This window comes from Bubalus kerabau, chromosome 1 (genome assembly GCF_029407905.1).
Source record: "Bubalus kerabau isolate K-KA32 ecotype Philippines breed swamp buffalo chromosome 1, PCC_UOA_SB_1v2, whole genome shotgun sequence".
NCBI classification, from domain to species: domain Eukaryota; kingdom Metazoa; phylum Chordata; class Mammalia; order Artiodactyla; family Bovidae; genus Bubalus; species Bubalus kerabau.
In genome coordinates this window covers 26958526-27102704 of record NC_073624.1, presented here as the reverse complement: position 1 = coordinate 27102704, position 144179 = coordinate 26958526, and the positions used below count along the sequence as shown (strand labels likewise).

At 39.7% G+C, this 144179-nt stretch overlaps 2 protein-coding genes and 1 long non-coding RNA gene across 4 annotated transcripts in view; 2 read left to right on the top strand and 1 right to left on the bottom strand.

Moving 5' to 3' along the window:
• Nucleotides 1-16675, top strand: part of RERG (RAS like estrogen regulated growth inhibitor) — a 134260-nt gene extending 117585 nt beyond the window's left edge. For both annotated transcript variants that reach the window (XM_055571050.1, XM_055571040.1), the window contains 2 exons: nucleotides 9587-9660; nucleotides 11406-16675. In XM_055571050.1, coding sequence (XP_055427025.1) covers nucleotides 9587-9660; nucleotides 11406-11813 — 482 coding nt within the window. In that variant the 3' untranslated portion in view covers nucleotides 11814-16675. The remainder of the gene's footprint in view (nucleotides 1-9586; nucleotides 9661-11405) is intronic.
• Nucleotides 16676-26312: 9637 nt separating this feature from the next.
• Nucleotides 26313-78179, top strand: LOC129641426 (uncharacterized). Its single transcript, XR_008709323.1, has 5 exons — nucleotides 26313-26437; nucleotides 52907-52994; nucleotides 53267-53362; nucleotides 53866-53998; nucleotides 77184-78179. It is a non-coding gene; the product is annotated as an uncharacterized LOC129641426 (long non-coding RNA).
• Nucleotides 78180-125294: 47115 nt separating this feature from the next.
• Nucleotides 125295-129478, bottom strand: PDE6H (phosphodiesterase 6H). Its single transcript, XM_055566152.1, has 3 exons — nucleotides 129345-129478; nucleotides 128295-128335; nucleotides 125295-125505 (listed from the first exon to the last, which is right to left on the bottom strand). The coding sequence occupies exons 1-3, from the start codon at nucleotides 129476-129478 to the stop codon at nucleotides 125429-125431; spliced, it is 252 nt and encodes an 83-aa protein (XP_055422127.1). The 3' UTR covers nucleotides 125295-125428.
• Between the last annotated feature and the right edge of the window lie 14701 nt (nucleotides 129479-144179).

The window sequence follows — 144179 nt, the reverse complement described above, 5'->3', positions numbered from 1 at the left end:
AAGAATGACATTTTCTGTTGCAACATTTTTAAGCATCTTGCAGCTGTTTGAGAAGTGCTTTATCAAATCACGCAAAGAGCCCTGTAAGAAGATGGATGTGTGTTGTATGCTGTCTGTGCTTAGAACTCTGCAGGATTTTAATGCATAGATGAAGAAATCAGGTCAAACCTGAGACAAGAAGGAAATGGGTACAACGTGATGCTCTTCCATCAGGAATGTAGCATCATTCTAGTGGGAGAAAGAGGATGCAATGGGTGTGGCTAATTGGGTATGGGAGAGAAGGGCATGGGGAGAAGAGAATAATAGTAATATAAAGCTTGTGAATGCTCATTTTGGGAAAATGTATAAATAAACTATGTTTTCCCCCCTCTTCTCTCCAATGAATCCGATTTAAGCCTATTTAAAATATAAAAAAGAAGCAAAAGTTGATATCTGTAGATCTTTAAAGTAGCAATAATATTGATGGATGAAGTATTCATCAACTGTATTTTTTGTAGTCAGAGCAGAGTCCTTATTGGTAAGCTATTTAGTTCTCATCTTCAAAATAACACTGAAAATCCATGGGTTTCAAATTGAGCTTAAGTTTGACTCTGAATTAAGCCTTTGAGTTTTTGTTTGTTATGATTTGGGACCCTAGTTGGTTTTGTAAAGGTCAACATCGTTGAAATCCAGAGGAAGAAGGCAATGCATACATCATTTTATTACCAAGCACAATGTCCCAGACCAAGCTGGCCTTACTCAGAACGATGAAATGGGTAAAGATGATTCCCAGTTTCTTTTCTGTTTTTGTGTTTGTTACTACAGGTTTACACCATCCAGCTTAAAAGGGGGCTTTCTTTGCCCTTGTGAGCTCCTCTCATTGCTCTCACTCATTCATCCCACAAATATGTATTAAATGCCTCCTATGAGTTAAATGATTCTAGATGCTGAGGATAAACCAATAGGCAGAAGGGGAAAGCATGGGCTTTGTTAAACTTACAGTTTAGTGAAGAGAGAAGAGTCAGTAAACAAATATATGTCAAATAGTGATAAGCGCCATGAAGGGAAACTGAACAGGAAAGGGGATAGAGAGTGATCTTATATTTTATCTAACTTCTTAACTTTTTAATCTATAGAATTGATTGTAGTAAGAAGTACAAGGTAAAGATGCAACATTTTTCCCAAAGAGTTGACCAACTGTCCTCCTATGACTTACTAAATTATCTCCACCTTTCCCCACTACTTTCAATGCTGCCTTTTAAAAATACATGGAATCATGTACACAAGGATACAATTCTAGATTTGCTTTTCACACCAATGCCAGTACCACACTCTTTTGATAACTGTATGTTCCTTAGGACATGTTGATACTCAGTAGAGAAAGCCTTTCTTCTTTACTTTTTAACAGAATTATCTTGACTCCTATCTCTAGTTTATTCTTCCAGGTCAATTTTTAAAGCTATATCATAGCATGAAATAATTTTGATTGGAATTGCATTAAAATTATACATTCCTTTGAGAAGATTCACAGCTTTATGATATCCACTCTTTTAATCTAAGAGAATAGCATGTCTCTACATTTATTAGTCTTCTCTGGTTTTGCTTTTAAATAAAACGTTTTTCAACATCAATAATTTTTGACATGGTTTTAGTATAGACACAATTTAATCTTAAGATGATATATTTGTATCTAAAACATTGAACTTGGTTTGAAAAAAAATCTTTATCTATTGTTTACCCCATCTATGTAAATGCTTACTCTCCTCTTATAATTTTATTACTTATATAAGCTTTATAAAGATTATAGCCCCTGAGAACCTTAATGATTTATGGGAGTTTAATAGAAAAATACTAATTTTATTTATTGATGTCAGTACAACTCAACAAAAGATGAAGCTTCTAAAAGATGATCTTAAAAATTTTTGAATGCTGTCTGAGATTTGTTTCGGTAACTAATGTTGCTTTTTAATTAGTCTTAGGTCAACCATTTTCCCTTTGGTTTTATTCCTTCCGAAAAACAAATGCTATTAATAGAAATCTCCTGCACCAGTTATTTGTACCATGGGCTTCCTTCACTATGAATAATGAAACTTTATTGAGTGACCTTGTACTGTTCTGCTCCACAAGAATTGCAGCTGCTAGGCAACAAGGGGGCTCATCTGACTTCAGGCGTATCAGATAGATGACTCACTCGCAGGTGAGGCTTTCATTCAGTCACCCTGGAAACTGGATGTGTGTGTGTGTGTGTGTGTGTGTGAACACTCATATACAAGAAGTCACTAATGTTCTAGCCTAGAGGAGTTCCAGTCCATTTGATTCAAGATGAACCAAGCATTTCCTGGGCAAGCGTGCATGTGTGCTAATTCGCATCTGTCATATCCTACTCTTTTCGACGCTATGGACTGTAGCCTGCCAGGTTCCTCTGTTCATGGGATTTCCCAGGGAAGACTACTGGAGTGGGTTGCCATGCTCTCCTCCAGAGGATCTTATGGACCAAGAGATAAAACCTGAGTCTCTTGTATCTCCTGCATAGGCAGGCAGGTTCTCTACCATTAGTGCCACCTGGGAAGCCCTTCCTGGGCATAACTTCATACTATTAGAGAGTTTCAAGACCACCACCCAAAAGGAAAGCTACCTTTGAAAGCAAAGTAGCTTATTTGTTAAAAAAAAAAACACAAAAAACAGTTTTGAATTCTGAATCCAGAGCCGTCCTCGAAAACATAGTGCTGTTTTTCAACCTGTAACAGAATTTTTGCTCCATGAGAAGCTGAAGACTGTGAATGTCCTTCAGCATATTAACAGCCCTGGAATATCTATTGCTCTGAGATAATTCTGTAAAGAAATTGTTTGCTAGTATAAGCACAAGTGATTTTCAAACTTTTAGATTTTTTTTTTTTTAAGGAGAGGAACTCTCATAAGAATTCCAGTTACAGATGGAGGGCTCAGAGGGTGAGGGAGAATTAAAAATTCTAGTGGCACTTCCATTTTCGTATACGAAGGAACTATTGTTAACATCCACGTGTTTTGAAGGATATAAACTAAGAAAAAAATCAGTCCTCGACATTGGACAATGTTATTTTTCCTTAAATTTTTCTCATTTCACCATGGACCAGTAAAATCTTTGTCAGAGGTCAGAAGTGGTCTGTGAATTGCATTTAAAAACTACCCATTCTCAGGTGGTGTTAAAGAATCCGCCTGCCAATACAGGAGACACAAGAGACTCCGATTTGATCCCTACATTGGGAAGATCCCCTGGAGAAGGAAATGTCAACTCACTCCAGTATTCTAACCTGGGAAATCCCATGGATAGAGGAGAAGAGTCAGACATGACTGAGCACATACACACACACACACACACACACACACACACACACGCAGACACACAGACACACAGACACACATACACTAAAGCCTATAGAATTTGGGACTGGACCATCTAACCAAGAAAACTCCCTGCATGATGGAAGTGGCAGCAGTTTTCTGGGTGCGGAACAGCTTCCGTGTCCTGTTTAGATTCCAAAAGAGCTGAGTCTCTACCTTCCAGTCATATTACCTTCAGAAAATGCTGATCGTGGTAGAGAATACAAAGACTTAGATCATGTACAGTTGTGGAGTGTTTGTGTGCTTGTGTGTGTGTGCACACCTATGTGTGTTGGGGGCAGTTGGAGAGAGAGAGAGAGGGAAACTATCACTACTTAGGAGGCATTGTACTCTGTTTGAATGGATTAAGGCTCAGACACAAATGAGAGTGGGAAGTGGGAGACATATTGGACCCACTGGTGCTCTGATTTTGTGACTGGTTCTCCCTACCTGAACTACAGTTCCATTTGATTGGAAAAACTCATACTAAGAAAGAGACACACTCAGAACAAATTGTCTCAACTGGATACTAAAGCAGAGGTGCTTAGCCAACTTGCAGAACTGGTTAATATTGGCACAGCAAGGAACTTGGAGATCGTCACTTGGCAAATAATAAAACAAGTCCAATGAAGTCAGTTTATCCAAGATTACGTGGCTATTTTGTGGTTAGATCAGCAATAGAACTCCAGTTAGTACAATTCCCACTCTAGCACAAATCATTACTGTTGTTGCACTAGACAAATGTCCATATTAATATGTTGAAATTTGCAAAAGAGCTAAAATTAGTAAAAGGATTAATGGTATGAAACATTCTTCTGAACATCAATTTCTCTTAGCGTGCAAAATATACTTGAGCTTATAAAATTATATGGAATGCAGGTTTTCAATCATGTATCTCTCATATACAGTGAACTTGAGATATATATTTAATATGCCTAATTCCATCTTGGACTTCCCTGGTGGCTCAGTCAGTAAAGAATCCACCTGCAATGCAGGAGACTGTCTGCAAAGCAGGAGACCCAGATTCAATCCCTGTGCCAGGAAGATCCCCTGGAGGAGAAAATGGCAACCTACTCCTGTATTCTTGCCTGGAGAATCCCATGGAGAGAGGAGCTTGGCAGACTACAGTCCAGGGGTCACAAAAAATCGATTACTACCACCACCAGCACCACAATTCCATCTGGAAACTAATGTTGATGTTGTTGTTCAGTCACCAAGTTGTGTCCGACTCTGCAACCCCATGGACTGCATCACACCAGTCTTTCCTGTCTCTCACCATCTCCTGGAGTTTGCCCAAGTTCATGTCCATTGAATCAGTGATGCCAATGATCTTACAGTATCCAATATTTGGTTCGTTTTGAAGTATCTCTTAAACAATCATCCCCTTACCCTTCAAGAAAAAAAGACTAAAATGATCATTTTTTTGTGAGTATGAACGAAAAGTATTTCCATTCTCCATTTTTTCTTAACTTCCTTAACAAAAACTTACACATTTTTTCTTACTTCCAGAATAGTAGAGTTTCATTCCATTCTAACAGTACTTAGTGCATTTTTTAGAATTATCTTCAGAAAAGCTAGCACACTGATGTACATTTTGCCTCTGTAAGCAATATTTCCACCATTTTACATGTAGCCATGAGTTCCTAATGAGAGAGAGAGAAGGGACTTAAAGAAAATATTCTTCCAATGGCGTGAAACCAGCGTTCAGCTTAGATGAAATCATTGCTGCCTCCCGCTGATGTCTGTGGCCGACATTCCCTCATTTCCTGCCTTTCATCGTTTCATTTCAGTTAACAAACAGCCAAAGAATCACACAACTTCATACCGTTTTCTTTATATTTTATTTCCCCCCTACTGTGGCCTTCTGTGGTTGAAATACATATCCTATTTAGCATGGAGGCAACTGAGAAAAATGTCCCTGTCTGTCAGACAACTTGTGGTGCAAAGAGATGGACTAAAGCCCAGAACTCTGTTTTACAGGCTCCAGGGCTGATGCCAGTCCTTTAAAAGGGAAAGCAGCACAAAGGTCACGGCAGAACAGTGGAGAGAGAAACAGAAAGGGCCTGGATCCTGGCATGTGCACTGCCCTCTGGGCTTCTCCTCTTCAGAATGGTGCCCAGAAGATGAAAAGGAAATAATTGAGAGAACGCTTAGAAATGAGTAGTGGCTGTCAGTGGTATTTTAGAGAATTCAATTATACAAAACAATAATCTCCCATTTAACGTAACATAGGGGAGTGGAATGATTTAGAATTGAGAATCACACATACCCTTTAAGGATTACATATTACAGGAGAATGATGATAATATAAAATACACTTATTAAAATATATTGAACATAATCTCATTTTCATTTTTTTTTAATTGACGAATAGTCACTTACAAAATTATATTAGTTTCAGGTATACAACATAGTGATTTGATATTTTATAGATTACACACTATATAAAGTTATTATAAAATATTGGTTATATTCTCTGTGCTGTACAGTTCTTTACAATAGCCAAAATAAAGAAGCAACCTAAATGTCCACTGACAGATGAATGGATAAAGAAGAGGTGAGATATATACATGTACACATGCAGGCAATGGAATATTGCTCAGCCATAAAAAAAGAATTGAATCTTGCCATTTGCCGCAACATTGATAGACCTGCTTAGTGAAATAAGTTAGATAGAGACAAATACTATATCTTATCACTTATATGTGGAGTCTAAAAAAAAATAAAACAAACATAACCTCATTTTAAACTTTCATTTTTCAGAAAATACATCTGCAGTGTGTCGTGCCTTTGTGAATGATGACCACATAAGACTGATGGCTAGGTTACACTGCTTAGCTAAGCTTCCTTTCTGTGATTTGTATTTTGAGTAGGAGATTAGATTTACAGCAAAGTAACACAAACCTGTGGTCAAGAAAGAACTATAAGATAGTTCATGAGTTGAAAAAATGAAAGAAACGAGATATATAATGATAATAGGTAGGTAGATAGATTATAGGAAAAAATAAAAGCAATGGCTTACTGGTTACCCCTTTAGGAAAGAAATTTCTAGGTTTATTTAGTTGGTTGATTGGTTAGTAACGAGTACTTCAGGGGCAAATAATTGAGTTAATACTTAAGTCAATCATGCTGCTCTATTCCCAGCACCATGTCATGTGTATGTGAAGGCTTTCTATTTCTTCACTTTATTTTTCCTGCATCCCCTATTCTGACACCATTGCCTTCCTCTGTTCCCAAAGGCATATAATCTAATACAGTTGATACTTAGCACAGTGGTTCAAAGTCTACATTCCCAAAGCCAGTCTTCTGAGCTCCAGTCTTAACTGTACCATTTACCACTTAACATCTGTGTGACCTTTGGCAACTTATTAAATGTTGCTGTGCCTCAGTTTCTTCACATAAAATAGATCTGATAGTATTACATACTTCATGAAATATTTGTAAGGAATAAATAAGTTAACATGAGTAAGGCATTTAGAACAATTTGTGTTCAAAGGGTAAGCAGTATGTGTTAGTTATTACATATTTTTTGAAAAAAATTCTATATATGCACATATTTTAAATTTGTATACATTTTATCATGCTATAGATCTACCTGTAGAGGTAGTCATGTGATTTTTTTTTTTTTAGTTCTTTAATGTGTTAATTGCACTGATAGTTATAAACACTTTGTATTCCTGAAATAAACTCTACTATTTTATAATGTATTTTTCTTATTATACTGTTGGATTCAACTGGATATTACTTTTTTAGAATTTTTGAATCTATGTTCAAAAATAAAATGAACCTACATTTTTTTTTTCCTCTTCTCTTCTTATTACTTTTCTAACATTTCTTGTTGGAATTCATAGTGGGTAACTATCCCTTTCTTTTTCCTCTAGAACAACTTGTTTAATATTTAATAGAAATCTATAAAGCCAATTGGGTAGTCATTTTTTCTCATAAGATATCTACAGTAAGCATTTATATTTCACAGACTATTGACCTAGTTAAGTGTCTTATTTCTCATTGTACCAATCTGTGCATTTTTTCCTCAAAGAATTAATCAGGCTTTGAAATTTGTTTGGTATACCGTTCATAACGTTATTTTATTTCTATTTCACCAGAATGTGTAATTACTTCCTATTTTTATGCTCATTTTTGTTTGATTGCACCTTCTCTCTTAATTTACCAGTTAGTTTTCTCTGATCTTTACCTCTCCCCCCACCTACTTCTTTTAAATTTTTCAAGTGCCATGCTTTGCTTTTGCTAACCTTATCTAATTTTTTCTACTATTTTCTCTTTTACTTTTATCATATCTTCTTGGATTTGCTTTGTTTTCCTCTTCTAATTGTTGAGTTGAATAATTTGTTCACTTTTTTCTGTTCTAAATACTTTTTTATTATAACCATCATTTGGAATAATATAAGTACATTAACTCCCTCAAACCTGCCTCTGGTCTCTTCCCTCATCTCCACCCTGATATTTTGGTGTTATCTAGAATTGTGGTTCTGAATTGCTTCTGGTATAGTTTTATCACTTTGCTTGACTCCATTAGGACCTTGAATTCTGTTTTGCTGATAAGTCCAGTGTCAATCTGAGTCACATGCTTTTGTAGGTGATGGACTTTTTTTTCTCTAGATCTTTTAAAATTTCCCTCTTTGTCATTAATATCTTTACATTTTGTCATAATAGGTTGAAATTGGGGCTTTTCCCCTTGTGTGTCCAGTCAGTCCTTTTTTAAAACTTTTATTTATTGAAGTAGAGTCAGTTTTCAATGTTGTGTTAATTTCTGCTGTCTGGCAAAGTGATTCAGTTATACATATGTAAGCATTCTTTTTTATGTTCTTTTCCCATTATGTAAACCATAATGGGAAATTATGGGAAAACCATAATGGGAAATTATTCACAGAATATTGACTATAGTTCCCTGTGCTATACAGTAGAGCCCTGTTGCTTATCTATTCTATCCTAATAGTCCTTTTAATGTGAAGTCGTTCAAGGGCTGTAGTCCTGGGAAATTCTCAATGACTACAGCCTCAGCTTCAACTATTTTCCACTCTTCTGTGTATTTTATTCTCTCTTTGAGGCTCATTTTATAGGAGAAAATAACATGTCTATTTCTATTATCCACACCTCATATTTTGCTTTCATATTTTCCTTCTTTTTATCACTTACTAGTACTTTCTGGGAGAATGTTTCACCCTGAACTTCATCACCTCAGTCAATCATGTGTTGAGTGCTTTATGTCATTTGTTTCATCTTCATGTAGAGCAACACCATTTTAATGCCTGGTTTTCATTTCATGTCAGAACCCTTAGAGCCACCTAGTGGTTGTATTCTTCCTGACTTCTCCTGACCCCAGCAGAGCTTGATTACTCTGATATTATCTTGAAGTGAAAGTGTTAGTCTCAGTCGTGCCAGACTCTTTGCAACCTCTAGAGACTCAAATAGCCCTCCAGGCTTCTCTGTCCATGGAATTCTCCAGGCAAGAATACTGGAGTGTGGAGCCCTTCCCTTCTCCAGTTCCCATCTCCAAACCAGGGATGGAATACAGATTCGATTGCAGGCAATCTGTCCTGCATTGCAGGCAGATTCTTCACTATCTGAGCCACCAGCCTCCAACTGGTACTAAGCAGCCTCTTCTATCTCAGCTTTGTTCTCTCTCTCCCTCGGTCCTCTACTGTGGGTGACTGTTCCTTACCAACCCCTGAACACCCAGGTCCAACCACCTTCTACCACCCCAAAGGTTCCTCCTAGCTTTCTACAGTCATTTTTTAAATGAATAGCGATCTGCCTTCCTCTAATGTTTAATACATTCCTAGAATGGAGGTCTAGATGGAAATGAGCAGCTCCTGTCTGTCTGCTATCGTGTCAGGAACAGGAATTAACATGATTCCATAAACTGTATTTTTAGGAGTCTCAAGGTAGAATGCCATTGTGGGAATCACTTTCTCTTTTTAGGATGTGGAAGTCTCATTTTAGAGAGAAAAGAGTGTTAGAAAGCTTGCCTCACAGGAGAATAAAATAATAGAAAAAGGGAATCTCCCATGCTATATCCTGAGCATCTGTGGATCCCATATTAGAATGTGTTACTCCCAAGAACTTAAGAGTATAAAAATGGCACCTTATTCCACCCCTTAGGCTGCACGTTTTTTTTTAATGCTTTGGAAACAGGTATACATTAGAGACTAATTTATAATTTCAAGGATCAAATCTAATTATGCATTTATTTACCATTTTACCTTCGTTTTGCTCATTCCCTCAGAATCAACCTACCGACACCAAGCAACCATTGATGATGAAGTTGTCACCATGGAGATACTAGATACTGCTGGGCAGGTGAAAAAGGAATTCAGCTCTAATATTTCTGGATAAATAAAAATGAGATGTGCATAATATGAATAGAATTAAGACACTTTTCTATAGTTAACTAATGATGCCTAAAGACTTATCTAGTTATGCTTTATATTAGTTTATTTGCAATAGCTTATATATATGTCCTTATATAAATTACTCAGTGCTCCAAGGGTTTTGAAAATACCCTAACATTCGTATGCTATCATCTAAAGTAGAATTGCTCACCTCTATTATGGGGAGATCACAAGATATTAATATTAGGTTTTCATGGTTAAATGTGTTTTGAAATACTCTGATCAAGTTAAATGTATATCTTTACTGGAGAAGTTCTCAGCACCTTTATTATGCTTATATATAAGTTGAATCTTAAAGAAATCTACAATATTTATATTCTCGACTTATATAACCTTAGAATCTTTTTTCAGAATACTTTAAGAATCTTTTCTGTAATATTCTTTCTAAACCTCATCACATCAGATTAAAAATTTGAGCCACATCATTGAACGCTAACAACTTATTTTAAAATGAAACTAACATACATTTGCTTTGCAGCCAGTCAGTTCTGAAATTATAAACAGTTTATAGGAAGGCTTGATTCCCACGAATACAAAGAAGTAAGTGAAAGTTGCTCAGTTGTGTCCAATTCTTTGCAACTCCATGGACTATACAGTTCATGGAATTCTCCAGGCCAGAATACCAGAGAGGGTAGCCCTTCCTTTCTCCAGGGGTTCTTCCCAACTCAGGGATTGAACCCAGGTCTCCCGCATTGTGGGCGGATTCTTTACCAGCTGAGCCACAGGGAAGTCCTCCCAGGAATAGGGGTGACCACTAAGAATGAGAGTTAGGAAGCTGAAGGATATCATGGTGCTTTTCAGTTACTACTTGATAAAACTATTTAATCCAAGAAATATATTTGCAGCTAGTTATACAGTTTTCCTTCTCATCATTACCTGCTCCCTATATATGCTCTCACCTTCCAGTACTGATTCTAAACAGAGAGACAGCAGGAAAAAACATGCCTGGAGAAGTCACCTGAGCCTATAATGGCAAGGGCAATACATTTTCAAATCACACCTGCTTAAGAACGCTTTCAAATGCTGCCTTCCTAAGAAGGAGGGATCATCCCTTTTGAGAATCACTGCAATTGAGTTTCTGTCATTATTGAGACTGCATAATATATCAAAGGTGCTGAGATAGAAAATGAAGCACAAATCCCTTAGCTTTTACTTTGACTCTATACAATTTTTCACTTTTTTTTAATTTGGTGGCTAATTGTCTCTAATCTGAAGAAACAATTAAAAAACAAAACAAAAGCAAAACCGCTTCACTAAGCCATGCCTCTAATTCTGATCTCAGAGGAGGGGGTAAGGTCTACTTGTTTGTTACCTATTGGCCAATTGTTTAATTGTAATGAAAAATCTCAGAGGCAGTGTGCTCTAGTAGGAGGATAATTTCTTTATAGTCCTTGCAATTACACATTTAATGATGTGGCAAGAAAAAGTTAGAAGCACAAACTTAGGTTCCGTGCAGTTAGAAAATGTTTAGTACCCTAAGTTATGCTTCTGTTCCAAACTGAGAGGGTCAGCTTGTTCAGGCAGTCTACCAAGAATTTCAAACACTGCTGAATGTAAGGAATGGTGGTTAAAGGATCACTGTTAGCAATTGTAGCATCTATACACTGCAATTACTTCCAGGTCTCCCAACTGCTGTGTTTTCCCTGCCAACAGGAAGACACCATTCAGAGGGAAGGACACATGCGATGGGGGGAAGGCTTTGTGCTGGTCTATGACATTACTGACCGAGGAAGTTTTGAGGAAGTGCTGCCACTTAAGAACATCCTGGATGAGATCAAAAAGCCCAAGAACGTGACTCTCATCTTGGTTGGAAACAAAGCTGACTTGGACCACTCCAGACAGGTCAGTACAGAAGAAGGGGAGAAGCTGGCCACAGAACTGGCATGTGCTTTTTATGAGTGTTCTGCCTGCACTGGAGAAGGGAACATCACCGAGATATTCTACGAGCTGTGTCGAGAGGTACGTCGCCGGAGGATGGTCCAGGGCAAGACCAGGCGACGCAGCTCCACCACGCACGTCAAGCAAGCCATTAATAAGATGCTCACCAAAATCAGCAGTTAGGCAACTTCATCCTTGGGAAGACCCTACTCAGGTGGGTTTGGGTAATTGGAAACATTTTCTTGCCCTTTTTCTTCCTCCAAAGAAAAGAAGATACTACATTCCTTGTTCTGACTCTGGGAAAAGTTTGGGCTTCCCACTGGTCCCAGCCTTCCGCATGTTGGGACGTTGCAGAGTGTTTTAATGCAATTTCAGTGTTGACAATCTCTCTTTTGCCTGCTTGAATAAAACATGCTCTATTGCAGTTTGAACATGTAATCACCAGATTCTAAAATGGCTGGGTTCGTATTAAGCTATTTTTAGGCATCTTCACCTTGCTTCCATAGGTTGAAGTCTTTTCAAAAGCATTTTAAATTCTATTCCTTGTCAAAACCTACAAATGATCATCCTAAAAATCTAAGATAACAGAAAATACAGGGCTTCCCAGGTGGCGCTAGTGGTAAAGAACCTGCCTGCCAATGCAAGAGACACGTTGGTTCTATCCCTGGATTAGGAAGATCCCCTAGAGGAGGGCATGGCAACCCTCCAATATTCTTGCCTAATAGAATCCCATGGGCAGAGGAGCCGGGTGGGCTACAGTCCATAGGGTCACAAAGAGTCGGATACGATTGAAGCGACTTAGCATGCATGCACGCAATAGAAAACACAATGAAAACACAGTAAGAGTAGCTGAGACATTTTACTGAAGAATAGAGCCTTAGTTTCTATTTGAAGTGAGGCTTTTCTGAATGATCTTAAACCATCTAGTTTTTCTTTAACCTTTGTTCTGTTCTTAAATTCAAACATGCACTCACGAAGTTTTCCATTATCACAGAGAGTTTCATTTCAACTTGAGTTGACTGTCTCCTTGATCTGTTTATTGATCACTGCATCCTAATTATTCTTCTGTGATTCCAACAAGACTTAACTATAACAGAGACAGCAGGACCCCTCATTTCAAATCTGCCAGGCCATTTCTCATCAAGCCCAGGGTGAAATAAAGACAAAAGGAATTTTTTCACCAAACCCTGACTTTATTGAATGCTAATAGAGGATTTAGAATTGGAAGTTTATTCATTTACATTTCTTTCTATGTTTATCATCTTAGCAGAAAGACAACATTCAAATAAACAGGGGAATTAAAAATGAAGCTTAACTACTCTTCTGTTGAGGAGCCCAGGTTCTGTGCCAGGCACAGTAAGAAGAATTAGCCTCTGATTCATTTAAACTGGCTACATGGCTTCTAATATATTGGATAAATTAATTCACTTAGAATTCAGAAAAGAGTGAGTGGTTAGAGTTCACTATGCCTGAATAAATGTGTATAAAACAGATTCTTATATTGTGAAACAGTCTATAACTGATAAAGCTTTATGATTCTTTTTTCCCCTATTATGCCCCCATATATTAAGATTTGGGCACTTTATTTTAGAAGAAAATATATATCTTTTACATATGTGTGTATTTATAAATGCATAGATATATGTATAAAACTTTGTAATAGTTGGAGGCTTTAATTCACCAATGCATTTGGACAACTCGGTGTAATTGACTATTTTATGTGAATATAATAAAAAGCGTAATTTTCACATTCTGTCACATTCAGGCAGTCTTTCTTGTGGTAACATGAGAAGTTTGCCATTTTAGGAGAGATTTTGGAAGACTATTGGATTGCAGAGTTGATGACTTATTGAATGTGATGCAAAGAAATAAGCACCTGTTCATAATAATAGCTACTATTTTTAGAGTCCTTACATGCTATTGTAGGCCCTTCATGTCTTATCTCATCATATTCTCACAATACCCCTATGCAGGAGATAGTATTATGGTCACAGTTGTAAGGATGAAGATACTGAGCCAAAAGGGAAAACAAGTTTGCACAGCTATTTAGTGGGTAAAGCCAGGATTTGAACTCAGAGAGGCAAAGTCAGACTGTAAGCCTATACTGTGATCCACCATAGTGTCTTAGTAGACTTATTCTTGAGTCATCGGTATGAAGAAACAGAAAGGAGAAAATTTAGGGAAGACTTATTTTATTCATGGAGCTTCCCTGGTGGCTCAGTGGTAAATAATCCACCTGCCAATGCAAGAGAGAGGGTTCCATTCCTGGGTCAGGAAATCTGCTGGAGAAGGAAATGGCAACCCACTCCAGTATACTTGCCTGAGAAATCCCATGGAGAGAGGAGCCTGGCAGGCTACAGTCCATGGGATCACAAAAGAGTCAGACACAACTTAACAACTAAACAACAACAACAACTGTTTCAGTTATGCTTTCATTGTTCATGAACAAATATTTACAGATAAACTGGGCATGTAACTTGACACATTAGTCCATCTGATGGTTTCTGAGCTGAACCTTGAAGAATACAGTTAACCTTTGAACAGTGGAGGGGGTTAGGGGTGCCAACTCTTCACACAGTTAAAAACCCATGTGTAACTTTTGACTTCTCCAGAACATAACTACTAATAGCCTACTGTTGACCGGAAGCCTTACCAATAATATAAACTGTCGACTGACACATATTTTGTATGCTTTATGTCTTATATATTGTATTCTTACATAAATTAAGCTAGAGAAAATGTTATTAAGAAAATCATAAGGAAGAGAAACCATAGTTACAACACGGAGTCACAAAGAGTCAGACACGACTGAGCAACTGAACACATATACATGCACTGTGTTTATCAGTACTATAAGTTTATGTCATCTGTTCATAAAATGCATCATCTATCAGTACATATAGAAATATAGTCTTATGTGTTACGAAGCACTGTAGATGTTATATGTATTATATTTGATGTCAACAATGGAAAAATCTGTGACAAAGAAATTAATATTTATTTCATGCATTGATAATGAAGAAGCAGCAATATGATTCCTTTATAGTAGCCTAGTGTAATCAATATGATTGCTTCATGTTGGCCTAGCCTATACACAATGAATGACTCCATTATAAAATTTGTATGGTATACAGTATTACAGTCAAATTCATAACACAGTATTGGAAAATTTACATTTTTCAAAAACCTCTTACCCATGACAATAAACTGATACATAGTTTCCTTAATTTTGGAAGAGTGGTATACTGTACTGTAATATGATTCTTTTAAAACAAAGTTATAAATGGCAAGAAAACTAACACATTATTAATTTTATAGTAAATATCACTCACCTTATACCTATATGATCTCCATATCTACATATTTTAGTGTATTCATGACATATCTTTTTTCTTAATTATTTCTATATTTCTAGGCTATGTCTTTTATCTGCAAGTTTTTTCAAATTGTCACAAACCTCCAAAAAGCTTTCCAATGTATCTGTTAAAAAAAAAAAAATCCACACATATGTGGACCCTTGCAGTTTAACCCTATGTTGTGCAAGGGTCACCTGTACATACAAGTTATCTAGGAAAGAAAGATGGTAAAAGTATCTAATCAAAAGGAATAGCACGGAACCAAAATATGGAGACATGAAAGGTAATGGTAATGTAGTAATTACGAGTTTAGAGAGCCACATATATCATTCTTCAAGAGGGAAAAAGGAAGGTGAGGAGAGAGAAGGGATTATGAGAAAGAAAAAAAGATAAGGGATTCAGAAGTAAAGAAAACATGTCACATCTATTCATAAAACTACAGGTTTAGATAACTACATGTTAAAGGACCAAGTAGGTAACTTAGCTGTGATTCATTTTCAGTAATGTCCATTTAGACAGGGCAGGGAAAATGAAAGCAGAGAAAATTTGTTTTTAAAATGGCATCTTCTAGAAATACAATCTCTTTCATTCTCTCGTGCTATACTTGGGGATGAAACTCAGCCAGTGCCCATTAAGAATATGCTGCTAAGGAGGCCTACTGTATGTAATATCTCGATGCTCTCTTAGGTCAAACACTAACGAAGTGAACTTTACAGTCCCTATACCAGCGTCTTCCTTAGCCAGATGTATACATATCCAGACCTGTTAAAACATAGAACTACTGGCAGAAGTCCCAACTGGTAATTACAGAAGAACTTGAGATTGCACAAATATAAATTAGTTATTCCTCTCATGCCTCAGGCTTCTCCACAAAAGATTATAAACACATTGGTTCTTTTACACAGTATTTTCATGACAGAAACCTGTGTGTTCTTGAACAATAATGATGGGTTGTTATTACCACACTACCACTACCGATATTTGCTTTCTTGTAATTGTTTTTCTTTCAACAGTCAAAAGACTTTTTTCCGTATATTGTGTTTGTACTCATATGCCTCACAGCACTGAGAGAAGGCAGGATCTTTCTTTTAAGTAATACGTGTGGTACATAAACATAGATAAATACAACATCTTGCATTCTAAGTGTGGTAACAATCAAGCTTTCTTATTAAAACAGCCTCTGTCCACTTTGAGGATAAGAAAAGTAGTCAGTTCATTTGGCCAAATGTAATCAAAGTAAAGTTGAATTAAGGGTAAAGTTGTTGAGCTAATCACTCATTGGGAGAGTCTGAGAAGAAAAAGGACAAATAATTTTTTTTTCTCCATAGGTTTGGCATGTTACATTTAGTGAAATCTGTATTCCCATATATATGGGTCTGTTTGAAGACTGTTCTGTTTCATTGGTCTGTTTGTTCATTCTCTAGAACCATGGTATGTTAAAATTGTAGCCCAGTAATATGTAATAATTACTCCTATTATAACATGATTTTTTTTTCATAGAACATTTTCTCTTTATTTTCATGTAAAATTTTGTGTTCACCCTGAATTATGTACAATAAGAGTGGTAAGCTTGCTTCTTTGTGACTGGAGTAGTGATACGCCCGGAGGTGATCAAAATTAAGAATAAATTTTTTTATTTGGGCATTACTGTACTCTGGGACTATGTAACTATTTGGTCTAAAAATAGAATCAGAATGAAGATTTTCTGTTTGTGCTTAGAAGGTAGTGTCTATTTTTACCAAGCCTTACTAAGATATAATTGACAAAACATTGTGCAAGTTTAAGGTGTACAACCTGATGATTTAATGCATGTGTGTATTGCGACCACAATAATATTTCTTATCATGTTTATCACCTCACATAATTACCTTTTCCTTTTTTTAATTTAAATTTATTTATTTTAATTGGAGGCTAATTACTTTACAATATTGTATTGGTTCTGCCACACATCAACATGAATCCGCCACGGGCATACACGTGTTCCCCATCCTGAACCCCCCTCCCCCCTCGCTCCCCGTACCAGCCCTCCGGGTCATCCCAGTGCACCAGCCCCAAGCATCCTGTATCGATACCTTTTCTTTTTTGTGGTGAGACTACTTAAGGTTTACTATCTCAGCAACTGTCAGATACAGTATTTTTAACTGTAGTCATCATACTGAATATTAGATTCCCTGAACTTATTATTTTATAACTGGATGAGTGACTGGAACTTTGTACACATTGACCAAAATCTCCCCATTTCCCCTACTTCCCATCCTTGGAAACCACCATTCCACTTTGGTTTGGCTTTTTTAAAGATTCTAATGTAAGTGAAATCACATGATACTGTCTTTCTCTGACCTATTTCACTTAGCCTACTACCCTTAAGGTCCATCCACGTTGCTGCAAATGGCAAGATTTCATCTTTTGCCTGGTGAAATAATATTCAGTAGTATATGTATGCATCTCCTTTTCTTTGTTCACTCATCTGTCGATGGGGATGCTTAGGTCCTTAGATCGCCAATGTAAGGCCCCTTCAAGATCTCCAGGGGTGCAGACAGGAGTGTTTTCTGCAGGGTTTCTGAGCCATCAGGAATGTTTATGGACTCTGGCTGGAATGGACTGGAGCCCAGGTACAAGACTCTTTCAGAGTTTGCATTCAGACTAAGTTTCAGAGGCTTACCTTTAGGGGTTCTCAGACTGTGGTCAAGAGGGGCTGGAGTGGGTTCATGAGCCTCTTCTGTTATCCAGTACACAGGTGGGCGTGACTCCTCCAGGCTTCCTCATCTGGTGCTGGTAACAGACCCAAACCCAAAGGGGCTGTAGCTGAGTTGTTATGGGTATGGAACTGTTTGTCTGTAGGCAGGACCACAGTTCACAAGTTAGCCATTTGGTGGTGAACCTGCCTTCTTAAAATGGCCCTCAGTCTTCAACTACACTTCAGTTTCACAGCCTCCAATCTGGATCCCAAAGCTCCCATGAAGACACTTTTGTCCATGCTAGTGCTGTGTGACTCTTTGTGAGCCCACGGACTGTTGCCTGCCAGGCTCCTCCGTCCATGGGACTTTCCAGGCAAGAATACTGGAGTAGGGTGCCATTTCCTTCTCCAGGGAATCTTTCTGACCCAGGGATCAAACACATACCTCTTGCATCTCCTGCACTGGCAGGCAGATTCTTTACCACTGAGCCACCTGGGAAGCCATGTCAAATTATTGTTGCCAAGGGGAGGATATATGCGAGGGACAGCTTAGTCAGTCATCCTGCTGGTGTCACTTCTAAATAAGTTAATATTACTAGATGTATGAATGGCAATGAAGCAAGATTCACTTTGCCTCAGTAGGCACAGTCTTATTTTCAGTGTTAAAATTATATCATTCATCTGGCCATGATGGAGTTACAGGGACCAGACCAGATGTTTTTACATATTAAACAACTAGAAAGAACCAGACAAAATATTTGAAACAATGGTTTTCAGTCTTTGAATGACAAGCAGTACAGTATGATAATCCCTGAGAGACGGGAAAGAATGAGGTAAACCCTATAGTTGTTCCAGTTTCCTGCCAAATGGCAGGTTCCAAGAAGCAATATATATCAAAACAGAGCCTGGCAGTTGTACTGAGTTGAGGAGACAAAAATCGGAGTTTGGGGAGGCCAAGTTGATAAGACCGTGTTGGACAGAATGCTCTGACACGACTGAAGCAACTGAGTACAAGCACACACGTGGAGAAACCTTCAGAAGGGTTCCTTATAGTCTTTGGCTGAGTGTGGATCTTTGCATGGTGAGAAACAATTCCTCAAGTTTGGAGAAAAAAGCCCTGGAAAGAAATAGACCAAAAACTGGGAGGTGCATACATAGGGCTGACAGTACTATTCATATTCCCACTGGCCAGGGTGAAAACACCTTGTAATACACAGGGCATCAGGTAATATGCAGGACTTAAAAAGCATATTGTGTTGATTATGAGTCTAAATTAGCCCTACACCCAGCTGCCATAAGAAAGCTTAAAAGGATGTCTGAATTTTTTTTTTCAATCTGAGTCCAGGTAACTTGATTTTGTGCTGGAATAATACCTAACTCACTATACAAAGGTATACAATGAATCCTGCACTCAAGATAAAAATTGCAATGCCCGGCATCTAGTCAAAAATTACCATTTATGCTGGGAAATAGGAAAATATGACTCATAAATAGGAGAAAATTCAGTCAACAGGAGCAGACCAAGATATGCCAGATGATAGCATTAAGAAACAAGTAATTTAGCTCTTCTAAATATGACACATATGCTTAAGAAGATAGAGACATTAACAGTATGAGGACAGAAATGAAAGATATAAACAAGGCTTAATTGTAACTTCCAGAGATTGAAGATACAGTATCTGAAATAACAAAACAGTAGGATTAACACCAGATAAGGTCCTAAAAAAATCACAGGGGAATTTAATGACATAGTACTAGAAATAATCCAAAATAAAGAGAGGAAACAAGACAATAATAAACAAAGAATCAATGGCAGCTGAAACAAACTCAAACAATCTAACATACATATAATTAGATTCCCAGAAATAAAGGAAAGGGATGGTGGAATAAAGAACTATATGAACAAATAATGGCTGCAATTTTCTCAAATTATAAGCTCCACAGCTCGAAGAAGCTCACTAGACATCAAGTAATGAAAAGCAGAGGAAACAACACCAAGGAACATCAAAATCAAATTCCTGAAAAACAATGAAAAAAAGAACATTTAAAAAGCAGCCAAGGGTGAGGATAGTAGGTAGAAACATGAGTACAGTGAAACAAAAGATGATAAAATGTAATTATATTATTTGAAGATGTGCAATGATAAGTTCAATGAGTATCATGCAAACCTAACAACCATTTAAAACAAAAATGAAAGCAAGAACAAAAACATAGATGTAGCTAATAGGTCAATAGTGTTTATAAAATGGAAGAAATACTAAATTCAAAAAAAGACTGAAAAAGGAAATAAGGAAAAAATAACAGATGAGCTAAATAGAAAACATGAGCAAGATGGTAGCTTTAAATTTAATCATATCTTTAACTATGTTAATTGTAACAAGTGGAAGAGACCATAGAGGGGCTCATGTGAACCTTCCAGGGTGAAGAAACTATCCTATATTATGATTACTCTGATAGTCATATGACTACATACATTTCTAAAGCTCATCAATTTGTAAGCTTAAAACTGGCTTATTTATTGTATGTGAATTCTATCTCAAGAATGCTGAGCTTTCAGTTGGCAATTCAGCAAGGGGGACATGTCAAAGAAAACCATCCTGAAATCTATTTAAAACAAATGTTCAATATCTCAGAATAGGTTTCTAATTTGTACTTTTCCCACTCTTAATAAAGTATCAACATTGTAGTTTAAAATAATAGTTTCATTTGAATTGTCTATGCTCCTATAACATTTCGGGCTCCCTGGCCTGAATTACCTCTAGTCACTAGAGACCCATTGCAAGTGAATGTCATTCTGTTCTTTTGTGGGCCCAAAGACCTTTTTACTTTTCCTTTGGAAACACGAATGAGCACCTGAACTTATGGAATTTTGGACTGTGCGTGTGTACATGTGTCTGTCTAGTCTTTCTTTACCTATTTTATGATAGAAGAGAATAATTTGGTTTATTCCCTGGCAGAGTATTTTTAAGAATAAAATCTCATTGTTCAGCAATCTAGGGAAGCGCTTGTTGATGCCTTCTTGATGCTCCTTAATGATTTATGAGAGCCTATAAACATTGTCATAGAAAACTTTTGTTCCATCATCCTCTTCATCTTTTCCTTGTTATGGGAACCAAAGGGCTTATTGAGAAAAACAAGGTAGGTATTGAAACAAATATAGAATATTGATTGCTTCTATTCCCTGAGCCTCTGAGTCAATCAATCTATACACAGGAAGTGTCCAACTACAATTTATGCTCCTAGCATTTGGTTGTAAATTGGCTTCTTGGGATGTTGAATGCAGTTTCCCTGGAAAACAAAGCTATAAATCATATTTAGGTTCCCCAACCTATCCATGGCAGCCTATTAACCCATAACATTGCACTTTTCTTGATGATAAATACTTTTAAAATAACATTTCAAAAAGGATAAACATCTTTCCAGCATCCTCTCATCTTTTCCACACATTTTGGTATTCCCCCTCCACTTCCCAGGTGGCTCAGTCAGTAAAGAATCCACCTGCAATGCAGGAGATCCTGGAGAAGGGAATGGCAACCCACTCCAGTATTAGTGCCAGGGGAAATCCCACGGACAGAGGAATCTGGCGGGCTGCAGTCCATAGGGTCACAAGAGTCAACCATGACTTAGCTACTAAACCAACACCACCTGTCCCTTGAACCCTTCACCATATATATGTTCTTTGGAAAATGGGGCAAATCAGGAATATTTTAAGAGTAAAATTGATTACACAAACATATCTAATGGGTGATATTTCAAGTAGCCTAGAAAAATGAAAGGAAATACTTTATGCAAAATAGGGGAATGATTTTTTAGAAAAGAAGGATGCATATACCAAAAGAACTACTGTTTATATAAACAGAAACAAAAGGAATTTGGTTATCACTTAATTCAACAGCATTTGCTGCAGTAACACCTTTCTTGAGCCAGCAGACTGCTACTGGTTATAATTTTTAAAAGAGGATTATGTTTCAAAGGATTGGAAAACAACATGTTAATATAAGACAAGCATTCATTCATTCAAGCATCAATATTATGCTAACAAATGCTGTAAATTAGTAAGTGTTGCCTAAACTCACTTGGCTATGGGATGTACCTCACTGGATTCTGTGAAATATACTTTAGGAAATAATGTTTTCATCCCATGAAAATGTGTCTTCTACATCATCATGGTTTCCCATTAATAATGGAGGATCTCTTTTAGGTTGTACTGTCCTTTTAAAGTAGTCCTGTCAATGAAAATATAATGTGAGCCATACATGAAGGTCACAATTTTCTATTTTCAATTTATCAGATCATTATTAATTGTCTAAATGACCCAGCAATCCCACTACTAGACATATACTCTGAGGAAACCAAAATTGAAAAAGACACACGTACCCCAATGTTCATTGCAGCACTATTTACAATAGCTAGAACATGGAAGCAACCTAGATGTCCATTGACAGATGAATGGATAAAGAAGCTGTGGTACATATATACAATGGAATATTACTCAGCCATAAAAGAGAACACATTTGAGTCAGTTCTAATGACATGGACAAACCTAGAGCCTAGTATACAGAGTGAAGTAACTCAGAAAGAGGAAATATAAATATCATATACTGATGCATATATTTAGGATCTAGAAATATGGTACTGATGAACTTACTTTCAGGGCAGCAGTGGAGAAACAGACTTAGAAAACAGACCTATGAACACAGAGGGAGGGGAGGAGGGAGAGAGTAAGATGTATGGAAAGAGTAACATGGAAATGTACAACACCATGTGTAAAACAGATAGCCAATGGGAATTTGCAGTATGACTCAGGGAACTTAAACAAGGGCTCTATGACAATCTAGAAGGGTGGGATGGGGAGGGAGATGGGAGGGAGGTTTGTGGGGGAGGGGACAAGGGTGTATCTATGGCTGATTCTTTTGATGTATGACAGAAAACCACAAAATTCTGTAAAGCAATTATCTGTCAATTAAAAAAAATAAATAAAGTGGCAAAAAATAAAGTATGTAAAATGATCTACATTTAAGGTAAAAAGAAACACATGAAAATTTTTTAATGTATTTTGTTTCAGCCAACATGTCTGATATATGATCATTGAAGCCTACAATCAATATAAAATGAATTCACACAATATTTCACAATTTTTGGTACTACATCTTTGAAATCCACTGTGTACTTTTGCACTTACAGCACATTTCAGTTTGGACCAATTATATTTAAGAGTTTAATAGCCTCATGTGGCTAGTGGCTACTGTATTGGATGGTGCAGCTTTAAAATAGTTTAACATCTATTGTCTTAATCCTCCTTTATTCTGAAGAAGTCCAGTCATAAAAAATTGAAATTAGAATCCTAAAATTTTAGACATGAATGTATTCTTGAGGTTGGTAGGCAGGTTACATTCTCTTGGTCCCTGATATACTGTATGGGTTTAAAATGGAAATGGTGAAGATTTGAATTTATAAAAAGAATCGCTGACTTTACCTTAAAAAACAATCACTACAGAATTCCCCTTGAAAATGGTCCACCTCCAGAAAATTTAATACATGATTCTTTAAAATAAAAATTCAATTTGCAAACACATTTTCCAGACTTCATCTACTACATAAAGTGATGCCACCTGCTCATTTTTGGTGCCGGGCTAAAAATGGGACATAGTTTGTAGATTAAAGAGCAGTCCTTGTCTGTTGCTATATTTTCATTGTATGAGGTCCCAAAGTCAGCTGTACAAACATATAACAAACTCAGCAACCACAGCCAAGTCAGTAATATGCTGGTCTTTCTCCATTTCTCTCAGGAGAAGAGGCAGCTAGCTTCCATTCATGTGCTCAGCTTCTGTCATTAAGCCAAATGATGTCACTTAGACCTTGAATTTTAGAATTTACTTTGTTAGTTTCTCTAGCCAGCTCATTCTATTGGCTTTGGGGAAAAAATAGAAATAGGAAAAAAATAAGACATGTACTAGTCGAATTGAGATTTATTTATCTATGTGATCTTTACCAAAATATTCTTCAATAAAAAATTATAATATTTCACATCCATATTGATTTTCTATAATAAGTGGGTTTCTAGCTTTTCTAGCATAGCATTATTGACCTAATCACTAGTTAACTGTCAATACATACTGAACATGTACCCCTGAGAAAACCAAAATTCAAAAGGGCATATGTACCCCAATGTTCATTTCAGAACTATTTACAATAGCCAGAACATGGAAGCAACCTAAATGTCCATTAACAGATGAATGGATAAAGAAGATGTGGTCATACATACAATGAAATATTACTCAGGAATGAAAAGGAACGAAACTGGGTCATTTGTAGTGATGTGGATGAACCTAGAGTTTGTCTTACAGAGTGTAGTTAAGTCTGAAAGAGAAAAACAAATATCAAATATTAACGCATATATATAGAATCTAGAAAAATGGTGCTGATGAACCTATTTGCAGGGCAGGAATAGAGGCACAGACATAGAGAATGGATGTGTGGACACAGAGAGGGAAGGAGAGGGAGGGTAGGATGAGTTGAGAAAGTAGCATTGACATATATACACCATGTGTAAAATAGCTACGTAATGGGAAGCTGCTCTATAGGACAGGGAGCTCAACTCGGTGCTCTGTGATGACCTAAAGGGATGGGATGGGGTGGTGGGAGGGAGACTTAAGAGGCAGAAGATATATACACACAATAGGCTTATTTGTGTTGTTGTATAGCAGAAACTAACACAACATTGTAAAACAATTATACTCCAATTTTAAAAGTAAAAATAATAATAATAATAATAAAAGGTAAATACAAAGCACTTAAACCAACCAGTGTATCAAACAAAAGCATTTATGGGAATAAAGGAATATGATCCTAGGATATGTGAGAACAAAGCAGACAAAGCCCTACCCACCCAGGTATCTTAAGAATATAGAGTGCTGATAATAATATTCCTGATATTATCTTAGGAATAAAGCCCAAAAAATCAAATAAGAGAGGTGCTATTGTGATCATCTTTCCAGCTGAAATTATTAACAGTGAATCAACATCCTGTCTCCAGCTACCACCTTGGCTATAAACAATCCAAGTCACAGCTCAGAGTGGGGCACAAAATTGCTGCTGGACAAATAATGATGCTGATAAATGATCAGATCTTGACCATAAAAATTTCATGACCAATTAAAGCAGATTGGAACTCTTCTCACTAACTCTAATGACTGGGCACCTGTCCACAAACCATAATGTGTATCTGATTTCTGCAGGGACTAGACCTAAACTGCACTCTGGATTGCCAACCCACCAGATGTTACCTCCATGTTGCAAATCATGTCCTTTCAAAAGAGTCAAGGGTGAATCATGAGTGCAAAAATCTGAACCCATAAGTAAATAACTGTTTCTCCTGGAACCACTTGGTCAAACCCTACTGGCTGCATACCACAACTGAGCATCATGTCCCATTTCAATAGAGCTTGTTAGAATACCTGGGCTTCCATGATGCAGCTGAGTACATTACTCCCTACGGCAGAAAGTGAAGAGGAACTAAAAAGCCTCTTGATGAAAGTGAAAGTGGAGAGTGAAAAAGTTGGCTTAAAGCTCAACATTCAGAAAACGAAGATCATGGCATCTGGTCCCATCACGTCATGGGAAATAGATGGGGAAACAGTGGAAACAGTGTCAGACTTTATTTTGGGGGGTTCCAAAATCACTGCAGATGGTGATTGCAGCCATGAAATTAAAAAACGCTTACTCCTTGGAAGAAAAATTATGACCAATCTAGATAGCATATTGAAAAGCAGAGACATTACTTTGTCAACAAAGGTCCGTCTAGTCAAGGCTATGGTTTTTCCAGTGGTCATGTATGGATGTGAGAGTTGGACTGTGAAGAAGGCTGAGCACTGAAGAATTGATGCTTTTGAACTATGGTGTTGGAGAAGACTCTTGAGAGTCCCTTGGACTGCAAGGAGATCTAATCAGTCCATTCTAAAGGAGATCAGTCCTGGGTATTCTTTGGAAGGACTAATGCTAAAGCTGAAACTCCAGTGCTTTGGCCACCTCATGTGAAGAATTGTCTCATTGGAAAAGACTCTGAGGCTGGGAGGTATTACGACAGAGGATGAGATGGCTGGATGGCATGACTGACTCGATGGACATGAGTTTGGGTGAACTCCGGGAGTTGGTGATGGACAGGGAGGCCTGGCGTGCTGGGATTCATGGGGTCGCAAAGAGTTGGACATGACTGAGTGACTGAACTGATGGCAATGTTTCTCCAAATACAGCCCATGTAATACTTTGAATAGAGTCATCTGGGAAGCATGTTTAAAATTTAAATCCTTGGCCCACTCCCACCCAAATAAGCCAGAATATATAGGAGCAGAGCCCAGAAATCTGCATTTTAACCAACTCTCTAGGCGGCTGCGACCTGCGTGCTGAGCACGGCCAAGAGGAGTTACCCCACGTCCGAGGTCAGGGGCAGCAGCTGAGAGTGCCAGACTGCGACGGCGCAGGAACGGCCAAGAGGAGCTACCCCGAGTCCAAGGTTGGGGGGTGGAGGATGGCCGAGAGGAGATACCCAGAATCCGAGGTCAGGGGCAACAGGCGGGAGGAGCTACCCCATGCCCCTAAGCCCCAGGCCAGAGGCGGCAGAGGAGCAATGCCATGCCCTAGGCCAGGGGCGGTGGCCGGGAGGACCAACCCCACGTCCAAGAAGCCATGGCTGCGCAGGCACAGGAGGGCCTAGAGGAGCTATCCCACGTTGAAAGTCAGGAAGGCCGGCGGTGAGAAGATACCCCTCGTCCAAGGTAAGGAGTAATGGCTGCTCTTTGCTGGAGCAGCCATGAAGAGATACCCCACGCCCAAGGTAAGAGAAACCCAAGTAAGATGGTAGGTGTTACAAGAGGGCATCAGAGGGCAGACACACTGAAACCATACTCACAGAAAACTAGTCAATCTAATCACACTAGGACCACAGCCTTGTCTAACTCAATGAAACTAAGCCATGCCCGTGGGGCAACCCAAGATGGGCAGGTCATGGTGGAGAGATCTGACAGAATGTGGTCCACTTGAGAAGGGAATGGCAAACCACTTCAGTATTCTTGCCTTGAGAACCCCATGAACAGTATGAAAAGGCAAAATGATAGGATACTGAAAGAGAAACTCCCCAGGTCAGTAGGTGCCCAATATGCTACTGGAGATCAGTGGAGAAATAACTCCAGAAAGAATTAAGGGATGGAGCCAAAGCAAAAAGAATACCCAGCTGTGGATGTGACTGGTGATAGAAGCAAGATCCAATGCTGTAAAGAGCAATATTGCATCAGATCAGATCAGATCAGTTGCTCAGTCGTGTCCAACTCTTTGCGACCCCATGAATCGCAGCACGCCAGGCCTCCCTGTCCATCACCAACTCCCGGAGTTGACTGACACTCATGTCCGTCGAGTCAGTGATACCATCCAGCCATCTCATCCTCTGTCGTCCCCTTCTTCTCTTGCCCCCAATCCCTCCCAGCATCAGAGTCTTTTCCAATGAGTCAACTCTTCGCATGAGGTGGCCAAAGTACTGGAGTTTCAGCTTTAGCATCATTCCTTCCAAAGAAATCCCAGGGCTGATCTCCTTCAGAATGGACTGGTTGGCTCTCCTTGCAGGCCAAGGGACTCTCAAGAGCCTTCTCCAACACCACACTTCAAAAGCATCAATTCTTCGACGCTCAGCCTTCTTCACAGTCCAACTCTCACATCCATACATGACCACAGGAAAAACCATAGCCTTGACTAGACGAACCTTTGTTGGCAAAGTAATGTCTCTGCTTTTGAATATGCTATCTAGGTTGGTCATAACTTTCCTTCCAAGGAGTAAGCGTCTTTTAATTTCATGGCTGCAGTCACCATCTGCAGTGATTTTGGAGCCCAGAAAAATAAAGTCTGACACTGTTTTTCCCCATCTATTTCCCAGGAAGTGATAGGACCGGATGCCATGATCTTCGTTTTCTGAATGTTGAGCTTTAAGCCAACTTTTTCACTCTCCACTTTCACTTTCATCAAGAGGCTTGTGAGTTCCTCTTCACTTTCTGCCATAAGGGTGGTGTCATCTGTATACCTGAGGTTATTGATATTTCTCCCGGCAATCTTGATTCCAGCTTGTGTTTCTTCCAGCCCAGCAATATTGCATAGAAACCTGGAATGTCAGGTCCATGAATCAAGGCAAATTGGAAGTGGTCAAACAAGAGATGGCAAGAGTGAATGTCGACATTATAGGAATCAGCGAACTGAAATGGACTGGAATGGGTGAATTTAACTCAGATGACCATTGTATCTACTACTGCAGGCAGGAATCCCTCAGAAGAAATGGAGTAACCATCAAGGTCAACAAAAGAGTTCAAAATGCAGTACTTGGATGCAATCTCAAAAACGACAGAATGATCTCTGTTCATTTCCAAGGCAAACCATTCAATATCACAGTAATCCAAGTCTATGCCCCAACCAGTAACACTGAAGAAGCTGAAGTTGAACGGTTCTGTGGAGACCTACAAGACCTTTTAGAACTAACACCCAAAAAAGATGTCCTTTTCATTAGAGGGGACTGGAATGCAAAAGTAGGAAGTCAAGAAACACCTGGAGTAACAGGCAAATTTGGCTTTGGAATACGGAATGAAGCAGGGCAAAGACTGATAGAGTTTTGCCAAGAAAATGCACTGGTCATAACAAACACCCTCTTCCAACAACACAAAAGAACACTCTACACATGGACATCACCAGATGGTCAACACCAAAATCAGATTGATAATATTCTTTGCAGCCAAAGATGGAGAAGCTGTATACAGTCAGCAAAAACAAGACTGGGAGCTGACTGTGGCTCAGATCATGAACTCCTTATTGCCAAATTCAGACTTAGATTGAAGAAAGTAGGGAAAACCACTAGACCATTCAGGTATGACCTAAATCAAATCCCTTATGATTATACAGTGGAAGTGAGAAATAGATTTAAGGGCCTAGATCTGATAGATAGAGTGCCTGATGAACTATGAAATGAGGTTCATGATGTTGTACAGGAGACAGGGATCAAGACCATCCCCATGGAAAAGAAATGCCAAAAAGCTAAAAGGCTGTCTGGGGAGGCCTTAAAAATAGCTGTGAAAAGAAGAGACAAGAAAAGCAAAGGAGCAAAGGAAAGATATAAACATCTGAATGCAGAGTTCCAAAGAATAGCAAGAAGAGATAAGAAAGCCTTCTTCAGCGATCAATGCAAAAAAATAGAGGAAAACAATAGAATGGGAAAGACTACAGGTCTCTTTAAGAAAATCAGAGATACCAAAGGAACATTTCATGCGAAGATGGGCTTGATAAAGGACAGAAATGGTATAGACCTAACAGAAGCAGAAGATATTAAGAAGAGATGGCAAGAATACACAGAAGAACTGTACAAAAAAGATCTTCATGACCCAGATAATCACGATGGTGTGATCACTGACCTAGAGCCAGACATCCTGGAATGTGAAGTCAAGTGGGCCTTAGAAAACATCACTACGAACAAAGCTAGTGGAGGTGATAGAATTCCAGTTGAGCTATTTCAAATCCTGAAAGATGATGCTGTGAAAGTGCTGCACTCAATATGCCAGCAAATTTGGAAAACTCAGCAGTGGCCACAGGACTGGAAAAGGTCAGTTTTCATTCCAATCCCAAAGAAAGGCAATGCCAAAGAATGCTCAAACTACCGCACAATTGCACTCATCTCATACGCTAGTAAAGTAATGCTCAAAATTCTCCAAGCCAGGCTTCAGCAATACATGAACCGTGAACTTCCTGATATTCAAGCTGGTTTTAGAAAAGGCAGAGGAACCAGAGATCAAGTTGCCAACATCCACTGGATCATGGAAAAAGCAAGAGAGTTCCAGAAAAACATCTATTTCTGCTTTATTGACTATGCCAAATCCTTTGACTGTGTGGATTACAATAAACTGTGGGAAATTCTGAAAGAGATGGGCATACCTGACCACCTGATCTGCCTCTTGAGAAATTTGTATGCACGTCAGGAAGCAACAGTTAGAACTGGACATGGAACAACAGACTGGTTCCAAATAGGAAAAGGAGTACATCAAGGCTGTATATTGTCACCCTGTTTATTTAACTTATAGGCAGACTACATCATAAGAAACGCTGGACTGGAAGAAACGCAAGCTGGAATTAAGATTGCCGGGAGAAATATCAATAACCTCAGATATACAGATGACACCACCTTTATGGCAGAAAGTGAAGAGGAACTCACAAGCCTCTTGATGAAAGTGAAGGTGGAGAGTGAAAAAGTTGGCTTAAAGCTCAACATTCAGAAAACGAAGATCATGGCATCCGGTCCCATCACTTCATGGGAAATAGATGGGGAAACACAGTGTCAGACTTTATTTTTCTGGGCTCCAAAATCACTGCAGATGGTGACTGCAGCCATGAAATTAAAAGATGCTTACTCCTTGGAAGGAAAGTTATGACCAACCTAGATAGCATATTCAAAAGCAGAGACATTACTTTGCCAACAAAGGTTCGTCTAGTCAAGGCTATGGTTTTTCCTGTGGTCATGTATGGATGTGAGAGTTGGACTGTGAAGAAGGCTGAGCGTCGAAGAATTGATGCTTTTGAAGTGTGGTGTTGGAGAAGACTCTTGAGAGTCCCTTGGCCTGCAAGGAGATCCAACCAGTCCATTCTGAAGGAGATCAGCCCTGGGATTTCTTTGGAAGGAATGATGCTAAAGCTGAAACTCCAGTACTTTGGCCACCTCATGCGAAGAGTTGACTCACTGGAAAAGACTCTGATGCTGGGAGGGATTGGGGGCAAGAGAAGAAGGGGACGACAGAGGATGAGATGGCTGGATGGCATCACTGACTCGATGGACATGAGTTTGGGTGAACTCCGGGAGTTGGTGATGGACAGGGAGGCCTGGCGTGCTGCGATTCATGGGGTCGCAAAGAGTCGGACACGACTGAGCGACTGATCTGATCTGCTGATCTAAATGATGATGGTGTACATCTATGTACACTGGTTAGAATTGAAAGGTTGTTATTGAATCACAGGAAGACACCAGGATTCTTGGCCCCCGGAGGAGAAGAATTCAATCCGGGGCCAGAGACGAGGCTTGATCGCTCAGAGCTTTTGTGTATAAAGTTTTATTAAAGTATAAAGGAGATAGAGAAAGTTTCTGACATAGGCATCAGAAGGGGGCAGAAAGAGTACCCCCTTGCTAGTGTTAGCAACGAAGTTATATACTCTCCAATGAATCCAAAGAATGTCTGGAGGTTGTAAAGACCTGACCAGACCTACTCCCGTAATTTACATTTTAAGATAACAGAATTAGCCAGAAGGTTTAATCCAAAGACTGTCCTCAGGCAGGATACATTATTTTTATATAATCCTTGTAAAGACCAGGTCTACTCCCATAGTTTACATTTTAAGATAACAGAATTAGCCAGAAGTTTAATCCAGAGACTGTCCTCAGGCAGGATACATTATTGTTATATAATCCTAAGGAATGTAGAGAAGGAAAAAAGTTTGTCCTTTCTTCCTCCTTGAGAATTCCAGACCCCTCTCTCCTTGGGGACCCCTAGACTCCTTATCAACCTGCCTAGGAAATGACTCTCTCAGAATGACAGTCTTTTCTGGAGTGCCAATGAGACAGAGCAAGAAACCCGTATCACATATATCAAGTAACTATTTTCTGAAAAATCTGTGAATCTCATGCAGGTGAGAAAGTATCTCTGAATTGTTACCATTTCTTGCTACCCTACAAAACAGTATGCCGTATCTTCACATTTCTGTGAAGGAGACAGAGTTCTCCAGTGTCCTCTGAATGATAAGAGCTTTGACAAAAGCACCTGGATAATTTGTATAGCTCCTGGAGACAGGATGAAATTGAGATGCTAATGAAGTCTCTCACTTCCAACTTTACAGTAATACTTGTTTAATTAATATGATATAAAGAATAAGGCCACAATCCAGCAACTGAATACCAAAGTCTCTCTATCCATATTTTTTTGTATCCAGAATAGACCTTATCTCAAAATAGCTTTGGCATCAATTTATCAGGTTTCTTTAATGGGCAATTCTTACTTAAACTGGGCAGAAATGGTTCTAAGGTATGGAAGGAAGGAGACAGATTTATTTCTGATTCTTCTGATACCAACCAGGGTTCTTGGCCTTCCCCAATCAATAGAAATTAACTAGATGTCAAACAAGAAATTCAGGCAAAGCTTTATTGGGGTTCCTGTGCCTGCTATAGGAGGGAGAGAAAACAAGTAACAGATTCCCTTGCTTGCTCCCTGGGAGGTGAACTGATTCCTCATATCGGTTGAAGGTAGGGCTATGTCCAGGGATTGGGATGGAAGGGTGGCTTAGGTGGTTCGTCCACTGCTATGTGGTGCTAAGTGCAGGGGGACATGTGTAGTACCCTGTTTTTGGTCCTGACACACAGTTTTTTGCTCCCAACTCTTCAGAAATGGCCGTTGGAGTTTTTTAATCATTGTGTCTTTTTTTCAGCATTTGCCCCAACTGCACATGCACACAGTTAGCTTTACTGCCATACAGTTTCTTCTTATTTTGTTGCTCAAGTTGAGGTGTGTCCAGGTGCAAGCTTTGCAGCACTGCAGTTAAGGGGTCCAGGTACCAGCCTGTCTCACCTCCACAGGGCAGTATGCCATAAGGTCAGCATCTCCCAGCAGGCTGTAAATAGTTAAACTGTTAAACATCCTCAGTGACATTAGTACAAGGATAGGGACCTCTTCACTTTACTCTGCAGAGGGAGAAATAGAAGCATTTTCAAGCTTGTGAGGAGATACCAAAGCCAAATTATACCTGAACTTCCCTGGTGGCTCAGATGGTAAAAAAAAACTTGCCTGCAATTCAGGAGATACACGTTCAGTCCCTGGGTTAGGAAGATCTCCTGGAGAAGAGAATGGCAAGCCACTTCAGTATTCTTGCCTGGAGAATTCCATGGACTGAGGAGCCTGGCAGGCTACAGTCCATGGGGTCACAAAGAGTCGGACAAGACTGAGCGACTAATATGTAAAGGGAAAAGGGAATATTGTTTAACCCAGGTATTGGGAGAGTCATGGAGAGATAACTACAACTGTCATCTGAAGCTCTTTTTATATCAAACATCCAGATTATTCTGCATATAGCAAAGATCTTGTATCTAGACACCAATAATTAAAAGTTATAAAATCTAGAAAGAATTGACTACTTGGAAGGAAATGTAGAAGGAAGTGGGTAGCCATTTCCTTCTCCAGGGGGATCTTCCCATCCCAGGGATCAACCTAGATCTCCTGCATTGCAGGCAGATTTTTTATGATCTGAGCCACCAGGGAAGCCCAAAAAGGGACCATTTCTGGCTAAAGAATATTAATACTTCTTAGCATACAATAAAGCAAAACAAATTTACAGCTACTTTATTGGAATTGTAGAGGAGAGATAAGCATAAAACTTTCTAGCAAGCAAAGAATAATATATAGAAATTCATTGATATCTATTATACAAAAGTAAAGGGAGGTCCAGAGGGAGATGATATATGTAGACATATAGCTGACTCACTTCATTGTATAGCATAAATTAACACAACACTGCAAAGCAGTTATAGTCCAACTCAGTAAAATAAAAGGCATTGAGATTAAAAAGGAAAAAAATTAATAAGATGTTCATTTGATGTTGAATTTGTTTGACTTTTTTAAATGTAATAAGCATTTGTAAGAGTCTTCGACCATCTAGTCTTGTTTTTATTACACAAATTCCTTGAACTTTTCCAGGAAAAGTTCTTCTATCATGGGGAAAAGGAAATGGTAATCCACTCCTGTATTCTAGCCTGGAAAATCCCATGGATGGAGGAACCTGGTGGGCTGCAGTCCCTGGGGTCGCCAAGAGTCAGACACAACTGAAGCAACTTAGCGTACACGCAAGCATTAGAAATATTGTTATCAGTACATGTTCAGTCATAGCTGACAGAAACTATGCAATCTAGCTTAAGTATGATTGTGAAGGTTAGGGATAAGGGCTTCAGGCATTGATGGATCCAGGGGATTAGAATACAAAAGGATTCTGTCTCTCTTCATTATCTGTGCACAAGACAGAAAAAACAGTTACTGAACCTGAGTCATCTCCAACCGCTTTTCTCAGCTCCTTCTGAATCAGTGTTGTAATGACTGGCACTGCAAAAAATTTGAAGCAGTTTAAGTCTTTCCTGTATCTAAAATTTTAGTATAAACACATAACATTAAATTTTATTTAAAACACTGGTGTGCACACACAAACATGAACACACCAACTCTTAAAATCTCACTCCATCAACAACAAAAAATAAAATAACTTGATTAAAAAGGGACTAAAAGACTTAAATAGACATCTTCAACTTTAATGAGAATATATATTTAAAGTACTGTATGTGATTGTTCTGTATCCTGATTATTTTACTCATATTTCTGTTTTCATGCAAATAAATATGCAATTACAGCATAAAAATAGAAAAAGAAAAAAAAAAAAGCAGTTACTGGCCAGCCCGAGAGAGAGAGTTTTTGATGATATTTTCTGCTAGGAAAAAATTTCACATACCTTGCTTTTCCTGACACATGTGTTAAACTCATCCTTAAACCATTCATTGTATTCAGTGGGTTGAGTACTCTAATTACTCACGATCATGTTTGCTGCCAGCCCCTCTAGCTGGAGAAAAGCTCATCTGCATCCAGATAACATGCACTGACTTCCCTATAAGAAAGAGAGGTTCTAGTTCTAGGAGAATGGGAATCTAGCAGTGGGTATTTTTGTTTCTAAAGCACAGAAGCAAACAAAATGGAGCTCTGTGTGAAACAGCTAGTGTGCTAGTAGATGTATTTCTCTTTGTTGCTATCGCTCAATGGCAAAAAGTGTTAGTCACTCAATTGTGTCCTACTCTTTGTGACCCCACTGACTGTATGTAGTCCACCAGTCTCCTCTGTCCATGGGGGAATTCTCCAGGCAAGGATACTGAAGTGGGTAGCCATTTCCTTCTCCGGGGGAATCTTCCCATCTCAGGGATCAACCTAGATCTCCTACATTGCAGGCAGATTTTTTTTATCATCTGAGCCACCAGGGAGCCCCAGAAGGGGCCATTGCTGGTTAAAGAACATCCCCTGGCCTGTTGTTTTCTTCTATTACAACCATCACAGCTAGTAGGAAAGGACTCTCAACTCTTCAGTCTTTGTAGTTAGGTTGGGCACATTGGTGTTTCCTGACCTGGTAAAAAAAGATCTTCCAGTTAGATCTGACGTGGTTTCGTGTCACTCAGCAGCTAGGCTCCCCCAAAAAACATCCAAAAATTCCTCCCAAGGTTCTTTCCATGATCCCTCTGTTCTAACCAAAAGAAATGGGCTCGGGCTTCCCTGGTGGCTAAGTGGTAAACAATCCACCTGCCACTGCAGGGAACACGCGTTTGATCCTTGATCCAGGGAGATTCCACATGCTGCAGGGCAACTAAGTCCTTGTACCACAGCTACTGAGCCTGTGATCTAGAGCCAGGGAGCCAAAGCTACTGAAACCTACACATGCCTAGAGCCTGTGCTCTACAGCAAGAGAAACCACCACAATGAGAAGCCCATGCACCACAACCAGAAAGTAGTCCCCACTTGCTTCAACTGGAGAAGGGCCATGCAAAGCAATGAAGACCCAGTGCAGCCATAAATAAAATAAACAAATACTTATTTTAAAAAAAGAAATGATCTCATGGGCCCATGCCTGGGTGGTTCCAGTCCACATCTCCTCTTTCAGCCTCACTGTTTCATCCCTAGAAAACTAAGATCATCTTTAGATTTTCTGTATGAATTTTGTTTGTCCAGCAGCTCACCATTAGCTCTTCTTTTCATGATTTTTGAATTAAGGATTCTGGATAGTATGCATTTAGCGATCTGGAGCCCCTCCATTAGCAAATCGTGTAACTGACAGGCTCCATCACCTTAAAATCACCTTTAAAATATTTTTAAACTTTATTTATTTATTTTTGGCCCTGCTGGGTCTTCATTGCTACATCAACTTTCTCTAGCTGCAGCAAGCATGGGCTACTCTCTAGCTGTGGTGCTCAGGCCTCTTCTTGCAGTGGCTTCTCTTGCTGTGTGTGGAGCACAGGCTCTACGAGCGGGCACATGGGCTTCAGTAGTTGCAGCTCCTAGGCTGTAGAGCACAGGCTCAATAGTTGTTGCTCAGGAGAGCTTAGTTGCTCTGGGGTGTGTGGGATCTTCCTGGATCAGGAATTGAACCCGAGTCTCCTGCATTGGCAGGTGAATTCCTTATGACTGAGCCACAGGGGAAGCCCTTAAGATCACTTTTTACTTTTAACTTCCAAACCTCTGAGCACTGGACTAGCTGTAAGTTTCTCTTTCTCTCATTGGGAGGTATCTTATCTCTGTTAGTATATTCAGCTATTATGAGGTCTTTATCATGTAAAACATGCCTGAAGATTTCTGCTCTGTTTCTGTTTTCATGTACAGAGGACTCTATATTCACATGTTATGTAAGACTATGTGGAAAAATCATCTCTGCATTTCATGGTCATCTTTCTAAATGAAATTTACATTTCCATAGTCATTTTTAAGCCAGGGAAATAGTCTGCCTGTGATTATGCTGCTTCCTGTACCTAGAATATTATTTTTGTCTCTACCCCTTTATACCTCCAAATATTTACACTCAAGAGTCTACTTCTAGAAAACTATTTTAAAGAAAGAAAAAAAATGCAGCAAAGACAATACCAAAGGTATTGAGGTAATCACACTGTCTCATAACAATAACAACAACAAATAATGAAAGCAAAAAAAAAAAAAAAAGATAGAGGAAGTCATTTACATATCCAGTAATGAGATGTATTTAAAATTATAGTAAAGGCAAATACATTTTATAGACATTGAATATTATTTACAAGTTTTAAAAAAATATAAGAAAGTGCTTATGACAATTTTTAAAAAGATAAATGGGATATAAATAATTCATGTAAATCTCAACCACATAAAAACTATGCATAAAAAGAAGAAAAATGCAATCTTTAAATAAGATTATCTTTTACTAGTTTTGGTGTTTGTCAAATAATCTGCATATGCATAACTTTCAGAAGAAAAATAAGTTATTGGCAGTACTAAAAATAAATACAACCTGATCTTAAGGATTAAACTTAAAAACATCTTTTCAGTGAAACTTCCACTGACCTTTCTCCTTTTCCTTCTTTGTATTCACAGATTACTTGGCTTATGATGAGCCCTTTTTAACTTCCATTGTGGTGATTAAAAAGCAGAGACATTACTTTGCTGACAAAGATCTGTCTAGTCAAAGCTATGGTTTTTCCAGTAGTCGTGTAGGGACATGAGAGTTGGACCATAAAGAAAGCCGAGCACTGAAGAATTGATGCTTCTGAACTGTGGTGTTGGAGAAGACTCTTGAGAGTCCCTTGGACTGCAAGGAGATCCAACCAGTCCATCCTAAAGGAAATCAGTCCTGAATATTCATTGGAAGGGCTGATGCTGAAGCTCCAATACTTTGGCCACCTGAGGCAAAGAACTGACTCGTTGGAAAACACCCTGATACTGGGAAAGATTGAAGGCGGGAGGAAAAGGGGACGACAGAGGATGAGATGATTGGATGGCATCACTGACTCAATGGACATGAGTTTGAGCAAGCTCCAAGAGTTGGTGATGGACAGGGAAGCCTGACGTGTTGCAGTCCATGGGGTCACAAATAGTCAGAAACAACTGAGCGACTAAACTGAACTGTGGTGATTCATAGTTTTTTCAGTCTCATGAATCAGATAACCGTTCAGTTAACTGTAGAAGTTGTGCCTTATTTGCTTTTGGTTTCCATAACCCTGAGGCCAGTGTCTTCTAAAAGCTTTGTACTCATTTGCAATGTGTTGTATTAAATTGAAAGCATAAAAATTGCTGTTCTTTCAGTTTTTTGTTGCAACAGCTTCTATCTTCTATATGATGAGCTTCTGAGGATGTGGCAAGGCACTTAAAAAAAAAATTAAAATAGCATCTGATCACAAGAGCCATCAGATATCAGTTACCTGAATACAAGACCAGTCTCTGGGTGAAAATTGCTATTGCTCCCAGAAAAGAGTGAAATTAAAGGGACAACATACCAGAACTAGAATTATAGCCCAATGACAAAACCAAAATTTAAACCTTGGGAGCCTGTACTCTTAATCTCTGTCTGAGATAGGAATGTCACTTTTGATTTGACATGTCTGTGTCCACACAGTCACCATCAAGGCTTGGTTTTGATCCTTGATCCTAGCTGTGACTACTGAGCCAAAACCACTAGCTTAAAAATGTCTGCTTAGTCAAGTCAGTCATTTGTTTCCAGGGGACCCAGAATAAACCAGTTGTTAAGATTTTTTTTTTTTAATCTGGGGTTAGTAAATTGATCTGTGGTCTTGGTTTGCCAAACATATGACCTTAAATGTGAACTCTGTATAGTTAAATATGGACCCAACCAACTCAGATTGCAGGATTGGACCAGCCTCAGTCAGAATTTGGAAATAAGCAATTTGCCTTAAGTCTCCTCCTTTTTCCTTATTCGTCTCTGCTCTTTCTGTCAGTCTGTTTCCCTTCCTTTCTCTCTTTCTCAATGTCTGCTTATCACAATTTGCTGTATAGCAAATGAATGTTTATAACTAAGACCTAATCTCAGAAAATAACGTCTTAATTATATTCCTTAATATCTTGAAGTGAATAGATTCCACAATAATATGCTTTTAAATCCCCTTTCTTCTTTTTACTCCTAGTAGAGCTCTTTTGGCACATTTCTGCTCAAATCCTAAAAAAAAAAAAAAAAAAAAAGCTAAAACTCCTCCCCTTCTTTCTCCTCCTGTTTGCATATTTCTCCAGATTTTGTGTTATAGAAGCTCAAAGGACAAACCTAAAAGTGACAGGCTTTTCTTTGGGTGGACAATAAAGAGGGAAAAAATGGACAGAGTAAAGCCGAAACCAGTTTTGGTGACAAGGGAGACGGGAAACACCTGGAAATGGTTTATATTTTTCAATTTACTGACCATGCCTGCTTTCTATAAATACCTGTCAGTCTTCACATAGGAAAGAAAAACTCATTTTCACTTATTACCCTCAGTCTATGTTACTCTCCTTTCCCACTTTCTTCATATCAGTCATTAGAAAACCTGAAAACAAATACAGCAACAATGTAAATATTGAGTGCTTCCTGTGTGCTAGACACTGTGATCAATAAATTTCATGCATTATTTAATCCTCAAATCAAACTTGTAAGTTAGAATATTACCACGTTTTAGCAGATGAGGACGTGAAAATTTATATAAGGTGGTACTTTCCCAAGGCCATTCAGCTAGTAAATAACAGCAGACCAAGGATTAAACCTCTATATCTTTGACTGTAAATAGCCAAATTATGAAGTATTGTTTTATACTCTATAAATATAACAAATTAAAATATAGTATATATTGATTATCCCTTATTTTTCATACATTGTATGGGACTCGTTTCTACATGCCCATTGGAAAAGAATAACATACCAAGAAAAATATTCACATGTATTCCCAAATTATATCTTTAGTTTATTTTAGGACTAGCTCAATAAATTGTGGCTTTCAGGAATCTTAGAATATGGCTTTAACCTCAGCTTTGAGTTCAGTATCTAACATATAAAAACCATGGCTAAGTTTCAAAAAAAATTTTTGGTGTAGAACACTTGGAAAATGAGGTATTTTAATTAATTTTAAAATGTGGTAGTTATTGTGGTCCATTTCCGAAGCATTGGGTTAACCAAAAAGTTCATTTGGACTTTTCTGTAATAACTTATGGAAAAACCCAAACAAACTTCTTGACCAATTCATAGTAATAGGAACTTGAACTTGGAATATAAGACAGTATTATTACTAAAGCACTAAAGTAAAAGAGAATCAGTGAGGTAAAAGTCAGGTCATGTGCAGGGGAGAAATTAAGGTAAGAATTTTATCAGAATGTGAGGAGAAACAATAGAATTTTTGTTTATGGTTTTGATAATCAGTCTTGGTTTCTCATATGGCTATAGAAGAAAGATAAGGAATCTTATTGAAGTATTGTTTCTCAAATAGAAAATCATGTATTAAATTTTACAAACCTCTCAAGGTAAAGGCAGGGACCATAATATGTTCATTTTATTGTTAAAGAATTGGCTCATGAGAAAAATGTGTTCAAGGACCCTGTGTTGTGCTGTGCTTAGTTGCTCAGTCATGTCTGACTCTCTGTGACCCCCTGGAGCCCCAGAGGGTCCGCCAGGGTTCTCTGTCCATGGGGATTCTCCAGGCAAGAAGACTGCAGTGAGTTGCCATGCCCTCCTCCAGGGGATCTTCCCAACCCAGGGATTGAACCCAGGTCTCCCGCATGTGGGCAGATTCTTTACCGTCTAAGCCCCCAGTGTGGTAGACAGGATAATGGTCCTTACTATTGTGAATCATTGAATATGTCATCTTACTCAGCAGAAGGGACTTGGCAGATATGAATTAGTAGAGAACCTTGAGATGGGAAGTTAGCCAATCTAACTTAGATGGGTGTATCTAAGATTAGATGTATCTAATCTAATTAAGTGTATCTTAGATTAGATGTATCCAATCTAATCACTTGGGTCCTTCTTTGTCTAGAGTCAGAGAGAGAGATGTACCAATGACAGAAGCAGGGTCAGAGAGATATTGACTCAACCCACCATTGCTGGCTTAGGGGATGAAGGAAGGGAGCCATGAGCCAAGAATAGCAGGCAGCCTCTAGAAGCTGCAAAGGACAAGGAAGTATATTCTCCCCCTACCAACACCCCCTAGAAAGGAAACTAGCCCCACTGGCTCCTTGATTTTAAGCACTGTCAGACTTCTGACCTCTGGAGTTGTTAGATAATAAATCAACATTGTTTTAAGCCAATACATTTGTGGTCATTTTTTCAACGGAAAATGAGTGCAAGTACACAAGTTAACATATGGTAGAATTACCCTCGGAGAAGGCAATGGCACCCCACTCCAGTACTCTTGCCTGGAAAATCCCATGGACAGAGGAGCCTGGTGGGCGGCAGTCCCTGGAATCGCTAAGAGACAGACATGACTGAGCGACTTCACTTTGACTTTTCACTTTCATGCATTGGAGAAGGAAATGGCAACCCACTCCAGTGTTCTTGCCTGGAGAAGCCCAGGGACGGGGGAGCCTGGTGGGCAGCCAGTTGGACACGACTGAAGCGACTTAGCAGCAGCAGCAGAATTACCCTATTTCTACTAATATTTGAGTACTGCCATCTGTCAGCCCTATATTCTCACTTCACGTATTACAGCCTACAAAATAACTTGCAAGAGGGATGTTCTTCCCATTTTTCAGATAAAGAAAGTAGTTAATTACACACCTATGTTCATATGATGGCTCAGCTGGTAAAGAATCTGCCTGCAATGTGGGAGACCTGGGTTTGATCCCTGGGTTGGGAAGATCCCCTGGAGAAGGGAAAGGCTATTCACTCCAATATTCTGGCCTAGAGAATTCTATGGACTGTGTAGTCCATAGGGTCACAAAGAGTTGGACACGAGTGAGGTACTTTCCCTGTCACTTTCATGTTCATATGATGTTAGTCAAAGAGCTGTCTTTGCCATTGACAATACTATAGGTTTCTAGCATCCCATACTGTTTTGCAGCTCAGGGCTTTTGCCTTCTAACAGACTGCCTTCATGATTCAGCCTATTGTTAGCAAAATGTTGAACTACATAGAAATTTTTTCCAAACATTCCTTGGTGTATGTTTAAGCAGTACATTTAAGTAGCTTGAGAACCCCTAAAGTAGGGCTTCTAACCAATGTGTGGTATTATGAGCTGAATTGTGCTGTTCCCTGTCACCTGCCCCTACCCAAATTCATCTTTAGAAGTCTTAACCAGAGTACCTCAGATTGTGGCTGTATTCGGAAGTGGGGCCTTAAAAGAGGAAATTACGGTAAAATGAGGGCATGAAAATGAGCTCTCATCCACTGTGACCAGTGTCCTTATAAGAAGAGGAGACAGGGGCACAGACAACACAGATAGAAACATGATCATGTGAGGACACAGCACAAGAAAGAGGCCACCTCAAGGCAAGGAGAGAGGCCTCAGAAGAACATGAACACACCTTGATCTTGAACTTCTAACCTCCAGAACTGTGAGAAAATAAACTTCTGTTTGTCACTCAGCCTATGGTGCTTTGTTGTGGCAGCTGTAACAAACAAATACACACGCCCTTCCAAGAATAAGGTCTCGTTCCTGTTTCCCAGAGATATATTTAATTGGTCTGAGTGCTGCTTAACTTCAGTTCAGTCGCTCAGTCATGTCCGACTCTTTATGACTCCATGGGCTGCAGCACGCCCCATGGACTGTAGCACACCAGGCTTCCCTGTCCATCACCAACTCATGTCCATCGAGTTGGTGATGCCATCCAACCATCTCATCCTCTGTTGCCCCCTTCTCCCCCTACCTTCAATCTTTCCCAGCCTCAGGGTCTTTTCTAATGAGTCGGCTCTTGGCATCAGGTGGCCAAAGTACTGCAGCTTAAGCTTCAGCATCAGTCTTCCAATGAATATTTAGGGTTGATTTTCTTTAGGACTGATTGGTTTGATATCCAGCCAAATGAAAAGGTAAAGAGTGCTGCTTATGTACCAGGCTTTTGTTTATTTCAATTTAGATCAATTTTCTGGTGGTTTGTTTTTTTTTTTTAATTTTAAGATTTATTCTTACAGCATCTTTTAAAAAATATTTATTTATTATTTTGTTTGTTTATTTGGCCGCACAGGGTCTTAGTTGTAGCATAAAGGATCTTTTGTTGCAGCATGCTGGATTTTAGTTGCACTGTTGTCACATGTGGGATCTAGTTCCCCAACCAGCAATTGAACCTAGGCCCCCTGCATTGGGAGCGTGGGGTCTTAGTCACTGGACCACCAGGGAAGTCTCAGATCAATTCTGGTCCTTTTAGATAAATACAATCTTTAATAGATGGAGAAGAATAATATCCAATAATTCAGATGTATTTACAAAACATTTCTTTCAATATTGTTGTTCAGTCGCGAAGTCGTGTCTGACTCTCTCTGATCCCATGAACTAACTGCAGCAGTCCAGGCTTCCGCGTCCTTCACAACCTCCCGGAGTTTGCTCAAATTCATGTCCATTGAGTCAATGATGCCATCCAAACCTCTGTTGCCCCCTTTTCCTCCTGCCCTCAATCTTTCCCAGCATCTTGGTCTTTTCCAATGAGTCAGCTCTTCACATCAGGTGGGCAAAGTATTGGAGCTTCAGCTTCAGCATCAGTCCTTCCAATGATTTTCTTTAGGAAATTGAGTGCCTGAATATTATATAGGGCAATATTAGCTTTTGAAACAGTAGGAAATTAGCTTTACCTAGTTTTTGTGCAAGTATTTTTACTGAGGATTTTTCTGTATCTGAGCTATGGAAGGTACTTACCTAAAGGAAAATTTGCTATTATAGTTTAAATGTTGAGAGAACAGTTTAAGTTCTGACTCTGCTCCCCTCTGGGGGTAGCTTTAGTCTACCTCACTTTCCTGACTCTACATTTCCTACAGTCTTATACCCTCATCTTTTCTTGAGAGTACAGACAAAAGGGATGTTAGTGATAGAAATGACTGTGCTAAAACCATTGAACACAATTTCAAAATATCCTAGCTTGAGCTTCACAATAAGAAAAACTTGGTTCCTTTAATAAGGACATTTTTTAGTTCCTCTTCTTACCTGAAATGTTGCAAATAACAACCTTTTTTCTCAGTATCTCCTGAAGGCTTTAAGAAAAATCATTATTTTAGTAGCTATTTATGACAACTGTCGGAGAAGGCAATGGCACCTCACTCCAGTACTCTTGCCTGGAAAATCCCATGGATGGAGGAGCCTGGTAGGCTGCAGTCCATGGGGTTGAGAAGAGTCGGACACGACTGAGCTTTCACTTTTCACTTTCATGCATTGGAGAAGGAAATGGCAACCCACTCCAGTGTTCTTGCCTGGAGAATCCCAGGGACAGGGGAGCCTGGTGGCTGCCATCTATAGGGTCACACAGAGTCGGACACTACTGAAGTGACTTAGCATAGCATATGGCAACTGCATGTATGAAAAGTGCTGCTTACTACTCTGGTCTGGGTAAATTGAAAGAGAAAAATTAGTATTATAGTTCTAGAAAGAGAGGGTAAGGAACTAGAGGCTGCCACTCAGCTGATGCCAAGTTCTTCACATCGTCAAGGTCAGCTACCTTCATCCTGGAATGCAAAGACTGAAATAGTTCCAAGCTCCTTTCTGTTTTAGTATCTTCCTGAGAGGAGAAGGGTTTTTAGTAAATTCTCAGCATGTACTCACTTGCTCTCCAATTGAATCTGCAGCTTTAAGAAAAGCAATTCTAAATGTGGTAGCTATTTGAATTTTTCAAATTGGTGTTATTTAATGCCAGTTCATATCAATCCAATTTATTCTAATGTTCTCAGAGCATTAATTACTTCAATATCCTCCTCCAGCTCTGTTTCTATGCCCAGAATTTCCAGGGAGCAGCTTTATTCCATGCAGAGGAAAATGGCCCTTAAGTCTGAGTAACTGATTCAGACATAAAAAGGCAGTTCTTTATTATGCCATTTGTTTCCTCAGGCTTCGTATTGGGCCGCAGTTTGTTCAAGCACTTGGCATGAGTGACGATAAAGCATTAGTGTTTGGCATATAAATGCCAAGCACAGGTATTTTGTGCATCATTCCAAGGCCCAAATAGCAGGCAAATTCTAGTTGCCTCCTCTAAAATGCCTTTAAATTTTTCAAGTCATACATTCTGTCACATAATCTTATATCCTATTTATTGTGAATCTACATTTATATAATGGTCTCATGCTTCTTCACTGAACTTTATGTCTCTATATACTCTTGAACATAAGATAGAACTAAGAAGAAAGTTGGTGCCAACTATTTCTTTTATTTAAAACCAGAAAAGAGCTTGTCAAAATATAACTTTTATGACAAACATGTTTATTGATATTGTGAAAGAGTACCTATGACTTAAATAGGTAATGAACATAAGTAGATAATAATAAGCATAATAGATAATGAACAGCAGAGGGAAGACTCCTTGTACTCAAAAACTTTCTGCTCTTCCCTACATAAAGGACCTCTTTACTTTTAAATACAACCCATAACACTTGCTTTCTTTTTCCTGAATAATTCAGAATTATTTGCTAGAATTTATCTGCACTGAAGACAGGAATAATTATAATCCAAAGTGTATTTAGTATGATATCAAGTCATTTCTTCCAGATATAGAAGCAATTGGTGATAAATTTCCAGTTATCACTGATGAAAGGACTGGTGTGCCACACTGGTGCCGCAGCTCAATTTTCGAGACCATTATACCATCAGTGTGTCTATGGGAGACCTTCTTGGAATCAGAAGCTAATTATTCGCTGAAGTAAATGCTTGTTGTTTGTCCCAATATTTTAGAGACTAGTAGCATTCAAGGAATTGGAAAATATTTCCAGCTTACTTTTTAAAATCACACCAAAAAGTAGTTGTTTGAATATGACTTACACCTGCTAAAAATAAGGTGACCATGTTTACCATCCAAACTGAAGCACTTTGGAGCCTAAGAGAGGATTATTTATAAGTTTGCCAAGAAAATAGGCATAAACTAAGACTGTCCCAGGAAAAATGGCTTCTACGTTTACCCTACTCATAAATACACTTTTGCCACAATACCAAGGAAAGGTAATTTGTGCTGTGAAGTATATTATTCCTCTAAGAGTACCATGGTTTTCATCAAAATTCTGCAGTCTTTTACTATCTGCAGCATTTTCTCCGGCCTGCTGGAATCTAAATGTCAATCCAATGAATAGAACTCACAAATATGCAAAACAGAAAACTCAAAATCTGACCTGTCCAACATCAGAACTTGACCTCTTTCAATGCTCTGTCAATCCCACCCCAAACAACAGAGTGAGAAATAGAATCAATGGTTTTGTCTAGACAGTATCAATCAATGTCATCCCTCAAAAAAATGAACAAGCATGGAAACTAATAATGAGAAAGTTATCTCGAAGTGCTCACAATTAACTCATTGCATGTATCACCATACAGAGAAGCTCAAAAATATATGGCTATTTTAAATCCATAAGCCTTGCATAGACAGAGCCCCTAAAAACTGTTCTGATTCTAGAATTTTAATCTTTAGGGAAAAAAGAATAGAGTAAAAAATTTTATCCCACATAACTGAATTTAGAACAGGAACCTTGTTCTGTAATAGAAAAGAAAAAACACATTGAGTGTGAGATGCTTTTGCCTTGAGACCTCAGGGAAACAGGAAATTACTTCATTCATTTCAGATGACACTTCTGTTCAAATGAATGTGTATAGGTCTTAAGAACTATGCTGCTCCTGGGACACAGATAAAAGAAGGCAAAGGCCACTTTCTTCTGGGTAGCCTGCCCTTCTGTGATGGGGAAGAAAAGAGACAATATCTCCATCCAAATCAGGCACTTCCAATATCTTTGTACTAGAGAAGGCATAAAAGACTGGTCAAGGTCAATCTTTGGTTTGAGTTATACTCAATATCAGTTGTTACTATTCCAAGGTCTGGCTGATGATAGAATATTATAAAAATAACTTCTGGGGAAAATGTAACTGAATCACTAGAGCTTAGTTAATGTTCTTCACAAAAGGCTTGTGTGGCCACCTGATGCAAAGAACTGACTCCTTTGAAAAGACCCTAATGCTGGGAAAGACTGAAGGTGGGAGGAGAAGGGGACAATAGAGGATGAGGTGGTTGGATGGCATCACCGACTCAATGGACATGAGTTTGAGTAGACTCCGGGAGTTGGTAATGGACAGGGAGGCCTGGTGTGCTGCAGTCCATGGGGTTGCAAAAGTCGGACACGACTGAGCGACTGAACTGAACTGAACTAAACTGAAGTTGTGTCTGACTCTCTGCTACCCCGTGGACTGTAGCCCACCAGGCTCCTCTGTCCATAGGGATTCTCCAGGCAAGAATACTGGAATGGGTTGTCATGCCCTCCTCCAGGGCATCTTCCCAACCCAGGGATCGAACCTGTGTCTCTTATGTCTCCTGCATTGGCAGGCAGGTTCTTTACCACTAGTACCACCTTGCAAGCCCCCACAAAAGGCTTACATACTTTCAATTCTGTAGTCAGAGAGTTTTCAACCTAGAAAAACCAGAATTTGCAGAGTAAGAGTATTACCGTGCTCTCCTTTGTAAGAAGAAGCTTAAATACAAATAGATTTTGTGGTTTACCTAAGATCACCCTGAGTGGGTGGCAGAGCTAAGGATGCAAAATACAAGTATCCTCTGTTTTGTTAGACTACTGGGAAGTGAAGGATATTTTAGGCATTTCAAGAACAAAGTGTTACCACAATGTTTTTGGTAAAGAGCACACAGTATGTTTTAACATATCACGTTGACTGTTGATTTGCAAAGTGTGCATCAGCGTCTCTGGGGAACTTGTTAGAAATGCAAAAATTTTGCCCCCCTCCCAACCAGATCTCCATGTCAGTTGCTCAGTCATGTCTACTCTTTGTGACCCCATGCACTGTAGCCCTCCAGGCTCCTCTGTGCATGGAATTCTCCAGGCATGAATACCAGAGTGGGTAGACATTCCCTTCTCCTGTAAGGCAGGAGACCCAGGTTTGATTCCTCAGTCAGGAAGATCCCCTGGAGGAGGGCATGGCAACCAACTCCAGTATTCTTGCCTGGAAAATTCCATGAACAGAGGAGCCTGGAGGGCTACAGTCCATGGGGTCTCAAAGAGTCGGACACAACTGAACAACTAAAACACACTTTTTTCCCCCAGACATTTCAAGTTAATGAATTTAGCCTTTTTGTATGTATGGGAAGATGCAAATTCTGGGCTCACTGAAATCATTCCTTTGACATACACCTCAGCTATCTGGGCCAATATTCTCTATTTTCCCATCCTGAGTCTCCTCAGAAACATTGGCAGGTTGCTGCAGTGGCTGAAGGCTTGATGGTAGGCATCCTGTTTCTATCTTGAATTCCCTCGGGGTTCACCATCGAGGCAGCTATAATATGATGGCTTGGTAGTGGCAACATCCTTTGTTTACTGATACAGCAGGTAACATTTTTTCATTGACAGAAATAATGTGCAAGTATTGTATATGCCTTCTATTTCCAAAGTATACTGTTTTTAACGTAAATAAATTTGACCATCAGAGCAAAAAAGAATCACTACTACAATTCTACCTGAAACTTAATTTGGGAAGGTTTCTTCTAGCAATATGTAGAATCCTTCTGGTCATTGCTAGCAGATATGATTGAATTTATTTTAAGAAATCCCATATGTGAGCAGTAGCAACATCAATATCAGACACTCATCAGTATGCTATAATTTTCCAAGAAAAGAAACTTCAGTTTCCATTGTGGACAGTCAATTAACTTTTATGAGTTCTTGTGACACCAATATAACCTCTGATTCCACCCCCAAGAGCTCATGTAACAACACTGAGTATAATCAATCTGAAAAAAATTAACTTTGATAACCAAGGAAACACAAAAACCAGTGTTTTTAAATAGGAAATTGAATACATGAATTTATAATTTTACTTAGCAATTCAAAATGAAAGGTCAAACCATATCCCTGGGCCAGGAAATAGGAATGACTGTTGTTAAAGTGTAATTTAATAAGTGAATAAATGGCCAGATGATCTTGCAGTCATGGTAACTGATTTCTCTGTGACTATACTGAAAACAGATTTGCCAGAGAAAGTAAAAGCTCTCATTTTATTTATGCAGTCTAGATTTCACATAAGACAAAACATTAGGAGATAAACAAGCATTTGCCGCTAACATTTACAATATATGCTGTTGAAAAAATGATACTTAGGATGTCTGAAGCAATGATGCACACTTGATTAACCATTGTTCTCTCTGATTATTTTTTTCAAAGCAGTAAATAGGCATATATTATACTAAAAAAGCATAAAATTTTCAAACATGAATCCCAAGCTAGATTTCTGAATCTGCTGATACTAGAAGCAAATCTGTGGGACAGTGAGCTTACCTATAAAACAAAGGCTTTTGATTAGATTTTAGAAAAGACAATGATGAAAGGTATTAATAGATTTGAACATTCGAATAGGCCACATAGAGAAAGAATCATACTTCTCACATTATAATGTCATATAAACAATTACTACATTCAGTTCAGTTCAGTTCAGTTCAGTCGCTCAGTTGTGTCCGACTCTTTGCAACGCCATGAATCACAGCATGCCAGGCCTCCCTGTCCATTACCGACTCCCGGAGTTTACTCAAACTCATGTCCATCGAGTCGGTGATGCCATCCAGCCATCTCATCCTCTGTCGTCCCCTTCTCCTCCTGCCCTCAATCCCTCCCAGCATCAGGGTCTTTACCAATGAGTCAACTCTTTCCAGTATGCATATACAATTTATATGTGACCTGAAAGTGATCCAGTCATGTCCGATTCTTTGCAACCCCATAGACAGTAGCCTGCCAGTCTTCTCTGTCCATCGAATTCTCCAGGCCAGAATAGCTATTCCCTTCTCCAGGGAATCTTCCCAGTCCAGGGATCGAACACAGGTCTCCCACATTGCACACAGATTCTTTACCCTCTGAGCCACTTATATACACCCTTAAATTAAATATCTATAAATTAAATACATATGTATATACACATATATATATGTATATGGTAATATATAATTTTCCTTGAAACCCCATGAACAGCATGAAAAGGCAAAAAGATAGGATATTGAAAGATGAACTCCCCGGGTGGTAGGTGCCCAGTATGCTACTGGAGATCAGTGGAGAACTAACTCCAGAAAGAATCAAAAGATGGAGCCAAAGCAAAAACAACATCCAGCTGTGGATGTGCCTGGTGATAGAAGCAAAGTCCAATGCTGTAGAGAGAAATATTGCATAGGAACCTGCAATGTTATGTCCATGATTCAAGGCAAACTGGGAGTGGTCAAACAGGAGATGGCAAGAGTGAACGTCGACATTTTAGACTGGAATGGGTGAATTTAACTCAGATGACCATTATATCTACTACTGTAGGCAAGAATCCCTTAAAAGAAATGGTGTAGCCATCAGAGTCAACAAAAGACTCCAAAATGCAGTACTTGGATGCAGTCTCAAAAACGACAGCATGACCTCTGTTCATTTCCAAGGCAAACCACTCAATATCACGGTAATCCAAGTCTATGCCATGATCAGTAATGCTGAAGAAGCTGAAGTTGAATGATTCTATGAAGACCTACAAGACCTTCTAACACCCAAAAAAGATGTCCTTTTCATTATAGGGGACTGGAATGCAAAAGTAGGAAGTCAAGAAACACTTGAAGTAACAGGCAAATTTGGCCTTGGAGTACAGAAAGAAGCAGGGCAAAGGCTAATAGAGTTTTGCCAAGAGAATGCACTGGTCATAGCAAACACCCTCTTCCAACAACACAAGAGAACACTCTACACATGACATCACCAGATGGTCAATACCGAAATCAGATTGATAATATTCTTTGCAGCCAAAGATGGAGAAGCTCTATACAGTCAGCAAAAACAAGACTGGAAGCTGACTGTGGCTTAGATCATGAACTCCTTATTGCCAAATTCAGACTGAAATTGAAGAAAGTAGAGAAAACCACTAGACCATTCAGGTATGACCTAAATCAAATCCCTTACGATTATACAGTGGAAGAAACAAATACATTCAAGGGATTAGATCTGACAGACAGAGTGCCTGAAGAACTATGGATGGAGGTTCATGACATTGTACAGGAGACAGGGATCAAGACCAACCCCAAGGAAAAGAAATGCAAAAAGGCAAAATGGTTGTCTGAGGAGGCCTTACAAACAGCTGAGAAAAGAAGTAAAAGGCAAAGGAGAAAATGAAAGATATACCCATTTGAATGCAAAGTTCCAAAGAATAGCAAGGAGAGATAAGATAGCCTTCCTTGGTAATCAATGCAAAGAAATAGAGGAAAACAATAGAATGGGAAAGACTAGAGATCTCTTCAAGAAAATTAGAGATACCAAGGGAAGATTTCTTGCAAAGATAGACACAATAAACGGCAGAAATGGTATGGACCTAAGAGAGGCAGAAGATATTAAGAAGAGGTGGCAAGAATACACAGAAGAATTATACAAAAAAGATCTTCATGACCCAGATAATCACGATGGTATGACCATTCACCTAGAGCTAGACATCCTGGAATGTTTAGTCAGGTGGGCCTTAGGAAGTATCACTACAAACAAAGCTAGTGGAGGTGATGGAATTTCAGTTGAGCTATTTCAAATCCTAAAAGATGATGCTGTGAAAGTGCTGCACTCAATATGCCAGCAAATTTGAAAAACTCAGCAGTGGCCACAGGACTGGAAAAGGTCAGTTTTCATTCCAATCTCAAAGAAAGGCAATGCCAAAGAATATTCAAACTATTGCCCTCATCTCACATGCTAGCAAAGTAATGCTCAAAATCCTCCAAGCCAGGCTTCAAGAATATGTGAACCGTGAACTTCCAGATGTTCAAGCTGGATTTAGAAAAGGTAGACAAATTGCCAACAACTGTTGGATTATCAAAAAAGCAAGAGAATTCCAGAAAAACATCTACTTCTTTATTAACTGTGCCAAAGCCTTTGACTGTGTGGATCATAACATACTGTGGAAAATTCTTCAAGAGATGGGAATACCAGACCACCTGACCTGCCTCCTGAGAAACCTGTTTGCAGGTCAGGAAGCAACAGGTAGAACTGCACATGGAACAACAGACTGGTTCCAAATTGGGAAAGAAGTACATCAAGAATGTATATTGTCACCCTGCTTATTTAACCTATATGCAGAGGACATTATGCAAAATGCCAGGCTGGATGAAGCAGAAGCTGGAAACAAGATTACTGGGAGAAATACCAATAACCTCAGATATGCAGATGACACCACCCTTATGGCAGAAAGTGAAGAAGAACTAAAGAGCCTCTTGATGAAAGTGAAAGAGGAGAGTGAAAAAGTTGGCTTAAAACTCAGCATTCTGAAAACTAAGATCGTGGCATCCAGTCCCATCACTTCATGGCAAATAGATGGGGAAACAGTGGAAACAGTGAGAGACTTTACTTTTGGGGGCTCCAAAATCACTGCAGATGGTGACTACAGCCATGAAATTAAGAGACACATGCTCCTTGGAAGAAAAGCTATGATCAGTCTAGACAGTATATTAAAAAGCAGAGACATTACTTTGCCTACAAAGGTCCTTCTAGTCAAAGCTATGGTTTTTCCAGTAGTCATGTATGGATGTGAGAGTTGGACTATCAAGAAGGCTGAGTGCTAAAGAATTGATGTTTTTGAGCTGTGGTGTTGGAGAAGACTCTTGTGAGTCCCTTGGACTGCAAGGAGATCAAACCCATCAATCCTAAAGGAAATCAGTCCTGAATATTGGAAGGACTGATGCTGAAGCTGAAACTCCAAAACTTTGGCCACCTAATGCGAATACTGACTCATTGAAGAAGACCCTGATGCTGGGAAAGATTGAAGGCTGGAGGAGAAGGGGATGACAGAGAATGAGATGGTTAGATGGCATCACCGACTCAATGGACATGAGTTTGAGTAAGCTTTGGGAGTTGGTGATGGACATGGAGGGTTGGCAAAGAGTTGGACACGACTGAGCAACTGAACTGAACTGAATTGAATATACATATATCGGTTCAGTTCATTTCAGTCACTCAGTCGTGTCCGACTCATGTATTCTTACTTGTAAAGGAGAGAACTGATAAATGCCACTTGTTGTTGTTGTTTAGTTGCTAAGTTGTGTCCGACTCTTTGCGACCCTATGGACTGTAGCCCACCAAGCTCCTCTGTCCATGGAATTTTCCATGCAAGAATACAGGACTGATTTGCCATTTCCTCCTCTAGGGGATCTTCCCAGCCCAGGGATCAAAAGCCCATCTCCTGTATTAGCAGGTTGATTGTTTTACCACTGAGCCACTGGGAAAGCTGTAACAATACATAGAATTCTGAGGCTATGAGGTTAGTAGAAGGATAATAAATACTACAATTTAGAACAAATTTAGGGTTTATTAGGATTTGTGATAAGGATTTATGATAAAATTCATGCTATGCATTCAAAGACCCCATCCCTTCCTCTTTTAAGTAAGTTCTCATGGAATGCTTTGTAGAATAAAGATTTTCTGACTGAAAGATGAGTTATTTCCTTCAGAGGTTGTAGAGATAAGAGGTCAAAAAAGAGATGAAAAAATTTTTAAATATTTAAAAATCGGTATATTCACAGGAATATTCCAGTCAAGAAGAAGAACTTGGTGATGCAAAAGAGAATGAAACTGTAAGACAACTAAGAATAAACAGATTTCATAAAGGAGGTACTTTGTACATTATGTTTAGTTGACAGTAAATGAACCTGAATTTTTAAAAGTTCTGTAATTGTCCCATAGAAATTTAGCTTAGAGTCAGGAATAGTTCTAGAACCCTCACCACACAATCTTTGTTTGAATGTGCTTTTAGTTATATGAGCAACAGTTTTTTGTTTTACTTTGTTAACTTTGTGAGTCCCTGTGATACAAGTGTGGTATGATCTGACTTCTGAGGCAGGAAAACAAACCACTATATCCTAAGGCATTCATTTCTCCATCAGGGCCTGGTATAACTACAAAACTCAACTGATAAGGTTCCTAAAGGCAGAATTCCTTTGGGAAGGAACTTTCCTCTGGTCTACTTCAACCTGAAAAAGGTAATCAACTTTGAAACTACAAAGATAATGTTCCTTTAAACAAGTTTACTCCATAAATAAATATATCAGATTTCTTAGTCAAAATTTTTCTCCCTGAAGAATAAAGTATGATAATTCTACAAAACAAAACCAATTAGACACACTAAAAAAATAATTTTTTCATGCTCCAAAAAACCTTGGGAGAAGACACATGGGCCTTTGGAACATGAGGAATAAGAAGAATCATTTTAAGAAAAGGAGGCAAAGCAAGTGACCTGACTATAGCAATTGTATTAAAATTATTTATAAAACAAAAATTATGGAATCAGGTAAATTTGAGACACATTGTCTGTTTTCACAGGACTTAGGCAGAAGCTAAACAAGCCATCCAGTAGTTAGGCCAGAGCCACTGTATGCACAGCAAAGGAAACCACAAATAAAACAAACAAACAAAAAAAAAACAGCCTAGATCTGGGAGAAAATATTTGCAAATGATGAAACTAACAAGGGCTTCATTTCCAAAGCATACAGGCAGCCCATGTAACTCAACAACAAAGAAACAATCCAATCAAAAAATGGGCAGAAGACCTAAGTAGACATTTCCCCAAGGAAGACATCCAGATGATCAACAAGCACATGAAAAGATGCTCATCATTGGTAATTATTAGAGAAATGCAAATCAAAACTACAGTGAGGTACCACCTCACACAGGTCAGAATGGTCATCATTAAAAATTCTATAAATAATAAATGCTGTAGAGGGTGTGGAGAAAAGGGAACTCCCTTATAAATTGGTACAGCCATTATGGAAAAGGGTATAGAGGTTCCTGAAAAAACTAAGAGTTGCCATATGATCCAGCATGCCCACTCTGGAGCATATACCCAGATAAAACTACAATTCCAAAAGATACCTGCACCCCTATGTACATAACAGCACTATTTACAATATCCAAGACATAGAAACAACCTAAATATCCATCAACAGATGACTTGATGTGGTGTGTGTATATACACAATGGAATATTGTTGTTGTTTAGTCACTAAGTTTTGTCCAACTATTTTGTGACCCCCATGGACCAAGCTCCTCTGTTCATGGGATTTTCCAGGCAAGAATACTGGAGTTAGTTGCCATTTTCTTCTCCAGGGGATCTTCCCAACCCAGGGATTGAACTCCAGCCTTTTGCACGGCAGGCATGCAATAAGGATATGTAAAAATCCTTAACAATTTTAGCATATTAATTTGGCAAGTGGTGTTTATTTTAGGAATGTAAAGTTGGCTTCACATTTGAAAATCAGTATGTCAACACAATAACAGGTTAAAGGGAAAAGTCACATGGTCATCTTGTCAGATACATAAAGGACTTGACAAAATTGTTCACCAAGCTTACTAAAAATTCACAGCAAATTAGGAATGGCACAGAATTTTCTCAGTCTGATTAACTGTACATATTAAAAAACCTGTATCTTACTTAATGGTGCAACACTGAACACTTTTCATATTAACATTAGGAATAAAGAGGATATCTACTTTTATCATTTCTATTCAATACCTTACATGGTCTTATATTGTGCAACTATATAGGGCAAGAAAAATATAAAGTGCATTAAAAAGTAAAATTGTCTCTATTTTCAGATATGATTTTTTATGTAAAAGTACCTGAGGTAATCTGTGAAACAACTACTAAGTGAATTTAGCAAGTTCTCTACACAAGGGAATATGCACAAACAATTTGTTTCTACATACTTGCACCGTGTGTGCGTGTGTGTATGTGTATGTGTGTGTTAGTCACTCAGTCATGTCTGACTCTTTGCAACCCTATGGACTATAGCCCACCAAGCTCCTCTGCCCATGGAACTGTCAAGGTGGGAATACTGGAGTGGGCTGCCATGCACTCCTCCAGGGGACTCTTCCTGACCCAGGGACCGAACCCGGCTCTCCGGCATTGGCAAGTGGATTCTTTATTGTCTGAGCCACCAGGGAAACTCTATACTTGCCCTGCTGCTGCTGCCGCTAAGTCACTTCAGTCGTGTCCTACTCTGTGCGACCCCATAGACGGCAGCCCACCAGGCCTCCCCGTCCCTGGGACTCTCCAGGCAAGAACACTGGAGTGGGTTGCCATTTCCTTCTCCAATGCATGAAAGTGAAGTCGCTCAGTCGTGTCTGACTCCTAGCGGCCCCATGGACTGCAGCCTACCAGGCTCCTCCATCCATGGGATTTTCCAGGCAAGAGTACTGGAGTGGGTTGCCATTGCACTATACAGGTACAAAATAAAATTCAAAGCTTCTACTTACAATAACATCTAAACAAAATATTTAGGAATAAATTTAACAAAATATCTGAAGACTTACACACTGAAAACTATAAAGCATTGCCTTGAGAAATTAAGGACCTAGGTAAATGAAGGGAATATTAAATTCATGGATAGAAACACTCATTACTGTTAAGCTACTAATTCTCTCCAAAATAGATTGGAATACACTCTAATTACAATCCCAGAAGGATTTTTATCAAAATTATCAAATCTATTTCTAAAATTCAAATGGAAATGCAAAGAGACTATATTAGTCAAAGAGATTTTGACAAAATGATTGGAAGGCACTTTAAGGTAGAGTAATTAAGATATTGTACTGGCATAACGATCAAACAGAAGAGATAGTACAGACGTAAACCTATTTACACAATCGACTTGAAAGAAGACAAAAGTATTCAGTAAGATAATAAACATCTTTTCAATGAAAATTGCTGAAACAACTGGCTATCCACATGGAAAAAGGCAAGAAAACCTCAACACTTACCTTACACCATACTGAAAAATTAACACAAAATGGGCATAATATAAATGTTAAAGTTATAGACCAAAATGTAAATCTAAGTCCATAAAACATCTAGAAGAAAACATATCTTTGCAGTCTGGGGTAAGGCAAATGTTTCTTAGAGTGCAGAAAGCAGCAGCAACAAAAGAAAAAGTCTTACAATTCTGTCAGTCAAGACTGCATTAGAAAATGAACAGATAAGCCACCAATGCAGAGAATATATTCACAATATATCTAGCAAAAGATCTGAATACAGAATACAGAAAGAATGCCGACAACTCAATGACAGAAAGACAATCTTATTTAAAAATGAAGGAAAAGTTTTGACACTGCACTAAGATTCACAAATGGCATATTAGCATGTGAAAAAAAGCTCTGCAAGTTAACCAAGAGAATGCAAACTGCAACACAACTCACCACAATGGTTACAATTTAAAATACTGACAATACTAAATGTCAACAAGGATGTGAAACACCTGAAATATTCATACATTTTTGGTGGGAATATGAAATAGTACAACCACTTTGGGGAAAATTTGGCAGTTTCTTATATGTCCTGTCATCTAGCATGTAAACCCAGCAATTTCCAAAAAAGAAAAAAAAATACATGAAAATTTATATCCGTAAAGAAACTGGTACACAAATGTTTATAGCAGTTTGATTCATTGGCAAGAAAACAGATGAAGAAAGTGTGGTACATTCATGTGATGGACTATTGCTTAGCAATATAAAAAATGAAGTTCTTATGCATGCAAAATGTGGGTAAATCTTAAATTTATGCTGAGTGAAAGAAGCAAAATACACAAGAGTATTTACTATAAGATTCCATGTATCAGAAGGTTTAGATCAGGCAATACTGAGCTATGGTGGTTAAAAAAAGCCACAACAGTGATTACCTGGCCTGGGAGTTACAGAAAATGTCCCCAGGAAATGTTGCAGAAATAGAAATATTCAATATCTTGCCTGATGTGTTGGCTTTACAGGTGAATGTGTTTCTCAAAACTCAAATTGTGCACTTAGTATCTGAACATTTCACTCTAAATTTTACCTTAAACAAAAATTACAAAAACTAAAGCCATAAACTATAGAAAGAAACTTGCCCTGTGATCTAAAAAAGCTGAACATGAGTTCAAATTCTACCTAGTGACCTTAGAAAATCATTTTCACTATGCATACTTCAGATACTTACTTTAAAAAATAAGTCATTAATATCTGCGTCAAGGATGAGATGGTTGGATGGCATTCACTGATGCAATGGACATGATGAACTTGGGCAAACTTTGAGAGACGGTGAGGGACAGAGAGGCCTGGGCTGCTGCAGTCCATGGGGCCACAAGAGTCGGACATGACTGGGCGACTGAACAACAACAACAACATTAAAATCTACATTTCCTTCAGTCATTGTTTAAGGACTTATTAAAATCCAAGGGTTCACTAAGCAATTCTACTATTTCATAGCCTTATTATAAAGTTCAGATGAGAATATGAAAATGATTTATGTGATGAGACAGTGTACAAATACTGTGATTCACTACAAAGTAAAGTAAGGGAAACTACCTCCTGGGGGAAAAGAAAGATACACTCTGGACTTGAAATACTGTGTAGCAAGGAGTAATTTCTGCTTTTTTTATAACATGAAAGAACATGAGAGATCTTAGATGAGAGGGAATATTTTAAAAGGTAAACTACAAATAGCCCTTCTAGTTTATGATCACAGAAAGTACTCTTATTTGTGTAATTAAAGCTGGTTGCCAAGAGAAATAGCAAACCTACGAGCCTTTAATACCAAAAGTCTAAAGATCAAGAATTTAAATCCGTGAAGTAGAAGTCTTGACACACAGTGTCAAAAGGACAGACTCCAAATAAGGAAATGGAGGTAAAATCAAAATTTGAATAGATCAGCCCTATCTTTATCCATTAAAATTTTTTCTCATATGACTGCAAATGGTGCCTGCAGCCGTGAAATTAAAAGAGGCTTGCTCCTTGGAAGGAAAGAAAGTGTGGCACTCAATATGCCAGGAAATTTGAAAAACTCAGTGGTGGCCAGTCAATCCTAAAGGAAATCAACCCAGAATATTCATTAGAAGGACTGCAGAAGTTCCAATACTTGGGCCACCTGCTGTGAAAAGCCAACTCATTGGCAAAGACCCTGATGCTGGGCAAAGACCCTCCTAGGAGGCAAAGGGGAGGGGGGTGTGGTGACAGAGGGTGAGATGGTTGGATGGCATCACTGACTCACTGGACATGAGTTTGAGCAAACTCCGGGGGGTGGTGAAGGAAGCCTGGTGTGCTGTGGTCCATAGGGTCACAAAAAGTTGGACACGACTTAGCAACTGAACAGCTCAAGGGGCTTGCAGATACTTTGTGAATTTCCTTCTATACTAGCACTTATTCGGCAACAAGAGAGAGAAATAAGCAGCAACCCTTTTGAAGAAACAAAGGGATAATTTATGCTTAAAGAGTGGATACTCTACCCTTGTTTTCCATTAAGTGAATATATTTTTCATTCAATATCACAAACATTGTGTTAGATCATTTGTCAAAGGGAAATGTCCCTGTCTTTGTTTATATTGGCATAGTCCTTGGATCTAGCTAATATTGTTCAGTTCTTAGCAGTCTTGGTGGTTTCATTTTTTAAAAGGTAACTATGTCTTGCCCGATAACATAGGGGGACTTATATTGAACCAATCTGCCTTCAAAGAATTCTATATAAGTGAAAACAGAAACCCTTTAAGCAAGAAAATAATATGAGCAAAGATTTAATTTAGAGCCATATTTCTTTTTTTCCCCATCTTTCTTCTTACTCAACTGAAGTGTTCCTATACATTGGCTGTTTCCATGCTTCCTAGTACTCCCTGGACAGAAAATAATCCAACTTGCTTTAGCATGCAAGTCTTTGTCATTTTTCCCAAAGATAATTAGTAAAGGAAGAGACTTTGAGAACAAAATGGGGGAAGAGGATATTCTTGGGACAGAGGAAAAAGGCTGTTTGGTGCCCTTCGAATCATGCAACATGAAACTCCACTGTGTAAATCTAGCTCTGAACAAAAAGGGAGTTTTCTACTGCAATTCTACACTTTGCAGTTTATGTTCAAATATTAGACATCTGAGTACTTGGCTGACATTTAAACATATGGCTAACATATGCCAAACTTGTATCAAGTTGTGTCCAAAAGTTCAAAAGTGGAAGACTAAAAGTCCTTATTCATGTTTTCTTATTATATTCTCCTAAAGATAAATCAGTGCCAATATGTCTGAGTGTGTGGCAGGTTTGGGGTTGGGAGGCAATGAAGGAGGATTAGGGAGCAAGTAGAAAATCCTTCTTTGTTTTTCCTTTTCCCTCCCTGGAAAATCAAGGTAGAATACTGAGAGTCTTCTAGCAGAGCAAGACTTTGTATCCAGTAGAATACACATTTTAGATGATAGTTAAAGATAAAAAGTATAAAGTGAGAATGTTAATCGCTTTGTGACCCTGTGGACAGCAGCCCACCAGGCTCCTCTGTCCATGGAATTCTCCAGGCAAGAATCATGGAGTGGGTTGCCATTCCCTTCTCCAAAAGATCTTCCCGACTCAGGGATTGAACACAAGTTCCTGCATTTCAGGTATATTCTTTACTGACTGAATCACCAAGTAGGTTTTTTTAAAGCCTGTATGGTATTTTCAGTGCTAAAAAAAGATATTCAGTGGTAAATAAAATAGGAAATGTTTTACCATAATTATATAACAGTTTGTGTTCTTTGTGCCTAGCACTTTTAAAAATGCATGTATTAATTATTTAAATCTCAGAACAATCCAAAATGGTAGATATTTATTTATTGTTATCTCCATTTTACAGATAAAAGTACAGATGGACTGAGAAACTATATATTTTGACCAAGTTATCAGTGCTAGAAAATAGTGGAGCCAGGATTCAAACTCAGGCAATTTGCTTCCATAATTCATAATCTAAACCACAGTGTCATAGAAATGCTGAACTGAATCAAATCTCTGTTCTGTTACTTTGAGGAGAGAGGAAGTATAGCCCATTCTCAGAAATCTGAGAATCATTTCAGTACTTCTTATACCCATATATCCATCCTCCTCCACTCAGTAGTAGGAAGAGCTAAAACAAACGATCATTGTGCTATATAGCAGGTCCTTGCTAGTTATCTATTTTGTATATGGTAATGTGCATGTGTTAACCTCAAATTCCTGGTTTATCCCTTCCCTGCGTTCCCTTTTGGTAACCATGAGTTTATTTTCTATGTCTATGAGTCTACATCTAATTCAACTTAATTTCTTACTTGTTAAACTACAAAATTTGTTGTAAACTATTTACCATAAATCATTACTATTACTAGAATATCATTGACATGGCATCAATAAAAGGTCATTATGAATATGTTATTTTTGAAAGATTAAATCCATGTTTCTTAAATTCTTTAAAAAACTAAAAAATAAACAAAAAGAGATGCCAATATGACTTTCTACAAGAGAACTTTATCAGCAAAGGGAACTGAAGGAATCCCTATGTGGGATTGAAAATAAGTTCTCCAGCAGAATCTGCCTGCAAAGCAGGAGACCCTGATTCAATCCCTGGGTCAGGAAGATCCACTGGAGAAGGGAATGGCCACCCACTCTAATATTCTTGCCTAGAGAAATCCATGGATAAAGAAGCTTGGCAGGCTACAGTCCAGGGGGTTGCAAAGAGTCAACTGAGCAACTAATACACACACACACATACACACACACACACACACACAGAGCATCATTAATGTGACAAACACAAAAAAGTAGGTTGATGATAAACAGCAACTAGTGAAAATGTAGTCTTCAGCCTTCTGCCTTCTATCATTACTAGAAAAGAATGATCTCAGAGATCAGTACTAATTAGCACTACAAACATTCAGTGAACAAGTTAAAATAAGAGATATGCTCTTAAAATACATAAAAGGAGCAACTTCAACATGACTTCTGTATTAGTGAATAGAATTTCATCAAAAAGGAAAGTAAATGTATAAATGTGTCTTTTTTTAAATACTGTGCTGTGCTTAGTCACTCAGTCATGTCCGACTCTTTGCAACCTCATGTACTGTAGCCCACCAGGCTCCTTTGTCCATGGGGATTCTCCAGGCAAGAATAGTGGAATGGGTTGCCATGCCCTCCTCCAGGGGATCTTCCCAACCAATGGATCAAACCCAGGTCTCCTGCATTGCAGGTGGATTCTTTACCATCTAAGCCACCAGGGAAGCCTTTTTTAAAGTGATTCACAAATTTTAAAGGCTTTTTAAAATTTATAATTTATAAAATTTAAAATTTATAAAATATTGTCTATAATTCCTTGTTATACAACATATCCTCATAGCTTATTTTATACTTAATTGTTTGTACCTCTTGTTCTCCTAACCCTACATTGTCTCTCCCCCTTTCCCTCTCTGCACTGATAACCATTATCTTGTTCTCTATATCCATCCAAGAATCTGTCTCTTTTTTGTTATATTCACTAGTTGGTTTTTTTTTTTTTATTCTACATACAAGTGATATCATACGGTATTCATCTTTGTGTGAGTTATTTCGCTTAGCATAATGGCCTCCAAGTCCATCCATGTTGCTGCAAACGGCAAAATTCATTTTTATTATGATTGAGTAGCATTCCATTGTATATATGGGCCACATATTCTTTATCCTTTCATCTGCTGATGGACACTTAAGTTGCTTCCATAACTTGGCAGTTGTAAATGATGCTGCTATGAACATTAGGATGCATGTATCTTTTACAATTAATGTTTTTTTTTTTTTTTAGATAAGTGTGTTTTTCTCAAAAAGGATCTTAATTGAACACAAATCTTTCCTCCAGCGGATGTATCTATTGATAATTTATCATTAGTGATCATTCCTAACTTATTCCTGTGGCAATACCATAATTCAAGTCATTCAGTTCAGTTCAGTCGCTCAGTCGTGTCCAACTCTTTGCGACCCCATGAATTGCAGCATGCCAGGCCTCCCTGTCCATCACCAACTCCCGGAGCTCACCCAGACTCATGTCCGTCGAGTCAGTGATGCCATCCAGCCATCTCATCCTCTGTCGTCCCCTTCTCCTCCTGCCCCCAATCCCTCCCAGCCTCAGAGTCTTTTCCAATGAGTCAACTCTTCACATGAGGTGGCCAAAGTACTGGAGTTTCAGCTTTAGCATCATTCCTTCCAAAGAAATCCCAGGGCTGATCTCCTTCAGAATGGACTGGTTGGATCTCTTTGCAGTCCAAGGGACTCTCAAGAGTCTTCTCCAACACCACAGTTCAAAAGCATCAGTTCTTCGGCGCTCAGCCTTGTTCACAGTCCAACTCTCACATCCATACATGACCACAGGAAAAACCATAGCCTTGACTAGACAGACCTTGGTTGGCAAAGTGATGTCTCTGCCTTTGAATATGCTATCTAGGTTGGACATAACTTTCCTTCCAAGGAGTAAGGGTCTTTTAATTTCATGGCTGCAGACACCATCTGCAGTGATTTTGGAGCCCAGAAAAATAAAGTCTGACACTGTTTCCACTGTTTCCCCATCTATTTCCCAGTCATTACCATATAACAAAAATCTTGCCAAGTACATGAAACATTCTTTAGGGTTTTTCTGTCAAGCCATTCCTTTTCTATGAAACCTTATCTGATCATATGTCTTGTCTTTGAAATTTGTGACATTGAATACTTGCATACTGTCCTGTATGTTGTCCATATTTTATGTATTATCTTGTTATCTAAACTTAAACTCATGTTGGTCAGATATTTTTGCCTGCTCAGTGATGTTATAAATGTACAAATTAGAGACACTCAGCATACTTGAATGGTTTCATATTTCTATAATTACCATGTAATCTTGAAAATCTGGTTCCAAATAGGAAAAGGAGTAAGTACATCAAGGCTGTATATAGTCACCCTGCTTGTTTAACTTATATGCAGAGTACATCATAAGAAACACTGGGCTGGAAGAAGCACAAGCTGGAATCAAGATTGCCGGGAGAAAGGTCAATAACCTCAGATATGCAGATGACACCACCCTTATGGCAGAAAGTGAAGAAGAACTAAAGAACCTCTTGATGAAAGTGAAAGAGAAGAGTGAAAAAGCTGGCTTAAAACTCAACATTCAGAAAACGAAGATCATGGCATCCAGTCCCATCACTTCATGGCAAATAGATGGGGAAACAGTAGAAGCAGTGGCAGAATTTATTTTGGGGGGCTTCAAGATCACTGCAGAAGGTAACTGCACCTATGAAATTAAAAGATGCTTGCTCCTTGGAGGAAAAGGTATGACCAACCTAGACAGCATATTAAAAAGCAGAGACATTACTTTGCCAACAAAGGTAAGTCTAGTCAAGGCTATGGTTTTTCCAGTAGTCATGTATGGATGTGAGAGTTGGACTATAAACAAAGCTGAGCACTGAAGAATTGATGCTTTTGAACTGTGGTGTTGGAGAAGACTCTTGAGAGTCCCTTGGACTGCAAGGAGATCCAACCAGTCCATCCTAAAGGAGATCAGTCCTAGGTGTTCATTGGAAGGACTGATGCTGAAGCTGAAACTCCAATATTTTGGCCACCAGATGCAAAGAACTGACTCATTTGAAAAGACCCTGATGCTGGGAAGGATTGAAGGCTGGAGGAGGAGAGGACAACAGAGGATGAGATGGTTGGATGGCATCACCAACTCAATGGATATGAGTTTGAGTAAACTCCGAGAGTTGGTGATGGATAGGGAGGCCTGGCATGCTACAGTCCATGGGGTTGCAAAGAGTCAGCCACAACTGAGTGACTGAACTGAACTGAATCTTGAAAAGGGTGACAAAAAATATGAAAATTGATTATAAATTATTAATAATAGCTAAGAACACAGGTAATGACATTGTTGCAGCAAAGCAGATAAGAAGAATAATTTTATAAATCACATTGTACATTGTACACTTGTCAAGATAAATTTAAATTATTCTGTCTCACAAAAGTCCAGACTCAAAAGGAATTCACAGCTTTCGATGTGACAAGTTTTGAACAGATACCTTTGCTTTCTAAACCAGCACAACAAGCAAGTTACAGTACTTGTAACTTGTACAGCACATCAGCCCCTCATTTATTTATTTTGCAGGCAGCCACTGGAGTCATGAAACTGGCCAACAGAGGTTCTATAGAAACATTCAAAGCCTCTACCTCAAAGGGCTGGCACGCAGCCATCTTTACAGGTTTTGAGTTTCCCAAGCCACAATCCTACCCAAGGGGTAGAGTCCTAAGCATTTTGCTTATTCTGTCAGCATCAAGAATTTGTTAAATCTGCCAAGACCCACAAGTTTTAACACCTGCAGTCAAAATAGGTTTGGTTTGCATACTACCCTCAAGAAAAAATATTTGGGTAGCTTGCAACACACTAAGCCTAGGAAACTTTATTTAGACTACTAGGCTATTACAGCTGTTTCCTGAAGGGTTAAAAATGAGGAATGGGATGAGGCAAAAATGGGAACATTGATGGATTAGTAAGAAAACCTTACTGTACAATACCTAAAACCAATATTATAACACCTAAAGCCAATACTCCAATAATACAACTATTAACATTAGTGGTTAAACAAATGTGAAATACACAAGAAAGAAAATACATAACTGATTCTTCTCTAAGTCTTTTATTTATTTTTTTAATTTTATTTTATTTTTAAACTTTACATAATTGTATTAGTTTTGCCAAATATCAAAATGAATCCGCCACAGGTATACATGTGTTCCCCATCCTGAACCCTCCTCCCTCCTCCCTCCCCATTCCATCCCTCTGGGTCGTCCCAGTGCACCAGCCCCAAGCATCCAGTATCGTGCATCAAACCTGGACTGGCAACTCGTTTCATACATGATATTTTACATGTTTCAATGCCATTCTCCCAAATCTTCCCACCCTCTCCCTCTCTCACAGAATCCATAAGACTGTTCTATACATCAGTGTCTCTTTTGCTGTCTCGTACACAGGGTTATTCTCTAAGTCTTTTAAATAGTGCACTGTGCAAAAATATTTTCTCCAGTACACAATTAGGAAATAATGTATCTTACAATTGTAGGGAATAAACAAAATGATATTAATGCTTCATACAGTGCCAGACATAAAGCAAATGCTCAAGAAAGTCAAAATTCCTTGTAAGTCTTTTGGTGAACAAATCCTTTTAATGGGGATCTCAAATCAACCTATCTTAAAGTATCTTCTTCTCTGATGAAAAGTATGTTAGTGAAGAACTATTGTAGCAACAGAGTACTTTCACTAGATCAAATGCTACTCATCAACACCAAGATAATATTAATAGCCTGCTTTTGATTAATTATGTCGTTGTTCTCAACAATTAAACTAGCATATGTAAGCCTCAGAACAAAGCAGGAAAAAAAAATTATCCCCACTTTTCAGATGGGAAAATTGAAGTCAAAAGGCATTAAGTAGACTTCTCAGGTTACAGAGATAGGCAGAGCTGAGATTTGAACTGATGCAGTCATACTCCAAAACCCATGCCCTTTTAACTACTAAATTATACCACCTCTGGCATTTGGGGAATTAGAGATAATAATCATGGTGAAATCGCACCCTTGACTTACAACTGTAATAGTAGAGCAAAGGCATTTTTATTCTATTTCTCTCTCCTAAAACAGTTGCAAATAAGCTTAATTTACAGGCAAGAACACTGGAGTGGGTTGCCATTTCTTTCTCCAATGCATGAAAGTGAAAAGTGAAAGTGAAGTCGCTCAGTCGTGTCCGACCCTCAGTGACCCCATGGACTGCAGCCTACCAGGCTCTTCCGTTCATGGGATTTTTCAGGCAAGAATACTGGACTGGGGAGCCTTTGCTTTCTCCGTTAAATAAAGATACAACCACCCAAAAATATAAACTTTAAAAACTATTTACTACATAAGTTTGCAATAAATAATGGAGTAATTCAAACTGATGCATGTTCTGATCTTATTTTTTCACTTATGAAGTGTGGTTTCAGAAAAGTTATTCCACCTTTAGCTTTTTTAAAAAATAATTTTATTTATTTATTTTTGGCTACACTGGGTTCTCGTAGCTGCACAGGGTTTTTTCCTAGTTGCAGCAAGCAGGGACCACTCCTTAGTTGTGGTATGCAGGCTTCTCATTGCAGTGGCTTCTCTTGTCGCTGAGCATGGATTCTAGACACACAGGCTTCAGTAGTTGCAGTGTGTGGGCTCAATAGTTGAGGCTCCTGGGCTCTGGAGCACAGACTCAATAGTTGTGGCATGTGGGATCTTCCTGGACCAGGGCTCAAACCAGTGTCTCTTGCACTGGCAAGAATTCTTTACCACTGAGCCACCAGGGAAGCTCCTCCCTTTAGCTTTTGATTCTACAATGAGATGAAAATATAACTATTGTGGTGAGTATTAAATACCTGAAACTATACTGGTTATGGCTCTTGGAACACATACTGTCTATAAATTATTAATGATAGCTCTTCCCCTGTTGAAGACACTAGAGTGAAGGAATGGGAGAAGAAAACAGAAGTCTTAATGAAAGGAGCATTCTCAGTACTGGGAAATCTGTTCCCTGTCTGTTTCAGGGGAAGAGGATTTGTTGTTCAGCTTCTGATTTGATTTAGGTCTCAACTCTGCATGTTTAGAAACTCTTGGATTTTTATGAAACCATAAGACTAAGACTCCAACTCAGTCCAGTTAAAGAAAATCTGTGGGGAGTAGGACTGGACATTATAATTTTTAAAATACTCCCAGAGAATTCTAGTCCAGACTTGAGACCCACTCTGCCATGTGCTTGTCAGCTTGGCCTACCAAAGAGCATATCAATGTGGTCATGGTTGGCAGCTACAGGTAGCTCATATCTCATATACTGCACATATCTCAACTTACTGCACAGTCATTCAGTGAGCTGGGAAGCCTTGTGAAGGAGGGAATGGCAAGACTCACCATCCCATAGTTAATAGAGTATAGGTACAAAGACAGTATAGTTAATGAGACTCAAGATGTCAGCTTTTTTGATGGTCAGTCACATTGCTCATTTCTCTCCTAAAGCACAGTGTTCTTTGGCAAGATTGATTTTAGCACAATAGTAGGCCATTTTTTCCCTAACCCCAAACTGCAGACATCAAAAATAGGCAGGGTTAATCTGGGGTAGTCACCCGATTGCAGGCTAAAGAAGTTGGAACAAAGAGAGCTGGAATAGCTGGACCTTTCTCTTTCATCGAGGGGACTAGAAGAACAAGGGACATCAACTGCCTTTTTTGACAAGAGTGTTGCCATTTTCCTCAAGTTAGAGCAAAGTATCCTGGATGCTCAGATGGGAAAGAATCTGCCTGCAAAGCAGGGGGCCCAGGTTTGACTCCTGGGTCAGGGATATCCTCTGGAAAAGGGAATGGCAACCCACTCCAGTATTCTTGCCTGGGAAATCCCATGGACTGAGGAGTCTGGCAGCCTCAATCCATGGGGTCGCAAAGAGTCAGACATGCCTGAGTGACATTTCACTTTTTTTTCTTTTACTTTTTTTATCCTGAAGTAAAAGTGGAAGTGTTAGTTGCTCAGTCGTATCCAACTCTTTGAGACCCCATGGACGGTAGCCTGCCAGGTTCCTCTGCCCATGGGATTCTCCAGTCAAGAATACTGGAGTGGGTTGCCATTGCCATTTCCTTCTCCAGGGGATCTTCACGACCCAGGGATTGAACCTGAGTCTCTACCAGGGAAGCACGTGACAATATAAATAATACCCCAAATAATACAATGCCCTAAACATTAATAACATAGATTGTCTAAATATGAGGTTGCCAGAGAGATTAAATTCCTAAATGGAATATTCTTCTCATGCACTAAAAAAAATTTAAGTTCAAAATCAGTTTTCTCTTTAGCCCAGCTCAGAGGATACTTACTTAATCTGGGTTTCTTCAGCAACTTGGTGCATCCTGTCCTGTCTTCCACTGGCAACTCCCAAACTGTTGCTATTTCAACTTTAAAATTTGTGTGTATCTCTTTTCCAGTCACACTCAATAGGGTATACAGTCTATCATATCACTGTCTTCATACCCATAAGACCTGTGAAACAAATCTTTGGCCCCTGTGGGTATATTCCTAGGGGAAATATATATATATATATATTCCAGAATTTAAGGCTATGCATACCTACAGAAGTGTCAGTATTATCTTGGAAAGAATAGTAGACAGGAAGTATAAGAGATAAAGGGAGAAATGTCTAGCCTTCAGGACATCCTAGATAGGGATGCCATTCTGTCCGTGAACAGTAGTCTGAAGCTCATGATCTGTAAGTTGAAACTCATTTCTAAGAAACCTTCCACTGAGAGGTTAATTGTCATAATATGCTTGCTCCATCCTGGGGGTAAAATCCGTCTATATGCACTGCTTTATCTCTCAGAGCATTTGAGACATTTGAGTATCCGTAAGCCTTCTTTTTGCCCCTTGATCCCACATATTTAAAAAGTCTTAATTTCCATTTTCCCTTAGAAAATGAACTTAGTAGCCCAGGCAAGAATTTGGTGTAAATTATTTCTCATGTAACCACTGGTGCTTGTTTATAAGTAGAGCTTCTCTAATTTTTAACACACAACTTCTCCAAGCAATTTACTGCCCTTCTTTCTCTGCAGCCTTTTTTTATCCCTTTCTGCCTCCCAATAAGATCTCAAGACTTTGCAGCCATATGCTGCCTGTGAATCCTGTCTCCTAGGACCAATTTCCCCATTGACCTTACCCATGTGCCAGCTGGAGAGTTACTCTCAGTGGATCTCAGAAATGAAGCTGCTTTGGATCCTACCAAAACCCATGCCCTAGAAACACCAGGAGGTTCAAGGCTTTCCCTCACCTTCTAGATAGTACCTAGAAAACTAAGCAAATGAAAAAAAAATCCATTGTTAACTTCAAGAGAAATGAAAAGTTACACAAGAAAAAATGTAATGGCAGTATACCAAATGCCTCTGTGGACAACAGGTACATGGTTCTAGCAATCTAAACCTAATGCTGATTTAACCAAATGTGTTGAAAGGATGAGAAATTGAAGTGCATAGGAGCAGTATATAAAGAAGAACTAAATCTTCATCTTCCAGAGTAGGAAGCCATCATTTAAGTTGAAAAAAAATCAAGAAATAGCCAATAAACATACAACATGGATGTAAATGCTAGAAGCAGTATCCAAAAATGTTGATCAACCCTTCTCCCTAAGAAGTAGCCCTAAGGGATAAGAGATGGGTCATGTGATTACTCCTTGCATGTTTGTGTGTATGTGTATTTAGTATGAGCCTGTAACGTTACAGAAATTTCCAAACCATATTCAGGTACCAAAATAAAAATTTTAAATTAATGTATAATATGACACATAGCAAGCTGAGAGAGTCTGTCTTTCTAATTTTTGTCTTTGTCAAGCCACTTTCATATACCAGAAATGCAGTGCTGAGAGTTTAATGGCTAAGAACATATCTCCAAATATTTAACAGAGCCCATATCTTAATTCTAAACACAATAGAAACAGACTAATTACTCGGGTTCCCCTCCCTTATTTTTCTTTCTCATGTATAAGTAATTTCTCAGCCTTAAGTACAGAAAAGCTATGTGCAATTTTCCATTTCCATGAAGCAAAAAATAAGAACCATCTGAAAACCCTGTCTCCCAGCCTAAACATTTCAAGGAAGCTTTACTTGCTTGGGCTTCCTAGTGCCTTGAATTAAAAAAAAAAAAAAAAAAAAAAAGGCAAGGAAAAGAGATCAAGATGGGTAAGTGAACACTCTATGGAGGAAGACATTTCTGAATTTAAGCCAATGGAAGGATTACAAAGTCCTGTCTTGCAGATGGCAATGAAGCCTGCACATTTGGAAAGAGCTCTTCTCACATGCAAATCCAACTGACAAACCTGCTGAGCCTGACGAGGACTTTACACAAGCAAAAATGTTTCTTTTTTAGACCTCTCACCGTGTTCCCATTAAAAAAAAAAAAAAAAGATTAGTTTCCCTTTCTGGATGCAGTACATAGCTTTAGAACTTCTTTATTGACAGTACATAGCTTTAGAACTTCTTTATTGACAGCTTTGCTCTGTTGAAAATGCCAGTGTAATTTGAACCAATATCTTTAGTTGCAAGTCAATTTCATAACCCATCAGTTCATGTGATTCCCATTTAATGTGCAGAATTCTTGTGTTTTATTGAGCCCCTGTTCTTATCCTGTCAGATTTACTGCTATGTATATGGTATTTTGTCCTGTGTAATTAAAATGTAGATTTGTGAGACCTGAAGATGGGAAGAAAAATAATGAAAGGATTGCAAAAGGAACCTAGGAAAAGGTAACTGAATTCTGATTTTTGAATCAGAGTCTAAGGTTGAGATGTCCATTCATCATGTATTTCAAGGTACTTAAGAAATTGCTATCAGGGAATAGTGTTCATGAATTTTTTCTGTCTCATTGAATAAAAGCCAGAAATAGTTGTAGCTTACTTCAATTATGGATTGAATACATAATTATTTGTTGGTTTTATTTTATCCTGAAATAATCAAACAAGGAGCAAACTTCATATTAAGCCTGGCACATTCTCTTTCTGCCTCCAACAATGTGGTCTGTTGAGACCAGCCCTGGCTGTGTTTCCAGAGATCACATCTGCCTGGGATGTTGCTATTTCCCTGTATTGCACTGCCTCACAGCCAGCTGGTTCCCTTCATGCTCTCCCTGATGGCGGTGGGCAGGCTTAGCCCTCTTTGTGATCAGTAGCCCACACAGTTCATTTAGGACGCTTTTTATCTCTCCTTGCTATTCTCTGGAACTCTACATTCAGTTGGGTATATCTTTCCCTTTCTCCCTTGCCTTTCACCTCTCTTCTTTCCTCAGCTATTCGTAAGGCTGCCTCAACCAACTGCTTAGGCTTCTTGTATTTCTTTTTCTTTGGGATGGTTTTGGTCACTGCCTCCTGTACAATATTATGACCTCCATCCATAGTTCTTCGGGCATTCTGTCAATTAAATCTAATCCCTTGAATCTATTTGTCACCTTCACTGTATAATCATAATGAATTTGATTTAGGTCATACCTGAATGGCCTGGTGATTTTCCCTACTTCCTTCTATTTAAGCCTGAATTTTGAAATAAGGAGTTCATGGTCTGAGCCACAGTCAGCTCCTGGTTTTGTTTTCACTGACTATATCGAGCTTCTTCCTTTTTGGCTGCAAAGAACACGATGAATCTGATTTCAGTATTGACCATCCGTGATGTCCGTGTGTACAGTCATCTCTTGTGTTGTTGGAAAGGGTAGTTTGCTATGAGCAGTGTGCTTTCTTGACAAAACTCTGTTAGCCTCTGCCCTGCTTCATTTTGTACTCCAAGGTCAAACTTGTCTGTTAATCTAGTCTCTTTACTCCTTACTTTTGCATTCCAATCCCCTTTGATGAAACGGATATCTTTTTTGGTCTTAGTTCTGGAAGGGCTTGTAGATCTTCATAGAACCTGTCAACTTTAGCTTCTTCAGCACCAGTGATTGGGCCTTAGACTTGGATTACTGTGATATTGAATAGCTTGCTTTGGAAGTGAATTGAGATTCTGCTGTTTTTGAGATTGCATCCAAGTACTGTATTTTGGACTCTTTTGTTGACTATGAGGGCTGCTCCATTTCTTCTAAGGGATCTTGCCCACAGTAGTAGATATAATGGCCATCTGAATTAAATTGTTCCATTCCCATCCATTTTATTTCACTTATTCCTAAGATGTCAAGGTCTTAACTAAAAGTTCAAGTCATAAGAGGAAAATTAAATATATACATTATATTACATCAAAATTGAAACTGTTCTTCAATAAAGGACATCTTAGACAAAGTAATAAATAGACTGGAAAAAATATTTGTATTTTTTATAACTGACAAGAATTTAATATTGAGCAAATACAAGGAACTCCTGAAATAAGTAAGGAAAATATTGGAAACCCAATGTAAATGTAAAGTTCATATATCTTTTAATTTGGTCATTTTATTCTTGGACCAAAAATATCCATCAAGATGTTGAGTGCACCAAAATATTAACAAGATATTTCTTGTAGTAGCAAAGGTGGACACAACCTCTGGAGTATCACCAGTAGAATGGCTAAATAACAATATACACATACAGTGGAACTATTATTCCCACAGTCAGAAGTCATGAACTAGAATTCCTAACATTGATGGTCATTGAGAACCTAATATTGTGGGGAAATGGTAAGAAAGATAATGCAATTATAACTTTTATTTTACAGCATTAAATCTAAATGTATTAAACTGACAGAAAATCACACCTTATGTTTTTCAAAAATTAAAGTATGATATGAAAGGTGGATTGGAAAGACTTACACAGCAGATACAAAGTGGGTACCTACCGAAGGGATAAGAAAATGGGGTTGGGCATGGTTCCTAGTAAAGGAAAATAATAAATATCACAAAATAAACATGGCCATAATTAACCATGACTTGAGGAGTATAATCAATTTTCTTCTTTTCCCCCAAAGGAACAGAAAAGTAGTATTCAATGTGTGTCTAAGAAAAGAGACTGTAGTGATCAGGAATAAAAGCTTGAAAATAAGAAACACTGACTTTGTCATCCACTGTTTCAAGATTAGAACATCCTGATGGACTCAGATGTCCTATTTGCCTTGCACACTGGGCTGCTATTCAGCAAGTATGAACCATTTTGGTAGATTATAGCCAGAGTCCTAACTGAGGACTGTACCCATTTGTTTAGGCTGAGGTATGTGTTTACCTATTACAGAGGCAACCCCACTGCAGAGATCAAAACAACAAATTATCAGAATTAGACAATATTAATTATTTAGAGCATATAATTATTTCTTTTGTTCTGAGACCATACCTCTGGGTAACATCATCATTAGTTTGCCTATAGGAAAATCTGCATGGATTAGAAAAAATGGAACAATTGTACCAAACAGCTTTATTTCTTAGTGTAAATTAATAATGTTGATATTATGGTTAAATTTTATAACATAGTATCTTGAACATACAAAGCTGAAAATGAAATCTTGGATCCCGATAAATTCATCAAGTCAGTTTGTTGTTTTTAATGTCTACTTCATCTAAAACATTAAAAGCTTGTTTCAATTATTAAACGTGCTTGTTGACCCCATTTTAATATTTATGAGAAATCTGAATTTGAATGATTAAACATGAAATTTCCCAATTAATTTCCAGTGTTGAGGAAATCAGAATGGCTGTGATCCAAAAGTCTACAAGCAATAAATGCTGGAGAAGATGTGGAGAAAAGGGAACCCTTTTACACTGTAGTTGGGAATGCAAACTAGTACAGCCACTATGGAGAATAGTGTGGAGATTCCTTAAAAAACTGGAAATAGAACTGCCATATGACCCAGCAATCCCACTGCTGGGCATACACACTGAGGAAACCAGAAGGGAAAGAGACATGTGTACCCCAATGTTCATCACAGCACTGTTTATAATAGCCAGGACATGGAAGCAACCTAGATGTCCATCAGCAGATGAATGGATAAGAAAGCTGTGGTACATATACACAGTGGAGTATTACTCAGCCATTAAAAAGAATACATTTGAATCAGTTCTAATGAGGTGGATGAAGCTGGAGCCAATTATACAGAGTGAAGTAAGCGAGAAAGAAAAACACCAATACAGTATACTAACACATATATATGGAATTTAGAAAGATGGTAACAATAACCATGTATGGGAGACAACAAAAGAGACACAGATGTATAGAACAGTCATTTGGACTCTGTGGGAGAGGGCAAGGGTGGGATGATTTGGGAGAATGGCATTGAAACATGTATAATATGTAAGAAACGAATCGCCAGTCCAGGTTCGATGCAGGATACAGGAAGCTTGGGGCTGGTGCACTGGGATGACCCAGAGGGATGGTATGGGGAGGGATGTGGGAGGGGGGTTCAGGATTGGGAACACATGTACACCTGTGGCGGATTCATGTTGATGTATGGCAAAACCAATACAATATTGTAAAGTAATCAGCCTCTAATTAAAATAAATAAATTAAATTTTTTTAAAAAAGGAATTTTATTACCTGGGCCATTGTCTGAAACGATTCTAAATTGTTATAATAATCAGTTTCTCTATGAACTTGCAAAACAACCCATGACTCCCACTTGTTTCTTCCGAAGTAACTCATAAAAGCAAGCAATGATTTTTGATCAACTGCCTTTTTTCTTTTAGTGTCTTCTTGAAGTTGATATTTTCATTTGACTAGAATGGGTGAATTTAACTCAGATGACTATTATATCTACTACTATGGGCAAGAATCCCTTACAAGGAATGAGTAGCCATCATAGTCAACAAGAGTCCAAAACGCAGTACTTGGATGCAATGTCAAAAATGACAAGTGACCTCTGTTTGTTTCCAAGGCAAACCATTCAATATCACAGTAATCCAAGTGTATTCCATGACCAGTAACGCTGAAGAAGCTGAAGTTAAATGGTTCTATGAAGACCTATTAGACCTTCTAGAAATAACACCCAAAATGTCTTTTTCATTATAGAGGACTGGAATGCAAAAGTAGGAAGTCAAGAAATACCTGGAGCAGCAGGCAAATTTGGCCTTGGAGTATAAAATGAAGCAGGGCAAAGGCTAATAGAGTTTTGCTGAGAGAATGCACTGGTCATAGCAAACACCCTCTTCCAACAACACAAGCAAAGACTCTACACATGGACATCAACAGATGGTCAATACTGAAATTAGATTGATTATATTCTTTGCAGCCAAAGATGGAGAAGCTCTATACAGTCAGCAAAAACAAGACCAGGAGCTGACTGTGGCTCAGACCATGAACCCCTTATTGCCAAATTCAGACTTAAATTGAAGAAAGTAGGGAAAACCACTAGATCATTCAGGTATGACCTAAATCAAATCCCTTCTGATTATACAGTGGAAGCGACAAATAGATTCAAGGGATTAGATCTGACAGAGTGCCTGATGAGGGAGGTTCATGACATTGTACAGGAGACAGGGTTCAAGACCATCCCCAAGGAAAAGAAATGCAAAAAGACAAAATGGTTGTCTGAGGAGGCCTTACAAATAGCTGAGAAAAGAAGAGAAATTAAAGGCAAAGGAGAAAAGGAAAGATATATCCATTTGAATGCAGAGTTCCAAAGAATAGCAAGGAGAGATAAGAAAGCCTTCCTCGGTGATCAATGCAAAGAAATAGAGGAAAACAATAGAATGGAAAAGACTAGAGATCTCTTCATGAAAATTAGAAATACCAAGGGAACATTTCATGCAAAGATGGGCACAAGAAAGGACAGAAATGGTATGGACCTAACAAAAGCAGAAGATATTAAAAAGGGGGGGCAAGAATACACAGAAGAATGATACAAAAAAGATCTTCATGCTCCAGATAATCATGATGGTGTGGTCACTCACCTAGAGCCAGACATCCTGGAATGCAAAGTCAAGTGAGCTTTAGGAAGCACCACTATGAACAAAGCTAGGAGAGGTGATGGAATTCCAGGTGAACTATTTCAAATCCTAAAGATGATGCTGTGGAAGTTTTGCACTCAATATGCCAGCAAATTTGGAAAACTCAGCAGTGGCCACAGGACTGGAAAAGGTCAGTTTTCATTCCAATCCCAAAGAAAGGCAATGCCAAAGAATGGTCAAACTACCACACGAATGCAATCAACTCACACACTAGCAAAGTAATGCTCAAAATTCTTCAAGCCAGGCTTCAATAGTATATGAACTGTGAACTTCCAGATTCAAGCTGGACTTAGAAAAGGTAAAGGAACCAGAAATTAAATTGCCAGCATCCGTTGGATTATCAAAAAAGCAAGAGAGTTCCAGAAAAATATCTGCTTCTTTTTTATTGACTATGCCAAAGTCTTTGATTGTGTGGATCACCACAAACGGTGGAAAATTCTTCAAGAGATGGGAATACCAGACCACCTGACCTGCCTCTTGAGAAATCTGTATGCAAGTCAAGAAGCAACAGTTAAAACTGTACATGGAACAATAGACTGGTTCCAAATCAGGAAAGGAGTATGTCAAGGATGTATATTGTCACCCTGCTTATTTAACTTATATGCAGAGTACATCATGAGAAATTCTGGGCTGGATGAAACACACGCTGGAATCAAGATTGCCAGGAGAAATATTAATAACCTCAGAAATGCAGATGACACCATCCTTATGGCAGAAAGAGAAGAACTAAAGAGCCTCTTGATGAAAATGAAAGAGGAGAGTGAAAAAGTTGACTTAAAACTCAACATTCAGAAAACTAAGATCATGGCATCCGGTCCCATCACTTCATGGCAAATAGAAGGGGAAGCAATGAAAACAGTGACAGATTTTATTTTGGGGAGCTCTAAAATCACTGCAGATGGTGACTACACCATGAAATTAATAGATGCTTGCTCCTTGGAGGAAAAGTTTTGACCAAGCTAGATAACATATTAAGAGACAAGCAGAGACATTACTTTGCCAACAAAAGTCTATCTAGTCAAAGTTATGGTTTTTCCCGTAGTCACATATGGATGTGAGAGTTGGACTCTAAAGAAAGCTGAGTGCTGAAGAATTGATGCTTTTGAACTGTGGTGTTGGAGAAGACTCTTGAGAGTCCCTTGGACTGCAAGGAGATCCAACCAGTCAATCCTAAAGGAAATTAGTCCTGAATATTCATTGGAAGGACTGATGTTGAAGCTGAAACTCCAATACTTTGGCCACCTGATGCAAAGAACTGACTCATTTGAAAAGACCCTGATGCTGGGAAAGATTGAAAGTGGGAGGAGAAGGGGATGACAGAGGATGAGACGGTTGGATGGCATCACTGACTCAATGGACATGAGTTTGAGTAAACTCCGGGAGTTGGTGATGAACAGGGAGGCCTGATGGGCTGAAGTCCAGGGGGCCATAAAGAGTCGGACATGACTGAGTGACTAAACTGAGCTGAACTAAAGCTGACATTTTCATTACACATTCAAGCATTTATATTTTAGTCTTGCCAGAAATAATTTATGATTCCTTACTATTTGAAATACTCAAAACTTAAGGGATCTCTGAATTAAAATCATGTTTCTTTTTTCCTAGAAAGAACCTCCTTGACAGTATGTGACCTGACCTTTTAAAGAGAAGAAGACCCAAAGGAGAGTCTTTTTGCTGCTTAACGAATGATACTCCTCGTTTCAATCCACAGCATCTATGTCTCCTGAGAACACCTGAGCTCCACTACCCTCATCCACCCAGGTCCATAAACTGGAAACTCCATTTTAATAAGAGCCCTGGTTGAATTATGTGCACTTTAAAGTTTAAAAAGCACTAGTTTTCCCAAATCTGGCCAATCATCAAAATCACCGTGAAGAGCTTTTGAAAATTTTGAGCCATGTATCTTGCCCATGGAAACTCTGATTCACTTAGTTTAAGATGGATCTAAATCTCAGCTTTTATAACTTCTAAATCTTGGTCAAATTTCGGAACCAATGCATAAAATGTGTTCATCAGTAATGCCCAGAGATTAATCCCATCTAGTGGAAACCACTATTTAGTTGCACCGAGGAAACGACTCTCTTCTAACATGAGACATGGAGGCAACTTTGGAGAACCAATCTAGGTGCCTTTTGGAAGTAAACATTCTGCTCTACAGAAGAGAAAATTGTAGCTAAGAGGTACAAAGTGATTTTTTTCTAAATTACATTGTTAGTAATTCTAGGACCAGGGATTGAACATAAACATACTGCTTCAAAATACCGTAATTTCCCCACCATGCCAGAGCTGTCCTTTCCTTCTTTGTTTTTCACAATCATGAGAATTCCCTTATTGCTCCTTGCAGGATGGGGAGGAGTGTGAGAAGACCACACTTCCATAAAAAGTCCTATGTTCCCTTCTCTCTGGAAGCGGGTAAATTGGGCCAACTAAAATCCCAGTTACACCTTTTTTTTCCTATCAAAGCTATAAGGTATACAATATATTAAGTTCCAAACTCTAAATTTGAATATTATTTCAGAATTCATGAGGAAATAAAATCCCATAACCTCACTATTATACAACAACTTTTATATTGGTATTGTCACTTCCAGGTTTGGTGTTAAATATATTACATATATTTATATAGTGATAGTTACTATAGCTTTAGCTCCATAAAATCCTCAAAAATCTCCCTTCCAAAAACATTGCTTGTGGTAACAGGAATATCATTGGATTTACACTGGTACAGAAAGACAGCATTAGAGGGCAAGAGTCTTTTAACAAAACTTGTATGGGATCTGTTCTAAGATCAGATATAAGAAATTCTAAGGAAATAAGAAAATTCTAAGGAAAACAATCAGAAAAGACTTTAATACTTGGAGAGAACATGCCATGTTCATGGATTCCACATAATGTTCCATGTTCCATGTTCATGGAAATAATCCATAATGTCCATAATGTTTCCATGTTCATGGAAAATTCCACATAATAAATGTATATTTTTCCTAAATTTATCTATATGTTTATCAAAATTCTATCAAAATCTCTGAAACTTTTATGCAAAAATAGATAATCTTACTTTAAAATTTATACAGAAGGGAAGAGACTCTAGACTTTTATTTTTCAAAATAATTTTGAAAATTAAAAATAAACTGTGAGGAATCACTCTTCCCAATATTCAGGCTTAGTATATAGCTGAAATAATCAAGAGTACAGTATTGATACATGAAAAGATCAATGAAATGTTAATTAAAATTTTTAGAAAGTGGTCTTCTGATACAAAGTGGGGACTTGCCCGGTGGCTCAGAAGGTAAAGAATCTACCTGCAATGCAGGAGACCCAGGTTCAATCCCTGGGTTGGGAAGATCCCCTGAAGAAGGGAATGACAAGCCACTCCCGTATTCTTGCTTGGAGAATTCCATGGACAAGGGAGCCTGGAGGGCTACATTCCATGAGCTCGCAAAGAGTCGAACACGACTGAGTGCTGAACACGACTGAGTGCCTCACACACACACACACACACATTTCTGATACTACCTCTGATGCTGAAAAAAGTCAATTATGATACCATGTTTCTCTGAATGAGAATATCTATGTCTGCTCTTCCACTTTTGAACTCTGTTGGAGATACTATGATGTAGGCCCTGTAAGTCCTCACTCACACCCCTTTTGATGTTATCACTGGAGTGAAAACTAGCCAATTTTCAACTTTCTGAGGACTTTCTCTGCAGGCTAGAGCTTGCATAAATCTGGCTAGAAGTGCTGAGGGATCAATGTTTCCACCTCACACCCACCTCTGACATTTCTGAACCCTCACCCTTTAGAGGAGCAAACTATGAGGTGCATTTTCAACATACTGAATTACACTCCTGTTACAAAAAGTGGTAATTGAATTGATTTGCACCCTTTATTAACTTATTTCCCTCCCTTTTCTTGATTTCCCACTATCCATCTGGTTTTTCCTGGAATCACAATCTCTCAATCAAATGTCTTGCATTAACATCCTTTCACTGGGATCTGTTCATTATGAGCCCAAATTAAGACACATTCACTCCACAAATCTAAGAGTGAATTTTGATGGGCTTTACATGATCTTTTCTTCCACTGCATGTTTTTGCACTTCATATACCCTTGCCCAGACCTTGGAAGTAGAGTATCTGGGGTCCAGTGTTTCCTTCTATTTGATTTGACCTAATGAGCAATGAGTACAGAACCATCCCTGTTTCTAGTACATTTCCCACCCCTTATTAGCTCCCTGAACACAGCCCAGGTAATACCTCACTGGCTCTGATATTTTTTTTTTTCTTGAATAAATAGAAATACTAGTACCTGCCTTATTGCAATCACAAATTTGTCATGTGGATAAAATGTGAACATGATTGGGAAAGAATAAAGCACGATGAAATGTGAAGGTAGAGCATCCGTACCTTTGTTTTTCCAGGGAAAATTCTCTCTGAAAGCTTACTGCCCTGGTGTGACTGGCTGCAGAGAGGGGAGAGGCTCTGAGTCACCCATTTAATCTTTCCCTTCAAGGCTTTCTCTGCATTCCACTTAGTGCCAAATGGCTTTTGTAAGCAGTGTGAGTCTGGTTGTGTTCTATCTTGTTGGAAACTTCAAGATATCTAATTCCCTTTTCAGAAACCCTGCTCCAACATTGTTTCATGTTCACCTTAAGCCAGCAAAGGAGCTTCCGTTCTGCAAAAAGCAATCACATGCTCCCTTTGTTGTTTTGTGTAAATCCTAACAAAGGGATCTGAGTTTTATGAATTTTCCCTTCCCCACATTCATAACAGAGATATACAATTTTCTCTCTCTTTTAAATTCAAAGGGAAGATGTTGCCCAAGGCAGAGAATACTTATCAGATATTCATTTTTCATGTAGTTTTCCCCCTGCTGTGACTTAACATAGAGATAATGAAGCTACAGCTCTCATTTAATCTGGGTTTTAACAAACAACTATGACAAAGGTCATTCTCACATGTCTTGGCTGAAGTGGCACAGATCTCTTGAAATGAGGGAAAGTTTTTGGAGTAAAGAAATGCGAAATGTTCGGTATATCAGGTCCTAAGAAGTTAGGTCTCCAAACCTTCTCTCACTTCCAAATTCCCTTTTTCTACATTCTCTTAGAGGCAGTAGTAACTATAATACCATAGAGGTTTTCACATTATACTTTTGTTTAATAGCTTAAGAGATTTAAGCTTTGTGAGCCTTCATCTGAAAAATGGGCCTAATGATGACATCTATTTCATGAGTAGAAATGCTTAGTTCCTGGCACAGGATAAGTTTTTCTACAAATGCTCACTGCTGCTATCATTACCATCATCATCAAGAGAATTAAAAATTTTTAAATATTACTATTATTTTTATCTTTTTTATATTGATATTTTTATATTTTATATTTTAATTTTTTATATTTATATTTTATCTTTTTTATCACAGCACAGATTCCCTCGCTGTGCAGCATGTGGGATCTTAGTTCCCTAACCAGGGACTGAATCCATACCCCTTGCACTAGCAGCATGGACCATCAGGGAAATCCCAAGTTTACTTTTTCAAATGCAGTAATATGGTCATTAAGATTCTCTTCTTGAAAGACGTATAGCTATTAACCAAATACTTTTTCTTTACTTTAAATGATAGATTATTCATTCACTCCCAATGGTATGCCAGAGCTGGCTCATTTGAGAGTCTATTCCACTTCACAGAAAGACAAAATTTTCATGAGTGTCCCGAGAATCACCAGTTTTTCCCCCATAATGTTTGGCACTATAACAAGGCCAAGAAATAAGTGTCGGCTGGTGTTTCCCTGATACCGTCTTTAGTTTCTTAACATTCCTGTATTCAGTATTATCAGGGAACCAGTTTTAACAAAGCAGGCATAAATGGCAAACAAACTTATTACTTGCCTGTTTTCAGGAATTAGGGTGTATTTTTAAAATATGTAATAAACTATTTTTTTTTTTTAGTAATTTTAGGTTTATGAGGAAAGTGAGCAGCAACAAGAGTTATCAGTAATAATCAATAAAATAATAAAAGAATAGCCATGAGTCACTTATAAACAGGACTCCATCTGGCTAAGAAAAGTGCATCTCTTTTATAAAAGAGTCTCAAACTAAAGAGTTCAATCCTGCTTGAGAGTTGGTTGCAAAGGTAAGAAAAGTAAGAGACAATGCTTTAAGAAGAGGGCAAAGAGGGATCTCAAAAGACATTGACAAGGGTGAAGATTTTGTCCTAGAGGTAATGGGAAACTATTAAAGAATTTTTCCCGGAGAAAACAACATAATAGATTTGTGTGGCATGGTCAGTCTGCTAGCAATGTGTCAAATGAATTAAGGAAAATCAAGCCAAGGTGGGTGGAAACTAATGTGTCTATTGAAATAATTCAAATGCGATCATTCAAATGAGAACTCAAGCAGTGACAGCAGGATGAAAGAGAGGATGAATCATATTTAAGCATTATTAAACAGATGAATTTAACAGACTATTTTGGGTCCTTCTTGGTGAGGACAACACAGAGGAAGAGATATAGAATGACTCCCAAGTTCTGGCTTGGGCAATTAAATTACTGATGCTGTCCTTTCCTGATAAAAAGAAGCATGTAGGAAGAAAAGAATATCAGAAAAGAGAATAAGTTGAGTTTTAAATCTGTTGAGTTTGGGATGTTCAGGTAGAGCTCTCTGATAGTATATAAGATGTAGCATTCTGGAGCCCAGATAAAGATGTTTAACCTGGAGGTAAGATTTGAGGGTCATTAGCTATTTGATGGTTCAGATGGTAAAGAATCTGCCCACAATGTGCAAGACTCAGGTTCGATCCTTGGGTTGGGAAGACCTCCCTGGAGAAGGGAATGGCCACCCACTCCAGTATTCTTCCCTGGAGAATTCCTTGGACAGAGGAGCCCGGCAGGCTACAGTCCATGGGGTCACAGAAAGTCAGACCCAACTGAGCAACTAACACTTCCACTTTCATTTCAGTAAATTGATGACTTTTCCTAGGGTGTATGTACTTGGAAGAAAGGGGGGGGGGGTGTCTAGGATAAAACCCTAGAAAATACCAATATTTATGGAGTAGCTAGAAGAAGCTGCTGAAGCTAAAAAAGAATCAGGTGAAGGTGAAGGTGAAGTCAAGGAAGCCAATAGAGAAGAAAGTTTCAAGAAGGAAATAGTCAGGCTCTGTAAAAGTGAAAGTGCCGACTCTCTGCAACCCCATGGACTATAGCCTGCCAGGCTTCTCTGTCCATGGGATTCTCCAGGCAAGAATACTGGATGGGTACCCATTCCCTTCTCCAGTGGATCTTACCAACCCAGGGATCAAACTCAAGTCTCCTGCATTGCAGGAGGATTCTTTACAATCTGAGCCACTATTGCTTCAGTCGTGTCCGACTCTGTGCGACCTCATAGACGGCAGCCCACCAGGCTCCCCCGTCCCTGGGATTCTCCAGGCAAGAATACTGGAGTGGGTTGCCATTTCCTTCTCCAATGCATGAAAGGGAAAAGTGAAAGTGAAGTCGCTCAGTCATGTCTGACTCTTCGCGACCCCATGGTCTGCAGTCTACCAGGCTCCTCCGTCCATGGGATTTTCCAGGCAAGAGTACTGGAGTGGGGTGCCATTGCCTTCTCCGCTAGGGAAGCCTAGTGGCTTCTAATCAGCTTCTAATGTAATTAGTCGCTAGAAGGTCATTGACAACCTCAGCAAGAGGAAATTTGCAGTAGACTGAAGTATGAAAATGCAAATCAGTCTTATTCATCACTGAATCCCCATCACCTGGAACAATGATTGGCCTCCTCTTTGTTCAGTAAATATTTTTTGGAAGACTACATGATACATCTTTTTCTAAGTCATTTAATCAACAGTGAGCAGTAAAATTGGTGTTCTTCTGTTGTACTCAAAATTTAGTGATTCCCCTTCTCTGATCCAGGCTTCCCAGGTGGTAAAGGGGTAAAGAACCTGCCTGGAAAAGCAGGAGACACAAGAAATGTGGGCTCAGTCTCTGGGTTGGGAAGATCCTCTGGAGAAGGGCATGGCAACCCACTCCAGTATTCTTGCCTGGAGAATTCCATGGACAGAAGACCCTCATGGACTACAGTCCATAGCGTATCACAGAGCCTGACATGACTGAAGCAATTTAGCATGCCTGCACATATATATATATATATATATATATATATATTTTTTTTTTTTTTTTTTTTTTTTTTGGAGGGGTAGGGTTCCCTGATAGCTTAGTTGGTAAAGAATCTGCCTGAGATGCAGGAGACCCCAGTTTGATTCCTGGGTGGGGAAGATCTGCTGGGGAAGGGATAGGCTACCCACTCCAGTATTCTTGGGCTTCCCTTGTGGCTCAGCTAGAGAATCCTCCTGCAATGCAGGAGACCTGGGTTTGATCCCTGGGTTGGGAGGATCCCCTGGAGAAGGGAAGGGCTACCCACTCCAGTATTCTGGCCCGGAGAATTCCATGTACGGTATATCCACGGAGTTGCAAAGAGTTGGACACTGACTGAGTGACTTTCACTTTCACTTCTTTGATCTGAAAACTTATCTCATAGACTGGTATCATCACTCAGCTATCGCCTTGACGTCCTGTGCTCCTACTCAGTTATTCTTGTGAGGATTTTAAAACAAAGTATTTTTCTTTGCCAAAAGTTTAAAATAAATTTTTAGTACTTTAAAAAATGTAACTGTGTTAAAGACATTCATATGACCATCCTAACCATTTCCTAGTGTTTGGTTCCTTCATGGTAAGTGTTTTCACTTTGTTGTACCACAGATATATAAAATTTTTTCATCTTGCAAATTTGAAATTCTACAGCAGTTAAACAACTATTTCTCCCTCCCCCAGCCACCAGCAACTATCATTATACTCGCTGTTTCTATGAGTTTGGCCTCTTCAAATACTTCATATAAGTGGACTCATACAGTGTTTGTCATTTTGTAATGGGCTCGTTGTCCTCCAAGGCTTCCCTGGTGGCTCAGTCAGTAAAGAATCTGCCTACAATGCAGGAAACCTGAGTACAATCCCTGGTTCAGGAAGATCCCCTAGAGAAGGAAATAGCGACCCACTCTACCTGGTGGCTCAGATGGTAAAACATCTGTCTGCAATACGGGAGACCCCAGTTTGATTCCTGGGTTGGGAAGATCCCCTGGAGAAGGAAATGGCAATCCACTCCAGCACTCTTGCCTGGAAAATCCCATGGACGGAGGAGCCTGATAGGCTACAGTCCATGGGGTTGCAAAGAGTCGGACACGACTGAGCGACTTCACTTTCTTTCTTTCTAGTATTCTTACCTGGGAAAACCCATAGACAGGGGAGCCTGGCAGGCTACAGTCCGAGCGGTCACAAGATTCAGACACCACTTAGCGACTAAACCACCACCACGTTGCTGTCCTCCAGCATCATACATGTTGTACCACATACCATGGACCTGCTTTTTAAACATGGTTTCAGCGCTTCTCTCCCAAAAGTTCTAAGAAGCCAATATCATGTATAAATCATGCAATTTCAGGTTAAGTGGAAAACATGAGGGTCTGTCTATCTGCTTTGTGTGTTTCTTTAACAGGAAAAGAAATCATTCTTCTTATCAGAAATCATTCGGTGATAGGGAACCCACAAACTTTGAGGGTGCCTACCCCATTTTTTAATAAACCTCTTATTGAAATTTAACACTACTCTCTATACTGTCCTGGAGATGCATTTATTGAAACCCCAGAATTTGACAGAAATAAAGCAGCTACCCAATGCCAATTTAAAGCAAGGATTTTCCTCAAAATATAACATCTTTCAAATCACCTTTGCCTTTTGGGCAGCTAACCATTCTATTCATTGTATCATTAAACTGAGGGTTACTTATTAATTATACCCCAGGAGATGACTGCAATAACAATGTTTTGCAAATAGGTTAAGTTTTATGGTTTGGAGAAATTAAATGTGAGACAGGTATAAAAGGGGAAAGTTAGAATTTATCTACAAAGACCAGACAGAAACAAAAAGCCATCTGTTATCTCAGCAGCTAATGGCTACCTCCTACACTACCAAATTTTACTATAATTAAGCTCTCAGTATCTAATTTAGCAGAACTGCAGCTTGGAACACTATTTCAGAGGCAGAAACCCAAACATGTTTTCCACACAGTTTTTATTTGTAGTTTGTTGCTGTTGCTGCTGCTGCTTAGCTGCTCAGTCAGGTTCAAGTCTCTGTGGCCCCATGAACTATAGCCCACCAGGTTCCTCTGTCCACAGGATTCTCCTGGCAAGAATACTGGAGTGGGTTGCCATTTCCTCCTCCAGGGGATCTTCCCAAACCAGGGATCAAACCTGCGTCTCTTGTAGATGGCAGGCAGAATCTTTAACACTGGCGGCACCTGGGAAACCCCATTTGTAGTTTGGGCAACAGAAAATTTGAAAATGAGAAAAGGTGATGTCCAACTTCCTACATAAATAGAAAGTAAGGACAATCCAGTTCTTGTGCTTATACCTACACTTCTCAATTCTACCACACATACGTTCCAGAAAGAACTGGGTTAATTTTAGCTGACATGGTTCTTCCTTTTGGCCAGGTACAATAGTCTAGATTCCCGAGGGCAAACATGTTTTAGTTATTTTTACTAGAGTTAAATAAATAAGCACTGAATCTTTCTTTTAAACTCGAGCTGATCCTCCACGTAATCTTTTAGGAAGTTCCAAAAGGTTTTGATGTCTTAAGTTTTCAACCTGATGTTTTCACTTGCTTCCCTGTTGTTCACTGTTCTCCACTAGCCAATCCTCATCTTAAAAAAAAAAAAATGTCTTGAGAAATATTATCAGCTCTCCATATAAATTATGAGAAAAAAATCCACCATTACTCTGAATACAGTTCAGTCAGTTCAGTTTAGTTGCTCAGTCATGCCTGACTCTGCAACCCCATGAACTGCAACATGCCAGGCTTTCCTGTCCATCACCAACTCCCAAAGTTTGCTCAAACTCACGTCTATCAAGTCGGTGATGCCATCCAACAATTTCATCCTCTATCGTTCCCTTCTCCTCCTGCTTTCAATCTTTCCCAGCATCAGAATCTTTCCCAATGAGTCAGTTTTTTGCATCAGGTAGCCAACATATTGGAGCTTCAGCATCAGTCCTTTCAATGAATATTCAGACTGATTTCCTTTAGGATGGACTGGTTGGATCTCCTTGCAGTCCAAGAGACTCTCAAGAGTCTTCTCCAACACCACTGTTCAAAAGCATCAATTCTTCAGCACTCAGCTTTATTTATGGTCCAACTCTCACATCCATACATGACAACTGGAAAAACCATAGCTTTGACTAGACAGACTTTTGTTGGCAAAATAATGTCTCTGCTTTTTAATATGCTGTCTAGCTTGGTCATAGCTTTTCTTTCAGGGAGCAAGTGTCTTTTGATTTCATGGCTGCAGTCACCATCTTCAGTGATTTTGGAGCCCAAGAAAATAAAGTCTTTCACTGTTTCCATTGTTTCTCCATCTATTTGCCATGGAGTGATGGGACCAGATGCCATGATCTTTATTTTTTGAATGTTGAGTTCTAAGCCAGCTTTTTCACTCTCCTCTTTCACTTTCATCAAGAGGCTCTTTAGTTCCACTGTGTATGGTGTCATCTGCGTACCTGAGGTTATTGATATTTCTTCCAGAAATCTTGATTCCAGCTTGTGCTTCATCCAGCCCAGCATTTCACATGATGTACTCTGCATATAAGTTAAATAAGCAGGGTGACAATATACAGCCTTGACGTACTCCTTTCCCAATTTGGAACCAGTCTATTGTTCCATGTACAGTTCTAATTGTTGCTTCTTGACTTGCATACAGATTTCTCAAGAGGCAGGTGAAAGGTTGTTGTTGAATCACGCGAATACACTGGGATTCTTGGCCCCCGGAGGAGAAGAATTCAATCTGGGGCCAGAGACGAGGCTTGATCGCTCAGAGCTTTTGTGTAATAAAGTTTTATTAAAGTATAAAGGAGATAGAGAAAGCTTCTGACATAGGCATCAGAAGGGGGCAAAAAGAGTACCCGCTTGCTAGTGTTAACAATGAAGTTATATAATCCAAAGAATATCTGGAGGTTGTAAAGACCTCCTCAGACCCACTCCCATAGTTTACATTTTAAGATAACACTGTCCTCAGGCAAGATACATCCTTGTAAAGACCAGGTCTACTCCCATAATTAACATTTTAAGATAACAGAAGGTTGAATCCAAAGACTGTCCTTAGGCAGGATACATTACTGTTAAATAATCCTAAGGAATGTGGAGAAAAAGAAAAAAAGCTTGTCCTTTCTTCCTCCTTGAGAATTCCAGACCCCTCTCTCCTTGGGGACCCCTAGACTCCCTATCAACCTGCCTAGGAACTGACTCTCTCACAGGTCAGATGGTCTGGTATTCCCATCCCTTGAAGAATTTTCCAGTTTGTTGTGATCCACACAGTCAAAGGCTTTGGTATAATCAATAAAGAAGGAGTAGATGTTTTTCTGGAACTCTCTTGCTTTTTTGATAATCCAAAGGATGTTGGCAATTTGACCCCTGGTTCCTTAACCTTTTCTAAATCCAGCTTGAACATCTGGAAGTTCACGGTTCATGTACTATTGAAGCCTGGCTTGGAGAATTTTGAGCATTACTTTGCTAGCATGTGAAATGAGAGCAATTGTGTGGTAGTTTGAGCATTCTTTGGCATTGCCTTTCTTTGGGATTGCAATGAAGACTGACTTTTTCCAGTCCTGTGGCCACTGCTGGGTTTTCCAAATTTGCTGACATATTGAGTGCAGCACTTTGATAGCATCATCTTTTAGGATTTGAAATACCTCAACTGAAATTCCATCACCTCCACTAGCTTTGTTCATAATGATGCTTCCTAAGGCCACTTGACTTCGCATTCAAGGATGTCTGGCTCTAGGCGAGTGATCACACCATCATGATTATCCAGGTCATGAAGATCTTTTTTGTATAGTTCTGTCTATTCTTGCCACCTCTTCTTAAGATCTTCTGCTTCTGCCCCGTCTATTTTGTGGTGAGATGATAGTGTTTCAAGGTGTCGTTTATTGACCCTACTAAGCGGGGCAGGGAAGGAGACATTTATTACACTACTGTTTCTCATGGGAAAGAACATCTGGTTTTATGGCACACAGCTGCAAGATGTTTCCCAGGTTTCAATGGTCCTGGTAGATAAAAGAAAATTAGCAAGGTCAGAAGAGAGAAGAGATTTATCATGAAATAAAAATGATAACTGTATACAGTTACTTAAATTTTTTTTAAGTTTTGCCAGGCAGGTATCTTCTTTCTACTATAGAAAACAATACAAACAGTATCATGGGCTTATTACTCATATTTACTAAAGTTTTCCCTTTCAGAAGCATAAATATACATTGAGACCAACAGAAATTCCTTTATATGGAAGATATTAACAGTTAAATTTTACTGTGCTATATACTCAGATATATACACTCTTTTTTAAATTAAAAAAAAAAAAAATTGGCCATACCACACAGCATGCAGGATCTCAGATCCCTGACCAGCGATCAAACCTGTACCTCCTGCAGTAATAAAGCAGAGTCTAAACCACTGGACAACCAGGTATGTCCCAGATATACACACTGTTAATAACTGTTCCAGATGCCCAAGAATCCATATGAAGTATGACCTGGGTTTTCACCAAACTACATGATTCTGCTCTAGGATGAACCTGACTCACTCCAGCCCCAGGCCCTCTACAGATCTAAGAAACATCCTCGCAGCCTTCTGACTTATATGTGAGGCACAGCTGTACAAAAACAGTAATTCTTGACACTTTCATAGAGAACACAGTTACAAAACATGTTCTCATATGTTACCTTAACACAACAATCTGAGATAACCAGGTCTGGAAACACTGCTACAATTTATAGATCAAGAAACCAAGGATAAACCTGTGGTCTAAAGACCAAGAGGTGAGCAGAGTGGAGACCAGATCCTTGGTTTCCTGACTATTCACTGTGGTTTTCCTTCTGGAAAGAACCCGCCTGCCAATGCAGGAGATGTAAGAGACGTGGTTTCAATCCTGGGTCAGGAAGATCCCCAGGAGGAGGGCATGGCTATCCATTTTAATATTCTTACCTGGAGAATCCCATGGAGAGAGGAGCCTGGTGGGCTAAGGTCCATAGGGTCACAAAGAGTTGGACACGACTAAAGTGACTTAGCATGAAAGCACACATGTGTAAGTCATAAAGTGAAAGCAACATTGTTCTTAATACTTCTCTTTATATTCAGTTGTCTTTGTGCCCTTATCTCTGTCTTCCCCTCATCAGTCTTCTGATAGTGGTTCTGGAAGTTATCTCTGCCCATAAGAGCCAGTGTGTATTTATCCTTTGTAGCCACTTCCTGAGGCTTCCTGAACTAATGATTTCCCTGAGCTCCAGAAACCTTTCATTTTTCTTGGTGCCCTGCTAGACTGTTGGGACTGATTCATAAGTAACTAATAGGAGACAATGCTTTGGGGGCAGTGCTTCTCAATCACTGCGGGGTGATTGAGAAGGTGATTTTATCCCCAAAGTGTCCTTTGGCAATGTCTAGGGACATTTTGTGCTACCAACATCTACTGAGTAGAGATCAACTGGTGTTATTCATTTTCTAAGTCATGTCTTACTCTCTGGGACCCCATGGACAGCAGCATACCAGTTTCATCTGCACTCCACTATCTGGAGTTTGCTCAGATTCATGTCCATTGAGTCAATGATATGAACTAACCATCTCATCCTCTGCTGGCCCCTCTTCTTTTACCTTCAATCTTTCCCAGCATCAGGATTACTTAGCCCCATATGTCAATAGCATCCCAAATGTGAAGATTGAAAAACCTTGACTTAGAGCTATAATCTACCCTGAAATATTTATTACAACCATTTCCCCCAAAGAATGACTAACATCAGGACTTTCTGTCACCATGGAAATTGGAGAAAGTAATAGGATTCAATGGAGTGGGGAGTGGAGAGTGGCAAGAGGTGGTGGTGTTTTCAATGAGGTCACTGAAGTAATTGCCTAGCTGGACTGTGTGACTTGGTCATTCTTGACACCATAAAACCATATTAGCTTTGCAGGACTGCTTCCTGGTGACATAGCAGACTAGCCAAGTGAGGAAAACAGAGAAGTGAATGTGACCATGAGGTTTTCCGTCTCAGACACACTCAAGGTTTGTTGTGTGAGCTCCACAATGGATCTCCTGCTTCCAGGGGTGAGTTCTGGGCAAAATGAGTCCCAGGCAACTACAGGAAATGATTATGCCTTCAGAATTAAAAGACAAAAAATAGTATCCCATGATGAGCAGCATAGTGCAGATGTGAGAACCTGAATGTGAAATTCGTGGTCTGCCTTTGCTCAATCTTTCAGAGCTGGAGGTCACCTAATTCCATTCCATCTAGAGAATGAAATATTTATAAAAACATTTTGAGACCTATGTCACGTAAATTTCTAAACAGCAGAGCAAAATTCCATTTCATCTCAAGGACAAAACAACAATTTGCTCTGAGTTACAAGCTTCCTTTCTTCCCTCTCTGGCACTGTCAATTCTGTTCTTAGTTCCTCCTGTCTACCCTCACGTGGGACCAGCTCAAAGGACAAAGATGTCCTTTCACACCATTGTCCCTCCATTTTTGCATTCATGACATGTATCACAGTATTTTAAATGCATTATCACTGCCAGTGGAAATTTGCTGTATGAAGCAGGGAGCTCAAATCAGGTGCTCTGGGACAACCTAGAGGGGTGGGACGTGGGAGGTTCAAGAGGGAGTGGACATATGCATACCTATGGCTAATTCATGTTGATGTATGACAGAAACCAACACAATATCGTGAGCAATGATCTTCCAATTAAGAATAAATAAATTTAAATAAATAAATAATAAATGTGCTATCATTACTTAATGTTTTTTTCAAAAAACATTTTTTGTTCAAAAATAAACGGATGTTCAAAAAGCATTCAAAAACATTTTACTTAAACCTCTTTCTTTCCCATTCCAGTTCGCCCAATCCAGTGCAATTTCTCCCTTCCCACGTAGCTTAAATCCAGGGACCAATCTTTGCTATCTGCCCTCTGGACCCTTGTTTCACATTTGACACTTTTCCACGCTCTCTACTTGACATTTTTCCAGTTTCAACTGCAGCGTCTTTTAGTTTTTAATCTTCCCTCTCTTACAGCAGCTTTCTGTTACCAGAACATCACATGTGCACACATCAGTTCTTTTCCCTTGGTACAATAGGATTGAAATTGTATGGGTATTTAAGTTCTACTTGCCGCTGCTCATGAAAAACAGCGTTTATTTTGAGCTTTCGTCTCATCTAACTACAACCCACCTGTCACAGTCTGATTCATCTACTGAGATAAGGGGGCTTGAGCTCTCCTAACATTTTTCTTTTCCACGATCAGTTTTGAGCAAAATTAACAAAATTAGCAAAATTAACACCTATGGGGTGTGTGTGGGTGACTGTATGTGTATGAGAGAGAGAAAAGGAGACCATCATAAAAAAGAGAGAGAAAAGGATATTATTTTCAGATATTTAAAGGTCATAGAAAGGGGCTTCCCTGGTGACTCAAGCTATAAAGAATCTGCCTGCAATGCAGGAGACCCAGGTTGGACCCCTGGGTTGGGAAGATCCTCTGGGGAAGGGAAAGGCAACCCACTCCAGTATTCTTGCCTGGAGAATTCCATGGACAGAGGAGCCTGGTGGGTTACAGTCCATGGGGTCACAAAGAGTCAGACACAACTGATCAACTAACACTTTCACACAAAGGTCACAGAAATTATTTCTCTTAAATAAGTTTCTACCTGTGTGCCTGGCTGCTGTAGTACATCCAACATAATACAATGACCCTTTGCTCTTCCATGTCAAGGTTCCAAGCTTAAGGATCATGCTGAGAAGAGGGATTTAGGACTGCATTAGTTTCTATTCACTATTGGAGTCTATCCCAACGCTTGACTGTTTTTTATCCTTTGGCAAAGACAAGTTTTTGCTTTGTTTAGAAAGTTCTTTGCTGTTGGCAGTAGCACATATTTAAAAAAAAAAAAAAGATAGAATGAAGAAAGTGGAGAGAACTATGTGACAACATTTTTCTTGATTTTTTCCCCTCAAAATGGAAGGATAGGGGTCATTTAGGATAAGAAAAATAAGGTGTCCTCTGACCTTTGCAAAGTAAACCCTGAATCTATTTTTCTTGCTGTTGTTCAGTATCTCATTTGTGTCTGAGTCCTTGCAACCCCATGGTCTGCAGCATGCTAGGCTTCCCTGTCCTTCACCATTTCCTGGAACTTGCTCAAACTCAGGTCCATTGAGTCAGTGATGCCATCCAATCATCTCATCCTCTGTCATCCCCTTCTTCTCCTGCCTTCAATCTTTCCCAGCATCAGACCTATTTTACCATCCCACAAAACCTAGTTTCTCCAACAAGTCAGTGTCAGGTCAGTATTATCACCAGTTTGTTTTTGTTCTGAAAGTCTAATTTTAAAATAGTCAATTTAAGAACTTCTTGTGAAAGTATACATTTTACCTTCATAAAAAAATACTGTATAGAAGGTTAAACAGATCCACCCAGTGGAAGCATACACAAAGGCTTTACAACTTTCAATGTGCTGCTCCCTAGTGAGCACTTTATAGAAAGACATCTCTGCCTGAATGTTTTATTCCACGAGCCAGAAGAGGAGCCACAGACTGTGGGGCCAGGTTGGTGCTGATGGGGAAGAGATCTGGAGAGGCAGGGAAGCCACCAAAGAGCCTGAGACAGAACTACAGAGACCAAAACTGGTGTGGAATGACTACTGAAGTTTCTCTGATGCATTAAAAGACTGTGTGGACTAAGCCAGCCAGATTTAAGCAAGTTCCATTGGTTAGCCAGCACTCTATTTTGGAAACCAGGGACTAACGGGAGGGGTCAAGAGGCAGTGAGCAAGAAGCTGATCTATCAGGTGGTTGTAAAAGACCAAACTAACCCATCTGAAATTCACATGTAGTCAGAATCCTAAAAGATGCCATCTGAAAGACATGGCCAGCTCTTCAGAAATTCTTCAACTTCCATGCATTACCTTCTTTGCACAGCAAAATTATTGTGAGCAAGGGAGGGTTACAGAGTGGAATTTTTGCCACATTGTGAAGAGCGGGTCTGGGCCTGGGAGTTCGCAGGTCCAACACAGCTACTCTGCCAGAGGTGAGACATAGGTGAGCTGAACACAGCTTACAAAGGATGAGGAGTTTGGAGGTCTGACCAAGACAATAAATACTGAATCTTTTGTTTCAGCATTCTAAGATAGCCTACTCTTCCCTTCTTGGGCATGGATATAGGATTAACTTCCTCAAAATTGTGAAAAGATGAAATACATTTTAGATGCCATTTCTATCTCTTTGGGGTAACATTATTAATATTGTATTATTATTAATTATTATTGCTACTATTACTACTACTAATGTAGGAAACATACTAGCCATTATTTATGAATACTTACTGTGTCTTTATTTAATCCTGAAAATAATCAAACCTGGATGTAAATTTAATTTCCCAAAGATTGCTGCCAAGAGTTTCTCATGATTAGGAAGCTAGTACACGGCAGTACTGAAACTCAAACTGTTAGTCTAACACTAAAAATTCAAGTCTTTCCACCATACTCAAGCGGCCGTCTCTCCTTTTTAACAATCATTTCTTTTCAAGACATACAAAATTCTATTTGCTCTTCAGAAAGGTAATTAGCAAAGCTAATGAATTAATCTGAACAAAGTAACCCTCCCTCTTCTCCTGAGTCATAAGGACATTTGTCACCACGACTACTCTTGCCTGGAAAATCCCATGGATGGAGGAGCCTGGTGGGCTGCAGTCCAAGGGGTTGCGAAGAGTGGGACACGACTGAGCGACTTCACTTTCACTTTTCACTTTCATGCATTGGAGAAGGAAATGGCAACCCACTCCAGTGTTCTTGCCTGGAGAATCCCAGGGTCGGGAGAGCCTAGTGGGCTGCCGTCAGTGGGGTCGCACAGAGTCGGACACGACTGAAGCGACTTAGCAGCAGCAGCGGACTAAAGGAGATCATTGGATATTTCCAGTCAGACATAAAAAGAGACTAAAATTGTGACAAAACAGTACAGTAAGCCCCTGACGTATGAATGAGTTCTACTCCATTCCAAGAGTGCTTTCAGAAGTCAAATTTTTTGTAGGTCTGAAGAAGTTAGCCTGGGTACCATATGTAATACTGCGATCGATTATATAGTACTGCACCATGATAGGTTTTCGGGCTTCCCATGTGGTACTAGTGGTGAAGAACCCGCCTGCCAATGTGGGAGACAGAAGAGAGGTGCGTTTGATCCCAGGGTTAGGAAGATACACTAGAGAAGGAAATGGCAACCCACTCCAGTATTCTTGCCAGAAGAATCCCATGGACAGAGGAGCCTGGCAGGCTACAGTCCATAGGTCTCAAAGAGTTGAACATGACTGAAGCAACTGAGCATGCATGCTTGCATAGCTGATTTACAAAATATTCATTTCAGGTACACAGCATAGTGATTCAATATTTTTTGTAGTTATATTTTATTTAAAGTTATTAAAAAATAACTACTTCTCTGTACTGTACAATTTATCCTTGTTGCTTATTCATTCTATACATGGCAATTTGTGTCTTTTAATCCCATACCTCTATTTCACCCCCACCCACCAGCCTGGTAATCACTAGTTTGTTCTCTATTTCTCTAAGTCCATTTCTGTGTTGTTATACTCATTAAGTGATAACATAAAATATTTGTTTTTGTCTGACATTTCCCTAAGCATAAAAATCGCTTAGAGGATATTTTTAAAATCACTGTATTTCTTTTAAGTTGTGCCTTAGATATTTTATGTAAATAAAACCAGTTTTCCCAAAAAAAACATTATCTAACAAACTTTGATTCCAATATGCTGAACCAAAACATACATTTTTAGATAAACGAGAGATTTTTTTTAAATAAATAAACTTCAAAAACTGATATTCATATGAAGGCCTTCCTAAAGTCAACAGTAAATGTACGTTTATATTAGTTCTAGCCAGAAAACTCTTTCAAGATGGTATTTGTACAAACAGTTCTTTGCTTAAGGTTTCATAAAACCCTTAGTAAATACTTTTGGGGGCTCTTTAGAAAAACAAAGTTTGAGTTAAAGTTAATTACTTTCTCAGAATAAGCAAGCAGGAGTCTCAGATGGAGCATGGAAATCCTTTCTAGCCCCATTCATTATTAAAGAGAAAACAAAAAGACATCATACTTTAATAAAAGGAGCCTTGTGCAGAGAATCAGGGGGCTCCAAATGAATTATAGCCCAGCCTCTGATAATGATTTGGTGTAAGAAATTAAAAGCAAATATTTCATCTCTTACTCTCTCTAGTTTCAGCTTTGCTGTGTAATGTTTGACAAGTTCTATAATAAGGCTCAAACTCAGTTTCCTCATCTATTAAGTTAAATAACGCCATCTTCTTATAGGGTTACTCTGAGGATTAATATGAGTTAACACGTGTAAAGCATTGAGAACAAAGCCTGGCACAGAATAGCTAATATTAGTGATTACAATCACATGTCTTCTCTCCCCTTTGAAATTTTTTTTAAAAAATAACTGAATTTTTTTTTTAAATAGCTATCTCATTATCTTGCTTTTTAAATTTTTTTCTCCTGTTTTTTGGCCATACCGTATGGCATGTGGGACCTTAGTTCCCTAACCAGGAATTGAACCTGCACCCTCTGCAATGGAAGCAGGGTGTCTCAAGAACTGGACCACCAGGAAAGTCCCTCCCCTTTGAAATTTTAAACTTCCTGAGTACAGGGATCAAATCTTACTCCATCTTGATACTCTCAAAATACCTACAATGTATCTTGTATATAGTAGCTGCTCGATAATTATTTACTGACCTGAATTTAAACATCAAGGACAATGGCCACATACTATGTAGGTTATTAGGGTTGTATTCATTTAATTTTTTTTCAAGATGCAGCTATCTGGGAAAATAAGAGAACTCTTTGGGGAAAACATCTGTGAACAAAGTATTCCCATGAGAAAGTTTCTATCAGGTTGGAAAAGTACTTTAAAAATTCTTCCCCCAGTAAGGGCAAGAAACTTTTGGTCTCTCTGGGCGCCAAAGTCTGCTCTCTCAGCGCAGCCTGGAATATGCCCACTGTCTGGAAAAGCCAAGCTTCTCTCTTTATCCCCTTCTCTTCTTTCTACTTTCCCCATCCCAGGCCCATGAATCACCCCAGCTTCTTCTTACTCTGCTGGAGGCCTCCTTCTCCCAGGAGAACTAACTGTAAATTCTTTATTACTTTAGCTTTATTGCTTTTAGCTCTGGAAAGAGCATGTTTTAGGTGGTAATTATATTTCATTTATAAATATTATCTCTAAGAGAATAGCTTAATAGCTTTTTGGTAATGCTATCTGTAATTTTGTAGCTGCTAAACTTATGTGTCAGCTAGAAACTTGAAGTAAACAGAGTTTATAAATTTATTCCTGTAGAATGATTTAAGATCTTGCTTGACTCTTAATATGGCTCAGATAAGAAAAACAGAGCCCATCAGCTAAGCCAGCAGTGAAATTAAAAATGCAATGAACATTCTGAGCACTCTTTAAGAATCAGGATGAATTAACAGTGAAATTCAGCATGTGAATGTCAGTTGTTCTGTGAAGTCAGGTTACAGGTTACTTTGCCTTCAAAGGTTCATGTGTTTTTTCACAAGTTAGGTTCAAGTTAGCTTTTCCCATTAAAAAAAAAAAAAAAGATTCTGATAGAAAGTGCCTTTAACCTTCACAGCAAAGAATTTCATGGAATTGTGAAGAAGAATCTAAGTCACAGGTAACGCTACTGACCCCTGTGGAAGGTCAGCAGACGGAAATGCTTCTCAGTAAGAAATTAATGTCCTCTCTGATGTCTTAGCTGTAATGACAGGGTCAGGATGAGGATAAGATGGTGATTGGATCCCATTTTTGTCCAGAGGGGCTCCTAAGGAAAACTACATGCCGTGGCCTCCCAACACTAAGGTGTATTAAATGTTAACAAACATCTGCATACTTTTATGAGGTTCACTTTCTCTCGAGAGGTAGCCTTATGGGATGATAAACTGCATAAGAACTAAGGGCAAAGCTTACAGATTTATAATCAAAATACTGTGTGAATTGGATAAGCTGTGTTGGTTTTCTCCATTTGTAAAATGGGCAGTAGTTGCAAACACTAAATGTGTCAATAAAACTGAAGGGCCTCAGTTCAGTTCAGTCCAGTCTCGCAGTCATATCCGACTCTTTGTGACCTCATGGACTACAGCATGCCAGGCTTCCCTGTCCATCACCAACTCCCAGAGTTTACTCAAACTCATGTCCATTGAGTCGGTCATGCCATCTAACCATCTTATCCTCTGTCATCTCCTTCTCCTCCCACCTTCAATCTTTCCCAGCATCAGGGTCTTTTCAAATGAGTCAGTTCTTCTCATCAGGTGTCCAAAGTATTGGAGTTTCAGCTTCAACACCAGTCCTTCCAATGAATATTCAGGACTGATTTCCTTTAGGATGGACTGGTTGGATCTCCTTGCAGTCCAAGGGACTCTCAAGAGTCTTCTCCAACACCACAGCTCAAAAGCATCAATTCTTCAATGCTCAGCTTTCTTTATGGTCCAACTCTCACAACCATACATGACTACTGGAAAAACCATAGCTTTGACTAGACAGACCTTTGTTGGAAAAGTAATGTCTCTGCTTTTTAATATGCTGTCTAGGCTGGTCATAACTTTTCTTCCAAGGAGTAAATGTCTTTTAATTTCATGGCTGCAGTCACCATCTACAGTGATTTTGGAGCCCAAAAATATAAAGTCTGTCACTGTTTCCCCATCTACTTGCCATGAAGTGATGGGACCGGATGCCATGATCTTAGTTTTCTGAATGTTGAGTTTTAAGCCAACTTTTTCACTCTCCTCTCACTTTCATCAAGAGGCTCTTTAGTTCTTCTCTTTCTGCCATAAGGGTGGTGTCATCTGCATATCTGAGATGATTGATATTTCTCCCAGCAATCTTGATTCCAACTTATGCTTCATGCAGCCCAGCGTTTCTCATGATGTACTCTGCATAAAAGTTAAAAAAGCAGGGTGACAATATACAGCCTGGACTTACTCCTTTCCCGCTTTTGGAACCAGTCTGCTGTTCCATGGACAGTTCTAACTGTTGCTTCCTGACCTGCATACAAGTTTCTCAGGAGACAGATCAGGTGGTCTGATATTCCCATCTCTTGAAGAATTTTCCACAGTTTATTGTGATCCACACAGTCAAAGGCTTTGGCATAGTCAATAAAGAAGAAGTAGATGTTTTTCTGGAACTCTCTTGCTTTTTCGATGATCCAGCAGATGTTGGCAATTTGACCTCTGGTTCCTCTGCCTTTCCTAAAACCAGCTTGAACATTTGGAAGTTCATGGTTCATGTACTGTTGAAGCCTGGCTTGGAGAATTTTGAGCATTACTTTACTAGTCTGTGAGATGAGTGCAACTGTGTGGTAGTTTGAGCATTCTTTGGCATTGCCTTTCTTTGGGATTGGAATGAAGACTGATCTTTTCCAGTCTTGTGGCCACTGCTGAGTTTTCCAAATTTGCTGACATATTGAGTGCAGCACTTTGACAGCATCATCTTTTAGGATTTGAAATACCTCAACTGAAACTCCATCACCTCCACTAGCTTTGTAAATATTGATGCTTCCTAAGGCCCACTTGACTTCACATTCCAGGATATCTGGCTCGAGGTGAGTGATCATACCATTGTGATTATCTGGGTCATGAAGAGCTTTTTTGTATAATTCTTCTGTGTATTCTTACCACTTCTTCTTAATATCTTCTGCCTCTGTTAGGTCCATACCATTTCTGTCCTTTATTGTGTCCATCTTTGCAATAAATGTTCCCTTGGTATCTCTAATTTTCTTGAAGAGATCTCTAGTCTTTCCCATTCTATTGTTTTCCTCTATTTCTTTGCATTGATTGCTGAGGAAGGCTTTCTTATCACTCCTTGCTATTCTTTGGAACTCTGCATTCAAATGGGTATATCTTTCCTTTTCTCCTTTGCCTTTCTCTTCTTCTCTCAGCTATTTGTAAGCCCTCCTCAGACAACCATTTTGCCTTTTTGCATTTCTTTTCCTTGGGGATGGTCTTGAACCCTGTCTCCTGTACAATGTCATGAACCTCCATCCATAGTTCTTCAAGCACTCTGTCTATCAGACCCAATCCCTTGAATCTATTTCTCACCTCCACTGTATAATCGTAAGGGATATGATTTAGGTCATACCTGAATGGTCTAGTGGTTGTCCCTACTTTCTTCAATTTCAGTCTGAATTTGGCAATAAGGAGTTCATGATCTGAGCCATAGTCAGCTCCTGGTTTAGTTTTTGCTGACTATAGAGCTTCTCCATCTTTGGCTGCAAAGAATATAATCAATCTGATTTTGATATTGACCATCTGGTGATGTCATGTGTAGAGTCTTTGATTGTGTTGTTGGAAGAGGGTGTTTGCTATGGCCAGTGCATTCTCTTGGCAAATCTCTACTAGCCTTTGCCCTGCTTCATTCCATATTCCAAGGCCAAATTTGCCTGTTACTCCAAGTGTTTCTTGACTTCCTACTTTTGTATTCCAGTCCCCTATAATGAAAAGTACATCTTTTTTGGGTGTTAGTTCTATAACATCTTGTAGGTCTTCATAGAACCATTCAACTTCAGCTTTTTCAGCAGTCCTGGTCGGGGCATAGACTTGGATTACCATGATGTGGAATGGTTTGCCTTGGAAATGAACAGAGATCATTCTTTTATTTTTGAGATTGCATCCAAGTACTGCATTTCAGACCCTTTGTTGACTATGATGGCTGCTCCATTTCTTCTAAGGGATTCCTGCCCACAGTAGTAGATATAATGATCATCTGAGTTAAATTCACCCTTTCCAGTCCATCTTAGTTCGCTGATTCCTAAAATGTTCACTCTTGCCATCTCTTGTTTGATCACTTCCAATTTGCCTTGATTCATGGACCTAACATTCCAGGTTCCTATCAATATTGCTCTTTACGGCATCAGACTTTGCTTCTATCACCAGGCACATCCACAACTGGGTGTTGTTTTTGCTTTGGCTCCATTCCTTCATTCTTTCTGGAGTTATTTCTCCACTGATCTCCAATAGCATATTGGGCAGCTACCAACCTGGGGAGTTCATCTTACAGTGTCCTATCTTTTTGCCTTTTCATACTGTTCATGGGGGTTTCAAGGCAAGAATACTGAAGTGGTTTGCCATTCCCTTCTCCGGTGGACCACATTTTGTCAGAACTCTCCACCTTGACCCGTCCATCTTGGAGAGCCCTACGTGGCATGGCTCTTAGTTTCATTGAGTTAGACACCAAAGGGCCTAGCACATAATAAAAGATCAATGAGTGTTTGCTATTATCATATTATTATTATTTAGAGTTATTTTTATTTAGAATAACTTCTTAGGGTTATTTCATTCTGAATAGTTCTATTATTTATAATTATTATTTGGTTCTGTCTTAGTTCTTGCCACCTTTATTTCAGCTCAGCTACTGCCAAGCTGCTGCCACCATCTTGACTGTCCTGAAAGTCTCTCTTTTTTTTTTAATTAAAAGACCAAACAAGAACAAAAACAGTTAAATCTGAAAAGAAAGGTAATGAAGAACACAGCCTTCCAAAGTGACTTTTTACCACTGCTAAGGGAACTGAGGTCCCTCAGGAGATTTTGTCACCCCCCGGGGGGGAGGGGGTGGAGAGGGAGACTATTTCAGGAAATACAAGGAATTTAGGCAGTTTTCCCCTCCTCTGAGCTGTGACTTCTGTTTTCATCTACTGGGATTTCTTTTTCTTTTTTCTAGTTATTTGGCTGTATTGGGTCTTAGTTGTCCAGAGGCATGTGGAATTTTAGTTCCCTGACCAGGGATTGAACTCACATATCCTGCCTTGGAAGGTGAATTCTTAAGCACTGGACCACCAGGGAAGTCCCTTTACTGGGATATCTATTTCATCAAGACTGGTTACAGAGTGGATCACAATTCTCCCCTAACTTTCTTCCTTTGTGCTGTCTCCCCAAACAACACTTTTCACTCCAAGAATTCTATTACTATAGAGCAAAAAAAAAAAAAAAGGTACTTAAAGTTTTAAAAAATTTAAAAAAAAAATTTTTTTTTTCTCTCAAAAAATAACATTGGGAAGCTGCAGAGCTCTCCAGATTCTTAGGAAACTTTGGGATTTTGACCCTGAATGCCTTTCTTGCATGGAACACAGACCCCAGTGTCCTCCTATTTTTCTGTCACTCTTAAAAGGTTGAGCTTAACAAAATAGAATTCATTACTAAATTTTCTCCAAATCCTTTACTTTTTAAAGACTCTATAAAAAAGCATAAATATATCATTAAGGTGAATGATGGATGGCATCACCAGCTCAATGGACATGAACTTGGGCAAACTCTGAAAGTGGTGAGAAACTGGGAGGCCTGGCGTGCTGCAGCCCATGGGGTGGCAAAGAGCTGGACAGTACTGAGTTACTGAACAACAAACAACAACAACAAGATGAATGAACTAGGCTCTCCTCAAATGAGTGCTGTGTACTTCAGATGAATTCCAGACATACAGCTCTCATTTGGGGCCACATTCGTGCTCCTGCACTTCTGTACGTGAAAGGTCACTGAGTGAAGTCCATTCACTTCACCTCATTCTCATCCTTAATCCAGTGGTTTTCAACTTGTAGTGTGTATCGTGGTCATCTGGAGGGCTTGAAAAAGCACAGATTACTGGTCTCCACTCTCAGAGTTTCTCATGCAGTAGGTCTGGGAAAAGCCCCGAGAATTTGCATTTCCAGCCAGAATCCAGATAATGCTAACTCTGCTGGGAGCACTCTGAGAACCATTGACCTATGCTCTTCCTATTCTGGGCCTTCCTTTTTGCTCAAATAGAAAGAGCTTTTCTGCAGAATGAAGCCAGAGTGAGAAGCAGAAAATCAAGAGAAAGGAAGCAGGCACAGAGATAGAATCAGAAACAAAATTGTGCAGCTCTGGGACCCACCAGGGTCTAAAGGCGACTTCAATATTCCGCTTCCCAGTTATAGGTTAAAAGTTATCAATATCCTTTTTGCTAAGTGATTGTGAATTGGGTTTATGCCATGTGCAGCAAAAGAAGCACAGCCAGTATAATCTCAGTAAAATGTACAGTTATTACCATATCCATTCGAGGGCATTTCTCACTGCTCCTGAAAGTAATCAGAGAAGTTATTTCTCTGCATCAGTTTATCAGATTCGTCACCAACAAATATCTGTTACCAATGTGACAACCGCCACATGTTTAATGATGGAGATCTGACAGTAGTCGAAGCAGATGGAAACTCCCCCAAGGTAGATCAAGCACTGAAGGCAACGTTGAGCATATGTTTGGTGAGCCTGGAATCTTTCATCCATTTATTCAATGAATATTTGTTAAATCCCAACTACATGCTCTTCATTAGGCCAAGTGCTGGAAGAAAACAGTGAAAAAAGCCCATCCTGTCAAGCTGGGGTGACAGAGTAAGCAGTCCTTTACAATAGAGTTAGATCAGTGTTCTGCAGGCATTAACACAGTACTGTTGGCTCTGGAGTGAGCAAAAGCACCAGGGAGCCAGGGATGTGTTCTGTGAACCATTGCTTTCAGACAAGTTCTGGGTGAAGGTGAGAGCACGGTGGATGTGACAGACACATGGATTTTTGTGTTTGAGGGGGACAAGTTTATGGCTTTGAATAGATTTAGGTTGGAGGCATGACTCCACTGTCCTCTCATCTAGCAATTACAGAAAGTCCCTTCCATATGAACAAGTGTCCATTCTGAGAGTGAATTCATAAGTCTAATTTGTTTGTAAGTCCTACAAAGTTAGCCTAGGTACCCAACTAGCACAATTGGATATAGAGCACTGTACTGATATCGGTTTATAGTACTCTTCATACAAATAATACACAAACACAAACAAATAAAACATTTTTAATCTTACAATCCAGTACCTTGAAAAGTACAGTAGTACCAGCTACATCGGGCTTCCCAGGTGGCATAGTGGTAAATAAAGCACCAATGCAGGAGACACAGGAGACGGGGGTTCGTTCGATCACTAGGTCAAAAAGATCTCCTGAAGAAGGAAATGGCAACCTGCTGCAGTATTTTTGCCTGGGAAATCCTATGGACAGAAGAGCCTGGCAGGCTATAGTCCATAGGGTTGCAAAAGAGTTCAACACAGCTTTGTGACTAAACAGCAACAACCAGCTACATCACTGCTACTTTTATGCTTGCTTCTGGATGTCCAGGGCTTGAAGTAAAGATACTGTACTTCTGTATTCTATGCCCTGTACAGTGAAGCACACAAACGCACAGCCATTTTAGAGGATGAACGCACAGCCACTTTAGAGGATGAACGCACATGAGAGTGTACACCAGACCCGTGAACTCCTAATAACGTACATGATTGGATAGGTGAATGCACCTTCACATCCCTGAAAGCTTGCAACTTGAAGGTTTCTATGTAGGGTACATAATGTAACTGGAAAGCCTCAGTTTCTCTTAGTTATAAACCAAGCTATTTTTACTTATTTTAGGCTAATATTTCACTAAACGCTGCATACCGGTACTAAATATATGGGCTTCCCAGGTGGCGCTAGTGGTAAATAACCTGCCTGTCAATACAGGAAACATAAGAAACTTGGGTTCAATCCCTGGGTTGGGAAGATCCCCTGGAGGAGGGCATGGAAACTGACTCCAGTATTCTTGCCTGGAGAATCCCCATGGACAGAGAAGCCTGGGGGGAGCTACAGTCCATAGGGTCACACAGAGTCAGACATGACTGAAGTGGCTTAGCATGCATGCATCAAACATATAATAAATGTTCTATCAATGTTGACTAACCAAAATACCCCCAAATTACATAATTTTAGAAAAACAGTATAGGAAGCCCTCATCTTCCAATGGAAAGCTGATTATGGAGGAAATGTGAAACCTGACGTTCCAAAGACCAATATGATACTAAAATTAAATAGAAGAGAAATTTTGAGTGATCAATAGCTTCTAATGGCCAGTAGTGTTAGGTCCATGGGAAAAAACGGTATATTTAATCCACATCCTTTCCCTAATGTGATGAATGAAAATTTTACAAAAATAATTAATTGCTCCAGTTTTACCTGAATTGACATTTTACATTAACTTTCTCTCTGCCATAAGCCATTGTTTCAACTGTCAGTGGCTCAGGATAAGCAGCCCAATTGACAGCATGTCCCTGATAAAAGAACACCTAAGATTTGTTGCTTTCCGGGAAGAGCCTTAAGACAGACACATCAGCTCAAGGCCAGCTCATTGAGTTGGGTGGGCTGCATACTTTCTTTGAGGATGTTCTAGTGTCCCAGACATATTCCATGGGTGTCTGAAATGATCCATCTCAAAAAGTTTTTCTGATGAGCCGCAGGTGCAGATTTTGTAGGAGAAATTAAAACCTAGAGAAGGTGTTTCAGGGACTGATGCTTCTTTTAAAGCTTCAGTGACAAATCACCTATTTGTAGCTTACTCCAAATTCCTAGTGGCTACTGCTTGTAGATGTCATCTAAAATGTAGCACAATCTCTGGTTCTGCTCAGTCAGCTTTACCCAGTTCCATCACCTACTGGCCCTGGAGGTATTTGAGCTTTTCAGACTTTGTTCTACTGAACAGCTCAGAAGAGATATTAACAATATTTAATAACCAGTAAGGCATGGGCAATAGGGCCAAATTCTAAAGGTCTGAGGCAATGTTAGGTATTAACCTCTTGGTTTCAGATTCTGAGGAGAAGAGGCTAGGTTGGGGTGCAGGGAAAACTTAGGGGGCTCAGGGTGGTAGTTACTTGCCTATGTTGTGAAAATATCAATATCTGAACAACCCACATGGTCATATTGATTGAATGTCAGATCTAGGTGAACACTTTAGGCAAAGGACTTATGAAACTTCTTCACGAGTTTAAGATGACTATTAGGGTTAGGGTTAGGGTTAGGGTTAGGAAGGCAATGGCACCCCACTTGAGTACTCTTGCCTGGAAAATCCATGGCCGGAGGAGCCTGGTAGGCTGCAGTCCATGGGGTCTCGAAGAGTTGGAAACGACTGAGCGACTTCACTTTCACTTTTTACTTTCATGCATTGGAGAAGGAAATGGCAACCCACTCCAGTGTTCTTGCCTGGAGAATCCCAGGGACGGGGAAGCCTGGTGGGCTGCCATCTATGGGATCACACAGAGTCGGACACGACTGAAGTGACTTAGCAGCAGCAGTAGCAGCAGCATTGAGAGAAAAGAAGATATAGAAGTGAAAGAAAAGATGGAGTGAAGAAAGAAGATATGGGATCTTCAGTTGCATAAATCTAGAGGATAATGGAAGAGGGGGTGTGTGTGCATACCAGAAAACCTAACTAAGGAAAGCCTGTAGAGAGTAGAAAGTGAAACAGGAGGAAAGGGGGCAGGGCACAACCTTTCAGTTCAGTTCCGTCGCTCAGTTGTGTCCGACTCTTTGCGACTCCATGAATCGCAGCATGCCAGGCCTCCCTGTCCATCACCAACTCCCAGAGTTCACTCAGACTCACGTCCATAGAGTCAGTGATGCCATCCAGCCATCTTATCCTCTGTCGTCCCCTTCTTCTCTTGCCCCCAATCCCTCCCAGCATCAGAGTCTTTTCCAATGAGTCAACTCTTCACATGAGGTGGCCAAAGTACTGGAGTTTCAGCTTTAGCATCATTCCCTCCAAAGAAATCCCAGGGCTGATCTCCTTCAGAATGGACTGGTTGGATCTCCTTGCAGTCCAAGGGACTCTCAAGAGTCTTCTCCAACACCATAGTTCAAAAGCATCAATTCTTCGGTGCTCAGCCTTCTTCACAGTCCAACTCTCACATCCATACATGACCACAGGAAAAACCATAGCCTTGGCTAGATGGACCTTTTTTGGCAAAGTAATGTCTCTGCTTTTCAATATGCTATCTAGGTTGGTCATAACTTTCCTTCCAAGGAGTAAGCATCTTTTAATTTCATGGCTGCAGTCACCATCTGCAGTGATTTTGGAGCCCAAAAAAATAAAGTCAGCCACTGTTTCCCCATCTATTTCCCATGAAGTGATGGGACTGGATGCCATGATCCTCGTTTTCTGAATGTTGAGCTTTAAGCCAACTTTTTCACTCTCCACTTTCAAGAGGCTTTTGAGTTCCTCTTCACTTTCTGCCATAAGGGTGGTGTCATCTGCATATCTGAGGTTATTGATATTTCTCCCTGCAATCTTGATTCCAGCTTGTGCTTCTTCCAGTCCAGTGTTTCTCATGATGTACTCTGCATATAAGTTAAATAAGCAGGGTGATAATATACAGCCTTGACATACTCCTTTTCCTATTTGGAACCGGTCTGTTGTTCCATGTCCAGTTCTAACTGTTGCTTCCTGACCTGTATACAGATTTCTCACAACCTTTAAGAGAATGAAATAAGCATAAGACATGCATGACAAAAACTGATTAGTACCAAATAGGTCCAAGATGACAGACGAGTCATCTTCCATGAGACCTTGAACCTCAGTATATGCTCATTGTAACTCATCAGCAAGCTAAATCACAGACCCACAGGCTCCATGACAGACAGTTCCAAGGCTGACTATAAAGGTCAAAAAGTAGGCAGTGACCCAATTCCTGGAAATCTCCACCCCTTCCCCAAAATAGCTGGAATACTCCTCCTACTCATTAACCTATGAAATTCAGTCCAGTTCAGTTCAGTTCAGTTCAGTCACTCAGTTGTATTGACTCTTTGTGACCCCATGGACAGCAGCACACCAGGACTCCCAGTCCATCACCAACTCCTGGAGTTTACTCAAACTCAAGTTCATGTCCACTGAGTCGGTGATGCCATCCAACCACCTCACCCATCTCATCCCATGTGGATGAAATTACCCACTCTTATAAAAACTGACAACCCCATACCCTGGGGCTGCTCTCACCTTCTGAGATGACCTACACTCTGTCTGTGGAGTGTGTTTCTCTCTAAATAAGTCCACTTCTTACCTATCATTTTGTCTCTCACTGAATTCTTTCTGTGATGAGACATCAAGAACCTGAGCTTCATTAAATCCTGAGACTAGGTATGTGATCTCAGTTAAAAGACTGTGGGTTTACATCCCAATGTGAGTTACATGGTTTCAAGAGAATATTGTTTCTGAGGCCCTGAACTTTGAGCTCTATCAGATGCTAGGAAACAACTAAGAGACTCCTGTCTTAAAATGGATAAGAAAAGCAATGATTACCTGGGCCTGCAGGCCTCATAATGGAAAAACTCAGGCAAGAAGACCTCTATTAGATCCCTTATTTCACTTATCTTTGCCTTTCCACTGGACTGAGAATTCTTTGGACTTTGTATTTTCCATATATAAGACAGCGCCTGGCACATGGTATGTTTCTGCCCATACCCTTCCAACTTCAAGCTGATTTAGGTGTTCTCCTTTTGCTCCAATTTATCAATCTTCACTGGAAAGTCCCTGAGGGAACAGACTGTGCCATTTACTTATCATTGTGATAGCACTTGGCTCAGAGTAAGGCTTAATATAAATATTTGTTGAACAGATAAGTAGATGAACATCAATCCATAAACTATCTTGGCAAATCCTTGTAGGGAAAATCCATAAGCTTAGGCATTTATTTGTTTAAAATATGCCGCTGATTTATGGGAAAATGGGTCAGACGTTAATGACTGCACCCCAAAGCTATTCCCAACCCCTTCATCCTAGGGGTCTCTTTGTATAGCAGCTGAAAAGCTTCATAGTCCACTTTGCTTAGAGGTAACCATGTAATGTAGCTCTGATCCATTAATGGAAGTCTACTGGGGTGAGGATAGGTGTAAGTGTTTTATTCTCTGGCTATTTTTGGATCTTTTCCATATTTTCTTCATCCTGTCTTAAACATGGATGTGATGGCTGGTACTGAAGCAGCCATCTTGAAGTCATGAAAGAAAAGACATGAAAATTCAATACAGGACATCTTTGAGCACCTGATCTGTCACTAGAATCTACATATGTCCACTCTATATTTTATGATTTAAAAAAGTGAAGGTTAAAAAATAAACAAATGTCCTATTACTTACAACTGGAAACAGTACTAATTAACAAATTGCAAATGTTAAAGTTATACAATTCTGGAATATAGTCTCTGGTGAGCACACTGTGGGACTAGGGAATGTAAATGTATTTAAATCGAAGGATTTGAAAGAGTGGGAAAAAAGTTAGAAGCCAAGGTGTGTTTTCTGAATTTTCTCTACAGTCTTTAGACAATTTCCTTCCTACACACACTAAGAATGAAACTACCTTGCTGAAAAATGAAAAAAAAATAGACTTAGAAATTTATTACTCCATTTTTCTGAAATGAGACACTCAAGCCTTTAGTTAAGCTCATTCTCACATTGAGAATGTTCCTAAACTTCCGGGTACAATTTCTCTCCTTTCCCATTTCCCCAGTGGCCTTTGCACCTGTTTTATTGACCAAGAATAATAAGTTTAGCCCTGGCCCAAAGTGTAGTCCTTCTGTATTTTCACAATAAGACTCTTATAAGAAGTGCTTTATTGCCCTACTGTGTGTTAGTCACTCGGTCATGTCCAGCTCTTTGTGATCACATGGACTGTAGCTCATCAGGCTCCTCTGTCCATGGGATTCTCCAGGCAAGAATACTGGAGTGGATAGCCATTCCTTTCTCCAGAGGATCTTCCCAACTCAGGGACTGAACCCAGATCTCCACATTGTAGGCAGATTCTTTACCATCTGAGCCACCAGGGAAGTACCCTACTACTATGTTATAAAACCAATTACAATAGTTAAAAGATTAATCATATTACTACCATTAATATTTATCATTGAAAAACCAGTGAATATTGGTTAATTCAACTCTGCCTGTCCTTGACATTCATTTCCAGCAGCTTGAAAGCTTCTGGATTAAAAATGAAATAGGCTAACAACTTGTTGAATAATCTTTAAAAGGAGACTTGGAAATTCTACCACCTGATTTTACAAGTGAGGAAACTGAGTGACCTAAAATGGGAGTCATCTTTATGTATATTTTCATGTTTCCATCAGCTGTGTTTATTTATGTAATCTAATCAGGACAATTTGAAGGTGAGAGCCATTTGAAAGTGGCTCAGGTGGTAAAGAGTGAGCCGGCAATGCAGGAGACCTGGGTTTGATCCCTGTGTCGAGAAGATCCACTGGAGAAGGGAATGGCAACCTACTCCAGTACTCTTGCCTGGAGAATCCCATGGACAGAAGAGCCTGGCAGGCTACATACCATGGGGTTGCAGAGTTGGACATGACTGAATGACTAACACTTTCACCTTCACTTTCAATGAGGGACAAAGATTGCTTTCTCACATCCTTTTTCCTGTTTTATTCATCCAGTGCCTGACGTAGTACTTTGCACATAGAAGATGCTCAATCAATGTTTACTAACTGAGGACATGATTCCACACATTTGATTAGGTTTCGTCTCATTCATCAGACAATCAAAGGCTGGCCTCCATCTAGTCCTCATGGGCCTCAATGGACCTCTGAATGTACCTTGATCATTCTCACCCACCCATCTTCTCTCTGACTGTGGTCCCCTCTTCAGCCAGCTCAGATTCTAGCTCCCCTAAGAAGTCATCCATGCAATCTCCAGGCTTCATGGTTCTCACCCTGCTAAAAAAGCTCAAAGGGCAATCAGCCTGTTTTATACAATTTAGTATTTCATGATGTAATGTATTTTATTGATTTCTCTTTTTCTTGAATAATTGTGTCCCTGCTATATCTAAACTCCCAGAAGGCAGGAATAATATGCTATGTTTTCTATGTGCCAAAGTGCACATCTTGTTCCGGAGTACATGAAGGTCCTCAGTCTGGAAGAGACAGAAACTGCCTCCAAGTTCCTTTGTGAATTCCTACTCTAAAAAGTAGATATGAAACAACTTTCATATCATGAAACCAGCATCCTAAAAACACAAATACACAAATGAGAGGCAGAATATTTTATTGAGAATCAGAAAGCCACACTAGCACTAATAAAATACAACAATTTAACATCAAAAAGATTCTAACAAATTGTTCAAGTTGCTGAACTGGGTAAGTGCATTTATATGCTGTACCTCCCAGAACACACTGAAATAGTTCCAAAACACACACACATGCACACAATCCAGAAAACAGCAGGGATAAGGGACGAAAATAACCAATAGATGAGAGGTTTTAATAAACTCCTGGAAAACAGAAAACAATTGGGAGAATATTGATGGACCACACTAAAGGAAGTCAAAGCCTGGAATGTTCCATAAGGGGGCCAATATGGGGAGGGGGGTGCCATGATCTGCCAACTAGAATCTGAGTGTGGCTCTGGACTCAGGGGGAAAGATTGGTTTGAGTCCTAGAAAAAGATGGCTTTATTGAACATATAAACAGAGAAGAGGTATGACAGTTCATTTCTCCTCTCTACACCTCCTTCCTCTGGGGAGCTGAGGCTTCTAGCTGGCGCCCATAGTAAAGTTTTCTCACTCTCACTTTTGAAGGAACCCCACCTGACAGCCATCCCCACATCATTTCATTTTACAGCTAAGCCTGCCATTCCACAAGCTCCCATCTGTGTAAACAACTCCATCTCAGAATTTCCACTCCATGGAGCAGCTTATCAGGAAAGCAATTGGAAATCAATTTAGCAGAGGGGATGCCTGTACCAGATGCCATCTCTCATTCTTAAATATGAAGATAATCAAAGATAGCCAGACATGAGAGCACCAAAAAGAGAAGAGAAAAACAAAAATGAAATCACAAGGAAAAAATGAGAATTCAAGATATTCAAAAAGACTTTATATCCATGAATCTATGCAAAGAAAAAGGAGCAAGCAAAGGACAGTAAAGAAGTTAAAAATAGAATTGCCAACAAACCCAATAAATAGTAGAAAAATAAAAAAGAGAAATGTCAAAAAATGGAAGCAAAATGATAAAGAGAAAGAAATATAATACAAGAGAAAAAAGAGAACCTATCTTTTGATTTAGAATTCCAGAGAAAAGGGGACAGAGAAAATGGTGGAGAGGATATTATCAAAGGCAGTTTTAATAGAAAGAATCCTCAAACTTGGAAAGACAGAACTTATCAACAGAGAAGGATTCCCTGATAGCTGAGAAGGATGTGTGAAAAATCTTTGTCATTTTTAGATCACCAAGGATAAAAGATAATCATAAACATTTCTAGAAAGGAAAACACAAGTGTGATCTAAAAAATGAGGGTGTCTGGGATGACACAGTAATTCTACGAGATTGGAAGATAATGAGTCCAGAGTGGTCCAGTAAGACAGAGACTCTGGTAGGGACTGAATTTAGGGAATAAGAATAGATGGGGCAAGTAGTCAATAGTATAAGATAATATTTCATCTTTTATAGCAAGAAGTCTCTAAATGGTGATTAAATAAAGATATAAGCCTACTACTTAAAGTTGTGGTAACTACAAGAAGATAAAAAATAGAAGCATAAGCATAGAAAGAGTCACCTCTAAGAAGCGGAGAAGTGAAAGCGTATAATGAGTACTTTGCTGTTGGAACAAGCTCTTTAGCTTTACAAAACATGTTTTTATACTGTTTTTATAACACTAAGATTGTGATAAAATAATATATTAAGAACAATCTCTCAGCCTCATTCTCATTCTTGAACCTCATCCTATCTTTTAGTTCTGTTCAGTCGCTCAGTCGTGTCCGACTCTTTGCAACCCCATGAATTGCAGCACGCCAGGCATCCCTGTCCATCAGCAACTCCCAGAGCCTATCCAAACTCGTGTCCATTGAGTCGGTGATGCCATCCAATCATTTCATTCTCTATTGTCCCCTTTTCCTCCTGCCCTCAATCTTTCCCAGCATCAGGGTCTTTTCAAATGAGTCAGCTCTTCTCACCAGGTGGCCAAAGTATTGGAGTTTCAGCTTCAACTCTGAACACCCAGTTGAACCTTCCAATGAACTCCCAGGACCGATCTCCTTTAGGATGGACTGGTTGGATCACCTGGCAGTCCAAGGGACTCTCAAGAGTCTTCTCCAACACCACAGTTCAAAAGCATCAATTCTTCAGCCCTCAGCTTTCTTTATAGTCCAACTCTCACATCCGTACATGACTACTGGGAAAACCATAGCTTTGACTAGACGGACTTTTGTTGGCAAAGTAATGTCTCTGCTTTTTAATATGCTGTCTAGGTTGGTCATAACTTTCCTTCCAAGGAGAAAGTGTTTTTTAATTCCATGGCTGCAATCACCATCTACAATGATTTTAGAGCCCCCCAAAAATAAAGTCAGTCACTGTTTCCACTGTTTCCCCATCTATTTCCCATGAAGTGATGGGACCGGATGCCATGATCTTCGTTTTCTGAATGTTGAGCTTTAAGCCAAGTTTTTCACTCTCCTCTTTCACTTTCATCAAGAGGCTCTTTAGTTCCTCTTCACTTTCTGCCATAAGGGTGGTGTCATCTGCATATCTGAGGTTATTGATATTTCTCCTGGAAATCTTGATTCCAGCTTGTGCTTCTTCCAGCCCAGCATTTCTCATGATGTACTCTGCATATAAGTTAACTAAGCAGGGTGACAATATACAGCTTTGAAGTACTCCTTTTTCTACTGGAACCAGTCTGTTGTTTGATGTCCAGTTCTTTAATCTCACCCCAAATCTCATATCTGTCCAACCTGGGACTTACTCAGTCTTCATTACTGAGCTGGGAGTGCATAGTTGATATATCAAAATTGCCCGTCAGATTGACCAAATGAAAATGTCACGAGGTCATTTCATCCTCTGGGCCTCAAGCTTTTCTTCTGCAACATGAGGGCCTTCAGTGAATAATCAAATCTCTTCCAATAGTTTTCACATACCTTAAAAATGAATGTGTACATTTGTTTACATATTTGTTTTTGTCAGCACTAGATTGCAAATCTAAACATCCACAAGATGGCAGTCTAAGTCCAGTTCTATGAAGATTTTGGCTTTGTTTTGCTTTATAGCTCTCTTAGTCTTACTGGTAGGAACTACACACCATAAAGAACTAAGAAATATTTTGAGGAAAATTCATTGTAGCCATCAACACCACCCACAGACCAGGCTTACTTCCCCTAACTTTCAAGTATTTATGATAAATAAACGCTCTCCAACAGCTTGTGAATTGCGTTGTTGTGCTTTCCAGGTGGTTCCATGGTAAAGAATCCACCTGCCGATCCTGAAGACACAGGTTCAATCCCTGGGTTGGGAAGATCCCCTGGAGAAGGGAATGGCAACCCACTCCCGTATTCTTGCCTGGAGAATCCCATGGACAGAGAGGCCTAGCTGTCTACAGTCCATGGGGTCACAAAGAGACTCAATTGAGCAACACACACACACACACACACACACACACAAGTTGTAACAGCTTGAGTGTAAACATGGTTTCAAAATAATAATCATAGGGAATTCCCTGGTGGTCCAGTGGTTAGGACTCAGCACTTTCACTGCTGAGGGAGCAGGCTCAGTCCTTACTCAAGGAATTAAGATCCTGCGAGCCATGCAGCATGGCCAAGAAACAATCACAAAACCAAATTCTCTGGTTTGGACCTCACCATCACTGAAGGAAGTTGAGTCTGCTGCCCATTCCCCCAAGCCACCCAGGTATTTCTGAGATGCCTGACAGGTGCTTTATCATCCAAACCTATTACACCTTCACTTCTGTATCAGCCTCAAGTCTCCAAGGAAGCATCTTTCCCTGCTTCACCCAGCTTCTGAGAGTACAGGTGTTTCTTGGCTGTCGCAGCACAACTCCTATCTCGGCCTTTATTGTCACATGGCCATCTTCCCTCTGCATGTCTGTGTCTGTGTCCAGATTCTCTTTCTCTTTTTTCCTTTTCTATTGTTATTTATCTACTTATTTATCAAAGTACAGTTGATTTACAGTACGACATTAGTTTCAAATGTATAGCACATTGATTCATATATGTATATATATATTCTTTTTTGAATTTTTTACCCTTAAAAGTTATTACAAAATATTGAATATATAGTAATATATTAATTATTGAATATATATTAATATAATATGTATATGTGTATATTGTATATTAATATAATGAGATTAGTATAATATATTGTGTGTGAGTACTAAGTCACTTCAGTCATGTCCGACTCTGTGAGACTCTATGGACAATAGCCTTTCAGGCTCCTCTGTGCATGGGATTCTCCAGGCAAGAATACTGGAGTGGATTGCTATGCCTCCCTCCAGGGGATGTTCCTGATCCAGGGACTGAACCCATGTCTCTTATGTCTCCTGCATTGGCAGGTGGGTTCTTTACCATTAGCGCCACCTGGGAAGCCCAATATAATATCTTAATATATGTTAATTAATTATTATATGGTCAACATTTTGTAATAACTTATAAAAGTAAAAATTGATATGTAGTAATATATAATGTTAATTGATATACTAATATATGATGATAGTCAATATTTTCTAATACTAAGCGTAAAAATGTTGATGCATATTAATATATAATGTATACATGATGTATATAATATAAAGATAATACACAATGAAATATTAATATATTATATATAGTCAATGTTGTATAATAACTCATATGGGTAAAGATTCAAAAAGAATATATATATATATATATATTTATGTGCTATACAGGTCCTTGTTGATTATCTATTTTATACATAGTAGTAGTATCTATTAATCTCAACCACCTAATTTATCCCTCCCCTTCCCCTTCCTCCTTTGATAACCATAAATTTGTTTTCTATGTCTGCAAGTCTCTTTCTGTTTTGTAAATAAGTTCATTTGTATCTTTTTTAGAGTCCACATATAAGCAAGATCATATGATATTTGTCTTTGTCTGGCTTACTCCACTTAGTATGATAATCTGTAGGTCCCCATGTTGCTGCAAATTGCATTATTTCATTCTTTTTTATGGCTGAGGAATATTCAAAAAATGAGAGATCTAATAGACATTTCTCCAAAGAAGACATACAGATGGCCAACATGCACAGGAAAAGATGCCCAAATCACTAATTTTTGTGAAGTCGCTCAGCCATGTCCAACTCTTTGCAACCCCATGGACTGTAGCCCACCAGACTCCTCCATCCATGGAATTTTCCAGGCACGAAAAACTACAATGAAGTATCACCTCACACTGGTCAGAATGGCCATCATGAGAAAGTCTACAAATAATATTAATAAATACTGAGGGGCAGTGGAGAAAAAGGAAACCTCCTACACTGTCGGTGAAAATGTAAATTGGTACAGCCACTATGGAGAACAGTGTGGAGGTTCCTTTAAAAAGTAAAAATAGAGTTAATAGATGATTCCTATAATGCCACTCCTGGGCACGTATCCAGAGAAAACTATAATTCAAAAAGATACATACACCCCAATGTTAGTTGCAGGACAAAAACATGGAAGCAAACTAAATATCCATCAACAGAAAAATGGGTTAAAGAAGATGTGGTACATATATACAATGGAATATTACTCAGTCATAAATTCCCCTTTCCTTAAAGATAACAGTCACATTGGATATGGACATAGGGCACAGAGTGGAAACGAGACTTATGTTGAATTTATGTTCACTTGTATACTCTTTCCGGAGAAGGCAATGGCACCCCACTCCAGTACTTTTGCCTAGAAAATCCCATGGACGGAGGAGCCTGGTAGGCTGCAGTCCATGGGGTTGAGAAGAGTCGGACACGACTGAGCGACTTCACTTTTACTTTTCACTTTCATGCATTGGAGAAGGAAATGGCAACCCACTCCAGTGTTCTTGCCTGGAGAATCCCAGGGACGGGGAAGCCTGGTGGGCTACTGTCTATGGGGTCGCACAGAGTCGGACACGACTGAAGTGACTTAGCAGCAGCAGCAGTATACTCTTTCAATGTTTATGTTCACTTGTATACTCTTAATGTTTATGTTGTGGGTAGACAAATATGTACATGATAAATATGAATAAGACTTCCCTGGTGGCTCAGATGGTAAAGTGTCTGCCTACAATGCAGGAGACCCGGGTTCAATCCTGGGGTCAGGAAGATCTCATGGAGAAGGAAATGTCAACCCACTCCAGTATTCTTGCTTGGAAAATCCCAATGACAGAGGAGCCTGGTAGACTACAGTCGATGGGGTCGCAAAGAATCGGACACAACTGAGCGATTTCACTTCACTGCACTTCAAATATGAATAGCCAAGTAGCATAACAGTTCAAACTGGTCAATAGAAAGGAACAAATTCAGAATCAGCCCCATGGATTCAAAAGTCTGTTAGATAAGGTCTTCACAGTGTTCATGAAGTGCTCATTCATGACAGCAGGTGGCAGCACTAAATACGATTTAGTTTAGGGGACCCTGGAGAAACGTGAAAGTAGTTAACCATTCAATGCAATAAGCTGGAAACAGGCTCAGTGCCTTAGGACTCCTGGCCATAAAGAGAAACGGTTTGTTCATGTTTGAAATATGTCTAGATTTATTACTTGGTTTTTAGCATTTTATACTTGTCAATTATTTAATGCAATATCCTTGCTTTAATTCTCACACACTGAGCCCAGAGAAGATGAGTGAATTCCTGATTACTTAGCAGGCTCTGTGCAGCACAGCCAGGCAGAGGCCTGGCTTCCTGTCTGTTTTGCCCCAAGGAGATGGTGTGACTGATAGGGAGAATCTTCCCCATGATTCTCACTTGTAAATTTCGGTTTTCAGCAGTCTGACTCTGCCATAGTGATGTTAGAAATCAGGCAGCTCATTTCCAGTTGCAAAAAGCACAAGCGAGTTTACACAAACATGCTATTTTTGTGGCCTGTGTAACCCTTCCCCTCTAGTCTTCTATAAAACATAAGCCCTCCTCTGTTTCTCTGTTTTAAATAATTCAGTGTCCTATTTGCTTAGTTCTCATAATATTTGTTTTGATGTTGTTCAGTCTTGTGTGATCATTTTCCTTCTTGCACTGAATATTGGGCTTACTGATTATTCTTGTCTGTGTATCTTTTCCCTTCACATCTCTAGTTATTGAGAAAATGCTCTCCTTTCCTCAGTTTACAGTGCTTCTTGATTTTTTTTTTCACAATCAAGGTCAACAGCACCATAGCAATTGTTTAATAGCAGCTGTGTCTATTTGCCTCAGGCATGTATACCAGAGGAGGATTTTTTCTCCTTATATACTATTTTCTGCTCTAACTGTGATTCTCAGAACTCTGGAATGGGGGTTGGTGCCTACTTCACCAGCCCCATCACCCCCAACTTCTACCCAAGGATACCAATAAACAGGAAAGAGGTGGAGGATAAGTGGGGTTCACTGCCACCACCTGTGCAGAAAAAGCTCTTTATGTCCCTGGTCCACCTACTCCTGCCAGAGGAGGCAGACAAGGACAGGGAGTGACCGAGGCTACAGAGGGAGAGTGGTCATGCAAGGCCACGGCAAGAGGTCAGCCCTAGGAATAATGGTGCCTGTTTGGCTCTAGCTTCTTGGAATTTGTCCAACACTTAGATTCTGAACTCTGTGACATTCTCTGCAACTGGAGAAGCACTTAACTGGGTTAGGTGTGGAGGAGGGAAGCATTGTCTATTCTATTAGTCAACACAACAGTCTGAGTCAGAACTCACGCTATTAGGCCCGATTCTCACACATTACGTATGTTACTAGAGGCAAATAAGGACTTCCCAGAAGGAAATGGCAGCCCACTCCAGTGTTCTTGCCTGGAGAATCCCAGGGATGGGGGAGCCTGGTGGGCTGCCATCTATGGGGTCGCACAGAGTCGGACACGACTGAAGAGACTTGGCAGCAGCAGCAGCTGGTGGCTCAGACAGTAAAGAATCTGCCTGCAATGTCGGAGACACAGGTTTGATTCCCTGGGTTGGGAAGATCCTCTGAAGAAGGGAATGGCTCCCCACTCCAGTATTCTTGGAGAATTCTATGGACTGTGCAGCCTGGCAGACTACATTCAGTCATGGGGTCACAAAGCGTCAGACACGACTGAGTGACTAACACAGAGAACCACTTAAATCAGTCACTGGGTGGCAACATGTTCAGCATTAGCTAATTCCTAATGTTTAAAATGTAGTCTTGGACCACATCAGGGTGCAAACTGGTACAAATATAAGAATCATTGGGGAGGGACTTCTCTGGTGGTCCAGTGTTTAAGACTCTGCACTCCCACTGCAGGAGGCATGGGTTTGATCACTGATTGGGGAATTAAGATCCTCCATGGTGAAAAATACAAAATAAAATAAAGGTGTTTTTAAAAAGAATTACTGGGGATTCGTTAAAAATACAGATTCTAAGATATCTTCCTTAGAGATTCTTTTTCAGAAAACCTGGAGTGGGGCTCAAATTTTGTGCATTTTAAGAAGAGATTCTCAACAGCTCTTATTTATCAACAAAACATAAAAGATTTTTTATTAATCCTCCAAATCCTAAAAATTGATGAGAATTTCTGCAATTGTTCTCTTTAATCTGTTGTGTTCTTCATATTTGACACCGTGCTTCCTCCACTTCTGAGGTTTACCTTTAGAATCACATTTGGAGGTTTCAAGTATCCATGCCATTTCCCACTTCGAAGTGAACATCACTGGCTGACAAAGTGTCTGTTCTTCCATACCATTGCTATGCAGTATATTTCCAATTTGCCCCTTCACACCCACTTTCCACCCTTCTCCACCTGATCTTTGGTGTTGAAAGTGGACCCTACTGATCACACTGATAAGCTCCTTTGCTTCAAAGTTAGATTTATCTGACGGGAGGCATCAGGGCAAGAGTAGAGCACAGGAGAACAACGTTGGGGTATTAATTAGCTTCACCCCTCCCCTCCTGACTGCCCATGTGGTCAGGGTGGGTTGGCAGTATCTCACTACTGAAGACCACCTCCCTCTCACCAGGTGGGTGGTGGGTGGTGGTGGTTTCTTATGATTAGAGCTGACCTTAGGGTTCCTCCAGGTCTAGGTTGGTCATGTAGCCCCAAGTTACTCTACTACCTTTTGTAGATTCTGCTTAGCACTTCCCAAACCTTTGCAAATAGTTCCTTTGTTAAAAATCTCCTCACTCTGTTTTAATATGGCATCTCTGCTCCTGGGATTTTGATAGGGACAATAATTTAGCTTTATCTGTTTCATATGTGCTGTTTGTGCAATCGGGATTTTCTTGTTTCTTATTAAAATACTAGAAAAGATAGGTTTAGAATTTAAGAATAGAAAGAATGAACCTTTAGAGTTTGAAAGAGCTCTATGTCTATTCCACACCATGTTTTGTAACAGGAACTAATGTAGTGTGGTAGGTAAAATATACTTCAAAGTCAAACAAACAAGCAAACAAATTCATAGAAAAAGAGAACAGATTTGTGGTTACCAAGGGGTGGGGTGTTGGGAGGAAAGGGAATTAGATGAAGACAGTCAGAAGATACAAACTAACAGTTATAAGATAAATTAGTACTATTGGTGTAACGTGCGTGCTTGTGTGCTCAGTCGCTTCTGTCATTTCTGACTCTTTGTGACCCCATGGACTGTAGTCTGCCAGGACCCTCTGTCCATGGGATTCTCCAGGAAAGAATACTGGAATGGGTTGCCAAGCCCTGGGGGAGCTTCCCAACCTGGGGATAGAACCCCTGTCTCCTGCATCTCCTGCATTGCAGGTGGATTCTTTACCCACTGAGCTAAAAAGGAAGTCCAAAAATTGTATAACAGGCCCCAGAAAGATGACAAATAAAGTTAATACTGCTATATGTTATATGTAAAAACTGTTGAGAGTAAATTCTAAAAGTTCTGTCATATGAAAAACATTTTTTTCCTATTTCTTTCATTTTTTATCTATAGAAGATGATGGATGTTCACTAAACTTATTGTGATAATTGTTTCATGACAAACATAAGTCAAAATCATTATGCAGTACACCTAAATTTATATAGTGCTGTATGTCAATTATATCTCAATAAAACTGGAAATACTAAATGAATTATATCTATTCTAACTTACCATTAATTACTAGAATCTTACAGGAAATCCTGTTCACTACAACTTTTTAAAAAATTTGCTGGCAATGATCATTTTCTATTTCAGCCTAACTGTTACACATTCTTTAACAGGTCTTCATGTAGGGTGGTTTCTAGATCCTTCTCCATCGTGGCCCTTGGCTGTGTTCCTTTGGGTGAATTGTGTTGTGTCAAAGTTATTGCTTCACATTTAGAAAACATTTGCAAAGTAAGATGAATGTGGACAGGCTTCCAGCTGGAGAAGAGCACAGGCATCCCTAAGTGAAAGGCACACCCTTCCACTGGGAAGAGCAAGTGCAGACTACAGGTTCTGGCTGCCAACAAAGCAACTCCTCGAAAACAGGCACTCTAGTGGAGGCAGGAGTTCCTGAGGGTGGTAAGGCATCCTTACCACTACTCACCTTGCATGTCATAGTTTCACTTTTAAATTTAGACCCTACTTTTTCTTCTATACTTTTTTATTTTCCACTAAGTGTACTATAGCTTCCCTAGAGGCTCAGATGGTAAAGCGTCTGCCTGCAATGGAGAAGACCTGGGTTTGATCCCTGGGTTGGGAAGCTCTCTTGGAGAAGGAAATGGCAACCCACTCCAGTACCCTTGCCTGGAAAATCCCATGGACAGGAGAGCCTGGTAGGCTACAGTCCATGGGGTTGCAAAGAGTTGGACACAACTGAGCAACTTCACTTTCTTTCACTAAGTGTACTGCTGCTGCTGCTAAGTCGCTTCAGTCATGTCCAACTCTGTGCGACCCCATAGATGTCAGCCCACTAGGCTCCCCATCCCTGGGATTCTCCAGGCAAGAATACTGGAGTGGGCTGCCATTTCCTTCTCCAATGCATGAAAGTGAAAAGTGAAAGTGAAGTCACTCAGTCGTGTCCGACTCTTAGTGACCCTATGGACTGCAGCCTACCAGGCTCCTCCATCCATGGGATTTTCCAGGCAAGAGTACTGGAGTGGGGTGCCATAGGGAAGAACAAATGTGACTCCATATTGGATCTGCTTCTTTTACTTTAACCTTTCTATTCTAGTTCTTTTGCTATAAGTTAATCACTAAAGGGATGTTACCTATAACTTGAAGTATACATAGGGCTTCCCAGGTGGCTCAGTGGTAAAGAATCCACCTGCCAAAGCAGGACATGCAGGAGAATTGGGTTCTATCCTTGGGTGGGGACGATCCCCTGGAAAAGGAAGTGGCAACCTACTCCAGTATTCTTGCCTAGAAAATTCCATGGACAGAGGAGCCTGGTGGGCTGTAGTCCATGGGGTCGCAAAGAATTGGACACACCAGAGCACACACACATGCAAAGTATACATGACAACCCATCTCTGGGAACCCTGGCTCCCATGTCTGAATGTTGGGCTAAAATACTTTGTTTAAGCTCACTGGAAACATCCTGACCAGGCCCACTTATAAATGGCTGCAGGAAAGAAGAAATTAACAGTTTCCTTTGGATTATGGCTAAAATCAGAAAATACTTGAAAAAATTTATGACCTTTTAAAATTTTACCTCCTGCTGCTGCTGCTGCTAAGTCACTTCAGTCGTGTCCAACTTTGTTCGACCCCATAGACAGCAGCCCACCAGGCTCCCCCATCCCTCGGATTCTCCAGGCAAGAACACTGGAGTAGGTTGCCATTTCCTTCTCCACATGAAAGTGAAAAGTGAAAGTGAGGTCACTCAGTTGTGTCCGACTCTTCTCAACCCCATGGATTGCAGCCTACCAGGCTCCTCCGTAAATGGGATTTTCCAGGCAAGAGTACTGGAGTAGGTTGTCATTGCCTTCTCCGTTATCTCCTGACACCTCTCCTACTTTGTTCTATAAAATAAAGTAGCATCCAAACCTAGGCAACACAGTTCTTCAGAACTCTAGTCCACCATCTTCTAGGTCTGCTGGCTTTCCAAACAAAGTCACCATTCTCCCCCAAATGACTCATCTCTTGATTTATTGGCCTGTCATGCAGTAAGCAGTATGAGCTTGGTCTCAGCAACATAAAGAAGGGACAAATGGAATTCTAGTTGGGCAAGCTAGACTTCAACAGTACTTGAACTGAGAACTTCCAGATGTTCCAGCTGGATTTAGAAAAGGCAGAGAAACCAGAGAACAAATTGCCAACATTCATTGCATGAAAAAGCAAGAGAAGCCCAGAAAAACATCTACTTCTATTTCGTTGACTATGCTAAAGACTTTGATTTTGTGGATCACAACAAACTGTGGAAAATTCTCAAACACTTGGAAATACCAGACCACCTTACTGGCCTCCTGAGAAATCTGTATGTAGGTCAAGAAGCAACAGTTAGAACTGGACATGAAACAATGGCCTGGTTCCAAATTGGGAGAGGAGTACATCAAGGCTGTATATTGTCACCCTGCTTATTTAACTTATGTGCAGAATACATCATGCAAAATGCCAGACTGGATGAAGCACAAACTGGAATCAAAATTGCAGGAAGAAAAATCAATACCCTCAGATATGCAGATGACACCACCCTTATGGCAGTAAGTGAAGAAGAACTAAAAAGTCTCTTGATGAAAGTGAAAGAGGAGAGTGAAAAAGTTGGCTTAAAGCTCAACATTCAGAAAACTAAGATCATGGCATCTGGTCCCATCACTTCATGGCAAATAGATGGGGAAACAGTGGAAAGAGTGACAGACTTTATTTTTGAGGGCTCCAAAATCATTGCAGATGATGACTGCAGCCATGAAATTAAAAAGACATTTGCTCCTTAGAAGAAAAGTTATGACCAGCCTAGACAGCATATTAAAAAGCAGAGACATTACTTTGTCTGTCTAGTCAAAGCTATGTTTTCCAGTAGTCATGTATGGATGTGAGAGTTGGACCATAAAGAAAGCTGAGCACCAAAAAATTGATGCTTTTAAACTGTGGTGTTCGAGAAGACTCTTGAGAGTCTCTTGGACTGCAAGGAGATCCAACCAGTCAATCCTAATCAGTCCTGAATATTCATTGAAAGGACTGATGCTGAAGCTGAAACTCCAATACTTTGGCCACGTGATATGAAGAACTGACTCAATGGAAAACACCCTGATGCTGGGAAAGATTGAAGGTGGGAGGAGAAGGAGACAACAGAGGATGAGATGGTTGGATGGTATCACCACCTAGATGGACATGAGTTTGAGCAGGCTCCGGGAGTAGGTGATGGACAGGGAAGCCTGGTGTACTGCAGTCCATGGGATCCCAAAGAGTTGGACATGACTGAGCCATTCAACTGAAATGATGTGGGCTTTAAATTCCCATGACCTGGAAATCCATTCTCTTTACCCAATTCCAATCCAGATGTGTCCTTCGGGCTTCCAGATTTCTGGCCAGACGGTAACAGTGTTGTTGCTGCACAGCAGTGAGTATAGAACCAGCAGCAGAAGAAATGTTCTCCAGTGCGGAGAACTTCTCATGCTCATTCTGAGTCCCAGGATGTATCGCTACTGTGAACTTTGTCTAATTCAGGCAAACTGGAGAATCCCAAGCATGAGATCTTTGCTTAAAACTCAACATTCAAAAAAGGAAGATCATGGCATCTGGTCCCATCACTTCATGGCAAATAGATGATGAAACAATGGAAAGAGTGACAGACTTTATTTTGGGGGGCTCCAAAATCACTGCAGATGATGACTGCAGCCATGAAATTAAAAGACACTTGCTCCTTGAACCCAAAACTCTTTCCCCTATATCATCCTGCCTCTCTTTTCAGTTAATTTACTTCATTCTTTTACCACAAATTACAAAACTGACATGAAGAAATGAATACTGCTAGTACCCTAAAGCATCCAGGTCAGATAGAAAGCCCATGAATTGCACAACTGCCTTGAAAGTATTGGGGAAACATAGCTGTGTGCACATTACATTTGACACAACTTTGGAGTGAAGCAAAGTGAAGTCACTCAGTCATGTCCGACTCTTTGGGACTCCGTGGACTGTTGCCTACCAGGCTCCTCAGGAGACAGTCCACGGAGTTTTTCAGGCAAGAGTACTGGAGTGGGTTGCCATTTCCTTCTCCAGGGGATCTTCCCAACCCAGGGATCGAACCTGGGTCTCCCACATTGCAGGCAGATGCTTTACCATCTGAGCCACAGGGAAGCCCGGGGTGAAGCAAACCATCATTTTATCTTTTGGATTCCATAACCTAGCTTTTATATGTAAGTCTAAACTTTAAAGGATAAACAGCTTTTCAATCAATGGAACCAAGGCACTGAAAAGAAGACTCATTGTCAGGGTCTTGAGTTTACATCTCCAGTTTGCGACCAGATCAAAACTGTACAGTTTAAAGCTGCATCAGGTCTCAGGGATAACCTGGTGCAATAAAATTTAGACACCGAGAGGTCGTGACAAAGTCAAATCAGAATCTGCCTATTAATCCCATGCTTTTTTGCACTCGCGGGGCTTACTTCCTGTGTAAATGTGCTTTCTTTGTTTAACTGGGTCTCAGAATAAGGCCACAGATATTTGCTTATAGCATTTAATACAACTTCATCATGAGATTCCAGGTAAATATATCCTTTATTAAAGAAAAGGGGAGAGGAGGGACATAAATGATATCTTAAAAGCCTTCTACCAAAAGTAATGAGTGCCTAAGCAAAAACAAATATGAAGGACTTGAGAGAAATATGGATGACTTCTAACCAGCTGATAGGAAAAAGGGGTGATGTTGGAAATGCCTCATCGCAAGTTGATTTCACCCACTATTCTGAGTTAAACTATACTGCATGAGAGAGTCTGGCACTAAGACAACTCTTAGTAGTCACTTAAAGGAAGTGAGTTTGTGTGAAACCACTTCCGACACCTGCATGTCAAAATTCTGGCAGATCCATAGGGCAGAAGTAATCAAAGTTGCAGCAGATGCTAATGAGAGCGGCAGAACCTCCAGTGGCTCAGATGATCCCAAACTGAGCGAGCTCGTGCAACTCCAAGTGGCTGAATGCCTCCCAAGGACAGATCACAGTGATATCTGCAAGAGAGAGAAGAAGAACTGATAAGCCAACCTCACCCCCCAGAAGAGCCTCTTCTGCACAAAAGGACATTGTTCAGGCAGAGACACCTCGCCCCTGTTTCCCATCTGTTGCCCAGATGATGGGGAAGAATGGGCCCTCATTCCAGGAAGGATCAGAACAATTGTTTTATTAATCCTCCTCAGGGCTCTGATTCCCCCCATCCAGGCTCCCCCAGGATCTGTGTTAGTTTTATTTGGCATCCTTTCTGGGGAGATGCTCCAAGATTTTGGACTGGGACTATTCTGTGGGAATGTAGTTCTCTGATCATTCGAAATCTCACCAAAACACTAAGGAGGGGACAGAGGTGGGATTCTAGTTAGGCCATGGGTTACAGTGAGAAGTTGTTGCTGTTGTTGTTTAGTTGCTAAGTTGTGTTTAAAACTCTCTGTGACTCCATGGACTGTAGCCCTCCAGGCTCCCCTGTCCATGGGATTTCCCAGGCCAGAATACTGGAGTGGGTTGCCATTCCCTTCTCCAGTAGATCTTCCCAATCCAGGGATCGAACCTGTATCTTGGGGTGCTTTAAATTCGCATGGTCTGGAAATCTAGTTTCCCTACTACCTACCAACCAGATGCATTCCTTGGGCTTCTCTGACTGCTCTCAAGCTCCGTTATGTATTGTTAAAAGTTATAATATTGTTCCCAAGTTACAGAGAAGCTGGCTGATACCCAAAGAGGTTAAATACCTGGAGAAAAAAAAAATCTCATGGTTGTAGAGACTGAACTAGAACCAGGTCAAAGACTTCAGAATTTCCCTCAGAATAAACCTCTTGTCACTATTCCAAATAGTTTGGCAGAGTTAAGAATATATTCCAAAGTCCAAAGTGAATTTGCTGGTCTTAGATACACATGGTCAAAATAGAGAAGCATTTGATTTAGAAGACTAGCAGATGAGCTTTATCAAAGTGACTAGAAATTCTATTTGAGATCCGAGGAGTGGCATCGGACAATAAAAAGTAAATCATATGTATGCCTGTGGCTGATTCATGTTGATGTATGGCAGAAACCAACACAATATTGTAAAGCAATTATCCTCCAATTAAAAATAAATTTAAAAAAGTAAATATACTGAGAGTTGCCCAGAAAGGAAACTGATTTCTATGAATGCCATCATTTGTCAAAAGTGTATTGGATGAGTTGAAAACTTGTGTCCACACACAAAATCTGCACAAAGAAGTTTATAGTAGCTTTATTCATAATTGCCAAAACCTGGAAGCAATCAAGATGCCTATCAACAGGATAAATAAACTGTGATACAACCATACAATAAAATATCCAGTGATAAAAAAGAAATGAGCTATCAAATCATGTCAAGACATGGAGGAAGTTTAGATAAATATTACTAAGTGAAAGAGCTCTTACTATAGGATTCTAACTGTAGGACTATCTGGAAAAGGCAAAACTATAGAGCAGGAAGAGAAGGGAGTGACAGAGGATGAGATGGTTGATGGCATCACCAGCTCAATGGACATGAATTTGAGCAAGCTCTGGGAGAGAGAGAAGGACAGGGAAGCCTGGAGTGTAGCAGCCCATGGGGTCACAAATAGTCAGACACGACTGAGTGACTGAACAACAGCAACAATAGAGACAGTAGAAAGATTTCTGATTGTCAGGAGTTTATGGAGAGAAAGGAATGAACAGATAGAGCACAGGAGATTTGGGGGGCTAGTGATTCCATATGAACCTGTAATGGTGGATACCTAAGAACTGGACAACACAAAGAATGAACAAGCTATTTCAGCTAATAAAAATGTGTTAATACTGGTTTATAAAGTATAACAAATGCACCACACTAATCCAAGAGGTTAATAATAGGGGGTATGACTGATGTACAGGGGAAGATGGTGGCAGAGGGGATCTGTAGGAATCCCTTAAAAATTCTGCCTAATTTTTCCACAAACCTAAAATTTCTTTAAAATTTAAAGTCTATTAATTTTTTAAAGAGAATGTGAAGTAGTTTGCATGCATCATCCAACAAATAAAAATTCTAGCCAATTAAAACTTATTACTCCAGATACTTTAGTGTCTAGGGCCCTGTTCTGAGGGCCAGAGGATGTGTAAAAAAGAGGAAGCTTGTGAGGAAGTGGCTGGCCCGGGGCAGAGGAAAGGCTCTCCAGGCCCCACCCTTGTTTCCAATAGCTCACTCTGTGGCCTAAGATTGTCATTTAATTCCTCTATGTTTCAGATTTCTCTCCTGAAAAATAAAGGAGTTGGGCTAGACTCATTCTGAGAGTTGTTCTACTGTGAATGTCTACAATTCACCATTGTATGCCTGAGAAAGAGAGAGAGAGAGAGTGTGTGTGTATATACACTCAGTTGTGTCTGACTCCTTTGTGACTCCATGGACTGTAGCCTGCCAGTCTCCCCTGTCCATGAGGTTCTCCAGGCAAGAATACTGGAGTGGATTGCCATTTCCTCCTCCAGGGGATCTTCCCACTACCCGTCCATCTCCTGCGTTAGCAGGCGGATCTTTACCACTGTGCCACCAAGGAAGCCTACGCCTTCTCGAGTATATAACGAAACACGAGGATTCACTGAACTTTGGGACTAGTCTGATTTCTCTGAGTTTTTGCTTCTGGGCACACACATACTTATTTAGGAAGTGAAATTAAAACCCTACATTCCTAGGTCTTCAAAAAAATCTGCTGCTTTATGTATTTCCAATAACGTTGAACTGTTCCTTGAGGCCTGAAGCAGAAAAAATGGTCAAAGTCCAGAGGTAAGATTAAATATTCAGATTGCTCACCTGTTCCTAGTCCCTCCATGCCTGGAATATCATCTCCAAACCTAGGGAAAAAACACAAGAGAAGTTAGCTGATACTGGGGCCAAAAGATCCTGGAATGAGTCATGTGAAGAGTTTCCTGATTCAAGGGGAAAGAAGAGGCTTCAGTTTTCCTATTTGAGAAAACCCTTTTGTTTGCACTGAACTCGGGGAAAGGAAGTGTCACTCAAGCAGGTTTTAAACAATGTGTCCCAGAAGAGAGTTTCCCTCTGTAAAAATGTAACCTAAGACAATTGAGACCCAGAAAAAAAAAAAAAAAAAAGATCAGTGGGGCAACGTGGTCAAGCTCTACTTTTTAAACTAAAAATTGGAATGAGAAAGCAACATGAAAAGTCATTAAAATGATTAATTTATCCATTTGTTTAGTTTATCCAAGAGTGCATATTAAGCATCTGCTTTGTTCCTGAAATTGTATTAGGTACTGAGAGTTAAGGAAAAAACAAACACACAAATTTTCTCTCAGGGACCTCAGTCTTAGGCAACAGATGAAAGAAATAGATGCACTATAAAAAAAAGTACAAGTTACAATAGCTGAATGTACAAAATGCAAACATGGAAGGAATGATAATGTTTGTCTAAGAGAGTCCGTAATGGTTTCCAAAAGAAATTAACATGAGTGTGTGTTGAAAAATAAATCAGATTTTGCCAGGGAGAAAAAGAGAAAAACAAAGAACTGAAGAGAGAAAATCTGAAGCCAGAAAAATAAACTGTGTTCTAGAAGCAGCCAGTGATTCTGTGTTCCAATTAAAGCACAGTTTACATCAGCAAAGGAGAGTGGTCAAGAAGAGTCTGGAAGGTCAAGCCAAAGGTCACTGTGAAAGGGTCCATTTTCCACGTTAAATTTGGCTGTATATGTGGGAGCTGAGAGAGAAAGGATTCCAGGACTGAAAAAACATGACTCAGCAAAGATTGTGTTAGGAAACAGAGGGTGAGGTGGAAATGTTTACATCTATTTGATATGGTGAGCATTAATCTCTCAAAAAAATAAGAAACCTTTTTCATTTTGGTCTTACCCTTTCACACCTTTCTTAGGAGGCTTGCTCTTGAACTGACGAGTCTGCCTCTGCTTGAACTTGGGGGGCCCTTTGCGTGGGGTGGTGGGACCCTGGTTTGAAGTTGGAGGAGCCAACACAGTATTGTCGCTCATTCTGCTAATGTGTTGATGGCTGATGGTTTTCTTTCAGGCTCTTTGGACAGTGAGAGAGAAAGAAAGAAAGATTATTCAATGTATGAAGACCATTGCTTACTAGACCATTACAATAATCTTCAGGGGCAGGGGGACGGGGAGAAAAGCATCTTGATAAAGAAGTTTGGCATTTTTTATTGACAGCAAAAGGGAGAAGTTACCATCTTTTAAAGAAATTACTATCTAAGAAAATAAGGTATATGTCAATGGAGGCAGCCAGCAGAGTGGGCTATAAGCCAAAAACTGATAAATCTAGGTACATTTGTTGTTCCAGTAAGTCTGCCACCAGCTTTCTGTGTGAATGTATAATAATTATGTCCTTTTCATTGACCACCAGTTCCACCATCTGTAAAGGGAGAGAAATGTGCTAAAGACTATCTAGACTTGGCAGCACTGAAATGTTCTGTAAGCTTTACATATTTTTCCATCTAACTATAAAGTATTCTGATTCTAAAAGTTTATTGACCCATTCTTATGGCCTGTGTTCTTTATGGTCCATATTTAATTTAATCCTCATGTGATCCAAAGACTTCTTTTCTAGTTATGGGAGGTGGCAGTGTAGCTGTCTGGATGGGGGTGACTCTGAACCAGGTATGCTGACACTACGAAAGCATTCAGTGCATTCCCAATACACACTCACAAACACACACACACACACTCACACACACACACGGAAGACAATAGGAGATGATTAAGTCATAAGTTTGTACTTTAAATCCCCTACCAGATAAATTCTTTAGCCACTTATTTCTCGGGGATCTTCAACTTTTTCTCCTATCCAAATCAAGAACTTATCCAATATGGTTTTCCCAGACTCACATTTTAGCTACAAAAAGATACATTGTCATTCTTTAAGTACAAAGAATGTAACAAATTACTGTTATTACATGTTACAATACCATGTGATAACAAATTAATATGACAGGCTAAACTAAAAGATATTTTTTCTTTTTCCTTTTCTATCACAAAGGTTGATAGTGCTTAATCTGGGAAGGGAGATTCTGAAAAAGCTCCAAAACCTTAAACTCCTACCTTGAACCAACCTCTTCCATGACCTACTGCCTGTTTTCATAGAATTCCATATTTCATCCATTATAAATTTATGCTAGTATCCTTAACTTCCTTCTCCCTAACGATGCTAGGCTTATGTAACCATGTTTTCTCTCTCTCTCTCTCTCTCTCTCTCTCTCTTTCTCTCTCTCTGCTACAATAGTGAAAGTGAAAGTCACTCAGTCATGTCCAACTCTTTGCGATCCCATGGTCTATTGGGATGGTAGCTATCAGTGTTACCCTACACATGCTAACATTTACATAGCTACTGGATTTCAGGTAATATTCTAAATATAAACATGCCAACTCATTTAATATTCAAGACGAGCGAAAGTCACTCAGTGTCCAACTCTTTGCGACCTCATAGACTACACAAGCCAAGGGCAGCATTACTCTCACCCTGTGCCCAGGGGATCTTCCCAACCCAGGGATTGAACCCAGGTCTCCTGCATTGCAGGCAGATTCTTTACCAGCTGAGCCACAAGGGGAGCCCAGTATACATCCCTCAAATCTTGCTCCAGGAGAGGGAGTGGGAACCCTCAGCCTTGTCCCTCCATCAGAGTGGGGGCCTCAGCAGAGAGGGCCTGACTGCCCTCTTTGTTTCTGAACAGATGGACACCATGCTGGTCTTTTAGCACTTTTATTTGGTGGCAGTTCCAGCAGGTGGGCCATGGCCTCGGCTTTTCTGGCTAGCTGCTCCCCACGCTCCCCGTCACCTCCGTGCTCATCCCTGCAAGTGTAGGCACTGAGGAGACCCTCCTCCTGTTCTGCAGGTTGGAGACCCTCCTGCCTGTCCCAGGCCGTGTCTGGCACCTGCTGTGAGTCAGTGCACGCCCACCAGCTCTCTTACGCCAGCTCCTTCTCTGTCTCATCTCGCAGGTTTTGGGGTTTGAGGTCACATCCCTCAAATCTTACATTGTAAAATTTATCAACTTTTTCTTATGACTCTCAGAATCAGGTTAAATTATTAATAAATCCTTGTCTCTAAGATGTTTTTCCTATTTTCTTTTCCTCAATTACTATTTTCATTCTCTCCTGCCAGTCCTCAACTTGTCTGATAGAAACACACTGATGATGCTGTGAGCTAGAACCAAGAAGGATGGTGAAGCTGGCCAAGGCCCTGGATCACCTGTGCATGCAGTGGATCTTGTCTTTTTTCTTTAAATTTTTTTTTTTGATGTGGACCATTTTTAAAGTCTTTATGGAGTTTGTTACAATATTGCTGCTTTTTTTTTTAAGTTTTGGCTTTTTGGCCATGAGGCACAAGGGATTCTTAGCTCCCTGACCACTGATTAAACCCACACCTCTGCATTGGAGGGTGATATCTTGAGCACTGGAGCGCAAGGGAAGTCACCAGTGGATCTTGTCTTAGTCCCTCGCTGGAATATGCCCCATGAAGCTGTTTTTTTCAGTCTTTATTTATTCCTGTACCCTCAGAACCTACAAGAGTACCCGGTACATAGTAGGTGTGCCACATATATTTGTCCAATGAGTGAATACGTAAATGAAGAGACAGAACAAGTGCCTTGAACCCTGGGTCTTGAGATCCCAACCCTGTGATCTTCTCCATCAAGCCATAGGGGGACATCAGCTGATCCTCACCTCATAAAGTCCTCAGTGGTTTTGGGAAATGTTCTGCCAGCTCCTCTGCCCACTGAATCCAGTTCTGTGCTGCGGGTCCTCTCCTGCCCTGGTAAACAGGCCAAGTCTGTGCCTCTCCCAAGTGTGGTTGGGACCATGGGACTGGCTGGAGGGCAGCCAAGGGCAGCATTACTCTCACCCTGTGCCACCAGTGACTGATACATCCCAACTCTGCCAAAGCCACAAAGGAAAACTGGAGAGTTACTCTCAGATCAACCTTTCTGTACTTCCTGATTCTTTCAAAGCAATGAGAGACTACAAACTTTTCTCAAATCTAGAGAGCCTACTAAGCTTAGGATTGCCAGATTTAGCAAATCAAGATACAAGACATCCAGTTAAGTTTGAATTTCAGATAAACAACAAATGATTTTTTTTGGTATAAGTATATCCCAAATATTTCATGGATTTCACGGGACATACGTAGAAACTAGGATAAGGAAATGGCAACCCACTCCAGTATTCTTGCCTGGAGAATTCCAATGGATGGAGGAGCCTGGTGGGCTGCCTTCTATGGTATCGCACAGAGTCAGATGCAACTGAAGCAACTTAGCAGCAGCAACTTAGAAACTGCTGTTGTTGTTTTTCTGAAATTCACATGTAACTGGGCATCTTCTATAATATCTGGCAACTGTAACTGGGGTCCAACCAAGTAAGACCCCAAATCTATAATGTGGCTCGGTGGTAAAGAACCCACCTGCCAATGCAGAGGACACAGGTTCAATCCCTGAGTCAGGAAGATCTCCTAGAGAAGGAAATGGCAATCCATTCCAGTATTCCTTCCTGAGAAATCCCATGGACAGAGGAGCCTGGTGGGCTGCATCCGTGAGGTTGCATAAGAGTCGGACGGGACTTATCAACAAAACGACAATAGCAAAGGTAACCTTCATCAGCCAAATCACCCTTTGGGGGCAAAACAGTGTAAAGAGTAGATGCCTTTGGATCAAACAGAAATAATTTCAAATTCCTGTTCCACCAAACTGTTTAATATGAACTTGGATAGGTTGCATAACCTCTCTGGATCTCATTCTACCTAAAAATGAATCAATTTTTTTTTCTTTTTAGGGTAATGGGGAAAATAAGAGGAAACTATGTACAGCTTTTGGTGAAAAGTACTCAAAACGGAGTAACTATGTAGTAGACCTTCTGACAGTCAAGGGAACCCTGAAAACAAATTTATGGTTGCAGCACAGGTTCATCTGGATCCACACCCATTCCCCTGGGACTATGAAGAGTCCTTGACAAACACCAGAGAAGTAACTGCTATCTCCACTTCTTGGGTAATTCTCTGCATCATTCAAATACTCTAACTATTCCCCACCTCTGGTCTCAAAATTCCCTCTTAAGCTATCCTTGGATTTCTTTGATACTTCTAACAGTAACCCCAAAGAATTTGAAGTTGATATTTATGACCCCCTGATTACACTTCCCTCTTTCTCTGGCGAGTTTCTTTTGTATGTTTATCTAATTCTGAAGTTACAACTCTAGGCCGGGACCGAGTTCAGGTCTAATTTTAAGTGCAATGCATTCTGTAAAAGAATTCTCCTCGGAAAGTTATGTAACAGTTGCCTGGCTAATCTCGATCCTCATGGCACTCAAGATTTGCCCTATGAATAACTCTTCTTACATTCATTGAGCATTTCAGGTACAGTATTTCATTTCTGAGTGTGTAGGACTGTCCACCAATCACTAGGGTGTTTCTGTCATAGACTTACCCTCCAATTTTCCCTGTAAAACCCTTGGGAGGAGCAGAACAAATATGACCCTGTCCTGCCTTGGAAGTCAGTCCTGTCAGCCACAGGTATCACCTATGGCTGAACTTATCCTGACCATGTTTTCCTGGGAACTCCAAGGACCTCCATGGAGCTAAATAAACCTGAATCCAGTATCAGACATGATTTTAGCTACAAGCAGACGTTTCACATTTTTGCCTCCAAAGGGTCAAGTAATTCATTCTTTGGGAGGCAGAATGTTTTCCTGTTTTTAAAACAATGTTAGCCCTTCCCCTTTTGAAGATTACAAAGTGTTCTCCTGAAGAGAGAAGTAGATGCAGCAATGTAAGATTTCAAGGCATAGTTTTCCAGGGCACTGAGCTTGGCATTGCCTTAGACCCAAGGCAGCACAGCTCAGTTCTAGGAAGCAAGAGGGTGATGCTCCATAAACTCCAGCTAAATAAGGGCAGTTTCTGATGATTCTTGAGTCAGGCTCTTGGATGCTATGATTATCATCCTAGACTTCTTTTCCCTCTTTCTTAGCAAAGATATGAGCAGATAACCAATTCTGTTGTTGATGGCCAAGGATGGGGAGAAGACAGGCAGAGGACCCATCTCCTCCACTGATGCCCTTGGACCCAGAGATGTAACCCAGAGTCCTGCTGAGGCAAAGAAAATCAAATAATTCAGAGAGTCAAAGAAGACCCAAACCAAAGCCATGAAAAAACAAAAACAAAAGTCCAGCAAGTACGTTGCTTCAGCTAGGAACAAACAGACACTTTGACCTTGGAGGGAGATGGTTGGGCACACCCTCCTTGCACTGTGGTCATTCCCCGGCTGACTCTGGGCTCCTTACCTTCATCCTCCCACTCCCCTGTCATCCTCTTGATGGCTGGACCAAGTTTCCAAGCACATCCTAGGAGTAAAGGACTGTTTGTTCTGTGGTCATCGAGTGCCCCAGATCCCTCCTTTTCCAGAAAGCTGTTTGCTACAGAGCCGCCAAAAAGGGAGGGTCAGTTTGGGGTTAGTAATCAAGGTTTGCAGTGACCTTGTAAAAATGAAGTTTCACTTACTAGCTTGTTACATAAGGAAGTTTTGATGTGTTTCCTCCATGTTTTCACCCATTTCCATCCCCAACCCTGGTCCAGACCCACAGGTTCAGTGTGTTCTTTTCTTCTATTTCTTGGTTTTAGAGCCAGATTGAACCCCCAAACTCCCACAAAACCCCTTTGATTACATCCTGCTTAAACTCTCCAGAAGCTGAGAAATACTCACAGAGTTAAATGTTTCTCTTATAAGCTGTCCAGCTGCCTTCTTCACAGTAGATGAATAAAGGATCTTTGCATCCTGATTTATCTCTCTGTAATACCCTCATGCTGCCTAATCACATCGTCATAGGCTTAAGAGCATTGGCCTAGGTGCAAAGAAGTTGGAAGAGTGTGGGGTGAGACTAGGGCAGGCTTTGCTGATAATCAGATGCTCTTACAAACTGACTTGGGCTCTCTCCTATCCACTAACAGGTATTGAATTCATAAACACACACAAAGTGTTGATTTCCAAGGGGGAGATTTGCAGATTATAATTCAATACCTTTTTTCCTTCTCCATTGTTATCTTTAGTTTTTACCCCCCCCCCCATCCTCCCCTTTCTTTGACAAACACACACACTCACACATACTGTTTCTCTCTCTTCTCTCTCTCTCACACGCACATACACACACACATCATCGTCACGTAATTCTTAAGCTGCAAACTGCCTCACTGAGAACTGATTATGTGAACCATGACAATGAAAAATACCAGCATCTCTCCCTAAATCATGTTATATTAATTTTTCTCTGAAAGATGAAACCACAAATCAGGAATAACCTAAGGTCCAGTGATATGTAACTGAGAAGGAGCCCAAGCTATAGCTGGAGACTCTTAACTGAAAACTATATTTGAGAATTGATTACTGGATCTTTTACACCCAAAGGGTCCAGGCTATAATCCCACTCAGTGTAACACTTGACTTCAGTCTTCCAATTGCATTGAGCCACTAGTATGAATTTATATTCACTTTATACAGTTTTGAAAGGACCTTAACTTCTATGGCTGGAGAAGGAAATGGCAACCCACTCCAGTCTTCTTGCCTGGAAAATCCCATGGATGGAGAAAACTGGCAGGTCCCAGTCCATGTGGTCACAAAGAGTCGGACACAACTGAGTGACTAACACACACAGTAACTCATATGTCAGTACCATTAAGCTCTCTTGGCAAATTCATCATACAGAAATCAAAAGATTTATTCAAGACTGCACATATAAAAAATAAAAATATTGAAAATTGGACCATAAAGAAAGCTGAGCACCAAAGAATTGATGCTTCCAAACTATGGTGCTGAAGAACACTCTTGAGAGTCTCTTGGACTGCAAGAAGATCAAACCAATCAATCCTAAAGGAAATTAACTGAATATTCATTGGAAGGACTGCTGTTGAAGCTGAAGCTCCAATACTTTGGCCAGTGACCCTGATGCTAGGAAAGATTGAAGGCAGGAGGAGAAGGGGACAACATAAGACAAGATGGTTGGATGGCGCCACCTACTTAATAGACATGCTGCTGCTGCTGCTAAGTCGCCTCAGTCGTGTCCGACTCTGTGCAACCCCATGGACTGTGGCCCACCAGGGTCTTCCGTCCATGGGATTTTCCAGGCAAGAGTACTGGAGTGGGTGACATGAGTTTGTGCAAACTCTGGGAGATAGTGATGGACAGGGAAGCCTGATGTGCAGCAGTCCGACTCTTTGTGACCCATGGACTGTAGCCCACTAGGATCCTCTGTCCATGGATTCTCCAATCAAAAATACTGAAGTGGGTTGCCATTTCCTTCTCCAGGAAGTCTTCCCAACCAGGGATTGAACCCAGGTCTCCAGCATTGCAGGCAGATTCTTTACCTACTTAGCCACCAGTGAAGACCATGGGGTTGCAAAGAGTCAGACATGACTGAACACCTGAACAACAATGATGATCTAGACTTGAAACCAATATGGTATTTTAAGTCAATTATACGTCAATAAAAAATAAAATATTTTAAAAAGGCTACAATTATGTAAAGTTTAAAAATAAAATAAAATTAAAAAATAAATAAAATAAAATGAGCAATTCATGCTCAAAAAAAAAAAAAAAAAAAAAGGCTGCATATAAAGTTAGAAGGGGAGCCAGGAGTAAGACCCAACCCTGCAAGTATCTTGCATATTCAGCTACCTTTCTACTGTATGAATACAAAGTGAACCTGGACCAAGATTCCTTGTTCTGGTCACTCTTACACGTTGCTGGAAAATTGCAATGTGCTTCTCTAAATCGTCACTTGTAAGAAACGTGTACTCTGTAAGATTATACAGAAAGAAGGTCAATTTATCCTTTCTAGGCAAGAAAAGATTCTTAACCTGCCCACCCAAGCAGATTACATGGGCAGCTAACCAGCTTAAGGGTTCTTTTCAGTAAGCTTTCCCTTGGTAGCTCCCAACATTAGAGGAGTTTTGATGGCAGCAAGCACCTCACAAAGGTGGCAGGGTGTTTTGTCTCTGGATGGGTCCTTCCACTCCCTTCTTTGTCTCCATCATTATTCAGTGGCTCAGTTGTGTCTGACTCTTCGGGACCCCATGGACTGCAGCACAACAGGCTTCCCCATCCTTCCCTCTCTCCATTATTACTCCCATCTTTCTCTCCATCAGACCCATGGATGTTTTGATACTTCTCTGCTGAACCCTCCCACCATCTCCATTTTTTTTTTTTTTTTTTTTTTTTTTTTTGTGAAGGACAGAGGATTTCTCGTCAAAAACAGTGGGGGCTGGAAGGAAGTGGCAAATTTTTCACATCTCGAAAGAAAAAAAAATGTCAATTTTTGAATTCTATTATCAAGTGAACTGATCCTTCAGGAATGAAGGAGAAATAAAGACATCCTCAGAAAAAGGAAGATTAGAAGAATCTGTCACCCAAATACCTCATAAGAATAATAAAGGAAGCTCTTGAAACAGAAAAAAGAAATGACAGAAGGAAATGTTGAACATCTAAAAAGAAACAGCAATGAAAAAAATTATGGGATTTGAGGTGGAGTGTGAAAGACAGGGAATTCAGTCACCCTCAAGAAGGTTATATGGAGAATGAAACATTGTTCAAGACACTGACATTCTAGATTTCCCTGGTTAAAACTCTGCACTTCCACTGCAGAGGGCGTTAAGTTCCATCCCCGGTCAGGGAAGTTCCCTGTGCTGCATGATGCAACCCCCCAAAAAAAAAGTTTTTAATTAAAAGAAAAACACTGCCATTCTAAAGATCTGGTCACCTTGTACTTTCAGGACGTGCACCCATGTTTTCCTGCTCCAACTGATGCTCTTCCTGCCACTATCTCTACGACTCCTGCTACCACTGAGTCTTAGAGGATGGGAATAGACTGGTCAGTCAGTCAACATGCTCTGCCTTTGTTGGACAGAGTTCTCCTACCATGTCACTTCATTGGTCATTGCCTTGCCTAGTGTGGCATACTTTTGGTCAGTTATCTGTCTCTGATCTTACCAATCAGGTAATAGGGTCACACAGCCTTGTTTAAAGCTGTTTCATCTTGTTTAAGATGATCTATGGCCAAGTAATTTTCTGAAAGAAGTTTGAGTGTGCCTTGATTTCATAGGCAAAAGAAACAAAGCCAGCAGCTTCCCTGGTGCTCTAGTGATTAAGACAACCTGCTTCAAGTGAAGGAGATGTTGATTCGATCCCTGGTCGGGGAACTAAGATTTTATATGCAGCATGTTGTAGCCAAGAAATAAAGGAAGAAAGCCAGTGCAAAAACACTAAAAATGTTTAAAAGAGAGAGAGAAAGAAGAAGCAAAGCCAGCAGGAAACTTGTTGAGTGAGAAGAAAAAGAGAGAACTTATGGACAGATGAAGTGACATAGATGTAATGACATTATTTAATAGATAAATATTAAGCACATTTTTCCAAGTGAAAGAATCAAAGTCAAAGGCTCTATGCTGTCTGATTTTATTTATGATATTCTTGGAAAGGTAAAGCTATAGCATGGACAAACAAATCAGTGATTCCCAGGAGTTGAGAGGAGGAGCTGACTATAAAGGGAAATGAAAGGAATTTTTCAAGGGTAATGAAATGATATTAGAGGTAGATATACAACTCTGTGCACTTGTCAAAACCTATAGAATTGTATACCACATGAGTTTTCCTAAAGCCAGTTTAAACCTAAATATCATAAAATACCTATTTAAAAAAAATCTTTGCTCCCTAGTTCTATAATCCTTGGTTCTTGATCTTTTCCAGTGCATGGGGAAGTGTTATTAATTATATACAGGAAAAAAGTTAAAGGGCAGGTACTAAGTCATTAGAATGTGATTAAAATTTTAGCTATCCTATAAGCTGCTTACACGAATGCTAATCTCTAATCTTTCTTTAGAGTTTCTTAAAATACCAGTGAGTCGGAAGACACATATCAAAGTCACTTCTCTTCCACATTTTGAACCTCCTAGACTGAACTTCTCCCTCTATTAATGCACAGTGGACTCTAGAGAGGAACATTCTAAATGTGAAGGAGGAATGTACAAGGCTGGTCCCTCCTTCCCTTAACACTTTCCATGCTTAGGAATTCTCCAGAACAACATTTTTTTTTTTTTTTTTACTTTTTATTTTGTATGGGGTATAGCCAATTAACAAACAATGTTGTGACAGTTTCCGGTGAACAGTGAAGGGATTCTGTCATACATATACATGTATTCATTCTCCCCCAAACTCCTCTCCAATCCAGGCTGCCACATAACATTGAGCAGAGTTCCCTGTGCTACACAGTAGGCCCTTGTTGGTCATCCATTTCAAATACAGCAGTGTGTACATGTCCCTCCCAAACTCCCTAACAATCCCTTCCCTGCATCCTTCCCCCTGGCAACCGTAAGTTCATTCTCTAAGTCTATGAGTCCTTTTAGTTCATTTGCATTATTTCTTTTTATATTCCACGTGTAAGGGATATCATACAATATTTCTCCTTCTCTGTCTGACTTACCTCACTCAGTATGACACTCTCTAGGTCTATCCATGCAAAATAACACTCTTAATCTTGAAAAAATAACCTCATTAAAAATACAATATTCTCTTTCAGAAAATAGAAGAGTACACTTCTCAACTCATTTTATGAGACCAGTTTTACCCTCATGGATTTTTAAAATTATTTTCATGTAAGATTCAGGTGGAAGAATTATAGTTTAACATCTGTATACACTACAAAGTGATCACCACCACAGGTCCAGTTACCATATATCACCGTATAGTTGACCCCTTCACCCGTATCTTAATGAAACATTTTGACACCAAAATCAAACAAAAACAGTAAAAAGGAAAAATACAGACCAGTATCTCCTGTGAATTCAGATGTAAAACCCTTAAAATATTACCTTATCTAATACAGTATTATATAAAAATGCTAATACATCAAGACCTAGTGGAGTTTATTCTATATATGCAAGATTTGTTCAATAGCCAAAACTCAGGGAACATAAGGCTTTACATCAACAAACTAAAGAAGAAAAATTGTATGATCATATTAACTGATGCAGGAAGCATTTCACAAAATCCAGCATCTATTAATGATAAAAACTCTCAACAAACTAGAAATGGAGAGAAACTAATAAAAAGCATCTACAGAAACAGCACAATTAATTGTGAAAGCCCGAATGCTTTCTCTCTAAGATAAGGAACAAGTCAAGAATGTCTGCTCTCATCACTCTTACCAACATGGAACCGAAAGCTCTGGCCAGTGCAACCAGGCATAAAATAACAGAAACCACAAAGATTGGAGACAAAGAGAAAAAAAAAAAAAAAAAAAAAAAGCCGGTTTCTAGTCACAGATGACATGATTAGAAAATCCTAAGAAATCTATATTTTAAAATCTCCTAAAGCTTATAAGTGAGCTCAGCAATGGAATATCTCATCCATTTTCATGGTTTAAACAAGGGTTTCTCAAACTTTACAATTTACCTCAGAGTTTTTAGTTTGTTTGTTTTGTTTTTAATTTTATTTTATGTTTAAACTTTACAAAATTGTATTAGTTTTGCCAAATATCAAAATGAATCTGCCAACCCTTGAGATTCTGATACAGTAGGCCTGAAATCAGGCCTAAGGATTTCCATTTCTAAAATTCCTGGGTGCTGATCTGCTGATCCTCAAACCATACTTTGGATAACCTGGTTTAAGTTACTGCCTATAACTTGATGAAGTGTAAATCATCAATTTAGGGTTGAAATTCAGTTTTCTATATCTCACTTACAGTCTGAAATCACTTCCTAGAAAGGACCCAGTGTCTTTCAGACTTGATGCTCAACATCTTCAAACTCAAGTCTTTATCTCCCCCAACACCTCTGTTCCTTCCTCTGTGTTCTCTGTCTCAACTTGTTTTCCTACTGAAGGACAGTTACCTGGCTCAAATAGCCTGGAGTTAAAACCCCCCTCAGGTTCCCTCTACCATTCTATGCAAAACAAAGAACTCTCTCCCCGATTATGCCCAGATCGAACTCTGGCCGATCTCCAGAATTCCTTGCCCCAGCCGTTTAAGAGATAACTACTCCAAACAACCCTGGAGAAGAACAGGCCCCCTTAAGACGGTAGATTTCCACATATATGCCTATATATACTTACTCTTTTCTTGGGTTAGTGCAGCACTCACTAATCTAACTACTGCCCCTTCTCGCCTTATTAAAGCTGATCAGTTCCTGTAAAGTGCCAGTCTCATTCTTTTTGCGCACCTCACCTTCTCTAACTCCCTTACCCTACACCTACCAAGGACCCATTCATTCTAGCAAGAAATCCATAAGTCATCTTTGATTCCTCACTCCTCTTCACCCTCATCCTTCACATCTCATTAACCAACAAGCCAGGCCAATTTCACTTATATATTTCTCAAATCTGCCTCTGTCTCTGAGCGCTGTAGTTCAGGCCTAAACTGTCACGGAGAAGGCGATGGCACCCCACTCCAGTACTCCTGCCTGGAAAATCCCTTGGACAGAGGAGCCCGGTAGGCTGCAGTCCATGGGGTCGCTAAGAGTCGGACACCACTGAGTGACTTCACTTTCACTTTTCACTTTCCTGCATTGGAGAAGGAAATGGCAACCCACTCCAGTGTTCTTGCCTGGAGAATCCCAAGGACGGGGGATCCTGGCGGGCTGCCGTCTATGGGGTCACACAGAGTCGGACATGACTGAAGTGACTTAGCAGCAAACTATCACCAAACAGTTTTTGTTCCCATCAAATTTATCCACACAGCTACCAGAGTAAACTACAGAGGAAAACATATTCTTTCTTCACTTTCAATGGCTCTGAACCATGGACAGGATCAAAACCAAGCTCCTTGTTTACCAGCATAGGTCATCTACTTCGATCTGTACCTGCACCTGCCCACCTCCAGGCATGCTTCTTTTCCTTGTGTGATGCACATTTTGAGGTCCAGCCACCTTGAGCTGCTTTCTTGTAAGCCCCTGGACATATCATATTATTTAAGGATGCTGCATCTTTGCTCATGCTTCCTCTTTCCTCCTAAGGCTTCCCAGGTGGTGCTAATGGTAAGGAATCTGCCTGCCAATGCAAGAGACACGGGTTCGATCTCAGGGGATGGGAGATCCCCTGGAGGAGGACATGGCAACCCACTTCAGTATTCTTGCCTGGAGAATCCCATGGACAAAGCAGCCTGGCAGGCTACAGTCCATAGGGTCTCAAAGAGTCGGACTCAACTAACGCAACTTTGCACGTATACATGACCCTTTCCTCAAATGCCTTCTCTTCCTGTTCCAGCCCTCCCCATGTCAACTACCTACTATCCTTTGAGACTAAGAGCTGTAGTCACTTCCTCCAAGAAGCCTTCTCTGATATGGTAACAGTGCTCTCATAATACCCCAAGTATATTACTTTTCCTAAACGAACAAAAGTTTTCCATTTGTTTGTTTTCCCCCGTTACATCTTTGGCAACTAGGACTAGCTGCACAGATGTAGGACTGTGTCTTGTTTATCTCTGTACCTGTGCACAAGTCCTGGCCTGGTGTACACTGGGAATGATCAAGGGTTTGTTGACTTAAGAAATGAGTTTTTATGCCAAGGCTATGAAACCCTGAATAGTGTAGTTTAAAATGTCATATATATAAAAGACAGGAAGAAAAAGGAAGGTTGGTCTCAGTGACCACTTTCATGCTCATCCTTTCCCGAAGCAATATTCTTACCCCAGAAAAGAGATAGAATTGATGGTAGCATGTAGGTAACTCTAATTTATTTTATTTAATTTCTAAATTTATTTATTTATTTATTTGGCTATGTCAGGTCTCAGCTGAGGTATGCAAACTCATTGTTACAGCATGCAAGATCTAGATCCCGGATCAGGGATCAAATGAGGCCCTGCATTGAGAGAGCGAAATCTTAGCCACTGGACCTCCAGGGAGGTCCCAATTCTATCTAATTTAGATATACTTCTACTGGTGGTGGTTTAGTCACTAAGTCGTATCTGACTCTTGGGACCCCATGGACTGTAGCCCACCAGGCTCCTCTGTCCATGGGATTTCAAAGGCAAAAATACTAGAGTGGGTAGTCATACCCTCCTCCAGGCGATTTTCCAGACCCAGGGATGGAACCCGCATCTCTTATGTCTCCTGGATAGGCAGATGGGTTCTAAAAAATGAACTACAACAGAAGAAAGTGAGAAATGGTAATTTCAGGTAGACCCCAGCCCTGACAGTGATGCTGAAAGTCATTTTAGAAGAATATGAAATTGTCCTCCAACTTCCTGAAAGTCCACCATTGTATCATCAAGAAGAGACTCTAGGGGCTTACCTGGTGGTCCAGTGGTTGGGATTCCTCACTTTCACTGCAGGGGGCACAGGTTATATCCCTGGCCTGGGAACTGGGATCCTGCATGATGTGCAGTGTGGCCAAAATAAATAAATAAATAAAACTTTTTTAAAAAAGAAAGAAAAGAGGCTATTCATTAGCAACTCTATCCATTTGAGGTCATGAAAATTTGATGAAAGTTAGGAATGCTCTCCCCTCCCCCCCACTCCAGTAAATGCACAGAAACACTGCATATATATATTGATATCACAGACACTTTTAGGGGTTTCCATATCTTCTAATGTCTGTGCCTAAAGCAGCATATTAGGAATAATTTTGACGACACATTGAGCTTAGTAGGAAAAAACACCCTGTTTGACTAATGATGTCTTCCCTAATAGCATAAGAAATGGGTAGTGGCACCC

What these genes read in the sequence shown, in the direction of transcription:
- PDE6H (XM_055566152.1), bottom strand. Translation starts at nt 129,478, where the DNA reads ATGAGCGACAATACTGTGTTGGCTCCTCCAACTTCAAACCAGGGTCCC. An exon ending in CCTAAGAAAGGTGTGAAAGG is followed by an intron (nt 128,336 to 129,344) that starts GTAAGACCAAAA and finishes TTTTTTCCCTAG; the next exon opens with GTTTGGAGATGATATTCCAG. An exon ending in CATGGAGGGACTAGGAACAG is followed by an intron (nt 125,506 to 128,294) that starts GTGAGCAATCTG and finishes TCTCTCTTGCAG; the next exon opens with ATATCACTGTGATCTGTCCT.